This window comes from Dermochelys coriacea, chromosome 1 (assembly GCF_009764565.3).
Source record: "Dermochelys coriacea isolate rDerCor1 chromosome 1, rDerCor1.pri.v4, whole genome shotgun sequence".
NCBI lineage: Eukaryota > Metazoa > Chordata > Testudines > Dermochelyidae > Dermochelys > Dermochelys coriacea.
The window spans coordinates 253,419,724-253,554,503 of record NC_050068.2 but is presented as its reverse complement, the minus strand read 5'-3'; the positions used below and the strand labels follow the sequence as shown (position 1 = coordinate 253,554,503).

At 42.4% G+C, this 134,780-nt stretch overlaps 2 protein-coding genes across 3 annotated transcripts; one reads left to right on the top strand and one right to left on the bottom strand.

The window, feature by feature from the left end:
* Positions 1-858: 858 nt before the first annotated feature.
* NOPCHAP1 (NOP protein chaperone 1) lies at positions 859-13,833 on the bottom strand. Its single transcript, XM_038388107.2, is given in 6 exon segments — positions 859-1,983; positions 5,182-5,318; positions 7,219-7,278; positions 7,281-7,304; positions 13,730-13,794; positions 13,796-13,833. Coding segments are annotated over 6 exon segments (486 nt in total). The 5' UTR covers positions 13,819-13,833; the 3' UTR covers positions 859-1,806.
* A 7,972-nt stretch (positions 13,834-21,805) lies between these two features.
* On the top strand, positions 21,806-134,187 carry SLC41A2 (solute carrier family 41 member 2). 2 transcript variants are annotated; one of them, XM_043519541.1, is made up of 12 exons: positions 21,806-22,364; positions 44,427-45,161; positions 57,056-57,163; positions 64,145-64,216; positions 67,385-67,529; positions 74,114-74,260; positions 85,710-85,857; positions 89,530-89,609; positions 105,577-105,708; positions 107,600-107,748; positions 130,317-131,587; positions 131,937-134,187. In XM_043519541.1, exons 2-11 carry the CDS (start codon positions 44,604-44,606, stop codon positions 130,500-130,502), a joined length of 1,725 nt encoding a protein of 574 aa, XP_043375476.1. In that variant the 5' UTR covers positions 21,806-22,364; positions 44,427-44,603; the 3' UTR covers positions 130,503-131,587; positions 131,937-134,187. The 2 variants fall into 2 exon arrangements, with proteins under 2 accessions (XP_043375476.1, XP_038243645.1); XM_038387717.2 differs by lacking the exon at positions 21,806-22,364 and adding an exon at positions 23,177-23,493.
* The last annotated feature ends 593 nt before the right edge of the window (positions 134,188-134,780 follow it).

Sequence of the window (134,780 nt, the reverse complement as noted above, 5' to 3'; positions counted from 1 at the left end):
AAATGATCTATTTGTGAGCTCTATGTAATTATTTTCCTACTTGAATATCCCAATGTTAGACACAAGTTAATGTGGAATATGTTTTTGTAGTAAAAGTAGTCTAGCCACAAGACAATTTTTACCTTCAATTTACCAAGCACATCATGGTCAAGAAAGTTAAATATTCAGTTCTGGAGACAGTTTACACACCCATTAAGCAAGGTTTATGAAGTGTGACATTATAAACAAGCTGTATCCACATTGTGCAATGTACCATTAAATCACAGCATAATTCCTTCACTTTGCTTGTAGACAAAGTGTATTTGAAATACAGTTGAGTAATATTAGTCTACAAAGATGCCACTGCAAAACTCAATATAAAAAACAGTATCCAGGCTATCCAAATAAAGGTACCTTACAGTGTTTAATTTACCATAGAAATAGTACCTTCAACAGACAACCATACTAGTTCCCCAGCCGCTTTGGATTTTGTCAGTTGATAGATATTTAGGAGGTTTTTTGATACAATAACCAGAGACACAAGGAATAATGTGTATAGATATAGGTCATTAAATAGTTGTGCTGAGTAAAACTGGCACGTCTAAATCTCCTTCCAGGGGGAAGCAATGTTAAAGTAATGTGTGACACTAGTAGTCCAGTGTCACATCTTAGGCCAGTTCCCCTCCAAATTTAAAACTGTTTAAACAGTTTAATTCTAATCCACCATAATTAATAAGTGGAAACTAATCACCTCAGTACTATGTCTTTATACAGCCCATATCCCAAGTGCTGCTGCTTTTCAGAAAGATTACTAGCAACGTGAGTCAAAGGACCTGCTTTGGACTAATAATTTAGCCATAAATTGAATCACAATAGCAATTGATGCCAGTAAGATTTTATTTTTCCTATTAATAAAGATAGATAAAAGATGACATGCTCTTCAACAAAGATTAGAAATGGTATTGCTCATTATCTTGATCAAATGTTCCAAACAGTTATCCTTAATGAAAACAGAGAATAAAAATTAAGTTTAAATAATAGATTTTAAATTCTGTGCTTAACTGCTGCTTGCTAGTCATTCTGTAGCTAAGTAAATACAGTAAGAATATAACCTTAAATTATTATACAAAATACTGTTTCTTTGAGAAACAACTTATAATCTACAAAGGCATTGAGATACATCATTTGAAAGCAAAACTTGACTAAACTAAATACAGTAAAATAGCCCAAATTCCTCCCTATAAATTTAAGGAGACAAGAATAAATTAGGCATATTTCTTTAGACTTAACTCTTGAAGCACTGTGTGCTCATCTTTAGTATTTGGTTGCGAAGACAAGTATATAATACTTGAGTATCTTAACACATCTTATTCCCATCTCAAAACACAAGCTTTGTCTTTCTCCTATCTAATTATTTCCCTCTCCTGAAGTAAGTAACCGCACACCTAGTAACCCTTTCTTCACCTCACAACAGGCTAAGAACTTTACACTTCTTGCCTAGCTTTACGGTGCAACCTCTTAAATTACTAAGTTTCATGCTGTTTCTTCTCCACCCTGACCTCCTGATGGAACTCATTTCGATATAGCGTGGGGGATAGGTCAGGTCAGGACTGAGTCCCAAGAGCTCCAGCTTTCCTCCCAGCCATAAGAAACTCTCCACCCTACTAAACACAGTACTTCTAGTGACATAAGTGACTGGGAGTTAGCTAGTTTCCAGGTGACACACACTTGGAAATTAGCTAGTTTTCTAAGGGTCACAGGCCTTCAACGTAGTCAGGACACGATACATTCAGAAATGGAAATCTGAAAATAGTTCTATCTACTCATTCACTTGCTGTCCAAAATTTCTATTTTGCCCTTTTCTCCTTTTTGTTTTGGAAGTTTAATGGTGTCTATGGTAACTTCATCAGTTGCACAACTGTCCTCTTCAGATTCTGAGCTGTCTTCTGAAATTATTTCTTCTTCATCAGTGTCAGAACCACTTAATTCAACCAAGGCTACATTCTGCAAGAAACGACAGTGCTTAAAAAAATGAACAACCCATATATCTACATATTGCTTTTATGATTTTTGTTTAAAAAACAAAACAGGACCTTAATACACATGAACGTCCTTACCATAATCAACAATTATGTGCTATGCAAAAAAAAAAAAAAGTCAGTAGACTGGAAATATTTGCAAGTTTTTTTAGGGGTCACTATAAACATGAAAGCTTAAATACGAAAAATGAGTTTATACAGTCTTAAGTACCTGTAGTGCTCAGTAATAAAGTAATAGTTCTTTTTAAATAATTCACGGGAAGCAAAAAGAGAATGGTACATTGATTAATTCACTTTGTCTAAAGTGAAGGCTTCTGGTTTAAACTGACAAATGAAGGGAGCAAAAGGCTGGATTTTTTTAGACAAAAATCCAAGTCTGAAAATATAATTTTCAGGGTGCTGTCTCATATTTTGCTAATGTAGTTCATGTCATATAACAGTTTAATGTTATCAGTGGTACAGCTGTGGCTGTGGATGACAAGTGTTCAAGACAATCAGAATATTTTCTAAACAAAAAAACGGGCTGTCGATTAATCAGTTAATTGCAATTAATCACAGTTTTAATTGCACAGTTAAACAATAGTATACCAATTCAAATTTAATATTTTGGATGTTTTTCTATATTTTCGTATATATTGTATTGTTTTAATTGAAATCAAAGCATTTTTTTTACAAATATTTGCACTGTAAAAATGAAAAAAATAGTATTTTTCAATTCACCTCATACAAGTACTGTAGTGCAATCTGTTATGAAAGTGCAACTTTCAAATGTAGATTTGTTGTTACATAACTGCACTCAAAACCAAAACAATGTAAAACTTCAGAGCCTACAAGTCCTCTCAGTCCTACTTGTTCAGCCAATCACTAAGACAAACAAGTTTGTTTACATTTACAGAAGATAATGCTCTTATTTACAATGTCACCAGAAAGTGAGAACAGCCATTTGCATGGCACTTATGCAGATGGCATTGCAAGGTATGTATGTGCCAGATATGCTAAACATCTGTATGCCCCTTGATGCTTCGGCCACCATTCCAGAGGACAAGCTTCCATGCTGATAACTCCTGTTAAAAAATAATGCGGTAATTAAATTTGTGACTGAACTCCTTGGGGGAGGATTGTATGTCCCCTGTTCTATTTTACCTGCATTCTGCCATATATTTCATGTTATAGCAGTCTCGGATGATGACCCAGCACATGTTGTTTGTTTTAAGAACATTTTCACTGCAGATTTCACAAAACATAAGAAGGTACCAATGTGAAATTTCTAAAGATAGCTACAGCACTGGACCCAAGGTTTAAGAATCTGAAGTGCCTTCCAAATTCTGAGAGGGACGAGATGTAGAGCATACTTTCAGAAGTCTTAACAGAGCAACACTCCGATGCGGAAACTATAGAACCTGAACCATCAAAAAAGAAAATCAACCACCTGCTGGTGGCATCTGACTCAGATAATGAAAATGAACATGTGTCGGTCCACGCTGCTTTGGATGGTTATCAAGCAGAACCAGTCATCAGCATGGACGCATGTCCCCTGGAATGGCGGTTGAAGCAGGAAGGGACGTATAAATCTTTGTGCCTGAGGAACATAAATATCTTGCGACGCCAGCTACAACAGTGCCATGAAAACACCTGTTCTCACTTTCAGGTGACATTGTAAACACAAAACAGGCAGGATTATCTCTTGCAAATGTAAGCAAACTTGTTTCTCTGAGCGACTGGCTGAACAAGAAGTGGGACTGAGTGGACTTGCAGGCGCTAAAATTTATTTATTTTAATTTTGAATGTAGGTTTTTTTTGTTTTAACGTAATTCTACATTTGAAAGTTTAACTTTCATGATAGAGATTGCACTACAGTACTTGTATTAGGTGTATTTCTTTTTTTTTACTTGTAATCAAAAATATAAAGTGAGCACTGTACACTTTGTATTCTGTGTTTGTAATTTAAATCAATGTATTTGAAAATGTAGAAAACATCCAAAAATATTTAAATAAATGGTATTCTATTATTGTTTAGGTTTCAGAGTAGCAGCCGTGTTAGTCTGTATTCACAAAAAGAAAAGGAGTACTTGTGGCACCTTAGAGACTAACAAATTTATTTGAGCATAAGCTTTCGTGAGCTACAGCTCACTTTGAAAAAACATTGTGGGGACCTTGAGCACTGGTGCACCTTGGTCCCTCCTATTGTGTGTGGGTGGGGGCACATAATAGGCTAATAATCTCCAGTGGGATGCAATACTTTAAACATTATGGTGGCTGGGTGTAGTGTGTGGTTGCTGGGCGATGTTGATTGACCTGTAATATACAAGAGGTCAGACTAGATGATCTAGTGGTCCCTCCTGGCCTTAAACTCTATGACTAAACTTTTCATAGACACATTTGTGAACAGAGAATTATTAAAATAAAAGCTCCCTTAATTGTTCTACTAATTTCACATTAGATTTTTAAAATAATTTCCAGAATCTAATTCACTCTTCCACCATTTACATTTCACGATTGTCTCAGCCTAGATAATGAAAATAGACTAAGCTATTTTCATGTTTTGGCTATAATCAGTTTCTCTTTGGGGTTCTCAGACATTAGCATAATGCTGCAGTATTTCAGTTAAAACGCTAGAGAGAGACGTTGAAAAATACAAGAGTTTCCAATAAAATTTGAGAGATCATAATTAAGATTTAAGTTTTGTTATACTTGACATACGAGACCTAGATTTTGAGCCTTAAACTATTTAAAAGTGTCTCTTAAACGTAACAGAACACTTGTTGTTACTTACTATACAATCTTAAATTACAATTCATTAAAAGTCAGATTATTTTGAAAACAAAAAAAACAGTCTATTTAAATTTGTAATTACAAGAGTTACTCAATGCCAGGATTAGAACTTTAGATTAGAGGCAGCTCATGTTCTGGGCTTAAACTAGTTTACCTCTAGCTGTTTACCTTCAAGTTTCAGTGGTGGACCAGATTACAATGTCGTGAAGAGCAAATAGCATACTTTGCTTTATATTTATGGCTAGTTTCAGATCAAAATTATAAAGGAATGTAAAGGAGGAAACTAGGAGCTTTATTTTTCAAACAAACCCCATTCTAAGACTGAGTGAAGAGTTTTACACCACAGCACTAAATTTACTTTACAAAAGCAAAACACAAGAAATACATTTACCATCTCTATAATATTTTCAAGGCAGCTGTCTAGATTTTCAATATCAAACTGATGAGCTGGTGCTGTTGCCATTTCTCTTCTTAGCTCATTGTTTGCAAGGGCCATCTGCGGTAGAAAGCTCTGAACTCTGTCCAAAACTAGGTAGAAATAGTGAGATTATACCATATATGCATATTTAGATTTTGCAGTACAAAGACATGAATATCTCATTAATACAGGATTTAACTGTTTTAATTTTGAACTTTCAAGTTGTGTACAATATTTAACAATTCATCTGGGGAATAAAGTTACTACTTTACTGACCAGATTGCTCAACTTTCCATGGCACATACATTGCAGAATATCATAGATCTTATGCATCAGTCCAAATGGTTCACTAAGGGAGTCATGTCATGGCTTTTATTTGACCTTTTTGAAAAACTAAAATATGGCAAGTCCAACAGACGCTTCATAGAAAAATTCTATTGTTTTAAACACACACCAAAAAAATGAAATACTCAGGATGCTCCACGTCAATATTAGTTCCTGTGAAGTACTGTACCTTACCTTCTCCCCTCTTGGAGTAAAGGGGCAGGGTCCAAGAGAAGATGGGGGAGGAGGGTCAGTGATGGCACAACTGTCAAGAAAGCTATGCTGATGACAGGAAAAAGCAACCTCAGAAGCAGCTTTCTACCAAGTGTGTTATGCTGCCAAGAAGGCAGCCTAGGTGGATAGGCAGTGTAGGTAACAGCATGGAGGAGCTGGCGTTTTGCAGGGATGTCTCCAAGCTCCATGGCATTTCCCACCAATGTTGGGACATCTTTGCTCTTTGATGGGTCATGGCCATGTCCCCTCCATGGATGAGTCAACCCCTTCCAGTCGCAGATTAACTCATTATACTTCCACACTTTTTTCAAATAGCCTTTTCCCTCTCTTGCATCAGGAGATGATCTAGCTTCTAGTGTTTATTTTTCACTGAAACTACATTTCACTTTGTAGTAAGGCTGCACTATTCTGATTCAACTCCAGTAAAGTCCCTTACAAACTACTACTTTATGCCATGCTGACTCTCCCCAAAGAGTTCTGTCAAAGAAAGAACTCCTTATTGCCTCCTTTATCGTCTCACAAGTTTAAGATAATTTTGAAAGGTTATTAAAAGGAATGATCATTTTAAAAAGCTATACTAGTGTCCAATACTTTATACTACCAATTGGTTTTGAATATAGAGATTAGAATGGTTATATGAAAAGTAGAAGCCCTTTGCACACTAAGCAAATGCAATCCAAGGCTAAGAAATCGCTAACAATTTGTCTCTGTGAAAAGAATAAAAATCCTGAAGATGTCATTTCATACCACAATCAGACAACACACTGCCAGTTAACTCTGTGTCTTTTGATTAGGGGACAAGGCACATGGATCAAGTACAGAAAAAACCTTTTCTGAAGCCATTCATAGAGATCATGAATAGATAAATGAGTAATCTGTCTTACTGATTTTGACAGTATTCTTTTAAAAAGTGAGGTTAAGAAAGTAGTTTCAATATTAGAAGTCCATTTTACACTACTTCGAAATACAACACCAGAGGTTCAATCTTGCAAGCCCTCTACATACAGAAATCCTCCCTCTCACACCAGTGCGGGTTTGTAGCATTAGGCCCTAAAATGCCAAATGTTTACAAAAAACTTGTGCAGAATTAACGTTTTGTGCTCCCTCTGCAGGATGAGTCAGTTAACTACATGAGAAATATTCAGCGAACTGTGCCCATTTTATCGGGTGAGTAAAAAAAAGCCTAGTTAGTTTCAAGCTCCAACATAAACGGGGGGGGGGGGGGGGGGAATATCCATATCAGCAACCGCAAGAGAGAGATTTGCAGATTCACAAGTAGCAAAAATAGGTTTAACTATTTAAAACTTACACAGTTAATTGATTTTCAAATGCTAACTGCTTCAGCAGTAGAATATATTAACTTTAGGTATAGTCATGGTTATGTGTTTTTCAAGCTCACAAAGCAACTTAAACAGTGATCAACATAGTCCCATTAGGAAAAGATGCACTTACTGTTGCTCCTTGGTATCCTAACTGTCTCTAAACTTGTGACCTTTTTGCTGGCATGTTTTGATTAATCAACAGTGTGTCATGAATACCTACGAAGAAAATTACATCAGTTATTTCACTATTTACCAATGTGATACTAGCTCCCTTATTTAGATATTTCCCAAGATTCGCACCAGAAAGCAGAGAATTTAAGGAAGTTTTCATTAGTTGGACAATTTAACTAGTCAACTCTTAATACAGCAAACAGGATGACCAATTTCAAAGGAATTACATATCACTAATTAAAATGAGACTTTTAAAAGTGTTTATTTTAGGATTTTTTTTTTACCTTATCAGAAGTTTGAAAACATTCAGTTCCCTTCTAGTTTTGTCCTTTAGAGTTCTGGCATTATAGTACATCCATAGTAATTTCTCTCTTATTTACTTAGCATTACCAGGAATAGGTAACTTGTTCTCCTTGGAACATATATAGGGTTTAACAGAAAAGCCTTTGCATGAAAATAATATGTATGCATAATGCCTTGGGCTGAGAATCTCATCAGAGGTCCCACAAGCTAGGGAGGCTCAGCATTAGATCTGCAGGAATAACTGATTTTTCCACCAGGTAGTCAAACCGAAAAATTATTTTAAAAAAATCAGTTAGTTTCAAACCAAAACTGGTGCATAACTGGTTGGAAAATCATTCCCAGAGAATAGTTATCAGCGGTTCACAGTCATGCTGGAAGGGCATAACGAGTGGGGTCCCACAGGAATCGATTCTAGATCTGGTTCTGTTCAATATCTTCAACGATTTGGATAATGGCATAGAGAGTACACTTATAAAGTCTGCGGACGATACGAAGCTGGGAAGGGTTGCAAGTACTTTGGAAGATAGGATTAAAATTCAAAATGATCTGGATAAACTGAAGAAATGGTCTGAAGTAAACAGGATGAAATTCAATAAGGACAAATGCACAGTACTACACTTAGGGAGGAACAATCAGTTGTACACATACAAAATGGGAAATGACTGCCTAGGAAGAAGTACTGCGGAAACAGATCTGGGGGTCATAGTGGATCACAAGCTAAATATGAGTCAACAGTGTAATGCTGTTGCAAAAAAAGCAAACATCATTCTGGGATGTATTAGCCTGAGTGTTTTAAGCAAGACACAAGAAATAATTCTTCCACTCTACTCCGTGCTGATTAGGCCTCAACTGGAGTATTGTGTCCAGTTCTGGGAGCCACATTTCAGGTTTCAGAGTGGTAGCAGCGTAGTCTGTATCAGCAAACACAACGATGAGTCCTTATGGCACCTTAGACACTAACAAATTTACTTGGGCATAAGCTTTTGTGGGCTAAAACCGACTTCATCAGATGCATGGAAAAGAAAATACAATAGAGAGGTATAATAATTTTATTAAGATAATGTTGAAGTAAAAAAACGGTACAGAGTTTAGGCATAGAAGTTTCTGGTTATCAGGGAATAAGGTACAGATTATCAAGGGGTGCGAATTTCAGTTTAGGAATGGGTGGTGTAAGGAATACATAATCTGCAATCTCCCTGATTGGGGGTAAAAGTTTAACGGCTCAAAGTACAGACATTGAAATATGTTGTCCATAAAATGGCTATGTTCAGGTGTGGAGTATAATGAGCAGATGCCATGATGAGAATGGATCTACCCTCATTTGGTGGGATTTAATGTTCAGTGAGTTTATGGTTCCAGTTCATATGGTCCAATGAAAGAAGTCTCTCAGTCCCTTTCCCATAGTTGATGCACAATGTTGTACTGGCTCACACCTCCTGGTACTGACGGTGGCCGGTGATGTGTTCGATGTATATGTCCCTGGACCACTGTATTGTGTCTGAGATCATGAGGCGCCGCATGAGCCGTGCGTACCGTCGACTCATCCTGCAGGTCCGTAGCACACGCTCGTTGCAGGGGTCTCAAGTGCCCAGGGCTCCGACAATCAGGGCATCCATCTGCACCTCGTAGCCCTTCGCTCTCAGGGTGTCGGCCAGGGGGGCGTATTTTTCCAGCTTACGAGCTTGGGATTCGCGGAAGGCCGGGGTCCTGTTCTCGAAGGAGACCGTGATGTCGATGAGGATGATCTTTTTCTGGTCCTCGTCGGTGACTACCATGTCAGGTTGCAACTAGCTGTCCGTCCTGGGGATGGTGGAGTTCACGGTGACCTCCCCCAGGCACGATGCGATGGCTTTGTGGCGCAGCTGCCAGGCTCTGGAGTGGGGCTTGCAGCTGCACAGGACGTGGGGCAGGGTCTCGTTGGAGTAGCCACACTTCCTGCAATGCTTGTCTCGGTTCCCGTGGCGGACGGCTCCGTTGAGCGGGACGCAGTTGAGCCGGGCACGGTGGATGAACCGCCAGTCGGCAAAATGGGTGAAGCTGCCCCCGGCGAGGAAGTGGTTGCTGGCGTCCCACTTGCTGGTTAGTTCAAAGACTTTACCCTGGTCTGGTTTACGCTTCAGGGTTTCCATGTACAACGAGTGGATGGCCCCCTTCAGGGTCCTCTCCAGCATGCCCCTGGCGCTCGGGGTGACGATGGTGTTGTCGTCGGACCTGATCTGCGGCACCAGGACTCCCAGCTCCTGGCGCTCCTTGCACCACTCCCAGCAGCAGTCGATGCGCTTCCCCAGGCGACGCATGGCATTACGAGCACAGGACCACAGTGAAGCGATGTCACCACCATCCCGTCCAAATATGCCATCCAGAGAACCGCTCAGGAATCTGGCGGTGTCTTGGTTGGAGGGAACTCTGCCGATCCGCTTCTTTGTTGCGTCATGGAGGGCGTTTGCTGCGATGTTCCTTACCATGGCGTCAAGACATGTCAGCAGGCGGAAGGCGTGGGTGATCACCCTGATGTCACACAGGTCACCCATGCGGGGGACACTGGCACCACCATGCCTGTGGGCGATATAGACCAGCTCGTTGCTGGCTCTCTGGGGAAGGAACAGCCATTTACTTCTTCACCAGCTGCCGGATGATCTTGTCTGTCTTGTTGAGGGGTACCTTCGCCACGGTGGATCCACTTAGGACGAAAGAGATGCGGGGGATCAGGAAGGTGTTCAGGGTGTTTATCTTATGCCACTGTGCTAGCAGGGAGGCGTCGATCTTGGCGGCATCCTGCAAGATCTCCTGGACGGTGTCCTCGGGTGTCTGCCAGACACGGAAACCCGTCGGCGTGCCAAGGTGCCGGTATGCTTGCCCCTCTGCCAGTGGGATGATGGGCTCGCCCTGGATCTGGAACCCTGTTGCCTCCCCCGAGTCCCTTTTGCTGCCGTCGATGTGGACAGATGCACACTTCTTTGCATTGAAGCGGAGCCGCATCCAATCGGCAGCTCGACTGGTGGCATCTAGCATACGTTGGAGGTTCTCTAGGTCGTCTGCGGTCAGGACCAGGTCATCCGTGTAAGCCAGGATGCTCACCCTCTCGCCGTGGAGGTTGAAGCCATCTGTGTCATTGGAGATCACTCGCAGCAACTGCTCCATGGCGAGGTTAAAGATGATGGGGCTGAGGGGACAGCCCTGCTTAACTCCACTCTGGATCGGGATCTCGGCGGTCTCCCCTTAGACCGAGCGAATGGTTGTGCTGCATCCCTCGTACACCTCTCAGATCACATGGAGGAAGTTCTCTAGCATCCCAAACTCCTGGATCGTGGCAAAGATGTGGTGGGGCATGGACCCAAAGGCATTAGCCAGGTCAAGCCATGCTACCGTGCATTGCCTCCGCGCCTTTCTGGCAGTTTTGATGGTGGTTTGGAGGACAAAGTTGTGTTCACAGCAGCCCTCACAGGACATGAAGCCTTTCTAGGTGGAGCTGATGGTGTCACCGCTCATTGACCACTCAGTGATCCTCGATGCCAGGCAGCTGGCATAGAGCCTGTACATCGTGCAGCAGAGGGAGATGGGCCTCCAGTTGCTGGGGTCGTCCCGCTCACCCTTCTTGTACACCGGTACCGTCATGGCCTTCTTCCAGGAGCTGGGAGTCCGGCAGAATCGCTTGCACTGGTTGAAGAGCGTGGTGAGGACCAGGCAGCTGGGATCTCGCTTTTTCAGGAGACTGTAGGGGATGCCGTCTTTCCCCGGAGCTGTGTTTTTTGTTTTTGAGAGTCTGGCCATCACTTCCTTGGGCGTAAAGTCAGTTTCCAGGACACCTGCTTTGTCGACATGGGGCAGGGGGCGGAGGCACTCTGGGCGCTGCGCGTCGTTCTGGGCTATGCGGTCGAATACATTCTTGAAGTAGCCTGTAGAGTTGCTCAGATGGGATTGTGCAATAGGGCAAGGGCCAATACACAGCATATGAAAAGATGGGAGTTGCCTTGCCAAGTGGGGGGGTCAGTGCTAATGAGCCAATTCAATTAAGGTGGAAGTGGGCTATTCTCAACAGTTGACAAGAAGGGAGGAAAAAATCATTTTTGTAGTGCTAATGAGTTCAATGTAATCAAGGTGCCCCATTTCAAACAGTTGACAAGAAAGTGTGACAAATCGAAGAAAGTCCAGAGAAGAGCAACAAAATTGATTAAAGGTCTAGAAAATATACCCCATGAGGGAAGATTGAAAAAATTGGGTTTGTATAGTCTGGAGAAGAGAAGACTGAGATGAGACATAACAGTTTTCAAGTACATAAAAGGTTGTTACAAGGAGGATGGAGAAAAATTGTTCTTCTTAACTTCTGAGGATAGGACAAGAAACAATGGGCTTAAATTGCAGCAAGGGAGGTTTAGGTTGGACATTAGGAAAAACTTCCTGTCAGGGTGGTTAAGCACTGGAATAAATTGCCTAGGGAGGTTGTGGAATCTCCATCATTGGGGATTTTTAAGGGCAGGTTGGACAAACGTGTCAGGGATGGTTTAGATCAGGGGTAGGCAACCTATGGCACGCATGCCAAAGGCGGTATGCAAGCTGATTTGCAGTGGCACTCATACTGCCCGGGTCCTGGCCCCTGGTCCGGGGGCCTCTGCATTTTAATTTAATTTTAAATGAAGCTTCTTAAACATTTAAAAAACCTTATTTACTTTACATACAACAATAGTTTAGCTATATATTATGGACTTATACAAAGAGACCTTCTAAAAATGTTAAAATGTATTACTGGCATGCAAAACCTTAAGTTAGAGTGAATAAATGAAGACTCGGCACACCACTTCCGAAAGGTTGCTGACCCCTGATCTAAATAATACTTAGGGCTTGTCTACACCTATATTTTATAGCACTCTAACTTGCTGGCTCAGGGGGAGTGAAAAGTCACCTCCCTGAGCACAGCAAGACCGAGCGCTTTAAGCCACCAGTGTAGACAGGCTCCAAGCGCTGTGAGCCGCGCTCCCAAAACTAATCCCCTCATGGAGGTGGATTACCAGGAGTGCTGGGAGAGCTCTCTCCCAGCACTCGCGCATGACCACACTCGCACTTCAAAGCGCTGCGGCAGGAGCGCTCCCGTGACAGCACTTTGAAGTTTCCAGGGTAGCCATAGCTTAGTCCTGCCTGGAGTGCAGGGGACTGGACTAGATGACCTCTGGAGGTCCCTTCCGGACCCAATTCTATGAAAACTGTTTTTTTCCCCCCAACTCTTCTTCCCAATATGAAAACCTGAAAATTCTTGACTGGAATCAACATTTCGTTTAGAAAATAGTGATTGAAAACGAAATGTCAAAGTAGGTTGTTTTGACACTTTCAAAACCGAATCATTTCAACCCTGCCCAAAATTTTGTTTTCAGAATTTTTTTATATTTCCGGCCAAAACTATTTGCCAAATCCGGCCCAACATTTGTGACTAGTTTGGGCGCCCCCCAAACTCTGTTTTTTCCACCAAATGCATCCGATGAAGTGAGCTGTAGCTCACGAAAGCTTCTGCTCAAATAAATTTGTTAGTCTCTAAGGTGCCACAAGTCCTCCTGTTCTTTTAGGAGGAAACTTACTATTCGCTCCCCCCCCCCCCCAAAAAAAATAAACCCACCCTCCCGCCGCTCTAGTCAGGATGGGTCAGTTCTGGGCTCGGCGGCTTCCCGGGAAGGGGTGCAGCCTTCCCTCCCCCAAACAGCCGGGCCCCACGCCCCAGAGCCCGCAGGGGATGCCGCTGAAAGGGCCAGCGCGAGCCTGGGGCTTTGCCTTCTCCAGGGCCCCGCGCAGGCGGCCTGGGGAGCTGCGAGAGTTTCATGGGGGCGGGGCGGGGCGGGGCAGTTCGAGCGGAAACCGTGACCTTCCGGCCCCAAAGCCGCTGGGCTCTCGGCACCCCGCCCCTCCCGCTCAAGCTGAACCAGGGTGGGGCCGCGTGGCCGCGGCTTGCGCAACAGCTGCCACGCAGGCCGCGCGCCCGGCCCGCTCGTCGCCGAGACTTGGAGGGGGGGGGGGAGCAGCAGCAGCAGCAGCAGCAGCGCGTGCGCGCAAACCACCTCCCGGCAGCCGCCGCTTCCCACTCTCCACCGGCCCGTGCCTAGCCTCCCCCCTCCGCTTCTTGCCCGCAGGCGGATGCTTCCTCCCTCCCCAGCCCGGGGACGTGGCGGCTCAGGACCGGCTACCTCCTCCGCTCCCCACGGACAGCAGCTCCCTGGAGGCAGCGGCACCTTCCTTCAGCGCCATCGGGCCTACGCGTGCCGCTTCCTTCCATCCGCACGGGGCGTTAGGGATCCGGATGCCGACGGGGCTCCGCCCTAGCCACACACGAGCTGCCTCGGGCTGCCCCACAGCGCCTCCTGGAGCCCGGAGGAGCCAGCGCAGCGCTGGCGAGGCAGCCTCCAGCGTTCGCGAGTGCCTCGCTGCCCGGGAGGGGCCAAGCGCCCCTTGGCGTCAGTGGGAGCCTCAGCCCCGGGGAGGAATTGTCCGGGTGTGGCTACACTGCAAGGGAGCCGCCGGGCTGGCCCGGTCAGCGGGGGAGGGCTCCGGGCTGTAAAACTGCAGTGTAGACATTCAGGCTGCCGCTGAGCTCTAGGACCCGGCCACACGGGGAAGGGCCAGAGCCTGAGGGGCCCCAGCGCCTACAACACATTTTTACATCCCTAGTGGGCTGGGCTGGGCTGGGCCGGGCCAGCCAGGGCTGTTTCATTACTGAGCCCCTGCAGCCTGGCTTTTCATAGGGGTGGTCTGGTGAGGAATGGATTCATGGGCCTGGTAGAGGAGCCGACCTGAGAAACTGCTATGGGCTGTCACACAGCCTGGCCAAACAGGCCGCAGAGGTAGTAGTGGGCTACAGGTACAGATGCCTGATTATAAATCTGTTGAAACCAGTTGGCCAAGCCCTAAAATGAAGGGTGGGACTAATCAATGAAATGTCTTGATTGGATAATGAAAAACCTAGCATTTCTGGGAGACAGTTAAGCCCTCACTGATCCTGCTGTGTGGGGTTCTGCTGCCCATTGAATTTTTTTTTTTTTAAGTTCCTGAAAACTCTTCTGACACTGAAGCACAGAAAGTTTCTGAAATCTTCCTAAGTAAGGGCTGGCTCAGAGATGGCATTTAGAAAAACTGAGTTTGTAGAAATATGGGAGAGGGTAAAGCAGCCTCCTGTGCTATATTGACTAATATTATAATTTTAATCTGTCTGTATAATCTGATAATTAGGGCCTACCATTTTGGTCAATTTTAGGGTCATAAGATTTTAAAAATACTAAATTTCAGATATTAAAATCTGAAAATTCAGTGTTGTATCAAAAGCCTAGCAAATCTGTGTGTATCCGCTTTATAGCTGTGGACCATTTCTGCAGACAGCAGCGCAGATGTGGATACTAATTTTGTATCCATGCAGGGTTCTGATGGTAAGAGCCCGGCGGGCAGCTGTGAGGAACCGGTGCGGATCCTCCACCTGCCCTGGTTGGGGGACATGGTGGGCAGGGACATGGGCCTGAGGCTGCTTGGGCCTCAGGGGCAGGGCAGCTAGTGTTGGATCATATTAACAGGTTTAGAGTAGAGCAGCCGTGTTAGTCTGTATTCGCAAAAAGAACAGGAGGACTTGTGCCACCTTAGAGACTAACAAGTTTATTTGAGCATAAGCTTTCGTGAGCTACAACTCACTTCATCTGATGCATATTAAAGAAGTTCTGTATTAAAATCACAAATGAGTTTGATTCCCCATAGTTTAAGTTCCAGGGTATTACTAATTAAGAGGTCTCTTGGTTTTTGGTACTGTTTCTCTCCCTCTATGTGTGAAACTTGCAAGCTGCTAATTGTGTTAGTACATTCTAAGACAGAGTCTGTTCTCAAAGCAATTCTTTGTAACAACAACTACTCACAGAGAGAGAGACTCAAAGCAATACTCTGTAACAACAGAAACAGCACCCAGAGACTCCCAGCCCTTTTGTAGTATTCATCTCGCTTTGTTAACAATTGTGATTAAAATAGAGATAGAGGATGTGTGTGGATAATAACTGAATGATCAGGGAGGTGTCAGCCTAAGAATCCAGTGTCCATCGGCTGAAGAAGGCGTCAAGTGGAAATAACCAGAGGATCCCCGGAGGGCAGACTGGAGTCCACCCAACAGCCTCAAGAATGGGAGAACCAAAGAACAAGATAACATCTGGCAGCATGGAGGTGTCAGGAATGTGCCATCTGCTGATTGATTCAGCAACCGCATGATGAAGCAATTCCCATAGACTGGCATAAGAAGAAATTCCTATAAAAATGGACTCTAGAAAGTGAGAACTTTGGGGTCTGATTCTGCAAACCAACTTCCAGGAGCATCAGATGAGCATCTGACAAGGCCCTGCTCCCTCCTCATGTCCAGGCCAGCTGGCCAGTGGCTTGGCATGAGCAACTCTAAGGCTGGTAACTATGATAACAACCTTGCAGAACCTGTGTGTGTATGAATGAATGTATGAATAAATATGAAATTGAATGGAATGTTATAGCTATAATTAACTGCTTACTGTGATTCTTTCTGTATTCATAATAAATGTGGCATTTTGTCTTTTCCCCTTTAATAAGATCCTGCTGGTTTTTATTTTATTGGTATAACAGTAGAAGGTCTGCCGCGGCTCCCCACAGCCACCCGCCCGGCTCTTACCATGGCCAGGCTCCAGCCCCGAGCTGCCCCAAGCCAGGTCGGAGAGCCCCGCTGGCAGCTGTGGTGAGCCTGGGTCCCTCCACCTGCCCTGGGTGGGGAGCAGGGACACGAGCTGGGGGCTGCTCCGGCTCCCTACCCAGGGCAGGTAGAGGGTCTGCCGCGGCTCCCCACTACTGCCAGCGCAGCTCTCCCCAGCCCGGCTCTGGCCGGGGGTGGTGGTGGCTTGGAGCCACAGCCCAGCCAGGGTAAGAGCCAGGCGGGCAGCTGTGGGGAGATATGGTGGACCCTCCACCTGTCTGCAGTGCAGGGTGGGACTGAGAGCAGCCTCCGGCCATGTCGCCATCCCCCAGGCTCCCTGCTTGGCCGAGGGCAGGTGGAGGGTCCGCGACTCTGTGTATCTGTGCAGGGATCTAGTTGTAACTGTAGAGGTCCTGACCCCAAAGGAGGTTGTGCAGGCGGTGTCACTGGGTTATTGTAGGGGGGTTGTGGTACTGCTACCCTTACTTCTGCGCTGCTGCCTTCAAGGGTGGGCCCTTGGCCAGCTGCCACCACTTTCAGGCCACCCAGCTTTGAAGGCAGCAGCACAGAAGTAAGGGTGGCATAGTATGGTATTACCACTCTTACTTCTGCACTGCTGCTGGCGGGGTGCTGCCTTCAGAGCTTTGCACCTGGCCAGCAGTGGCCGTTCTCCAGGCACCCAACTCTGAAGGCAGCATGGAAGTTAGGATGACAAACCATGACACCCCCCCCCCCCCGCCCAACTCCTTTTTGGGTCAGGACCCCCAGTTTGAGCAATGCTGGTCTCCCCTGTGAAATCTGGTCTTTTGTATACTTTTACCCTCCAATACTATACAGATTTCACGGGGGAGACCAGATTTCATGTATTTTTCACAGTCATGAATTTGGTAGGGTGTTACTGATAATACACTACAACTTGTGTGTGAAATGTTTCTGTACCTCCCCATAATTAATCCATTTTTGTCAAATAATGTCATTATTATTCTTCGTTATTTGGTTTACTGTAGCACCCAGAAGTCTCAGTCAGGGCCCAGGATCCTGTTGTGCTAGGTGCTGTACAAACAGAACCAAAATACTCCTGCCTCAAAGAGTTTACACGTTAAGTATAAAACAAGAGACAACAGATGGATAAAGACAGACTACTGGGGGGAACAGCAGGAACCAATGAGACAATATTGGTCAGTAAGACAGCCAATAGTCTCAGCACACCAGCAGCCTAACTGGTGTAAGTTTCTTGTAGGTTCAGTATTATGTAATTGTGGAATAAAGTACCACATAGCCTAGGTTCCACAATTTTTCCACATATGGATAAATCTTTGTGGAACCTAGGCTATGCAGGATCTCTGCAGGATCAAGGCATCTTTAGAAACATAGAATATCAGGGTTGGAAGGGACCTCAGGAGGTCATCTAGTCCAACCCCCTGCTCAAAGCAGGACCAATCCCCAACTAAATCATCCCAGCCAGGGCTTTGTCAAGCCTGACTTGGAAAACCTCTAGGGAAGGAGATTCCACCACCTCCCTAGGTAACCTATTCCAGTGCTTCACCATACTCCTAGTGAAAAAGTTTTTCCTTACCTCCAACCTAAACCTCCCCCACTGCAACTTGAGACCATTACTCCTTGTTCTGCCATCTGGTACCACTGAGAACAGTCTGGATCCATTCTCTTTGGAACCCCTCTTCAGGTAGTTGAAAGTAGCTATCAAATCCCACCTCACTCTTCTGTTCTGCAGACTAAACAATCCCAGTTCCGTCAGCCTCTCATAAGTCAAGTGCTCCAGCCCCCTAATTATTTTTGTTGCCCTCCACTGGACTCTTTCCAATTTTTCCATGTCCTTCTTGTAGTGTGGACACAGTACTCCAGATGATGCCTTACCAATGTTGAATAGAGGGGAATGATCATGTCCCTCGATCTGCTGGCAATGCCCCCTACTTAAACAGCACAAAATGCCGTTAGGCTTCTTGGTAACAAGGGCACACTGTTGACTCATATCCAGCTTCTCGTCCACTGTAACCCCTAGGTCCTTTTCCGCAGAACTGCTGCCTAGCCATTCGGTTCCTAGTCTGTATCAGTGCATGGGATTCTTCTGTCTTAAGTGCAGGACTCTGCACTTGTCCTTGTTGAATCTCATCAGATTTCTTTTGGTCCAATCCTCTAATTTGTCTAGGTCCCTCAGTATCCTATCCCTACCCTCCAGCATATCTACCACTCCTCCCAGTTTAGTGTCATCTGCGAACTTGCTGAGGGTGCAATCCACACCATCCTCCAGATCATTAATGAATCTTAGGAGAAAGAATTAAAGATGATAAAGAAGGGAGCTGGAAGAGAGACAGAGAACAGAAATTTAGGCAATTTCATCTAGGAATTTTCTGATTTATAGTTGTATAAATCAGATATTGATGTATTTTAATATTACGTGAATTTATTGTTAACTTTGTATTATATTAGGTCACAGTGTCTTGTATAAGTCTAAGATATTATAGTGATCTGGGATTCAAATTTATCCAGGTACTGCTGAATGAAATACCTACTCCGAGGCGCAGATTAACCACTGTGCACTTGCACTGGGCCCCCATCTGAAAAGGCCCCTTGACTACCAGGAAACCCCTCCTCCCCCACATACACGACATAAAATAATAATGATTTTAAAAACTCTCAAAACGTACACACCACAGGCCGGGACAGGGCATTGGAGGGGAAGGCCCCACCTGCATGCTGACAGTAAGTCGACACTGCACTTTCGTTGGTAAAACTTTTGTTGGTTAGGGGTGTGAAAAAAAATCACACCCCGATCGACAAAAGTATTACTGACAAAAAGCACCATTGTGGAAAGCACTATGTTGCCGGGAGACACTCTCCCACCAACAAAGCTACTGCCCCTTGTTGGGGGTCGTTTTATTTTGTTGGTAGGAGAGCTCTTGCAGACAAAGCGCGGCTACATGTTGTACCTTATAGCGACACAGCTGTGATGCGCAGTGTAAACATAGCCTAAGGCAAGAGACAGCAGGTCGGAGCAGGGAGCCAGGCCAGTCCTGTAGGACAGGAATCGCTGTGGGGTGAGTGGAGTGAACTCCCTTACAACCCCATGCCCTGAACCCTCTCACACCCCTTTGGGGGCAGGATCTGTCCACCCTCCTGGACCTCCCGCCCCAGGGAAGGTGGGAGGCCCCCAATTTCCATAGTGCATGGGCCCCAAAGTTCTTTAATGTGACTCTGAAAATTAATTATAGTATACAACTCTTGTAATTTTAGATTAACTCTTCTAGTATACAGTTTTAAACAGATCAATCGCTAATGCAATCTGAATATTTCAAAGACACATGACTGGTAATCCAAACATAATTAAGTATGCAGAAAAAGAAAGGTTTTCATTCTTATGAGTCTCCTGGTATTCTAAGCGAGCAATTTTAAAGGGGTGTAGTACAAAATGCCCTGATGGAAGTTATGTATTTCAGTCAGCTTTATTGTACCTGAGTACTGCCTCAGAACTTTATAATAAACCATTGTTTTTATACAGTAATATAAAAATAGATTACAGTGATTATATTTCTTTAGCTCACTGGGGAACACAGCTGTTTTACCACTCCAAATCCAGAGTTTTTACCAAGATTTCAGGAAAGAGTAGTGGCAAATAAACAAATGATCTCACTGTGCACGTCAAAAGTGGAGGAAGCTTGGAAATCAAATACATACAGTTTTCATAGTTTAATATAACACCAAACTAAGCAAATAAAGATGAAACAGTATTTCAGGAAAAGGAATAAAGGATAGAATAGGGCCATTAACGTTTCATTCTTTGGGTTGTACGTTACCCTAGGTTTGCAGGTGGTGGTCCCATCAATGTCATTTAGAGTTGTGCATGCAAACTGAAAGTAACATATAGCCCTCTAGGCTCATGTAAATCAGTAGTTAGAAATATGAGGAAAGGGAAGGAAAAAGGCAACAAAAAGCAAAACATGTTTGGTATGCATATGTGATTCTTTGGCATGAAAAATTCATCATTTTTAGAAGAATTTCAGTATTAAACTGAGTAAGTGGCTAACTGAGCTGGAAAGCTTAGCAGCTAGGTGACTAGCTACTATTTTTTGAAACCTTTCCCATGTTAATTGTCAAAATCTGGCAAGTGAATCTGACATTAAATTTTGGCCCCTGAGGGAGCTAAATTATCTTTTGGAAAAGCAACTCACGCACTTGCCAACTTTAATTGACTCTGGCCAACCTTATACAGGATTTGCTCTGCAATTTTTATTGCTGTCTAGCTATTATAATTTAAACCTTGAAAACTGTAAAGAGGGATTGGATCATTCAAGGGATTGGCAATGGGATGTGGACATTTTACTTCTAGATCACTCAGTCCAGTCTAGTCCAGTCAGTCATGACAACATGTAGTTAACCGTCTAAAAGCTGTATAGTAGTTTATGTGAAATGTGGTTTCTGTTCAATTTCTACTGGATACATGTTCAGATCACACACACACAACAACTCATAGAATTAAGGGACTCAGTCCTTACCTTTTCTACTAACTTGGAGAACTGTCTTCTCCTCCCTAAAAGTGTTCCCTCAAGATCAGGGACTGACCAAAGCAGGGGAAGCTTCCACTGCTGCTGCCACCCGTGCTTGGCCTCTGTATATTCCACAGTTCTGTAGCCACTGAATTTGCTGCAGAATTCACTCTTTTCCATACAGTTGTGCTCCAGAATCTCAATTTTCATTTACAAATATATATAGCTATCTCTCATGACTGTGAAAATAACTTGGATAGCATGGACCAGGTGTAAGTCTTTCTGAATTTTGCAAATGGCCTAAACATTAGGTCTAAAAGGTGTATACTGTCCCATTCATTTCAGTAGCATGTTCACTCTGAAAACTAATTATGGTGACATGAATGTGAACACTGTTAACTATTTCAGTGCAAATGATTTTGGCCCTGATCCTGTGAAACACCTGCCAACATACTTAACTTTAACCTTTTATACACATGCTCACAGTATTTAGCTCCAACTTGTTGCAAATACTTGATGCTTTGGGCATGCTATATATATTCTGTGGATTAGAGAGGGAAAAACAGGTTCCAGAGTTGTCAATCTGACAGATTTAATCATCACTAAATTCATGTATAGATTTTTTTTTATAAGTTTTTCCACTTCAGGTTTCTCCATTGCTATGAAGTACATAGCATCAATGTAGGAAGTACTTTTTCAGAAAATAACAGCACACGTTTTCAAAGTGTTGTACAAATGTAAACAAACTAACAATGTAAAAATTAGTAATTTTAAATTTAATATGTTTATCAGCACAAAAGAAATTAGTTGAACTTCACCTCCCTATATCTACTTTAACAAATAATCCACATATGTATCTTAGACTCTGAACCTGCATGTGCTTAATTTTACATGCATGAGTACATTGAGGCTACTCAGACTGTGTGCTACTCAGAGTGTGTAAAGTTAAGCCCATATGTAAGTCTTTACAGGATCAGGGCCTTATATTATTAAAGCTTTCTGGGCATATCACAGAGTACTTGGGCAAGGACAATTAAAAAAATCAGCCCGTCTAAAGAGAAAAGTTTTCAAACAGCAATATACATTTTGTATTTCATTGAACCAATTAATGAAATCAGTTGACTTCTTAATGAAATTATTTTCAATCAAGCTAAAAGAAAGAAAGTGTTCAAGTGCATTCTGTACAAGATTCTCAAATAAGTAAAAATTGTTGAGTCTTGTGTTTTGTTGCCAATAAAGCTTTTACAAGTGAATGCAAAAGCATTGCCAGGAATACATTTGGTGCTTACTCTGCTTTCCATCCTTTTTTGATTTTCATACATTGCAAATCTATAATGTGGTTGCTCAAAACAGAGAAGGCCACCTACCCAATTTTAATCAATGAGAAACCAGCACTTGTGAAATCAGTATTGGAAATGCGAAAACAGGAAGAGACCAGTGTGTCAGTGGCAAGCCGAACTGTGGAGCAAAGTTTAGCAAGTTCATCTCTAACTTTCCCTCAGAGCACACAGTACCTCATGAACTCGCTCACTAGACTTGCACACAGTAAATAACTTGGAACTCCATTTATCTATCTGGAAGGGACGAAGAATTGAACCAGAACTGCTGGGATTTCAAATTATGCTTCCGGGAGTCTAGGTAATTCAAACCAGAGACTTTCTGGAGTTGTTTTTTTTTTTTTTAAATACAGCATTGAATTGCAAACTGGATGGTAATTATGTGTGACTTCTAGACTGGGCTGGTTTAAATTATTTTCAGGATTGATTGGGCATCTTTCATTGTGGTGTGGAGGCATGACTGCACCAAATGGAAACTTTTTTTTTTTTTTTAAAAGGTCACCTTGCTGGAAAACTATTAGGTTTTTCTGAGGGGATAATTGGGGTGGGGGCTTTCTCTGTGCCGGTAGCTTTCCCTTGGCTGCTCTTCAGGGTGCTGGGGAAGGAAACTGTCATCGCTCTGATCCTGCCCTTCCCCATTTGGCATGTGTGTGTGTTAAAAGTTCTCCTTAACCTTCCTCTATTCCTTCCACTAGGCTCTCTGGGCGTATGTGGGTGTGGGATCACTGCCCCTCTTGTACAGCCCCTTCCCCACAGGGAAGCTCTCCCTAGCCTCACCCCATCCCCTCTTTGTGTGTCTGTGGGAAATGTAGGGAGTTTCATTGCCCCTCCCCACCCCCCGTTTGTGGGGGATGTAGGGAGTATCACACCCCAGCCTTAACCCATCCCCCTTAGGGCTGGGGGCATCAGTCATCAGGTGACCCCCGTACGCCCCCCCCCCACACACACACACGGGCGCGACCAAGTAATCGCCCCCCTCAGCCTCTCCTCTATAGCCCCCTATGCCCGAGGGGAGGGGGCAGCTGGGGAGAACAGCTGAGCGTTGCCCTCCCCTCTGCTTAATGCGCGCTGCTCACAACATAGCCAGCCCCGCCGGGCTGGCGGCGGCTGCCTCGAGCCCCCGATGACGGTTGGCGGCAGCTCCTCGCGCTCAGCCCCTTCCGCCGGGGGTTCCCCGCGAGCCGAGCTCACCGGCCGGTCAGGCAGCGGCTGCTGCGCGCTCACATCACGGGCCACATCATCAAGGGGCTGCCCGTCCCCTCCCCCCCCGTGCGGGCTCCGCGCCTGCTCAGTGGGGGCGCCGCCGCTCCCCCTGCACGGGAGCTGTCACCGCTGCAGCCGGGCTGGTCCGTGCGACGAGCGGGCAGCGGTCCCGGGCGGCGAGCGGCCATGGCGAGGGGCTGTGGGCCGCCGGCGCCACCATCGCCCAGGTAAGGGGGGGGGGCAGCCGGGGGGGACAGGGTCCCCGAGGGGCAGGAACGGAGCCGAGCACGGGCAGGAGAATGCCCGGGACCCGCCGCGGGGAGGGCGGCGCTGCCGGGATCGGGGCCCGGGGAGGGTGCTCCGAGCAGGAAAGTTTCTAAATAAGTGATTGAGAAGAATAACACAGCGCCCCCGACCCCCATCTGCTCCTCCCCCATCCGCTGCCCATCTACTTCCCCCACCGCCCCTCCCCATCCACCGCCCATCTGCTCCCCCCACCGCCCCTCAGCTCCCCAGTCTCCCGCCACCCTCTCCCCCCCACCGCCCATCTGCTCCCCCCCACCGCCCCTCAGCTCCCCAGTCTCCCGCCACCCTCGCCCCCCCCCCACCGCCCATCTGCTCCCCCCACCGCCCCTCAGTCTCCCGCCACCCTCTCCCCCCCCCCGCCATCTGCTCCCCCCACCGCCCCTCAGCTCCCCAGTCTCCCGCCACCCTCTCCCCCCCACCGCCCATCTGCTCCCCCCACCGCCCCTCAGCTCCCCAGTCTCCCCCACCCTCTCCCCCCCCACCGCCCATCTGCTCCCCCCCACCGCCCCTCAACTCCCCAGTCTCCCGCCACCCTCTCCCCATCCACCGCTCATCTGCTCCCCCCCACCGCCCCTCAACTCCCCACTCAACCGCCACCCTCTCCCCATCCACCGCTCATCTGCTCCCCCCACCGCCCCTCAGCTCCCCAGTCTCCCGCCACCCTCTCCCCCCTCCACCGCTCATCTGCTCCCCCCACCGCCCCTCAGCTCCCCAGTCTCCCGCCACCCTCTCCCCATCCACCGCTCATCTGCTCCCCCCCACCGCCCCTCAGCTCCCCAGTCTCCCCCACCCTCTCCCCCCCACCGCCCATCTGCTCCCCCCCACCGCCCCTCAACTCCCCAGTCTCCCGCCACCCTCTCCCCATCCACCGCTCATCTGCTCCCCCCACCGCCCCTCAACTCCCCACTCAACCGCCACCCTCTCCCCATCCACCGCTCATCTGCTCCCCCCACCGCCCCTCAGCTCCCCAGTCTCCCGCCACCCTCTCCCCATCCACCGCTCATCTGCTCCCCCCCACCGCCCCTCAGCTCCCCAGTCTCCCGCCACCCTCTCCCCATCCACCGCTCATCTGCTTCCCCCCCGCCCCAACTCCCCAGTCTCCCCCCACCTTCTCCCCCCACCGCCCATCTGCTCCCCCCCCCCCCTCAGCTCCCCAGTCTCCCCCACCCTCTCCCCCCCACCGCCCATCTGCTCCCCCCACCGCCCCTCAACTCCCCAGTCTCCCGCCACCCTCTCCCCATCCACCGCCCATCTGCTCCCCCCCCCCACCCCTCAACTCCCCACTCAACCGCCACCCTCTCCCCATCCACCGCTCATCTGCTCCCCCCACCGCCCCTCAGCTCCCCAGTCTCCCGCCACCCTCTCCCCATCCACCGCTCATCTGCTCCCCCCACCGCCCCTCAGCTCCCCAGTCTCCCGCCACCCTCTCCCCATCCACCGCTCATCTGCTCCCCCCACCGCCCCTCAGCTCCCCAGTCTCCCCCCCACCCTCTCCCCATCCACCGCCCATCTCCTCCCCCCACCGCCCCTCAACTCCCCAGTCTCCCGCCACCCTCTCCCCATCCACCGCTCATCTGCTCCCCCCCCCCCCCTCAGCTCCTCAGTCTCCCGCCACCCTCTCCCCATCCACCGCCCATCTGCTCCCCCCCACCGCCCCTCAACTCCCCAGTCTCCCACCACCCTCTCCCCATCCACCGCCCATCTGCTCCCCCCCCACCGCCCCTCAACTCCCCACCACTCTCCCCCCACCGCTCATCTGCTCCCCCCACCGCCCCTCAGCTCCCCAGTCTCCCGCCACCCTCTCCCCATCCACCGCTCATCTGCTCCCCCCCACCGCCCCTCAGCTCCCCAGTCTCCTGCCACCCTCTCCCCATCCACCGCTCATCTGCTCCCCCCACCCCGCCCCTCAACTCCCCAGTCTCCCGCCACCCTCTCCCCATCCACGCTCATCTGCTCCCCCCACCGCCCCTCAACTCCCCAGTCTCCCGCCACCCTCTCCCCCCACCGCCATCTGCTCCCCCCCACCGCCCATCTACTCCCCAGTCTCCCCCACCGCCCATCCCCCATCCACTGTTCATCTACTCCTCCTACAGCCGCCTCGCCTAGCCACTGCTCATCTGCCGCCCCATCCACCACCCATCTACTTCCCCCCCCATAACCCTCTCCCCATCTATGGCTCATCTACTCCCCCATAGTCCCTCCCCCATCCACCACCCCCTAGCTCTGTTAGCCTCTACCCCCACAGCGTCCCCTTCCCCACACAGCCTGTCTACCCCCCACTCTCCCATATCCTCCACGTCTACTCCACCTTGTTCCCCACATCCACCGCCCATCTACCCAACACAGCCTCCTTCCCTCATCCACTGTTCCTCCCCTCCCTGTTTTAAACCAAAGTATTGTTTAATACTAACAGTAGGAATAAGCCATAGGAGAAAGGATTTTAAAACAACAAAAAGTCTGTTTGCATGTCTGCTTTAGCTAGAGTTCTACCATTCTCATAGATGCCCTAAGCTGGCCTTGCTTTCCCACTCACCCCAAACCTCTGAGCTCTGGGTGTCAGTCTGTTTCCCTTAACTCTCTTTCCCCTGCTTGCAGGAGTGTGTCTTTTAAAAACTAGTCCAAGTTCTTTGTTCTCTCAGTTTGTAGACTTTTTGGCTACACTAGTCCAAAACCAGGTTGGTAGACTCAGTGGGAAGTTGAGCCTGTTCCCTCAGGGTCAATTGCTCTCCCATTGTCCTGTAACGACCCTCAAGTGTTCGCTGGGGTGGGAGGGTCTTACTTAAAGTCATTGTTTTCACCTTCCTGTCCTTTTTCCAGCTGTTCTGTTGATTTAACCCACTGTCCTCTTACAGTAAACATCCCAATGGACAGGTCATGACACATAGCAATTTACAAGCCTTCCAGTCATTAGTATGATTTAGTAAGATTCTGCTATATATACAAAAGCACAAAACAAATAGAAATACATGCATACAATCTGCTTAATCTTCTGACTCCTACAAAAATATGGGCCCAGTGAGTTTAAGGACTGTTGCATTACTTAGTGTATGAACAGGGGATCATATTCTAATATTATACTTGCTATAACTTATCTTTGATCTCATAATGAAACCAAACAATTTTTTTGATATTTGTCTTTAGCCGTAGAAATGACCATATGGTTGTAAGCAGTGTTGTTGTAGCCAGGTGGGTTCCAGAATAGGTGAGAGACAAGGTAGGTGAGATAATATCTTTTATTGGACTAACTTCTGTTCGTGTAAAGGAAAAGCTTGCAAGCTATACAAAGCTCTTCCTCACATCTGGGGAAGGTAACCAATGTGTCTGTGTTAAATACAAGGTGGGATGAATTGTTAAGCATAAAGGGTCACACATGCTGTATGGCAGTGGTTCTCAACCAGGGGTCTGGCCCACTGAGGCGCCGCAAACAGGTTTAGGGGGTCTGGTCTGCCAAGCAGGGCTGGCATTAGACTTGCTGGGGCCCAAGGCAGAAAGCCGAAGCCCCACTGCATGGGGCTGAAGCCCGGGGCCCTGCCCCGCCACCTGGGGCTGAAGCCTGAGCAGTGTAGCTTCACAGGGGCTTCTGTTGCATGGGGCCCCGGGCAATTGCCCTGCTTGCTATTCCCTAATGCCGGCCCTGGCTTTTATATGCAGAAAACCAGTTGTTGTGGCACAGGTGGGCTGAGGAGGTTTTATAGCATGTTGCGTGGGGAGGGGGAGTCTCAGAAAGAAAAAGGTTGAGAATCCCTGGTGTAGGAAACCATTTAAAATGAAGTGGGCAATTAAGGGTTAGCAGACAATAAGGTGTATTACAAATTGTTGTAATGATCCATAAAACCAGTCTCGGTTAAGTCTGTGGTTTTTAGTATTCCACAAAATTAATAATTTAAGTTCACAGGCTTATCTTTTGATGGTATTATGGAGGTTTCCTTTGACGACAGAACTAAGAAGTCAGAGATGGAGTGATCACTTTGTGAAGTGTTTGCCGACAAGTGATATGGAGTTTTTTGTCTTCTGTCATTTTTCTGTGTGAGTTCATTTGAGAGTGTAGTGATTGTCTGTTTTCTCCCACATAGTTGTTGCTGGGGCATGTGATGCACTGGATGAGGTACACCGCATGTTGTGATAGGCATGTGTACAACCCCTGGATCTTGGGGTTATTGATCATTGTAGCAGTGGAGATATGTCTGCATGTTTTGCATCTGTTCTGGCAGGATCTCATGCCTCTTTGAGTTGGTGTGTCCTGGCCTGTGGGAGCTTGCTTCTAATGATAAGCTTGGTGAGGTTGAGGGGTTGTTTGAAGGCCAGAAGAGGGGGGAAACTGTCCTTTCCAAATGTAAGAGGCCAGTGTTTACCACATGGAAAACAATGCACAGTAAACAACATACCCTGATTCTCATCAAACTAACTGATCCTTTTTAAGACTGGCAAATTAAACCATAATTTAGGATAGCTTTATACTTTGGCAAAAATACTAAAATTAAACTTTTCTTTTGTAGTTCCCATATACAATATTTAGATATACTTACATAGGCTAGATTTTGTGGTTTGCTGTGGTAGAGTTTCTTAGATAGGTATGTTTACATTACTGTGTTTATCCTGTTGTATGTTCGTTATGGTCGTGTTACAAAGCACATTCAAAGGATATATACATATAAGAGAAATGCAAACGTAGTACAAAAGTACTTACTTTGTGATCTTAGCATTACTTTTAAATTACCTATAAACTTTATTTTAAAAAATTGGGCCTGTATCCATCTTCGATTTTTTTAAATGATGGCTCAAGAGAAATTCTAAATTTAAAATGTTAAAAAAAAACATGACCTGATTCAGCAAAGCCCTTTCAGAATGAGTTAAAATACTTTGAGGAATAGGGGACTTATGCCTATGTATTGCCTGTAATACAGATAAAATTTTAATATTCTTATTTTACCAATGGGAAACTGAGGCATGGAAAAGTTAAAGGCTGGATCTGCCCTTAGTGGTCATACACTGGTAAAATGCCTTCCAGAGGCATGCTAAGTGTGAACTCCTTGAAACACAGTGCAGTCAGAAAGGCTTGTGGAGAACATTGTATACTATTTACAAGGCTATATTATTAGATTTGCTCCTTTGCATTTATTTGCCAAAAACTATCCTCCTGAAAATTGGAAGGCTTGCTTCTAAGTGCCGGAGTCAACACAAATCTCATAGTTGCACTAAATCTCCACTTTCATTTTGTGTCAGAGAAATATTTTAAAAGCTGCAGGTTAGTATATGGCAATATGATGCATTCTTATAAACTGGTTTGTAAAGTGGCTCTGCAAGTTTCCCTCCTTTCCAATATGAAGTAGTCTGGGCACTTTCTGATAGATGAAAATGTATCTGAAGCAAATACTCACCAGCAACCACACACCACACAACAGAACCACTAACCCAGGAACCTATCCTTGCAACAAAGCCCGTTGCCAACTCTGTCCACATATCTATTCAGGGGGATACCATCATAGGGCCTAATCACATCAGCCACACTATCAGAGGCTCGTTCACCTGCGCATCTACCAATGTGATATATGCCATCATGTGCCAGCAATGCCCCTCTGCCATGTACATTGGCCAAACTGGACAGTCTCTACGTAAAAGAATGAATGGACACAAATCAGACGTCAAGAATTATAACATTCAAAAACCAGTTGGAGAACACTTCAATCTCTCTGGTCACTCGATCACAGACCTAAGAGTGGCTATCCTTCAACAAAAAAGCTTCAAAAACAGACTCCAACGAGAGACTGCTGAATTGGAATTAATTTGCAAACTGGATACAATTAACTTAGGCTTGAATAGAGACTGGGAATGGATGAGTCATTACACAAAGTAAAACTATTTCCCCATGGTATTTCTCCCTCCCACCCCACCCCCCCTGTTCCTCTGATATTCTTGTTAACTGCTGGAATTAGCCTACCTTGCTTGTCACCATGAAAGGTTTTCCTCCTTCCCCCCCCCTGCTGCTGGTGATGGCTTATCTTAAGTGATCACTCTCCTTACAGTGTGTATGATAAACCCATTGTTTCATGTTCTCTGTGTGTGTGTATATAAATCTCTCCTCTGTTTTTTCCACCAAATGCATCCGATGAAGTGAGCTGTAGCTCACGAAAGCTTATGCTCTAATAAATTTGTTAGTCTCTAAGGTGCCACAAGTACTCCTTTTCTTTTTGGTATAAGTGAGTTTGTCTGAGCTGTGAAGAGGTGGTGACTGCTGCAAAAGTCCAGAAGATCATTCAATATGTGATCTTTTATTTTTATTAGCCAGACACTGAAAAGGACTGCTATTTTAATTTATCATAGTCTTTGAGTTTGAAAAATATTTGTGTTGACGTGTTATATTCCATGGGATCTACAATTGTTTCTTATATTGTGAGCCTGCATTTGGTGGACCCTCATTTTAAAAAAGATTAAAAAATAATTAAAATTACATGGCAGTTTGATTTCCAAATGTCTTCTGTATTTCTTCAAGGCTTTAAAAAAATAACCAGATCACACCTACTAGACAGAGGGATAAACTTCTTAGCTATAGGGGTCTGTATGAAAAATTAACATGGGAGGCTCTCTGGCAAGGTGCAGGTGCAGCACTGGCTTTCAGTTAGCTTCTGGATATATTTTAAGGTGTTGATAATGACGTACAATTACTTCATTGCTTTGGGACCTGGTAGTCTGAGAAATCACCAAAAATAAAGGTATGACTTACAGGAGTGCTTGTAAAAGTCTGATCTTGTTCTTTGCCCCTGGGCACGTGACGTTTACAAAAGTTAATACCCCTGCCATATGGCAGGGATCAGTCTAGCCACTAATTCTTATAGCTCTTGTTATAACTCTTCCTCTACCTTTTTTAATTATATGCAAATAAAATGTTAACAAAAACAACTGCTAAATAATACCATCAATTAATAAAAGACACAAATAGAGACTTGAAGTAAGGGTAGCTTGAACCCTTGACAGACAAGAGGATTCTTCTTCTCACTGGACATCTGTCAGTAACTCTCTCTGAACCTCAGTGGCTTTCTGATCACACTGCCACTTCAAAATAGTACCTTTTTTAGTGGTCTGTTGGAGGAGAATTATCAAAATGAGCCATTTGTATTGTGGTCTATTATTTGTTAACCCATCTGGAATCTCATGGTGAGCAAACTGACTTACAGTATGTTGCTACTCAATGTGCTGTGCATAAATTTAGGTTAAAAATGTTTAGTAGCCCACTTATAAGGGATATTTTATCTCATTTAGTTCAAATAGTTCTGCATCAAGTTGGGATCTGTTACTCCACTTTTACCCACCCCTTAGCGTTTCTTCTCCTTTTTTAGTTTCCAGTTAATGTTTTTAGACACCATACATAGTGGCAGTGTTTTACTAAAAGTTTGAGATGTGATGGTTTAGTATTCTGTACTTCATCATTAGTGCAGCCTTCATTACAAAAGGCCAAGTATTTTGTTAGGAAAAAGGTCTGTGAATATTATCCAAACTATTTCACAAAAGTTATTTAAGCTCTTAGCCGTCCTGGCCAGGCTCTTGTCCTCACCCTCTGTTTCCCATTGATCATCTGGATTCATATTTCTGGTACTCTTCCATACCATTTTAATTTCTAGTTGCATTAACACTTTATGAAATAAAACAACTCCCTCCCTTATATAACAGTCTCTTACATAACAAAACAAAAACATACACAAGTAAAAAGGACAAATTATGTGGTTTGAAAAAAAATTTAACCTAAGTTCTAGATCTGTGAATCATTTTCATGAATCATCATCATCGTTTCTTCACATTTGTACTTGTGGTAATATGTTTGAATCATGTAATTAAAATACATGCCGGAGAAACCACAACCTTATTCTGTCCCACTGTAGCAGCTGGGAAGTTTCATTATTAATTTCATTGGAAGGGTGATAAAACCTTTTATTTTTCAGACCCTTGTAACTTAGTGGTAGTGCTTGTGGCCTTTTCCAATGTTCACTTTCCATCATGATTATTTTGTTCATCTCAATAATTAATTTAGTATAAAATGTGTAGGTAAATAGTTTCCCAGGTTTTCTAATTATATTAAAATCAGATGGAGAGATCAGTTACATAACTGAGCCTGAAAATATGTATTTTATCAAAATAAACTACAGATGTTCTGGTCTGAATTGACTTGTACCTCTAGAGATAATGGCTATAGTGAAAGTGAATCCAAAACTCAATGTGGGTAGAATTCTGCAAGTGTGTGCGCTCATGAGGCTGTAGACATTAATATTTAATTTAGTGGCAGGCGTTGATCATGAGCTATGGTCATCTTTAGACGTGATGCATTCCACTATTCAGCAAATAACAGTACTTTGCTTCTGGATAGCCAGGAGCTCTGTGACTAGCATGTGGTATGCTTTGTTTGTTTTGTGATCTTGTCCATCTGCCACTCATCTGTGTCTTTCACCACATTCCTCTTCTATATTGTAGCATCTGCCTTCCTCCTTTCCTTCCCCCCCCAGCTCCATTTGCTAGTGCTCTCACCCCATACAGTAAAAGTTCCCACCATCTAATCTCCTTTTCCCCTTTCCACCCTGATCGTCTTCCCCCTTCCTCCCATTCGCACATCTTGTGTTCCACATCTGCAGCATTCTCCTCACCTCTGAAATTGGGACCCCCCCGCCATTCCACCTCCCACACCCTTCCCATCATGATTCTTACCCTCACACCCATGCCCCTCCCTCCTCACTCTCCTCCTTTTGCTATCTCTGGAATTTCCACTCCATCTCTAAAGATCATAGCTATTCACAACCTCTATATATGTCACTCCCTCCAGCTCCTGGCTCTCACAGAGACCTTGATTCCTTCATCCGACACTGCCTCTGCAACTGCTGTCTCTTATGGAGGTCTCTCTTTCACTCATACTTCCTGCCCTGGATCAGACAGTGGTGGGGGTGTTAGGCTTCCTCTCTCCCATTCCTGCCCCTGCTAATCCCTTCTTCCTTCCCCTTATCACTCTTTCTCCTCCTTTGAACAGCACGGCACCCAACTCTTCTCTCCTGTCTTCCTCCATGTTGCTTTCATCTTCTGTCCACCCAACTCCTTCCTATTAGCTTTCCTCTCTGATTTCGACTCCTGGCTCTCTCTTCTCACATCAATCTCCCATACTCATCCTTGGTGACTTCAGCTTCCATGTTGATGACTCACCTGACTCCTTAGTTACACATTTCCTCAACCTCACCTCTTCATTTGACCTGAAGCTCTGGTTCCACTCTCCCACTCACCAAAAGGGTTGTTCACTTGACTTGGTCTTCACCAAACATAGCTCTCTCACTATTTCTGTTGATGAGCTCCCCCTCGCCAACCGTCACTTGGTCTCTATCAGCATCACGCATCAGCCATCCTCCCCACCACCTTTCACTTGGCTATTCCGTCACTTCCAGTCCGTCAGTGCTGATGACTTCTCATCTATGCTCAGCTCTCTTTTTCCTTTCTGCCATTGATATGGTTGTTGATTCTTTCCATACTTCAGTGTCCACCCTTGACTCTTTTGCCTCATTCATATCTCAAGGACCACACTGCCAGCCCCTGGGATCACCTCCAATGTCCGCTTCCTCAACTCCTGCTTTTGCATGGCAAAACGTCTCTGATAGAAATCCTGTAACCACGTTGACTTCCTCTTCTACTACAAACTCATTCTCCTTCAGTTCCGCCATCTTTCTTGCTAAACAACTTTACTTATCCAGCTTAATTGAATCCCACACTTGCAATTCCCACTGCTTTCTCACCACCTTTGACTCACTCGTCAAACCCTCCTCTTTCTGCTCCACTCTTTCTCTGTACGGAATCTCACCAATTTCTTCTAACAGAAAATGGATAAAATGCAACATGTCTTTCCTCCTCCCCTTGGCTTGCCTTCTTTTCCTACAACTCTATCTCCTCCTCTTCCCCAATCACAGTCTCCTCTAATCCTTCCACTTGCCCCTGTGACCCTCTCCCTTCCCATCTCCTGATCTCCCTTGTTCCCACTCTTATCTCCTGCCTTACTCTTCTGCTCAACTACTCACTCTCTTCTGACTCCCCATACAGTATAAGCATGCTTTAGACTCTCTCACTTAAAAAAAACAAAACAAAACAGAAAACTCCCCAAACCTAGCCTTGACCCCACTTGCCTCTCTAATTACTGGCCCAACTCCTGTCTCCCTTTCATCTCCAAGCTCATTAAACACACTTTTACAATCACTGGCTGGAGTTATTCTTCTAAATCTGTCCTAGATCCTTTCTAATCTGAATTTTGACCCTTGATCTCCACTGAAACTGCTCTCATTAAGGATCTAATGAACACTTCCTATCAATATCTCAGAACCAGTATTCCACGCTCCTCCTCCTATACCTCTCAGCCACCTTCAGTGTAGTGCACCATGATCATCATTTTCTTGATATCTTTCCTGCCCTGGCTTCCCTGACTCTGTAGTTTCCTGGTTCTCCTCCTACGTCTCTAATCACTCTTTCAGTGTGTCCTTGGGAGGATCTTCCCACTCCCTGCCCACCTCCAGCTTTCTGTGTGGGGTTCCTAGAGCTTCCTTCTCTTCTCCCTCTACATCTTATTTATGGGTAATCTCATCTGCAAACACAAATTCAACTACCATCTTTATGCTGAAGTCTCTCAGATCTCTCTCTATTCCAGACCTGTGTCTTCTATCCAAACTAAAAATCTCATCCAGTCTCCCTGACATCTCCTTGTGGATGTCTAGCCACCAGCTCTTTCTCCCATGCTGCCCCTCACAGTTGGAAGCTGTTCCCCATAAAGCTCATTATCTTCCTTTAAATACCTCCTTAAAACTCTCCTGTGTCGTCATGCCTACAGAAAATTTGACAATCGGTATGCTGCTGGTGTGCTGACCACAGCCTATCATGCTCTCTCATTGTTTCTTTGTAGTCCCTCATTTTTCTGTATCCATTGGTTGTCTCTTATCTTTTATTTAGATCATAAGCTCTTTGGAGCAGGGACTGTATTTTTGTTCTGTATTTGTACAGCACCTAGCACAATGAGGTCCTGGTCCATGATTATGTAGGTGCTACAGTAGTAATAATTATTTAATTGCAAATATTACCACAGAAGCCAGTTACAGTGCCTAGACATTTTTACATATGTGGTGTGAAGGGTACAGCTTAGTATGGCAGACATGGCAAAAACAGCAGAGTATATTAGCAAGTATATTATTGTTATTACTACTTTAGCACCTAGGTAATCATGGATCAGGACCCCACTGTGTTAGGTGTTGTACAAATACAGAACAAAAATACATTCCTTGCTCCAAGAGCTTACAATCTAAGTATAAGACAAGAGACAACTGATGGATACAGACAGACAAGGGAGTACAAAGAAACTGTGAGAGAATATTGGTCAGCATGATAAGCTGCAGTTTCAGCACACCATCAGTTGATAAGTGAAAATATTTCTTCTCACAGAACCTCAGCTCTACTTATGTACTGAAGTGTCTGACTCAGCTGTTGTTGTCTTGGCAAGAGCCACCTCGCATCATAGAATCAGAGGGTTAGAAAGGACCACACATGTCATCTAGTCTAACCCCCTGCCAAGATGCAGGATTTGAAGCAGTTAGAGAGAGTCCTAAATTTGAGTCTGACCTGCCCTCTCACCCCTGATAAAACACCCCAACAAATCCAATCTGCTCCCACTTCCCTGTACCCTGTAAAAACATAGTTTTTGTCCCTCTGTTATTGACATAATGTCTTGATGCTGTAGAACTGCATATATAGAACTCAATAGCTCTTTGGGATAAAGGGCTGTTTTCTAACAGTCAGGATATGTTGGAGATGGCTAGAAAGACTCTGGAAACGTCTGGTCTCTGATGTTTCTGTGATCAGGAAACCTGATTCCTTATCCCAGGTTCCTATGGAGGAATTGAAATTATTTCTCTACCTTAGGGTCATTCAAAGTTTCTGCTCCAAGTGAGAAATCTACAGCTAAGAAGGTGACTTTGGCCCTTGGGGATCTAGAGTCCCAGTAATTGAATTTGTTTGGATCCAAGGAACATATCTGGCTTTGAGAGGCAGTTATGTCAAGGTACAACTTCAATCTGGTTATAAGATGGCAGAGGGGGAAGGAGTAGAGAGAGGGGAGTGCACCTCTGGTGAATTTTTTTTTTTTTTTTAAGTTTACAATCTCATACCGTCCCATCTGGGAGTCTAGTGAGCCTTGAGACTTGCATTTGATATGAACAAAACTCATGGAATATCCTTGAGAGTTTGCACTTCTCACTGAAGGCCTCATTTCTGGTGACCATTATTTCAGCCAGGAGGGTTTCAGAGCTTCAGACCCTGATGGCCTTTCCAGTTTATATTATACTCCAGAAAGACAAGGTGGCACTTAGGCCTGACTTGCCCCCACCATCCCAAATTTCTGACAAAAGTAGTAGCAGATTTTCATTTTGATTAGCCAGTACAACTGCCTGTCTTTTAGACAAATCTCCATAGTCATCCTGAAAAGATTAGTTTACATACCTTTGATGTTAAGAGCTGTTTAGAAAGTTAGTATTTGTGAGCTCTGGAGAAACATTTAAGGGTGAAGTCATCTTGGCTCAAAGGATGTATAAGTGTCATGTCATAATATGACTGCTGATGACCTTGTGTTTGAGTGTCCAAGGGCTCACACTACTAATGGCATGCTGGCCTGAATAGCATCTATTTGCACTGTGACTTTATTTTAACCTGTAGGGCTATAACATGAGGTTGGTTCATACTTTTATGAACTTCAATTTTCTCAACTTCATCAGGAGCAGATGCTGGTTTTTGGAAGTAAATGCTTCAATTACTGTTGAACTAGGTGAGCTCATTTGCATTCCTCATCATGGGGATGTCTAAAGGAATTCAGTGTAGCCAGGTTTATGACTTATATATTAAACATGTAACTGATCCCTTTGTGTTGTCAACAATGTCAGAAAAGTTACAATGTAAAAATCACATCCCTGTAATTATTCTGCTTATATATAAGAACCATATATTCTTACTCCTTTTAACACTACATAGTCATTATAAAACTACAATATAGAAGAGTTAGTTGAATTTTTTGTTTTTTTATGTCTTGAACATAATCAACAAAATTGTTAACTATTTTCCAACAGCAGAATCTGTTTATTGGTGAGGCTAGAACTAGAAGTTAGGAGAAAAATTAAGCTGTGTTCTAACCTGAAATAAAGTTTACAGTTGTCAATTAGAATATCATCTGGTAAGCTGAGAGAATTTTCACTATTCTCAAATTATAGAATGATTAGTTGCCACTGATTTACAGTGAATAAAATAAGAAGATTCAAAATGCCAGGATCGTATCAGTATCTGCTGGAGATTCTTTCTGGGTTTCACTGTTACTGGTTATTACACTAATCTTTTTTTTAACTGTATCTAATTATATGTATGGATGATTAAACAAATCTTAAAAAGGTAAATATAGAAATGTTGGTATGAATATTGTACAAGTGCTTTTGACTAGAGAGAAATATGAGTCCCCAAAGCTATGGGAGACATAGCACTCAGGTCCCCAGAGGGTACTAGCTGCTGTGAGTGCAACTGGAGGGTACACTGAGTGCAACTGAGTGCAACTCCACTTCCGCAGAGGCTTTCATGAGACCATCTCTAAGTGATTTACAAAGATAAGTATTATTGCAGTTTGACAGATTGGGTAACTGAGGTACACAGATGTTAAGGCCCAAACTTTCAAAAGTGTCTGACTCCAGTTGTAGTTAGTGAGAGGTGCAGGTGCTCAGTAGCTCTGAGACTAAGGTCCTAAGTGTTTCAAGTTAGGCCTTTGGCCTAAGTGATGTGTCAAGATTAGACAAGAAGTCAGTAGCTGAGTTGGTAACAGAACTTGTAAGGGGAAAGGAGATATAACTGTAAAATATGCTGCCTCCTTTGTAAATATCTTACAGATGAAGAGGAATAATATGGAAAAAAAAAAAGGCGTGAGATGTCAGTTTCTTCTCTCTTTTTTTCCTTTTCTTCACCCCCTCAAAAAAGAGAGTGGGGAGGTAGAATAGGATTTTTAACCTTTCTCTTAATTTTTTATAAACTGCATGGTGAGGTACACTTACTGGAGTTTTTTTAATCCGAAAACTAGATTGCCTTGTTGACTGCAAAAGTGACTTTCCATTGTAATAGTACCCAAAGCCATTAATCATCAACAATAAGTATTCTAAAATCAGGATGAGCTGCAGTTTGGTTGATGCATAACGCTGGTAACATTTGTAATTTTTCTGACCGTAATGACACTCTAAAGAATGGCTTATGTTGCTTCTGAATATAGCAACATTTGTTTGCATATCTGTTTGTTAAGCTGCAAACGAGAACTAAAATTGTTGCTCTGTTTTAGATCCAGTTGTTGTTACTGGCATATGTGTTCAGTTAAACTGTTACAAAGCAAAGTCTGCAACTTGCTTTAAAAAGATCTTCTCTTATAATACATATACTGTACGTCTAACATTATGAAAATATGTACCATAGACTTACTTAAGCATACAAACATTGAATTATACCTATCTTAATCTGTGTGTTTGGCTAATAATAACTTCAGTAAGTCAGGTTTTAAATGAGCATTGTGTTAAATTTTAGAAATCGATAGTGGTTTGTCATTTTGGCATAGTGGTGTGGACAATCAACTGATAAGGCCTCCCCAACTCAAAATGTTGTCTTGAGGCTTACCACCTGAAAATAAGGATCCTTATGGGCTGAACAGCTAGGTCAGGAACTTGGGTTTATGATAAACCCAAACTCATGTTTGGCCAGGTGAGGCAGGCATGGCCTAGCTTCATTCAGAGCTTGTTGTTGTTATATCTGTGTCAGCCAGAAGAATCACCAGAGGTAGATTTAAGCCATTTGTTTCCCACAAAGTCCCAGAAACAAAGGACCAGGCTAGATATCAAAAATAAAATTTTCCTATATGATAGTTCCTTGACCCACTACTAAATCACTGGGCTGGCCATTTTTCTTCTTCTCCAACTCCTCTCCTACTGTTGTTACCCCACTCCTTCCAAAGGTTAATTCTTGTACAAGGTGCAGCACAAGCCATCCACCAGGTATATCCCTGCTCATCTTTCCACTAGGATGTTGATGTAGCTTCTTTTGACGACACAAACATTCAGCAGGACTGCTTCCCCCCAACTCAACCAGGTGCCATTATAGTAACAGTTCAATGCAATCCAAGAATTTAGAGGTTTATCCTTATAATGCTACTAACCTCTTCCTTCTCATCAGAGGCGACATGTGGGAGGGAGGCATGCGGGGTCATATGTCCCCCAGATTTCTGCTAGGGTGAGAGTCTGGCTGAGTGCGGCTGAGGGGGACATGCCTGGGAAAGACACCTGCACCTCACAGACAGCTGCAGCGGCACAGGAGCTAGCAAACAGAGCTCTAAACAGGGGAGTTTGAGTGGGAGTTCTGTTGGAGGAGAAGGTAGTTGTACTTGGTTTTGTATTTTTAGTATTTGTGTGTGTGTGTGTAGGGGCTTTGTGCTAGGAGAACAGCTGAACCCTGCTTAGGGGGTGGGGCTTCTGACTAGAGGTCCTATAAAGGTAGCCAGCCAGTCAGGCAGCGGCACAGGAGTTAGCAAACAGAGCTGTAAACGGGAGTTTGAAAGGGGAGTTTGAAAGAGGAGTTTGTATTGTGGTGCTTGTTTGGGGTTTGCTTTTGCTGGGGGGGTTGTGGTCTTTTTGGTGTGGCTTGTGTTTCCCAGATTAACAGGATTTAGGTGGGAAGGAGATGACAGATACAGAGGCAGCTGTGGGAGTGACTCCTGCAGTGAAAGACACATTGAGGATGACTGGATGTGGAAGCTGTGGTATGTACATGATCCTGGAGGGGGGAACCGGTAAGAGTTTTGTCTGCATGAAATGCCGTCTGATAGAGCTGATGGAGGAAAAGATCCGAGGTTTGGAGATGAAGGTGGAAAGTCTGGTTGAGTTTAGGAAGGGGTTTGAGCAGATGATGGAGCAAAGATATGAGGTATCTGAAGGGAAAAGCTCAGACTCTCGGATGGAAGCAGGGCTGGGGAATTTTGAGGAGAGACTGGATGAGGAAAGTGGTCAGTGGAAACATGTGACTTAAAGAACCAGGCAGAGAAAAAGACGGGCTAGTGAAGGAGAAATAGAGCTTAGGAACAGGTTTGCAGAGTTGGAAAATGAAGAAGGGGCTCAGCAGGTAGTTGCTGAAGGTGGAAGGGTAAGGAAGAAGAGAAGAGAGGCTAGCCCTATAGAAATAGGGGAAGAGTCAAGGGAGACTACACCAAATATGAGCCCCAGGAGGATACAGGATGGGTTGAAGAGAATTGTAAGGGAAAATAGGAATGGAAAGAACTTGCAGCCAGAGGGAACAGGGGAGAGACTGGAGAATAGCACTGTCACCAGGAAAAGGCAGGTCTATGTGATCGGGGACTCTTTATTGAGAAGAATAGACAGGCCTGTAACTAGAGCTGATCCAGAGAATAGAAGGGTGTGCTGTCTTCTGGGTGCTAAGATAAGGGATGTAGACCTGAGGTTGAAAAGGATCCTCAAGGGAGCGGGAAAGAATCCCCTAATTATCCTTCATGTGGGAACAAATGATACAGCCAGATTCTCGCTGGAAAGTATCAAGGGAGACTATGCTAGGCTGGGGAAGACGCTTAAGGAAATTGAGGCTCAGGTGATCTTTAGCGGGATCCTTCCTGTTCCTAGAGAAGGGCAACAAAGGTCTGACAAGATTATGACTGTCAACAGATGGCTTAGGCAGTGGTGCTATAAGGAGGGCTTTGGGATGTATGGCCACTGGGAGGCATTCACGGACAGAGGTCAGTTCTCTCGGGATGGACTTCATCTGAGTAGGGAAGGAAATAGACTTCTAGGATCGAGGCTGGCACAACTGATAAAGAGAGCTTTAAACTAGGAATTGGGGGGAGATGGATGGGAGATGTCCGGAAAATCTCCACGCCAGATTTTAGCATTGAGAGGGAAGAAGATGAAGTAAGAAAGGATACAGCCATGGGTAGGAGAATGTATATAAGGAGCGAGGGCGGTGTGGATACTAGTCTAATAGGTTATAATGGCTGTAGAATGACTGTGCCTAATAGGGTACAAAATGTGAGCGAGGCCAAACAGCAAAAATTAAGATGTTTATACACCAATGCGAGGAGCCTAGGTAACAAAATGGAGGAACTAGAGCTACTGGTGCAGGAAGTGAAACCAGATATTATAGGGATAACAGAAACATGGTGGAATAGTACTCATGACTGGACTACAGGTATTGAAGGGTATGTGCTGTTTAGGAAAGACAGAAACAAAGGTAAAGGGGGTGGAGTAGCATTGTATATCAACGATGAGTTAGAATGTAAAGAAATAAGAAGCGATGCAATGGATAAGACAGAGTCTGTCTGGGCAAAAATTACATTGGGGAAGAAAACTAGTAAAGCCTCTCCTATGATAGTGCTTGGGGTGTGCTATAGACCTCCGGGATCTAATTTGGTTATGGATAGAGCCCTTTTTGATGTCTTTAATAAAGTAAATACTAATGGAAACTGCGTGATCATGGGAGACTTTAACTTCCCAGATATAGACTGGAGGACCAGTGCTAGTAATAATAATAGGGCTCAGATTTTCCTAGATGCGATAGCTGGTGGATTCCTTCAACAAGTAGTTGCTGAACCGACTAGAGGGGATGCCATTTTAGATTTAATTTTGGTGAGTAGCGAGGACCTCATAGAAGAAATGGTTGTAGGGGACAATCTTGGCTCAAGTGATCATGAGCTAATTCAGTTCAAACTAAATGGAAGGATTAACAAAAATAAATCTGCAACTAGGGTTTTTGATTTCAAAAGGGCTGACTTTCAAAAATTAAGGCAATTAGTTAGGGAAGTGGATTGGACTGAAGAACTTATGGATCTAAAGGCAGTTGAGGCCTGGGATTACTTTAAATTAAAACTGCAGAAGCTATCGGAAGCCTGTATCCCAAGAAAGGGGAAAAAATTCATAGGAAGGAGTTGTAGACCAAGCTGGATGAGCAAGCATCTTAGAGAGGTGATTATGAAGAAGCAGAAAGCATACAGGGAGTGGAAGATGGGAGGGATCAGCAAGGAAACCTACCTAATTGAGGTCAGAAGATGTAGGGATAAAGTCAGAGAGGCTAAAAGTCGAGTAGAGTTGGACCTTGCAAAGGGAATTAAAACCAATAGTAAAAGGTTCTATAGCCATATAAATAAGAAGAAAACTAAGAAGGAAGAAGTGGGGCCGCTTAACACTGAGGATGGAGCGGAGGTTAAAGATAATCTAGGCATGGCCCAATATCTAAACAAATACTTTGCCTCAGTCTTTAATAAGGCTAAAGAGGATCTTGGGGATAATGGTAGCATGACAAATGGGAAGGAGGGTATAGAGGTAGATATTACCATATCAGAGGTAGAAGCGAAACTGAAACAGCTTAATGGGACTAAATCGGGGGGCCCAGATAATCTTCATCCAAGAATATTAAAGGAATTGGCACCTGAAATTGCAAGCCCATTAGCAAGAATTTTTAATTAATCTGTAAACTCAGGAATAGTACCGAATGATTGGAGAATTGCTAATATAGTTCCTATTTTTAAGAAAGGAAAAAAAAGTGATCCAGGTAACTACAGGCCAGTTAGTTTGACATCTGTAGTATGCAAGGTCCTGGAAAAAATTTTGAAGGAGAAATTAGTTAAGGACATTGAAGTCAATGGTAAATGGGACAAAATACAACATGGTTTTACAAAAGGTAGATCGTGCCAAACCAACCTAATCTCCTTTTTTGAAAAAGTAACAGATTTTTTAGATAAAGGAAATGCAGTGGATCTAATTTACCTAGATTTCAGTAAGGCATTTGATACCGTGCCACATGGGGAATTATTAGTTAAATTGGAGAAGATGGGGATCAATATGAACATCAGAAGGTGGATAAGGAATTGGTTAAAGGGGAGACTGCAACGGGTCCTACTGAAAGGCGAACTGTCAGGTTGGAGGGAGGTTACCAGTGGAGTTCCTCAGGGATCGGTTTTGGGACCAATCTTATTTAATCTTTTTATTACTGACCTTGGCACAAAAAGTGGGAGTGTGCTAATAAAGTTTGCAGATGATACAAAGCTGGGAGGTATTGCCAATTCGGAGAAGGATCGGGATATTATACAGGAGGATCTGGATGACCTTGTAAACTGGAGTAATAGTAATAGGATGAAATTTAATAGTGAGAAGTGTAAGGTTATGCATTTAGGGATTAATAACAAGAATTTTAGTTATAAGCTGGGGACGCATCAATTAGAAGTAACGGAAGAGGAGAAGGACCTTGGAGTATTGGTTGATCATAGGATGACTATGAGCTGCCAATGTGATATGGCTGTGAAAAAAGCTAATGCGGTTTTTTGATGCATCAGGAGAGGCATTTCCAGTAGGGATAAGGAGGTTTTAGTACCGTTATACAAGGCACTGGTGAGACCTCACCTAGAATACTGTGTGCAGTTCTGGTCTCCCATGTTTAAAAAGGATGAATTCAAACTGGAGCAGGTACAGAGAAGGGCTACTAGGATGATCCGAGGAATGGAAAACTTGTCTTATGAAAGGAGAGTTAAGGAGCTTGGCTTTTTTAGCCTAACTAAAAGAAGGTTGAGGGGAGATATAATTTCTCTCTATAAATATATCAGAGGGATAAATATAGGAGAGGGAGAGGAATTATTTAAGCTCAGCACCAATGTGGACACAAGAACAAATGGGTATAAACTGGCCACCAGGAAGTTTAGACTTGAAATCAGACGAAGGTTTTTAACCACCAGAGGAGTGAAGTTTTGGAATAACCTTCCAAGGGAAGCAGTGGAGGCAAAAGATCTATCTGGTTTTAAGGTTCTACTCGATAAGTTTATGGAGGAGATGGTATGATGGGATAATGGGATTTTGGTAAGTAACTGATCTTTAAATATTCAGGGTAAATAGGCCAAATCCCCTGAGATGGGATATTAGATGGATGGGATCTGAGTTACTATAGAAAATACTTTCCTGGGTATCTGGCTGGTGAATCTTGCCCATATGCTCAGGGTTTAGCTGATTGCCATATTTGGGGTCGGGAAGGAATTTTCCTCCAGGGCACATTGGAGAGGCCCTGGAGGTTTTTCGCCTTCCTCTGTAGCAAGGGGCATGGTTGACTGGAGGGAGGCTTCTCTGCTCCTTGAAGTTTTGAACCATGATTTGAGGACTTCAATAGCTCAGACATGAGTGAGGTTTTTCATAGGAGTGGTGGGTGACATTCTGTGGCCTGCGCTGTGCAGGAGGTCGGACTAGATGATCAGAGTGGTCCCTTCTGACCTTAGTATCTATGAATCTATGAATCTAGTGCTCCCACTGAGCCCCTCTATGAGGCACCCAGAGCAGGGAAGTGAGATGGGCAGCACAGCTCTGCCAGAGAGAGTGTGGGGAAGCCCTCTGAGTCTCATCCCTTCCTCGCCTGCAGCCTCAGTTACCTGCTCAGTAGTAATTGTCCAGAGCCCATTCTGGCCCACGCCTGCAGTGGGGAGGTGATGGGAGAAGTGGGGAAGGAGCTATGAGGGGAGTAGGGGCAAGGTGGTGCTGGCTTGGACCGGGTGTGGGAGGTGCAGGGGGAGTGGGAAAGGGGCCAGAGGTGATGCATGGGGCAGTCACATGCCCCCCTACCATCAAGAATTATGAGTCATCTCTACTTCTCAGCCTCTGAAGGACCAAGCTGGATTCAAATTCCTTCATGTCACTGCCCTATATGATACAGTAATAACATGAGAATGTAGGCTATGATATATCTTTTCTATTTGTTTTAATAATAATAATAGATACATACACACAATCAAACTACTGAAATTTTTTTTTTCCAGATCCAAACTCGGTTGTGGAATTGCTCAAGATCTAAGATCCATGAAAAGAACATTTTCTACATTTGATTTATTTGATTTTAAAATCAATGATTGTGTGGCTGTTGTTGACTCATCTGCTGTGTTTCTTCACTGAAGTTTAAAGAACAGTGATCTTCCCCATAATATTTTTGTAACACTATGACTAACTGTAAAGGAAGATCTACCACTACCAAAATAAATGGTAATGGTAAAGCTTATGGTGGAGAAAGTTTTGTAAATTGGACTATAAATCTTAATACAATTCAGTCTGACAAGTTTCTGAACCTGCTGTTGAGTATGGTTCCAATTGTTTACCACAAAAAGCAGGAAGATCGACATAAAGTGAATGGTGTCTGGCAAGATGGATTACAACACACAGGACACAATTTTAATGTTAGATCGGATCAACACATGGAGTACCATCACTTCTCAGAACCAGCTTTTCATGGTAGTAATGGACACAGTCCATCTAGCTGTAGTCCAAAGTATGATGACTTTGCCAGTTATAATTATTGTGATGGGATGGACACCTCAGAAACAGATGCCATATTGCAGGATGACAACTTGTCTAGTGATGGTGATGAAGATGCCATTGTGGAAAGGAGCAGAAAGCAGCCAAAGGAGTCCAGTAGTATTATGGCATTACAGATACTTGTACCATTTTTGTTAGCAGGATTTGGAACTGTTTCTGCTGGTATGGTTTTGGATATTGTGCAGGTTGGTATTCACTTTACATGGTTTTTGTTAGATAATCGAAGAAATTTTCCTAATGCATTCTAGAGTGGCAGTACATACTGCTTTATTTTGTAGTCACTGACATTCAGCCAATTCTGAGTAGGAAGAGAGTAATACAGTATTACAAATGTTTAACAGCTTTTGTGCTTTAATAGAAAGTGATAGAAACTTGAAATTTGCCAGAGGTATGGTCACTAGGTCACAGCTGTCTGGAGACAATCTTTTTTTATTATTATTTTTATTTATTTGTATTGCAATAACACCTACGAGTCCTAGTTGTGGGATAGGATCTTATTATGCAAGGTGCTGTACAAATGCAGATATTGGTTGAATCATAAAGGTTTTAAAAATTACTTAATGCATCTTGTGACAATCAGGGTCCAGACACCCCCACGGAAGAACAGGAGATCTGAACCCAATGTAAGCAATTGAATCAACTGGTTGCATACAATGTTGTGTGTACAAATAAGTCAAGTCGTGTCTTTTATGATAGTGTGTGGTATTTTGAACTTGGTGGTCATTGTGAGATATGTATACACACTGTGCTTATTTATGTATATAGAAAACTGTGCTCATAATTTGCGCTGCAGCATTCAGCTCCACCTCACAACAGGGCGCTGGTCAACTAGGCAGGGAGGGGTTGCCTCCCTAACCAGAGGAGACTAACTCAAAGCACATAACATTGTAAAACCCAGGAAAAGGAAGATGGTGGTCCATAAAATTTCTCCACTTTAAATAACCATGAGTAGATTGACTATACTTCCATTTTTGGTCAGGACAGTCCCTTTTTTAAGCCTGGTCCCGGCTGTCCTGACTTCTTTGGCAAAAGTGTGCGTTTATCCTATTTGCTCTTGCCAAAAGAGTTTGTCCCATTTTTTTGCCCCAAAAGTGGGGTGCGCACCCCTAGCGGGACACAGGAATATACAGGTGGGCGAATGGTAATGCCAGCCCTGTGGGGTGGGAAGAAACAGTGCTCCAGTGAGCAGCGATGCCAGCCATCTGGTGGGGAGTCAGGGTTTGAGAATGCAGTGACACCAGCTGCACAGGGAGCAGTCAGGGTTTGAGTGATCTGCGATGCCAGCCCCACATGGTGAGTAGACTGGGCTCAGATGAGAGCTCTAGGCATGGGGGAAGCAGGGCTCAGGCCAGCAACTCGGATCAGCCCCATGTGTGTGGAAGAGGGGGGCAGGGCACGAGCCAGCCCATGTGCCAGGGGAATAGGGGGAGCTGGGAATGGGCCAGCCCCATGCGCAGAGCGGGGAGATTGGGCAGGGTTCGGGAAAGCAGCTCGGGCCAGCCCTGTGGGGTGTCTCATTTTCCCTTTGGGAAATATGGTCACTCTAACTATGAGTCGCCATGCCGGAAGAGAGGCGGGGGAAGGAAAAAAAGGGAGAAAGTCCTTTTTAAAAGGAGGCTTCAAACAGAAGTCTTCATCCAAAAGGGAGGGACAATCTTGAAGGCTGAGGGTTGTCTGTGAATGCTGGATACCCTCTGTGGCAGAGTGGAAGCAAGGGTTAGCTGAATATTGCAGCACAGATTATGAGCAGAGTTTTTATATACATAAAGACATAAGCACAGAGTGTATACATATCTCATCATGATCACTAAGTTCAGAACATCATAAACTTTTATAAAAGACATTACTCGACATATACACAATAACATTGTATAAAACCAGTTGATTCAATTGCTTATTCTTTGGGGTTCAGACTTCCTGTTCTCCCGTTAGGGTGAGTAGACTGTGATTGTCCACATGGGCATTGGTTCAAAATTCTCATGGTATTGATGCATGTTTGCACGTATAGCTGAGTGGAAGTTCTCATTCAGTGTTTGAATGCTCATTGTTCCCATAGGCTCTGTATGTATGCATGGTAGTAAAGTTGAGTGGAAATTTCTCACTTTACCTAGCTTTCTTGTATGACCCATATCAATATATGTGAAATCCTGTGGAAATTTATGAGGAATATGATCTGTGAGGATATATATGGTATGTAGAGATCAGTATTAAAGCCCTGCTTCATTTCATACAATCCATAAAGGTACATATGGAATGATACAGAGCTCGTTCCAGGGCTCTTTAGAGCAATGGTTCTCAACCAGGGGTACGCATACCCCTGGGGGTACTCAGAGGTCTTCCGGGGGTACATCAACTCATCTAAATATTTGGCTAATTTTACAACAGGCTACACCAAAAGCACTAGCAAAGTCAGTACAAAATAGAATTTCATACAGACAAAATGAGAAAGTAAGCAGTTTTTCAGTAATAGTTAAGGCTACGTTTTAGGCACGGGTATTTTTAGTAAAAGTAATGGACCAGTCATGGCAGTAAACAAAAACTCACAGACCATGACCTGTCCATGATTTTGTTCTATATATCCTTGACTAAATTGTGGGTGCTCTGGGGCGGGGGGCAGCCTGGGGAATGCCATGGGTGCTCTGGGGCAGCGAACAGCCCAAGGGCGCTGCGGGTGCTGGCGAGGAGTGGGAGGCAGGGGGTGGCCCGGGACTCCCGCAGCTGCTGGGGTGGAGAGGCTGTGGTGCATGGCCCGGGACCCCCGCTGCTGCTGGGGGCGGGGTTTGATGGGGCAGGTAGGCTCCCTACCTGGCTCTGTGCACCACTCTCTGTGAGTGGTGACATGCCCCTTGGCTCCTAGGCAGCGGCGCAGCTAGGGGGGCTCTGCATGCTATCCTCACCCCAAGGCCAGCTCCACAGCTCTCATTGACCAGGAACTGCCTGGCCACACCTCTGCCTAGGAGCCAAGGGACATGTCGCTGTTTCCAGTGTGCCCCCTGAGGTAAACGCTGACAGGAGCCTTCACCCCCCTCCCACGCTCCAACCCTCGCCCCAGCCCTGAGCCCCCTCCCATACACAAATTCCTGCTGCTGTTGCGGGAGACGAGGCGTGATGTCCTGAGCAGTGGCCAGTGCAATTGGCCCTTGGGCTGCCTGACCTGCTCAGGCAGCCCCCAGGCCAGTCCCCCCCCCGGCACTACAGAAGTCATAGAGGTCCCAGAAAGTCACGGAATCCATGACTTCTGTGACCTCTGTGAGAGACTCACAGCTTTACTAATAGTGACTGTGACACTTGTGTATTGTCTGATTTTGTAAGCAGTAGTTTTTAAGTGAGGTGAAACTTGGAGTACGCAAGACAAATCAGATTCCTGAAAGGTGTACAGTTAGGGTGACCAGATGTCCTGATTTTATAAGGACAGTCCCAATTTTTGGAGCTTTTTCTTCATAGGCACCTATTACCCCTCACCCCGTCCCGATTTTTCACACTTTCTATCTGGTCACCCTAGGTACTGTAGTCTGGAGAGGTTGAGAACCACTACTTTAGAGTATTTGCAGTATGTGGAGGTGAGTGTATGGTTCTTAAGTAATCTATTATTGTGTGCCTGTATCAAAACTACACACTAACTTTAATAGTATAGACAGGGCCGAAGATTACACCTCTAGTGCTCTGCACTTGATGGAATTATGTCAGGATTAACCAGGGATAGATCCCACTGATTTGAGGAAAGAGCCCCAACTGATGGTGGGTGTTCAGACTAAGATAAAATAGACTGTCTCTCAGTTTTGAAAGCTGAATTTCCACATAGCTTCAGGCTCCTAATCTGAAGTATTCTTGTAACTGATGATTACTGAAATAGATGAAGATTGTAAGACTGAACCTTAGTTTTGCTCTTGAGTTGAAGATGTCACCAGCAGCACTTCAGTGGAATTATAATCATGTGGTTCACAGCTAACTGTTCATGCAATATTTTTTTGTACATTAATATTTGAAAAAAGTTCACTGGAAGCTAAAACCTAAGAAAGGACTAGCTCAGTTCCTTGTCTTCTCCTCCTTCCTTAAGGGCTATTTTGTTTTATTTTCTGTCAAGTTTCTTTGCGGTAGAGTTTCAGAAATTCTTTATAAATAAAAACGTAACCACTTCCCTCTCTTGCTCTCTCTCTCTGTGCAACTAGAGTTCACAGAAATCTGTTTTAACAGATATGAATCCACTGAATTCCTTACCTCCAAGGGAAAAATATAGGTTATTTTTATTTGAAACTAAGTTTTATTTGAGAATCCAGAAAGTGCACTTAATGACAAAGAAAAGGATACTCTGTTGTTCAGGGTCTCAAAAATTAGAGCAAATAAAGCTGAGAATCAAAAGTTCAGTCAGGATGTAATTACACTAAAGAAAATGACAGTCTTGTAAACCAGTAAAAGGAAACCAAAACTGGTATGCAAATACTATTGCTTCCCTATACTGTGTCACTAAAATATGTAGTTTAAACTCAGAAAAAAAGACTAAATTTTCTTTAAACTCAGATATCTACAATGCCTTCCTTAAGATTAAACCCCTGATCTTGCAAAGATTTAAGCATGTACATAACTCCACGCACATATGTAGTCTTAGTGTTGTCTAAACACAAAAGTAGCCTTAGTTTAATTAAAATTGTTTTTTTAAATCCATTTAGTTAAATTGGTACAAAGCCCTCTCTGGACACACGTAAATCAGTTTACAATTGGTTTATGTTGATTTAGCTCAAATAAGTATATGAACTGGTTTAAATACATGGATTTAAAAAACAAATTTAGTTAAACTGGTACAACTTCCTTGTGCAGACAAGGCCCAAGAAAACTCATTTACATAAAATTATGCACACAGCTCGAGTCTTTGTCAGACTGGAATCTGAGTGACTTAAAAGGATGTCATCAACTGAAAAGTTATGCTTCAGGCTGAATATTATACTTATTGTTATGAACCATACCTCAGATTACTATAATTGACAGAGATTAGAGGATAATTTTTTTTCAGTTTCAGAGTAGCAGCTGTGTTAGTCTCTATTCGCAAAAAGAAAAGGAGTACTTGTGGCACCTTAGAGACTAACAAATTTATTTGAGCATAAGCTTTCGTGAGCTACAGCTCACTTCATCGGATGCTTATTCTCAAATAAATTTGTTAGTTTCTAAGGTGCTACAAGTACTCCTTTTCTTTTCTTCAGTTGTATACTTGGTGCACTTGATGGCACTTTCTAGTTCATTACGTTCACAAAGAATAGGACAGACAGAATGTTCTAACTACCTCAGTTCAACCTTTATTTTTTTAAAAATGAGAAGACAATGCATCAATGCCAGTTGTATCAATTTAGGAACTTAATGTAGTTTTTATAGGTAAGGTGTATAAAAAGATTATTTGAGTTTTTTCTCTCATGCCTTAACTGGCTCTATTTTGCTGAGAAGTAACCCGAGTAAAGAATGTTCTTTGTTCAACTCCCTTTCTAATTAAGTGGCTTTTTTGTTAATATGGGCTGTCTTAGCTCTCAGGGCCTCAGTACAAATCCACTGTTTGCTTAGGGTGAAATTTACATGGCCCTTCCTTTTATATCCACAAAAGGTATTTTGCTCTCCAAGTTCAAGGAAGTAATTGTAGCTCTCTGTCTTTGTGATAATACATACCTTTTCACATTTCCTTGGTCATATATTTAATCATAATAGTGTATTATTCTGTTAGCATTGTGTCAGCTTATATAATGGCAACAAAATGGTGAAAAACTAAACAGGTAACAATGGTCAGATAAAAAATATTACTTTTAGAACTGTAATGTGACTTCAGACATGAGTATGTATCCCTTGTTGAAGTTAGTGAGAATTATACATGTTTGAGTAGGACACATTTCTTAGCACAGGGGTGGGCAAACTTTTTGGCCCAAGGGCCACATCTGGGTATGGAAATTGTATGGCAGGCCATGACTGCTCACGAAATTGGGGGTTGGGGTGTGGGAGGGGGTGAGGGCTCCAACTGGGGGTGTGGACTCTGGAGTGGGTCAGAAATGAGGAGTTCAGGGTGCGGGAGGGGGCTCTGGGCTGGGCAGGGGCTGGGATATGTGGGGAGGTGAGGGCTCCGGCTGGGGGTATGGGCATGCAGGAGGTTGCTCCAGGCTGGGACCAAGGGGTTCAGAGGGCAGGAGGGGGATCAGGGCTGGGGCAGGGGTGTGGGAGGGCGTCGGGCTCCAGGTACTGCTTACCTCAAGCAGCTCCCGGAAGCAGCGGCATGTCCCCACTCTGGCTCCTGCACGGAGGCGCAGCCAGGCAGCTTGGCGGGCTGACCCGTCCGCAGGCGCTGTCCCTGCAGCTCCCAATGGCCATGGTTCCCAGCCAATGGGAGCTGTGGGGGATCATGGGCACCAGGTTTGTATAATTTTTGGTGGTGCCCAGAATAGGTCCAAGCAGAGCCATGCCATCCATAGGACAGACCGGGGCAATCGCTCCAGGCCCTGTGCTTTGGAAATCCCCATTTTACAGAGGTATGCGGTGTCCAGGGCGATCTGGGAGGTTAGCGGGGAACCTGGCGCCAACAGCAGCAAGCAACCCTGCCCGCCCCCCGCCGGCTCCTGACATTGCTTGTGGGAGGGGGCAGAAGCCGGAAACAGCTGGAGCGGGGACTTGGGTCAAGGAGTGGAGTGGAGGTGGGGTGGGGTCAGAGCTGGAGCGGGAAGAGGTGGGGCGGGCTGGGGCTGGGTCCCTCACTGCTGCTGGAGCCAGGCCCCCCAGATGCCCCTGAAGCACGGGGCCCCCAAAGCACGGGGCCTGGGGTGGTTGCCCTGGTTCATCCTATGGACGGGATGGCTCTGAAAATATAAGCCCAAACACTGGTGGAGCCGGGCCCACATTCCTGAATATTGGTGGAGCATGGGCATCATGGGCCCATATAACTCGCCGCTTATGGTGGGGTGGTGCTTGGGGTGGGGGCAGCATGCGTAGCCCCTGGCTGCCCTACAGATAGGAACCGGAGGGAGGACATGCCCCTGCTTCCGGGACCTGCATGGAGCCACATCACGCATGGAGTGGGGCAAGCCCCTGGCTGGCACGCCAGAGTGGGGCAAGCCCCGGACACCAGCGGGAGCTCGAGGGCTGAATTAAAATGTCTGAAGGGCCGGATGCGGCCACTGGGCTGTAGTTTGCCCACCCCTGCATTAGCATCTCCTTTGGGTATATTTGTAAATCTTAATACTCACAGGTAAAGTTACTTAAATTGTTGAATGACTTCAGTTTAGTTTATTTTGCACTTCCTGTTATATCTTTAATTTGATTATCTCATAAAGGTTTACAAACATTAATTCATCAACCCTCACAACATTCTTTAAAGGAGATTGATATTTTTCAGATGAGTTAGGTGACTTTCCCAACATTATATAATATGTCAGTGGCAGAGCCAGAAATAGAATGTAGGCTCCCAATCCCCTTCTGTAATCACTAAACACACTTGACTGAAAGATCAGCTTTCCCTTTCTATATTAAGGCAACTCAGAACTGATAAAGGGAGACAGACCTTGATTTTTTTGTTTTATTATTTATTATTATTATTTTATGTTGTTATTACTTCAGTGCCTTTCATTAAAAGATCTTGATTGGCTTTCAGACACTAACTGAATTACTATTTGGCCAACGTAAGATTTTACACCCTTAATCCTACAATAAGGGTATGCCTACACTACGAAATTAGGTCGAATTTATAGAAGTTGGTTTTTTTAGAAATTGTTTTTATATAGTCGATTGTGTGTGTCCCCACACAAAATGCTCTAAGTGCATTGGCGGAGTGTTTCCACAATACTGAGGCTAGCATCGACTTCTGGAGCATTGCACTGTGGGTAGCTATCCCACAGTTCCCGCAGTCTTTGCCGCCCATTGGAATTCTGGGTTGAGATCCCAATGCCTAATGGGGCAAAAACATTGTCATGGGTGGTTCTGGGTACATGTTATCAGGCCCTCCCTCTGTGAAAGCAATGGCAGGCAATCGTTTCACGCCTTTTTTCCTGGGTTACCTGTGCAGACACCATACCACGGCAAGCATGGAGCCCACTCAGATCACTTTGGCAATTAGGAGCACATTAAACACCACACGCATTATCCAGCAGTATATGCAGCACCAGAACCTGCCAAAGCGAAACTGGGCCAGTAGGCGACATCAGCACGGTGATGAGAGTGTTGAGGACATGGACACAGATTTCTCTCAATGCACGGGCCCTGCCAATGTGGGCATCATGGTGCTAATGGGGCAGGTTCACGCCCTGGAACGCCAATTATGGGTTCAGGAAACAAGCACAGACTGATGGGACCGCATAGTGTTGCAGGTCTGGGACGATTCCCAGCGGCTGCGAAACTTTCATGTGCATAAGGGCACTTTCATGGAACTTTGTGACTTGCTTTCCCCTGCCCTGAAGCGCCAGTATACCAAGATGAGAGCAGCCCCCAAAGTTGAGAAGCGAGTGGCAATAGCCCTGTGGAAGCTTGCAACGCCAGACAGCTACCGGTCAGTCGGAAGTCAATTTGGAGTGGGCAAATCTACTGTGGGGGCTGCTGTGATGCAAGTAGCCAACGCAATCAAAGATCTGCTGATATCAAGGGTAGTGACCCTGGGAAATGTGCAGGTCATAGTGGATGGCTTTGCTGCAATGGGATTCCCTAACTGTGGTGGGGCCATAGACGGAATCCATATCCCTATCTTGGCACCGGAGCACCAAGCCAGTGAGTACATAAACCGCAAGGGGTACTTTTCAATAGTGCTGCAAGCACTGGTGGATCACAAGGGATGTTTCACCAACATCAGTGTGGGATGGCTGGGAAAGGTACATGATGCTTGCATCTTCAGGAACTCTGGTCTGTTTCAAAAGTTGCAGGAAGGGACTTTCTTCCCAGACCAGAAAATAACTGTTGGGGATGTTGAAATGCCTATAGTTATCCTTGGGGACCCAGCCTATCCCTTAATGCCATGGCTCATTAAGCCTACACAGGCAGCCTGGAGAGTAGTCAGGAGCTGTTCAACTACAGGCTGAGCAAGTGCAGAATGGTGGTAGAATGTGCATTTGAATGTTTAAAAGTTTACTGACTTGCTTAGACCGCAACAAAACCAATATTCCCACTGCTATTACTGCTTGCTGTGCGCTCCACAATATCTGTGAGAGCAAGGGGGAGACGTTTATGGTGGGGTGGGAGGTTGAGGCAAATTGCCTGGCTGCTGGTTATGCACAGCCAGACACCAGGGTGGTTAGAAGAGCACAGGAGGGTGCGGTGTGCATCAGAGAAGGTTTGAAAACCAGTTTCATGACTGGTCAGGCTATGGTGTGAAAGTTCTGTTTTTCTCCTTGATGAAACCTCCCCCCCCCCCTTGGTTCACTCTACTTCCCTGTAAGCTGACCACCTTCCCCTCCCCTCTTCGATCACTGCTTGCAGAGGCAATAAAGTCATTGTTGCTTCACATTCATGCATTCTTTATTAATTCATCACACAAATATGGGGATAACTGCCAACGTAGCCCGGGAGGGTTGGTGGAGGAGGGAAGGACAAGGCCACACAGCACTTTAAAGCTTATTGAATGCCAGCCTTCTGTTGCTTGGGCAGTCCTCTGGGGTGGAGTGGCTGGGTGGCCAGAGGGCCCCCCCCACCGCGTTCTTGGGCGTCTGGGTGAGGAGGCTATGGAACTTGGGGAGGAGGGCGGTTGGTTACACAGGGGCTGTAGCGGCGGTCTGTGCTACAGCTGCCTTTCTTGCAGCTCAACCATACACTGGAGTATATTAGTTTGATCCTCCAGCAGCCTCAGCATTGCATCCTGCCTCCTCTCATCACGCTGCTGCCAGCTTTCAGCTTCAGACCTCTCTTCAGCCCGCCACTTACTCTCTTCAGCCTGCCACCTCTCCTCGCATTTATTTTGTGCTTTCCTGCACTCTGACATTGTCTTCCTCCATGCATTTGTCTGTGCTCTGTCAGTGTGCAAGGACAGCATGAGCTCAGAGAACATTTCATCATGAGTGCGTTTTTTTTCGCCTTCTAATCTTCGCTAGCCTCTGGGAAGGAGAAGATCCTGTGATCCTTGAAACACATGCAGCTGGTAGAGGGGAAAAAAAGGGGGATAGTGGTATTTAAAAAGATACATTTTATAGACTCTTTCACGGTAAACCTTGCTGTTAACATTACATACATAGCACATGTGCTTGTGTTACAAGGTCTCATTTTGCCTCCCCCCACCGCGTGGCTAATCCCTCCCCCCACCACATGGCTAACAGTGGGGAACATTTCTGTTCAGGCACAGGCAAACAATCCAGCAGGAATGGGCACCTCTGAATGTCCCCTTAAGAAAAGCACCCTGTTTCAACCAGGTGACCATGAATGATATCACCCTCCTGAGGATAACACAGAGAGATAAAGAATGGATGTTGTTTGAACGCCAGCAAACATATGGTGCAATGTTTTGTTCTGCAGTGATTCCCAACTACGTGCTACTGGCCTGGCATAGTAAAGTGTACTACCATGGTGGACGGAATAAGGCTGCCTTCCCCAGAAACCTTTTGCAAAGGCTTTGGGAGTACATCCAGGAGAGCTTTGTGGAGATGTCCCTGGAGGATTTCCACTCCATCTCTAGACATGTTAACAGACTTTTCCAGTAGCTGTACTGGCCGCGAATGCCAGGGCAAATTAATCATTAAACAAGCTTGCTTTTAAACCCTGTATACTATTTAAAAAGGTACACTCACCAAAGGTCCATTCTCCGCCTGGCGGGTCCGGGAGGCAGCCGTGGGTGGGTTAAGAGGGTACTGGCTCCAGGTCCAGGGTGAGAATACAGTTCCTGGCTGTCAGGAAAACTGGTTTCTCTGCTCGCTTGCTGTGAGCTATCTACAATCTCCTCATCATCATCTCCCTCATCCCCAAAACCTGTTTCCGTGTTGCCTCCCTCTCCATTGATGGAGTCAAAGCACATGGTTGGGGTAGTGGTGGCTGAACCCCCTAAAATGGCATGCAGCTCATCATAGAAGTGGCATGTTTGGGGCTCTGACTCGGAGTGGCCGTTTGCCTCTTTGGTTTTCTGGTAGGCTTGCCTCAGCTCCTTAAGTTTCATGCGGCACTGCTTCGGGTCCCTGTTATGGCCTCTGTCCTTCATGCACTGGGAGATTGTGACAAATATTTTGGCATTTCGAAAACTGGAACGGAGTTCTGATAGCACGGATTCCTCTCCCCATACAGTGATCAGATCCTGTACCTCCTGTTCGGTCCATGCTGGAGCTCTTGCGATTCTGGGACTCCGTCATGGTCACTTCTTCTGATGAGCTCTGCACTCACCTGCAGCTTGCCACGCTGGCCAAACAGGAAATGAGATTCAAAAGTTCTCGGGCCTTTTCCTGTCTACCTGGCCAGTGCATCTGAGTTGAGAGCGCTGTCCAGAGCGGTCACAACGGAACACTCTGGGATAGCTTCTGGAGGCCAATACCGTTGAATTGCGTCCACACTACCCAAAATTTGACCGGCAAGGCCGATTTCAGTGCTAATCCCCTTGTTGGGGGTGGAGTAAAGAAATCAATTTAAAGAGCCCCTTTAAGTCGAAAAAAAGGGCTTCGTCGTGTGAATGGGTGCAGGGTTAAATCGATTTAACGCTGCTAAATTCGACCTCAATTCCTAGTGTAGATCAGGGCTAAGTGTGATGCATGCTTTAATGATAAGACATAGCAAGGAATCCAGGTTTGTCTCATCCAAAAGACAGCAGCAGAGAACCCTCAACATCATAAAAGAAAGCTGGTTCTTTACTCGTTCAGAGAAAAGGGTATCATTATCTGAACTGCCAACACTTATCCTAAGTTTTTAGTAGAGGCCTCTTATCCCAAGTACTAACCTAGGAAAAGTTTCCAAATGGCTGTTGACTTTCAATGAGACTTAGGTGCCTGTCATTTTTGAAAATCGGACTTAGATACTTTTTGTAAACTTTACCTCTGGTGTTCTGAAATCTGTTGAGATCAGACTACTATATCACCCTTAAAACAGTGTTGTGGAATGTGAAGGGATCCTTTTTTTTTTTTTTTTTTTAAACTATTTTTTTTTTCTTTACCTGTATTTTAAATAGCACTGGGAAGTGTTCAGAAATGTTACTGAAGTTTTTATCTTGGTTCCTGCACTACTTGGTCTCAAAGGTAATTTGGAAATGACCTTGGCATCTAGACTATCAACTGCAGTAAGTAATCATATTTTTTTCCCCTCTTCTCACATGTCTTGTAATATAAAAAGACAACATTATTTTTCTGGAATAGAGCCTGGCTTAGTTTATTTACCTGTTGCAGGAGGTCCCCATAGCAAAGGTTGAATTAGTGAGGGGAAAAATTATTTTGTGGATGGAGTTTGGAAGAGCAACAATCTTTACCATGTGAGTCACCAAATGAGACACTGCTCACAGATTGAGTAGTGTTCCAGATATGATCATGCATGTTCTGTGCTCTACTGGGATCCTTGACCTTGATTCCCCTTTGGTAGGGTTTGAATATGCCAATAGGTTCTCATAGGCTTCATGAGGGAGGAGGATGGGAAAATGTGTTGGTATCTCCTGAACACCACCCATTTCTGGTACCAAAAAAGACATCACTCAAAGTAAATTATGCAGATCTACGATCCTCTCTCTCTTCTTATATGAAGAATGAAATAGTTAACAATGTCGATATTTAAAGTATCATTGGGCATCTGAATTATTACCTCACTGAGATGTATGGGACAGTTGGCACCTCTCAGAGCAATTTGTTGCAGGCTCTCCATAGATTCACCAAGCCCTCTTTGTATTGGTTACACCCACTTTATATTTTGGAAGCTTTCTTCACAACCATAACAGCTAGAGACTGACATTATAAAAAAATTAAAGCTAACATTCTGGAGAACAATATAGGAGCTTCAGAAAGGTACCTGAATGTTGTACCTTTGCATACTGACCCAATCCAAGCTCTGGCTGGCAGAGTATAGCCATTTAGGAGACTGATTCAGAGAAGGGCTGAGAACCCAAAATTCAATGTGAAGTCAAAGGAAGGTGACTTAGGATATGTCTACAGAGAAAAAAATAAATAAACCAACCTCTTTAGCGGTGAGTCTCAGATCCTCAGAGTCTCAGGGCTCACACTGCGGGCTAAAAATAGCAGTGTAGATGTTCGGGCCCGGGTTTCAGAGCCCAGGCTCCAGTCCAAACCCAAACATCTGCAGTGCTATTTTTAGCCCTACAGCATGAGAGTAAGTCATAGATTCATAGATACTAAGGTCAGAAGGGACCATTCTGATCATCCAGTCTGACCTCCTGCACTGCGCAGGCCACAGAATCTCATCCACCCACTCCTATGAAAAACCTCACCCATGTCTGAGCTATTGAAGTCCTTAAATCATGGTTCAAAGACTTCAAGGAGCAGAGAAGCCTCCCTCAAGTCAACCATGCCCCATGCTACAGAGGAAGGCGAAAAACCTCCAGGGCCTCTCCAATCTGCCCTGGAGGAAAATTCCTTCCCGACCCCAAATATGGCAATCAGCTAAACCCTGAGCATATGGGCAAGATTCACCAGCCAGATACTACAGAAAATTCTTTCCTGGGTAACTCAGATCCCATCCATCTAATATCCCATCTCCCAGGGGATTTGGCCTATTTACCCTGAATATTTAAAGATCAATTACTTACCAAAATCCCATTATCCCATCATACCATCTCCTCCATAAACTTATCGAGTAGAATCTTAAAACCAGATAGATCTTTTGCCCCCACTGCTTCCCTTGGAAGGCTATTCCAAAACTTCACTCCTCTGATGGTTAAAAACCTTCGTCTGATTTCAAGTCTAAACTTCCTGGTGGCCAGTTTATACCCATTTGTTCTTGTGTCCACATTGGTGCTGAGCTTAAATAATTCCTCTCCCTCTCCTGTATTTATCCCTCTGATATATTTATAGAGAGCAATCATATCTCCCCTCAACCTTCTTTTAGTTAGGCTAAACAAGCCAAGCTCCTTGAGTCTCCTTTCATAAGACAAGTTTTCCATTCCTCGGATCATCCTAGTAGCCCTTCTCTGTACCTGCTCCAGTTTGAATTCATCCTTCTTAAACATGGGAGACCAGAACTGCACACAGTATTCCAGGTGAGGTCTCACCAGTGCCTTGTATAACGGTACTAAAACCTCCTTATCCCTACTGGAAATGCCTCTCCTGATGCATCCCAAAACCGCCTTAGCTTTTTTCACAGCCATATCACATTGGCAACTCATAGTCATCCTATGATCAACCAATACTCCAAGGTCCTTCTCCTCTTCCGTTACTTCTAATTGATGCGTCCCCAACTTATAACTAAAATTCTTGTTATTAATCCCTAAATGCATAACCTTACAACTTCTCACTATTAAATTTCATCCTATTACTATTACTCCGGTTTACAAGGTCATCCAGATCCTCCTGTATAATATCCCGATCCTTCTCTGAATTGGCAATACCTCCCAGCTTTGTATCATCTGCAAACTTTATTAGCACACTCCCACTTTTTGTGCCAAGGTCAGTAATAAAAAGATTAAATAAGATTGGTCCCAAAACCGATCCCTGAGGAACTCCACTGGTAACCTCCCTCCAACCTGACGGTTCGCCTTTCAGTAGGACCCGTTGCAGTCTCCCCTTTAACCAATTCCTTATCCACCTTTTGATGTTCATATTGATCCCCATCTTCTCCAATTTAACTAATAATTCCCCATGTGGCACGGTATCAAATGCCTTACTGAAATCTAGGTAAATTAGATCCACTGCATTTCCTTTATCTAAAAAATCAGTTACCTTTTCAAAAAAGGAGATTAGGTTGGTTTGGCATGATCTACCTTTTGTAAAACCATGTTGTATTTTGTCCCATTTACCATTGACTTCAATGTCCTTAACTAATTTCTCCTTCAAAATTTTTTCCAGGACCTTGCATACTACAGATGTCAAACTAACTGGCCTGTAGTTACCCGGATCACTTTTTTTTCCTTTCTTAAAAATAGGAACTATATTAGCAATTCTCCAATCATTCGGTACTATTCCTGAGTTTACAGATTCATTAAAAATTCTTGCTAATGGGCTTGCAATTTCAGGTGCCAATTCCTTTAATATTCTTGGATGAAGATTATCTGGGCCCCCCGATTTAGTCCCATTAAGCTGTTTCAGTTTTGCTTCTACCTCAGATATGGTAATATCTACCTCCATATCCTCATTCCCATTTGTCATGCTACCATTATCCCTAAGATCCTCTTTAGCCTTATTAAAGACTGAGGCAAAGTATTTGTTTAGATATTGGGCCATGCCTAGATTATCTTTAACCTCCACTCCATCCTCAGTGTTAAGCGGCCCCACTTCTTCTTTCTTAGTTTTCTTCTTATTTATATGGCTATAGAACCTTTTACTATTGGTTTTAATTCCCTTTGCAAGGTCCAACTCTACTAGACTTTTAGCCCGTCTCACTTTATCCCTACGTGTTCTGACCTCAATTAGGTAGCTTTCCTTGCTGATCCCTCCAGTCTTCCACTCCCTGTATGCTTTCTGCTTCTTCTTAATCACCTCTCTGAGATGCTTGCTCATCCAGCTTGGTCTACAACTCCTTCCTGTGAATTTTTTCCCCTTTCTTGGGATACAGGCTTCCGATAGCTTCTGCAGTTTTGATTTAAAGTAATCCCAGGCCTCCTCTACCTTTAGATCCATAAGTTCTTCAGTCCAATCCACTTCCCTAACTAATTTCCTTAATTTTTGAAAGTCAGCCCTTTTGAAATCAAAAACCCTAGTTGCAGATTTATTTTTGTTAATCCTTCCATTTAGTTTGAACTGAATTAGCTCATGATCACTTGAGCCAAGATTGTCCCCTACAACCATTTCTTCTATGAGGTCCTCGCTACTCACCAAAATTAAATCTAAAATGGCATCCCCTCTAGTCGGTTCAGCAACTACTTGATGAAGGAATCCATCAGCTATCACATCTAGGAAAATCTGAGCCCTATTATTATTACTAGCACTGGTCCTCCAGTCTATATCTGGGAAGTTAAAGTCTCCCATGATCACGCAGTTTCCATTAGTATTTACTTTATTAAAGACATTAAAAAGGGCTCTATCCATATCCAAATTAGATCCCGGAGGTCTATAGCACACCCCAAGCACTATCGGAGGAGAGGCTTTACTAGTTTTCTTCCCCAAGGTAATTTTTGCCCAGACAGACTCTGTCTTATCCATTGCATCGCTTCTTATTTCTTTACATTCTACCTCATCATTGATATACAATGCTACTCCACCCCCTTTACCTTTGTTTCTGTCTTTCCTAAAGAGCACATACCCTTCAATACCTGTAGTCCAGTCATGACTACTATTCCACCATGTTTCTGTTATCCCTATAATATCTGGTTTCACTTCCTGCACCAGTAGCTCTAGTTCCTCCATTTTGTTACCTAGGCTCCTCGCATTGGTGTATAAACATCTTAATTTTTGCTGTTTGGCCTCGCTCACATTTTGTACCCTATTAGGCACAGTCATTCTACAGCCAGTATAACCTATTAGACTAGTATCCACACCGCCCTCGCTCCTTATATACATTCTCCTACCCACAGCTGTATCCTTTCTTACTTCGTCTTCTTCCCTCTCGATGCTAAAATCTGGCGTGGAGACTTTCAAGTCAGTTGACCTGGGCTCCGAGACTCTCCACCATGGGTCTTTTTCGCTATGTAGATGTACCCTTAAGCTCTTAATACTTTCTCTGGTTTACGTGTGTAATGTTGGACTTGAGAGGTAATGGAAGGATTCCTCCACTGATAATTTGAAAATGCACATAAAACCCCCAAACAGGCTGAAACAGGAGACTTTTTTTTTAAGCATATTATTTCAGATCCTCTCTAAAATCTGAGTAGATTTCACCTCCACTTCATCACTTGGCAGTATCCAGGCTAACTAGATCTAAGGCTATGTCTACACTAAAGCTTGTGCCAGCATAGCTCTGTCAGTGGGTGTGGATGAAGTGTGATTTGTGACTGACATAGCTATGCTGGCAGTAGCCCCTACGGTTTTGCCAGTGTAGTTTATTCCATCAAACAACCCTCCTTCTCCTCTCCCCAAGTGAAATAAGCTGTTCCAGTAAATGTGCAGTTTTGCTAGTATAAGCTGTTCCCACACTAAGAACGCTTTTTCAGCATAGTGTACTGATAGAGCCATACTGTTAAGTGTAGACCTGGACTAAATATAGCTAGGGTTCTGCATCAGAACACAAGATTCTAGGGAAAACTGCTAGAGGATGTTAATGTCCAGTCAGGCAAACCTTGGTGTTTTTTAATGACTCCTACTAAGAAAGAAACTCCTCATGTTTTACCCATAACTCATTATGCAGCTGGTTTAGCAGAGGTATTTATTAAGAATGCCAGTAAGAAATAATTGGGAGCTCTACTTCTCTATGGGATTATTTATGATGTTTATTTTGTGTACTTTGAACACTAACGTATTTACTTTATATTGTTGGGGTTGTGATAAAGTATGTTATAATTAACTTTTAGTGAGTTTAGCTGGGTGTTCCCTCTGATCTACAACATTCCTCCTAAACCTAAAGCAAGCAGCACAATAGCAAAATAGAAAAGAAACAGCACTAAGAACTTAAAAAACATTCAGCTGGGAAAACCAAACAGCCGGGCTTTAATTAATTTATTTAGAAAGTGATATTTTATCCCATGTATATAAATTAATGAACTTCAAAAAAAGTTTAAGCAGCGTAGTATCTTTGCTAGAAAACATGACCTTCTGGCCAGTTTGCTGAAAAGTCTTTAAAAATGTCCTCAGATAGTGTTCAGTGATTGCATGAGTCCTTTTGTTTTGACCAAAAAAAATAAATATTAAAGAAATATGAAGTACATTGTGGAAGATCTTGTATGAAGGGATTTGTTGTTTTTTTTTAAAAAAAAGTTTCATTTGAAATATATTGGATATTCTCAAGTCCCAGCCTCAGAACTGGATTGTGAAATTTATTTACAGCAATGTAGTTGCATTGGTGTAAATCTAGAGCTGGGAGGTCAAATTCTGCTCTGAATTATAGAACTTGATTTTGTAAATGTATTTGTATTCATTTAGGTAGTTCTGTTGAAGGGAAGTTGCATGCATAAATGTTTACATTATGAGGCCCATGGAGTGTAAGCTCTTGGGGGTATTTTAGACTGACTTTGTCCTTTAAACATTAAACACTGACACAATTCTGTTTTCTGCCAACTGATCTGATAGCTGGTGTATTTGGGCATGTTCATGGAAATTAAGTAGCATTCACTATGTAATTGGCTAAAAAGTGTGTGAGAAACACTTAATTGGCAAGACTTTTTTGTTCATCAAACCCCATCAGTTTAGGGTAGTTTTGTAGATGCTATTTTAACTGAACAGCATCCGCATCACTATATAAATATGGTTAATTTTTAATTCTTTTAAAATAGCTGAATTTAGGCATTAATCCCCTTGAAAAACTTTTCAAGTAAAATATTGTTCATATCTTATATCTTATTACCAATTGTGTTCAGTGAAATTATACTGGCATGTTATTGACTTGTATTAATCTAAAGACCAGGTACTATCTTTCTAGTATGACAACTGAATGATCATACTTCTTATGATAGAGGGGATATGATAGAGGTCTATAAAATCATGACTTGTGTGGAGAAAATAAATAAGCAAAAGTTATTTACTCCTTCTCATAACATAAGAACTAGGAGTCACCAAATGAAATTAATAGGCCGCAGGTTTAAAACAAACAAGAGGAAGTATTTCTTTACACAACGCACAGTCAACCTGTGGAACTCCTTGCCAAAGCATATTGTGAAGGCTAAGACTATAACAGGGTTCAACAAAGAACTAGATAAGTTCATGGAGGATAGGTCCATCAGTGTCTACTAACCAGGGTGGGCAGGGATTGTGTCCCGAGCCTCAGTTTGCCAGAAGCTGGGAATGGGCGACAGGGGATGGATCACTTGATGATTACCTGTTCTGTTCATTCCCTCTGAAGCACCTGGCATTGGCCACTGTCGGAAGGCAGGATACTGGGCTAGATGGACCTTTGGTCTGACCCAGTATGCCTGTTCTTATGTTCTTACCTTTACTTTACTACTAAGCCTTAAAGTTAATAAATGGTACCATCAATTTAAATTCAAATGTCTAAAATTCACTTTTCTCATTTAAAGGTAAATGTTGGGAAAATGGATTCTCCCATTGAGAAGTGGAACCTAATAATTGGCAATTTGGCCTTAAAACAGGTAAGTACAACGTACTCATTTTGGCATACTCTCGCAAGAACAGTTACTTAAAATGCCCAGCACAAATTTTGATGCTAACAATAGAAAAATAGTCAGAGGATACAACACTGCAACACTCAATCAGTTCAGAGTTAACTTACTTACTTCACTTTAATTCATAATTTCAGTATACAGTCTGTTTTTAAAGTAATACAGACTTGCAGCAGAAATAGGGCGGTTTTATTAATAAAAGGTATAGTACAGGTAACATCCGTGTAAATTTTCCCATCCTGCCTTGTCAAATATATCTCATCTCTTTTTCTAGGGATGATTAAAAAATAGTTCCATCGCGAGTAAAGTCCATTTAATCTTCACCTCTCAAATGCTTTCTATACTGTACTTTCATGGGTTAGAATATTTAAATTTATGATGTTTATTGCATGTACTTTGAACACTAACGTATTTACTTTATATTGTAGGTTGTGATAAAGTATGTTATTAACTTTTAGTAAGTTTAGCTGGGTGTTCTCTCTGATCTACAACATTCCTCCTAAACCTAAAGCAAGCAGCATAATAGCAAAATAGAAAAGAAACAGCACTAAGAACTTAAAAAACATTCAGCTGGGAAAACCAAACAGCCGGGCTTTAATTAATTTATTTAGAAAGTGATATTTTATCCCATGTATATAAATTAATGAACTTCAAAAAAAGTTTAAGCCGCATAGTCACTGTTAGTCACTTTAATACTATTTATTGTCTATAACATTTGAGTAAATGACTGCCTTTAAATCCAAAACAGCTGCTTCTTAACTAGATTTTGAATAACTGCTTCATATTTATACATTATAGTTAAATACATACAGTGCTAAGAATGTGTATAAAATACCCATGTTTTGACTCATTTATTTAAGTATTAGATGTAGTCTCTCATCCGCCTTCAGACATAGCTTTATTGTGTATGTCTTTTTAGGCTCCTGAGAATCCCCCAATTATTTTTTTGTTATTACTAGGGCTGTCGATTACTCACAATTAGCTTGCGTGATTAACTCCAAAAAATTAATCATGAAATAAATCATAATTAAAAAATTAATCGCAATTCATTGCAGTTTTAATCGCACTGTTAAACAATAGAATACCATTTGAAATGTATTAAATATTTTTGAATATTTTTCTACATTTTCAAATATATTGATTTCAATTACAACACAGTTTCCAAAGTTGACAGTGCTCACTTTATATTATTACACCTCTACCACGATATAACGCTATTTTTGGGAGCCAAAACATCTTACCGCGTTATAGGTGAAACCGCGTTATATCAAACTTGCTTTGATCCACTGGAGCGCGCAGTTCTGCCCCCCCCCCCCTCCCGGAGCGCTGCTTTACCGCGTTATATCCCTATTCATGTTATATTGGGTCGCGTTATATTGGGGTAGAGCTGTATTTTTTTTTAACAAATATTTGCACTGTAAAAATGGCAAACAAAAGAAATAGTATTTTTCAGTTCACCTCATACACGTACTGTAGTGCAATCTTTTTCTGGTGTAAATACAACTTACAAATGTAGACTTTTTTGTTACATAACTGCACTGAAAAACAAAACAATGTAAAACTTTAGCGCCTACAAGTCCACTCAGTCCTACTTCTTGTTCAGACAAATAAGTCTGTTTGCATTTATGGGAGAGAATGTTGCCCACTTCTTAATTACAATGTCACCTGAAAGTTAGAAGAGGCATTTGCATGGCACTTTTGTATCCATCATTGTAAAGTATTTTCATGCCAGTTATGCTAAACATTTGTATGCCCCTTCATGCTTCGGGCACCATTCCAGAGGACATGCTTCCATTCTGATTATGCTCGTTAAAAAAATAATGCATTAATTAAATTTGTGACTGAATTCTTTGGGGGAGAAGTGTACGTCTCCTACTCTGTTTTACCCACATTCTGCCATACATTTTGTGTTATAGTAGTCTCGGATGATGATCCAGCACATGTTGTTCATTTTAAGATACTTTCACTGCAGATTTGGCAAAACACAAAGAAAGTACCAATGTGAGATTTCTAAAGATAGCTACATCACTCAACCCATGGTTAAGAATCTGAAGCACCTTCCAAAATCTGAGAGTGACTAGGTGTGGAGAATGCTTTCAGGTGTCTTAAAAGAGCAACACTCTCTGATGTGGAAACTCCAGCACCCGTACCACCAAAAAAGAAAATCAGTCTTCTGCTGGTGGTATCTGACTCAGATGATGAAAAGGAACTTGCTTCGATCTGCACTGCTTTGGATGGTTATCGACCAGAACCCGATATCAGCATGGATGCATGTCCTTTGTCATGGTGGTTGAAGCATGAAGGGACATATGAATTTTTAGTGCATCTTGCACAAAAATATCTTGCGATGCTGGCTACCACAGTGCCATATGAATGCCTCTTCTCGCTTTCAGGTGATATTGCGGACAAGAAGTGGGCGGCATTATCTCCTACAAATGTAAACAAACTTGTTTGTCTGAGCGACTGGCTGAACAAGAAGTAGGACTAAGTGGACTTGTAGGCTCTAAAATTTTACATTGTTTTATTTTTGAATGCAGTTTTTTTGGACATAATTCTACATTTGTAAGTTCAACTTTCATGATAACGAGATTGCACTACAGTACTTGTATTAGGTGAATTGAAAAGTACTATTTCTTTTGTTTCTTTTTTACAGTGCAAATATTTGTAATAAAAATAAAGTGAGCAAGATACACTTTTTGTATTCTGTATCGTAATTGAAATCAATATATTTGAAAATGTAGAAAAATCCAAAAATATTTAAATAAATGGTATTCTATTGTTTAACAGTGTGACAAATTGTGCGATTAATAGCAATTAATTTTTTTAATCGCTTAACAGCCTTAGTTATTACTTTCATAATCTTTGAGGCGTCGAATCATTGTTAAAGCCTTTCTTATAGAAGAAGAGTGAACAGTTCTTCCTTCAGACTCCATAAGTTCTGCTTCTTAATCATCCAGGGAGATCACAATTGAGTTATACAAATTGTCCCTTTCCATAGTGGCTGAGCGTACTTTCTCTGATGCCTCCCAGACATGAGACATGAGAGACAGGGAATGGTGGCAGTTGGTTTATGTCTAACAATTATTTTAAGTTGGTAAAGTTTTCTGATATTAATGAACTCTTGTTTTGCTCTCCTAGGTCCAGGCGACAGTAGTTGGTTTTCTAGCAGCAGTGGCAGCAGTCACACTGGGCTGGATTCCAGAGGGCAAATGTCGCCTTGATCATTCAATCCTTTTGTGTTCTAGCAGTGTAGCAACTGCCTTCATAGCATCTCTTCTACAGGGTAAAAAATATATTTGTAATGTTCTACAGTGACTGTTTTTCAGTAAATATGAAATGTGCATGTGTGTCACAATGTTACTTAAGATATAAATCCCAGTAGAGTACAATCTGTCTGAAGCAGACAGATGGCAGTTGGATGCCCTTTGCACTCTTCAGGCTAAAAACTAGAATCACAGTAACAAAATTGGATGATAAAAAAACAAAGAACCTAGGCATAGATTTTCCTGGATATCTGTCTTTTCCAAGATGTTTAATTTGTGGGGAAATAACTGTGTTAAAATTTGCTCCCTCTGTTTATTATTGCTAAACTGGTTTTGAATTATGACCACAATTCCACTTCTTCATTATACTTGCCCATAGCTTGTCATATTCTTTAAAGGAGTTTTAAATAAAACCTTACACCATATTCAATCACCCATCTAGCATTTATACCTTTTATTGAATCTCTTAGTAAAACCATGTTTAAGTTTTAAGTTTGAAAAAGTATGGTGCTAATTGTGTCCACAGCAAAAGAAAAAATTAAAAAACCAAATCCTAGTGGGCTTTAAGACAGACAGTGTGATGGGATATGATATCCAATCACATGGCACTGCAGTCATGATTCTCTGTGAACAGAAAGGGCTGGTTTTAGATTCTAAGCTCTTAAAATGGGAGATGTCTTTATTTTTTAATTTACCACTGTACAATATACATTGTCAGTTCTTATTTGCAACTGAGTGACCAATATTAGCCTTAACAACACACTGAGGTGGGTTTCCAGCAAAATGTCAAGCCTGAGGCGGCTTTCTTAAACTTCTATGCCACCTACAAAGCTGTATGGAGAAACAGCCTTTTCCCGAAAGCCAATACAATTATCCCATGCACTGTGACAATAATCTTCTTCAGAGAAGTTCTGATCAATCATAGGTTTCACCTTTTCTTGGGTAACCCGTTCAGCAGACCACACGTTCTGTACGGTAGCCCACTACAGCGATCAGTCTTAGCGCTGATCCTGTTTAATATGTACCTTCCCCAAACATAATCAAAGAAATTTGTCTGTGCTGATGACATTGCTCTAACTACGAAGGCAGAAAATTTATCTATCGAACAAATCCTAACTAAGGACCTGAATACCAGGAAAGAATATTGGTGGCTAAAACCAGACCCCACCAAAACTGTTGTGCCAACACTTCATCTAAATAATCAAAAGGCTAGGGTGAAACTGCATGTGGACTTCTGTGACCAGCAGATAACACACGATACCATCCTGAAATATCTTGGTATGACATCTGACCAAAGCCTTACATACATCCAGCACCTGAAAAATATTCATGAAAAAATAAAGATGTGTGTAAATCTCATTCAGAAACTGGCAGGAATGACCTGGGGAGCTGTTGCAAAAACTCTATGGAACTCTTCATTGGTCCCTTCTTATTCTACCACAGAATACTGCTCAATCATATGGATACATAGCTTCCACACATCACTTGTTGACTTTCAGCACTGCCACTTGCATCATTACGGGACAGTAAAATCAACACCACAACTGTGGCTTCCAGTAATAGCATACATCCAACCCCCAAAATTTATTGAGATGTGAGAATCCTTCAGAAATTGTATCATATTCAAGGAAGCAAGGATCTTCCAGTATACGAAGTCCTAAATAACATACCGAGATTCTGACTCGAATCCAGAAAATCCTTTTTTGGCTTGCAATGCAAGAGTTTGAAGACTCAGACTGAAGTTCAATGGCAGGCAAGGTGGAAGGATGCCAAAATCCCAAGCAAACATCTCATCAGGGACCCAACCAGAAAGAACCCAGTGGCTTTTCATTCACACAGAAAATATGGTCCACTTTTGAACCACTTCTGTACATCACAAAGCAGATAGGCCTACCTCCTTCATAAATGGGAACTGAGACAAAATCCCACTTATGACTGTGGAACAGCGTGGATAAAAATCAATGATTTAAAAAAAAAATTAAAAAATCAGATTTTTTTAATTTAAATAGGTTTTTTCCTCAAAAAGCATTTTATCAAAAAAATTCTATCTAAAAAGATAGTTTTAATTTAAGATACATTATAGCTCAAAGATATCTCATCATGGAATAGGGATTATAAATTCTAATTCTTTAGTATGAGACAATATATTCATGTAATGTTTAAGAAAAGTTTTGTAAATGAGTTCCAATAGTTCATGGATTAGGGACCCAATCTTATGGGATTCCAGGGGCTTCTGTATAGATTATTTAGGTTAATCTTTCTATCTACCCAATGGGACTCAGTGCTCAGTCTAGAAGATACCATCAGAGATGCTTAGTTTTGCAGTTCTCAAACTGTGAATTTGTGTCTCCAGAGATAACATGCTTGTTAACAGCAAAAATATTTTTAAACAAACAAATAAATAAATAATATATAGAGGTGAGAAATAACAGACCTCAACCCTATTGTCCCTCTGCAAATGTGTGTACACAGAGTCAGTCCCTTATCTCTCTCTAAAAGTGCAAAGTTTCAAAAAGTTCAATGAATAGAAGATTGTTGGGGGCAGAATAGATCTGGACAGGGAGAAGAAGTCTAGAGATAAATGTGAGAAGGGAGAGACAGGCAGTAGAAACAAAAGTTAAACTGTTTGAGCAGCATATTCCAGAAGTCTTGAGGTCTTTCAGAGTGTAGCCTTCATTGATTTGAGATCTACCTTACCATTCTCTCACTAGAAGGGAAAACCTATAATGGCAGCAGGCTGTAAAAGAGACCAAGTTTGGGAATATTTTAATGAAGTTCCTCTATTTGTGGGTAAGATAGACATGTGTGCAAAATGCAAACAGTGCAACAAAGAAATGCAAGGCCTAGTTGCCCAAATGAAACAACATCATGAGAAGTGTTCCTTCTCAGGAGGAAGCTGCGTTGAAGGTGATGAAAGGAACATGTCTGAACATGCAGAATCTTCAGGTTGGTAAACTTTTTTATTTCATACTTCTGTCTTAAGGACTGCCTGTCTTCCTTCTGGACTATTTTTGAATTCTCATGTTTAAGCAAAAAATATGGTTACTCTATGGTACTATCATTTTAGATGCAGTTGTGCTAAACAATAAATAGCTAAAATAGGCAGAACTTCCTTTTACAATTTCATCTTTAAAGTAGTACTGAGTGTCAGTGAATGCAATGAGTAATACTAAACGAGCAGTGTGGTAATAATAATTAAATAATTGCATTGACTTATTTTGTTTAGGAGAATCCATCCTCAACATACAGGATTCTGAAGACTATCCACCTTCAAGTTCACCATCATTTTCTATAGTTTCAGAGTTATCTGGCAATGATAGTGTTTCAGTCACATCATGTATGTCACATAGCCACAGTATATCACCTGTAGCAAAAAGAAAAAAAAAATCTCCATCATCCAGAAACAACCATAGATAAGTTTGTGATAAGAACCAGCAGATTACAAAAAGAGGTAATTGATGAAAAAATTGCCTGGTTTGTTTATGCAACAAACTCTCCTTTCCATATGATTGAGAACCCACACTTCATTAACACGGTTCAGTCATTAAGACCAGGATACAGTCCACCCAACAGAGCAGATGTCGCAGGCAAATTGCTGGATAAAGCATATGAAAGAGAAATTGAGCAGCGTGCAAAAGGTCTAGAGGGTCAAGTTGTTAACCTGAGTCTTGATGGGTTGAGCAATGTCCACAATGATCCTGTTGTATGTGCTTATGTGACAACAGAAGAAGGGAATGTCTTCCTTTCAGAAACAATTGCTACATCAGGAAATGCACACACAGCAGAATACCTAAAAGAAGTAGCAGGAAAAGCTATAACAAACTGTGGAAAAAAATTCAAATATCTAGTATGCAGCTTGGTCACAGACAATTCTGCAAATGTATCCAAGATGAGAAGAAATTATTTAGAAGAGAGTGAAGAGAGTCCCAAAGCTAATAACATACGGTTGCAGTGCTCATCTGACGCACCTCCAAGCCAAAGACTTCAGTGTTCCAGAAATAAAGGGTAAGGTTGTTGAAATTGCAAAATACTTCCATAACAACCAACTTGCAGCAGCTGCTCTGAAAAAAATGGGGGGAACCAAGCTAACTCTCCCACAAGATGTGTGATGGAACTCAGTAGTGGACTGTTTTGAACACTTTATCAAGAATTGGCCTAATCTGATGACAGTTTGTGAACAAAATCGTGAAAAAATAGATGGCATTGTCACAACCAGAGTTCTCAACATTGGGCTTAAGAGAAGTGTTGAACACATGCTGAGTACCCTGAAGCCTATTTCTGTAGCCTTGAACAAAATGTAGGGAAATAGCTGTTTTATTGATGACGCTGTTGAAATTTGGAAGGAACTGAGTAAGATCTTAAAAAGAGAAATATGCAATTACAGAGTTAAATTACAAGAATTAAAAAAAATAAATGGGACAAGCACTGTCTCCGGCTCATTTTCTTGCAAATATTCTCAATGCTCGGTACCAGGGTCAAACCTTAACTGCTGAAGAAGAGGAGTTGGCTATGACATGGACATCCAGCAAGCATCCCTCCATAATGCCAACTATAATAAACTTCAGAGCTAAGGGTGAAGCATTCAAGACGTATATGTTTGCTGATAGGGTGACCAGATGTCCCAATTTTATAGGGAGAATCCCGATTTTGGGGTCGTTTTCTTATATAGGCTCCTATTACCCGCTCCCCCCCGTTCCGATTTTTCACACTTGCTGTCTGGTCCCCCTATTTGCTGATGATGTTTTAAAGAAAGTAACACCAGTGAACTGGTGGAAGTCACTTAAACACTTGGATTCAGAGACTGTTGAAGTGATAACCTCACTTTTAACAGCAGTATCTTCTTCTGCTGGTGTACAAAGAATATTTTCTTCCTTTGGACTAATTCATTCCAAATTGAGAAATTGTTTGGGACCTGAAAAAACAGGAAATCTTGTTTTTCTTTTCCAGATTATGTACAAACAGGAAAATGAAGCTGAAGACGACTGAGTTAGCTGCAGAAGCCAATATTTTAAGTTTCTCATGTTGACCTGGCTGACATAGTTGATTTTAATTTTTGTTTTTTTTTTAAAAATATTCATTTAACTATTTTAGTTAAAAATAATTTTAACAAAAACCTGATTTTAAAAAACTTGAAAGTTTTTAACTAAATTCAAAAATTCATATGCTTGTTTTGTTAAAATATTATATGTTTTCTGTTGAAGAAAAAAATCCAAAATACATGACGTTGTTGTTTTAGTTAAATAAAACAATTTAAATGTCTGTCTGATGATGATCTCCTCCTAGTATAGCATGGCAAGAAAATCCTCCAAATATTAATGATTAACCTGTTGGAATTGGAGATAGTTCACCTCCCAATGACTTCATAAATATCTGCTTCAATTATCTTTGGTAAATGAAATAATCAAACAATCATTCATTTTCTGATATAGCTGTAAAACTCATCTGAAAAATCTTCAAAATAAATCATTTAAAAATGTATAGTGTGTACCTTCTAAAAATGAAACCTACATCTATCTCTGAGTTCTGAAGAATATGTATTAAGGTTATAACTACCAACAAGAATGCACTATTATGTAGAAATCCATGATTAAATTGAGTCTTCCTGACTAGTGATTTAAGGAGTAGAGGAAATTAATTTAAAAAATATGTAAATAATGTTAAAAATAATAGAATAAACACATTTGAAATCTCTTCAGAGCTTCTTTTCTCTCTCAGGTCTATTGGATGATGAGAGGGAAAATTCTCTTCACTAGCAAATAATATTGCTAATGTAACACTGTGAATAACATTCTTGACAGCCATTTGAATACTATAGGGAAATTACTCTTAAAAAGAATTTCAGTGTTGCTGTTTTTAGAAAGCATACTAACTGTTGACCTCTGTGTAAAATGTTGTTTTGATTGACTGTGTATCTAGTAGTGAATTTTTTTTTTAATTACACAGTTTAGTGACTTGTGGCCAAGTTTCTGGTAGGACATCCTGAAAAAAGTGTGTGCCTCTGATAATAGCTAATGCATATATATTGAGTGATGAAATCTTTGACTGTTCATTCAGCTAGACCAGGGGTTGGCAACCTTTGGCATGCAGCCCATCAGGGTAATCTGCTGACGAACCGCGAGACGTTTTGTTTACATTGACCATCCGCAGGCACAGCCCCCCACAGCTTCCAGTGACCATGGTTCGCCGTTCCTGGCCAATGGGAGCTGTGGGAAGCGGCACAGGGACATGCTGGCCACCACTTCCTGCAGCTCCCATTGGCCAGGAACAGCGAATCATGGCCCCTGGGAGCTGTGGGGAGCCGTGCCTGCAGACGGTCAACATAAACAAAATGTCTTGTGGCCCATCAGCAAATTACCCTGATTGGCTATATGCTGAAGGTTGCCAACCCCTGTGCTATACCTAATTAAATAACTGTATTTGAAAAAAAAAAAGAAATAAAATAAATGTTGTTGAGTGAAGTGGGAGGAAGCATGATCTTAGGAAAAAAGGCACAAGCTTGTAGTCATCAGGAGCTCTGGTTTTGATTTCCCGTTTTTCCATAGATTTCCTGTGGGATTACAATGTAGATAAAGATTGACATGTTTTCTTCTTACCCTCAATCTAGGCATAATAATGGTTGGAGTTATTGTTGGATCAAAGAAGACGGGCATAAATCCTGACAATGTTGCTACACCTATTGCAGCGAGTTTTGGAGACCTTATCACTCTTGCTATACTAGCTTGGATAAGTCAGGGTCTTTATGATTGCCTTGGTAAGTATGTTTCTAATTACATGTGCCTTTGAGAAGCTCTTCTTTTGTTGTTGTTAAATATTTAAATAGATACACATTCTTTTTGACACCAAATGATAGATCTTTGGTTGAAACATTAGGCCACAGCTATTTATTCTTTTTAAGATAAACAGTATCTCAAGCCACTAGCTGCAATCAGTTGAAGTCCCTATTTTCCCCCTTCCCAGTATCTGTTAGTATACTAACTAGTCCAAAAGTGTCCCAGTCACTCAGCACAGTACTTGTCACTGAAACTCCTGAACTAGTTCCTCTTCCTTTGAAAAAGAATCTGGCTTTGTTAATTTCTGAATGTCAACTTTCAAATCAAATCTTAGCCCTCTCCAGACCATTGTTTGACTTGTCACACCTGCTCTGCTAGTTACTTGTTTCTTTGTTGACTGGATATTTTTTGGGTATGTCTACAGTGGCAGAGTTACAGCGCTGGCAGTTACAGTGCCACTCAGAGAGTGCTGAAGGGAAACCGTTGTTGTGTGTTCACACTGTCAGCTGCCTGCACAATAGCGTATACACACTTGTGGCACTTGCAGCGGTATTCGGAGCGTTGCACTCTGGGGAGCTATCCCACAGAGCATCTCTTCCTCTTCTACTGCTAAGAGTTGTGGGAAGGTGGAGGGGGTCACGGGGCATCCTGGGTCCTGTCCCAATGCCCCATGATGAATTGTTTCGCATCTTAACAATGCCTGTGCTTCCATCCGCATTTGGTGCCATCTTTCAACGGTTTGTGTACTGTGCACTTTGCCTCTTCGGTCTGCAGGAATGGATCCTGAACAGTCGACCAGTATGCTGCTCGCTCTGACTAACACATTACGAATGGCAATGGAGTTATTCCTTAAACTACAAAGGCATTGATCTCGCTATGCGTAGTAGCTCTGACACGAGATTGCCTGTGGCATTAACAGAGGTGCTGACCACAATGGAACGCTGCTTTTGGGCTCGGAAAACAAGCACTGAGTGGTGGGATCACATCGTCATGCACGTCTGGGCTGACAAACAATGGCTGCAGAACTTTCGGGTGAAGAAAGCCACATTCATGGGACTGTATGATGAGCTTTCCCCAGCCCTGCGGCACAAGGACACAAGAATGAGAGCTGCCCTGTCCCTGGAGAAGTGCATGGCAATTGCACTGTGGAAGCTGGCTACTCCAGACTTCTACCGATCGGTCACTAATCAGTTCAGAGCAGGAAAGTCGATTGTTGGACTCATTGATGGAAGTGTGCAGGGCCGTTAATCGCATCCTGCTCTGAAAGACCATGACGCTAGGCAACGTGCATGACATTGTGGATGGCTTTGCACAAATGGGCTTCCCTAACTGAGGAGGGGTGATAGATGGCATGCATATTCCAATTCTGGCCCCAGACCACCTAGCCACCGAGTACATTAATCGGAAGGGATATTCCTCTATGGTTCTCCAGGCGCTTGTGGATCACCGTGCGTGTTTCACAGATATTAACTCAGGCTGGTCCAGAAAGGTGCATGATGCACACATCTTTCAGAACAGTGATCTGTTCAGGAAGCTGCAAGCAGGGACTTTCTTCCCGGACCAGAAGATCACCTTAGGGGAAGTCAAAAGCCCAGTGTGATCCTGAGAGACCCTGCCTACCCCTTAATGGCGTGGCTTATGAAGCCATACGTGGGGCACCTTGACAGCAGCAAGGAGCAGTTCAACAACAGGCTGAGCAAGTACAGAATGACTGTTGGGTGTGCTTTTGGCTTTTGGCTTTTGGTTTAAAGGCCTGCAGGCACTGCCTATATGGGAAACTGGACCTGGCCAATGACAATATTCCTATGCTTATACTCGTGCTGAATGCTACATAATATTTGTGAAGGCAAAGGTGAAAGCTTCTCTCTGGGCTGGACCGCTGGGGCTCAGTGCCTGGAGGCTGAATTTGAATAGCCAGAGACCAGGGCTATTAGAGGGCCGCAGCATGGTGCCATAAAGATCAGGGATGCCTTGAGGCAGCAATTTGAAGCTGAAAGACACTAATATTTGTTGCTATGTTCAGGAGTGCAGTGCTTGTAATGCTAGGAAGTGATTGTGATTGGTGCAGATGATGGCACTATGAAGGTTTAAGATACTTGTGTGTTGCTTTGAAGGGCTCTGTTTGCTTTCAATTAATAGAATAAAGATTGCTTTCAAACCAACACAATTCTTTTATTAAAAACTAACAACCGGAGGGGAGAGACAAACAAAAAATACCACATCAGCACTGTGGGGGATGGGGGAAGGGAAGGTCCCAGGAGGAGGGGGGGTCCCGGGATGGTTAAAGATTTGAGTATGTCCAGGAACCATATCCAACCTTCTCCTTTGAAGTACAGTGCAGTGGGTACTGTACTTGGGAAGGGCTAATCTGCAGAGGGACGGGTGTTGAGTGCAGTGGGTACTGGGAGTCCACAGTGCTGGACTGTGACAGGGGAGGAGTGGAATGCCGTGGGTACAGACTGGAGCCAGGAGGTTGATAAGAGTGTGTTGGCAGTGTCTGGGGGGCGCATGGGAAAGAGTTTTGCGACAGAGGCTGCAAGGGAGGGTGGGCATGGAGCTGCTCGGTTTGCAGTGCTTGTATCGCCTGGAGCATGTCCGCTTGGCGCTCCATAATGTTTAAGATCTGCTCCATGGCTTCATTCTGGTGCGCTGCATTCTCCTTTCAGTCCCTCTTCTCACTGTCCCATCACTTCTTCAGTTCCTGTTTTTCGGCCGCGGAGTTCATCAGAACCTCATGCAGGAAGTCCTCCGTAGTTCTTCATGGCCGCTTTCTAATTCTGCGCAGCCGTTCAGCCGGCAATAACAAAGAGGGAGGCTGGGCTCCCAAGGTCAACTCTGTGAAGCCAAAACGCAACATTTTACAGAAGCAGTATTGTTTGCAACACACAGAACACTGATCCAGTGATTTAAAACACAGCCACTATTCACATACCTGTCACTAACTGGCTGTCCCCAGGCAAGCACATGTGAGCCACAAGATCCCCAAAATGGTGAGTAGCTGCAGGAGCAGGGGAAATCAGTGTTCCCGGACCCTACTGTTCACTGGGCACATGGCTCTTGGGGAGAACCAGCAGTGTGGGGGGGGCCTGGTAATCATTCCTGTCCCCACATTTTCCATAGGCTTTCTTCATTATGGAAGATATCTCGCTGCTGAGGGTGAGCAGGGAATCAAAGGAGGGTCTTCTCCAAGATTGCGGCTTCCACCCTGGCCCTTATGCAGCTCACCTGTGTGCAGCAATGGACCCCCCCCACCCAGTGTCGGCAGAATGGTGCGGGAAAGTTACCCTTAATGGAGCAAGAAACAAAGCAACTCTGCCAAAGAACCTGCAGCAGTGGATTGCCCAGTATCTCCATGAGATTTCCTGGAGATCTCTGAGGCAGATTCCGTGAAGTGAGGGAGTCAGTCAACAGCCTGTTCCGCCACTCAGACTAGGCATGTGGTGGTACACACATCATACAGACACAAGCCTGCTTTCTGCAACCCTCCTGCCCCCAACAACTTACATCAGTGATTCCCAAAATCAAATCCACTTACCAGGAGCCTCCTCTCCAGTTTGCGCTTCGCCAAGATCCAACAGCTGTGACTGGCTAGCCTCCTCTGGGGTAGAAAAGCAGTCCTGGCTGCATGCATCTCTGACCTCCGAGTTGTCCTCTGGGTCCCCCTCCACATGCTTGTCCCAGATGTCCTCCTCCTGGCTCGGTCCACTCTCAAGTGGCACGCAAGCCACCCAACTATCCTCAGTGGCCTTCGCAGTGGAGGTGGGGTCGCCACTGAGTATCGCATCCAGCTCTTTGCAGAACCAGCAGCTCCTGGGCGGAGCACCAGAGCGGCGGTTTGCCTCCCACTCCTTATGGTAGTTGTTCCACAGCTCCTTCACCTTGATCCTACACTGCAGTGTGTCCTGGTCATGGCCCCTTTCTGTCATGCATCGTGAAATCTGTCTGTAGGTATCATAATTCCTGCAGCTGGAGCACAGCTGGGACTGGACAGCTTCCTCTCCCTAAATGCTGATGAGGTCCAGCATCTCAACATTGCTCCAAGCGGGGGATTGCCTGGTGCGTGGAGCAGGCGTGGCAACCTAGAAAGATGCGCTGAGACCACTGCACGCATCACCGAGCAAACAGGAAGGACACTTTCAAAATTCCCAAGGAATTTACAGGGTGTGGACAATGGTTGATCACCTGAGGGCAGGGCAGTAGAGTTCAAACTGATGACCAGAGAGGCAAGAACAGGCATTGTGGGACACCTCCCGGAGGCCAGTCGCAGCACTGTAATTGACCAGGGTGTCTACACTGGCACCGTGGCAGTGTACCCCTGGCGCAGAAAGCTGTATGCCTCTCGTCAGGATGGTTTTTTTTTTTTTTTACAGCACTGCAACTGTGCAGTTTCTTCACACTAAGTGGCTTGGCAGTGTGTACACCTCGGAAGTTACAATGCAGAAAGCTGGTTTACTGCACAGAAACTTGCCAGTGTAGACAAGGTCTTTGTGTAGAGGTCTGCTTCTGTTTAATGATGACTAAAACCACAAACCATTCAAAAAAGTGCCTAGAGTCAAAGCTATATATGTATACCTGCAAATCAAAATATCTTGATAAAATAAAGCTAAAAATAGCATAAACTGGAAAAATTAATCCATTGAAATAACAAAGGACTCTTGCTATTCCCCAAATTGCAACAAAATATTGGACTTTTAAATTATAAACATGAGCTAACTTTTGTGGGCATTATCAAACTGGTCTTAACTTTTTACTGCTTTTTTCTCTGGGAATCACCACTGCTCAACAGTCGTGATTGTTGCTAGCTGTTCCCACAGAATGGTGCTACTCTTCCCTTGTTGTCTGTGTTTTGTCTGTCTTCCAAGGATAGAAAATTATTTTCTGAACCTAAACTTGTTGATTTTATAATAGCCCTGTACATGGCAGCAAGGACTGCTCAGCCATAACACTGACTTCCTAATTCAATCTTAAAAGATGAAAAGTGGAGAATACCATGAGATTAGACCCACCACATAAATGAGGTCTACAATGAGTCCTACTGACTACCAACCTCAAGTGACAGTGTTTTAACACTGTCAGGTTATTGGCCAGAGTTGCATTTTGTCTGGTTTCTTGGTGACCTTTTTATTCCCCTCAGTCATCTAGGAGTTGAGATTGGTAGGCTATGAAAATGTGAATCACACATCCATCTCTCCCAACTCACTTTGGTTGTGGATTGGTCATGTTTTTGCCTATTTTTCTACTTTTATGGCAGAACTAGGGTTTTTATGTTTGTGTAGCTCTTGAAACTATTACTGTAGATTCTAGGACAGGGTCAGCAACCTTTGGTATATGGCCCATCAGGGTAATGCACTGGCGGGTCATGAGACATTTTGTTTATGTTGACCATCCGCAGACACGGCCCCCTTGCAGCTTCCAGTGGCCGCGGTTTGCTGTTCCTGGCCAATGGGAGCTACAGGAAGCTGCGGCCAGCACGTCGCTGTGGCCCACGCTGCTTCCCACAGCTCCCATTGGCAGGGAACGGTGAACCACAGCCACTGGGAGCTCTGGGGGGCCGTGCCTGTGGCCAGTCAACGTAAACAAAATGTCTTGCGTCCTGCCAGCAGATTACTCTGATGGGCTGCATGCTGAAGGAAGGACCTGTTCTAGGACCTGGGCTGTCTGTTTGAGTGAGAGGAATAGAGTCAACTTGTACTGAAGAAGGCTCAGTGTCATGATGTTCACCAGACTGCAGATTCCTTTTTATAGGAGCGTGCTAATAGCTTAGCCTTAGATTCTTGCTGAGATGTACACAACCATGGCTTGTGAAGTTCTTCTGATTGTCATGTATGGCCAAGAATATAGCAGAACTCTGAAAAAGAAGAATCTTGGCCAATTTTAACTGTTCTTTCTCTGCTTCTGCAGCCATCCAAATCGCTTGCTTACTGACATAGAGGAGTAAGCTTTTTACATAAATGCTTGAAAGGATGCTCTAGAATACTCAAATGGCATTTCAGTCATTTCCATCTTTCCTTCCTTAGGGCCGCTTCAGAGATACTGCCCTTTTCATGGAACATATAATTTATCTGGCTACTTCTGAGATGACTGCATCTACCCTTGGGTTCTTTATCATTGTCTTTGTGTTCTCCTTTTATAGGGGATATAGAGGGTTTTAATTTGCTGTGAGGAATTCCTGTTTGGTACATCCCCCATACTGTTACTTTGTCTAATATAAGAATATACAATAAAGCCCTTGAAAGGATAGCTAGAGTTGAATTTCCCAAGAATAGTAATGTCTAGCTTCTTATAGTTTCAGGCTTTCAGATGTTTCTTTTGGTAGAGCTTTTCTTGAAAAGATTAAGTTCTCTACTTTCATGGGACTGAGAATCAGGAATGTCTTGGTGTTCTTCTTTTCCTATGATTTATTTGTCCACTACTAGCCTCCTGCCTTTTAGAAAATTTTCTCAACATCAGAGCAAGAAGTAGTAGGAGTGGTAACATGGCCCATTGTAAAGAACCTCATACTCATCAAGGTAGTAATAAAGCAGGGTGAATTCACTTCTCCATCTTCCTCTGAATATACTGTACTTCTTTACAACCTATTAGGCTGACTGCAGAAATTTACTGAAGTGAGACTTAAATTCCTGGCCTCTATCAGCATAGGGAGAATTGTCTTAGGAGGAAGAGACTGTGAGGGGAGAAAGAACTAGTGGTGATTGCATACCTTTCTGGGGAAGGGAATGGTCCCACTTTTGATTGATCGTCCTGCTCTGTGATTGGAGGGACTAAACGTATGTTGTCTTTGCCACGGTGCTAGAGCAAGTGCCACCATGTTTTGATCACACAATGGTGTTGTGAAGCATGATGAGAATGACAATACAATGCAGAACAAATGTAGAGTTGGGTGAAGTCTTTTTGCTTGGAATGCTTCATGGAAACATAATAATAAAGGTTTCAGAGTAGCAGCCGTGTTAGTCTGTATTCGCAAAAAGAAAAGGAGTACTTGTGGCACCTTAGAGACTAACAAATTTATTAGAGCATAAGCTTTCGTGAGCTGTAGCTCATGAAAGCTTATGCTCAAATAAATTAGTTAGTCTCTAAGGTGCCACAAGTACTCCTTTTCTTTTTAATAATAAAGGTGAGGTTTTTTGTGTGTTTTTGTTTTCTGAGAATTAATAAACTGAAAAATCTACATGCTTTCAAGATTTCATATGAATTTTTCAGAGATGGACCCATCAAGACAATATATTTCAATATAAATCCTCTTATATTGGATTTTATATAATAAAAAAGTTACATCTTCAGTTAATAAGAGGAAATATACCCGTGTGTCTAGACTGAAATACAAGGACTTTAAGTGAGATAATTATCAGGTATTAAAATAACTCGTCATATGCTTATGCTTGTTAAAGTATTTAATCAGCTTTGGGGTAGCCTTCAGGACCCTGCCACCTTAAATGCTTAGAACCCCTAAGTTTCAGAGTAGCAGCCGTGTTAGTCTGTATTCGCAAAAAGAAAAGGAGTACTTGTGGCACCTTAGAGACTAACAAATTTATTAGAGCATAAGCTTTCGTGAGCTACAGCTCACTTCATCGGATGCATTTGGTGGAAAAAACAGAGGAGAGATTTATATACACACACACAGAGAACATGAAACAATGGGTTTATCATACACACTGTAAGGAGAGTGATCACTTAAGATAAGCCATCACCAACAGCAGGGGGGAGAAAGGAGGAAAACCTTTCATGGTGACAAGCAGGTAGGCTAATTCCAGCAGTTAACAAGAATATCAGAGGAACAGTGGGGGGTGGGGTGGGAGGGAGAAATACCATGGGGAAATAGTTTTACTTTGTGTAATGACTCATCCATTCCCAGTCTCTATTCAAGCCTAAGTTAATTGTATCCAGTTTGCAAATTAATTCCAATTCAGCAGTCTCTCGTTGGAGTCTGTTTTTGAAGCTTTTTTGTTGAAGTATAGCCACTCTTAGGTCTGTGATCGAGTGACCAGAGAGATTGAAGTGTTCTCCAACTGGTTTTTGAATGTTATAATTCTTGACGTCTGATTTGTATCCATTCATTCTTTTACGTAGAGACTGTCCAGTTTGGCCAAGGTACATGGCAGAGGGGCATTGCTGGCACATGATGGCATATATCACATTGGTAGATGCGCAGGTGAACGAGCCTCTGATAGTGTGGCTGATGTGATTAGACCATATGATGGTATCCCCTGAATAGATATGTGGACAGAGTTGGCAACGGGCTTTGTTGCAAGGATAAGTTCCTGGGTTAGTAGTTCTGTTGTGTGGTGTGTGGTTGCTGGTGAGTATTTGCTTCAGATTGGGGGGCTGTCTGTAAGCAAGGACTGGTCTATCTCCCAAGATCTGAGAGAGCGATGGCTCGTCCTTCAGGATAGGTTGTAGATCCTTGATGATGCGTTGGAGAGGTTTTAGTTGGGGGCTGAAGGTGATGGCTAGTGGCGTTCTGTTGTTTTCTTTGTTGGGCCTGTCCTGTAGTAGGTGACTTCTGGGTACTCTTCTGGCTCTGTCAATCTGTTTCTTCACTTCAGCAGGTGGGTATTGTAGTTGTAGGAATGCATGATAGAGATCTTGTAGGTGTTTGTCTCTGTCTGAGGGGTTGGAGCAAATGCGGTTATATCGTAGCGCTTGGCTGTAGACAATAGATCGAGTGGTATGATCTGGATGAAAGCTAGAGGCATGTAGGTAGGAATAGCGGTCAGTAGGTTTCCGATATAGGGTGGTGTTTATGTGACCATCGCTTATTAGCACCGTAGTGTCCAGGAAGTGGATCTCTTGTGTGGACTGGTCCAGGCTGAGGTTGATGGTGGGATGGAAATTGTTGAAATCATGGTGGAATTCCTCAAGAGCTTCTTTTCCATGGGTCCAGATGATGAAGATGTCATCAATGTAGCACAAGTAGAGTAGGGGCATTAGGGGACGAGAGCTGAGGAAGCGTTGTTCTAAGTCAGCCATAAAAATGTTGGCATACTGTGGGGCCATGCGGGTACCCATCGCAGTGCCGCTGATTTGAAGGTATACATTGTCACCAAATGTGAAATAGTTATGGGTCAGGACAAAGTCACAAAGTTCAGCCACCAGGTTAGCCGTGACAGTATCGGGGATACTGTTCCTGACGGCTTGTACTCCATCTTTGTGTGGAATGTTGGTGTAGAGGGCTTCTACATCCATAGTGGCTAGGATGGTGGTTTTTAGGAAGATCACCAGTGGACTGTAGTTTCCTCAGGAAATCGGTGGTGTCTCGAAGATAGCTGGGAGTGCTGGTAACGAAGGGCCTGAGGAGGGAGAACCCCTAAGCCTCCTAAGTCTTTGTCTACACTAGACAAATGAGTGGTGTTATAAAACACATTAACTAATATTTTAATTATTCATATGATGAGTTAAAAGGGAGTTAAATAGTGCTGAAGCTCTGTATTCTGATGAAGAAGATGTACTACTTCACTTCTACTGACTACTAACAGGTTAGATTAGGTGTCTTGATCAAGTGTAATTTATTTCACATGAGTAGTAGCACTGCCTTTTGGAACACTAGAGGGCTCTATAGGATCATAATTGTGAATAAAGTCTGTACTCTTTGACTACAAAAGTTTTAGTATGCAAAGGGTTTGAAATTCTAACGCCTAATTTATTAAAGTGAAAAGTGTATCTGTGTTGTTGAAGCTCTGATAAAATCATTTTTCAGGATTTGGAAACTCAGTTTATAATCTTCAGAAAATAAGGATTTTCCTCACAGAACTTTGTGTTTAATGCCAAAAAAATACATGTACATGTCCTGGTGCTGAGGGCCCCTCTCAGGTCCAGGAATCTCCCTTGCCTCCCCTATGGTGGGTGCCGGGGGGGTGCTGCGTGCGCCTCCTCCCCTACTGTTGCCCCTAACTGTAGCCTCACTGGGGGTGGGGGATGGAGCTGCCTACTTGCCCAGCCTGGGGCAGGAGCGGTGACTGCAGGCGGGGGGCTCGCTGTGCTGGAGGAGGTCCCGCCGGAAAAGGAAGAGTCTGAGGTGGAAGGGCAGGCTCAGTCAGTCTGCCCTGGCAGTCAAATGGGGTGCACTAGGACCCTGCGGCAGCAGTTGCTGCAGGGAGGCAGCGTGGAGCTGCACGGAAGAGGCAGAAAGAAAAGGAGTACTTGTGGCACCTTAGCGACTAACAAATTTATTTGACCATAAGCTTTCATGAGCTACAGCTCATTTCAACGGATGCATTTCCATGAAGTGAGCTGTAGCTCAAGAAAGCTGCTCAAATAAATTTGGTAGTCTCTAAGGTGCCACAAGTACTCCTTTTTCTTTTTGTGAATACATACTAACACGGCTGCTACTCTGAAACCTTTCTTTGTGTTGTCATTCAAAACTTGTTAGGGATAAATGTTTTGCCCAAATTCTGTACATGTGGGCAAAATACGGCTGATTGTTTAATACTAAATAAAAGTGCTTTATTTTTCATAAAATTAAGCATATGCAAAATAGCATTGAGGCATTACAATGTAATTTACGTTTATTTGCCATTAAGTGACTAATCCCATTATTTATGTTGTTGGTGCATTAGGAAATATAGCATCAGTGGGACAACTCGTGGGGAAGGACTGCAGGACTGAGTCCTAAACTCATTTATGGAGGAAAACTGTACTCTTTCTATGCAGACAGACTACAGTTTGTATAAGCAAATTCTGCTTTATAAATATATTACTTTACTGTGGAGTCCCTGTTCTCTGCTGTTTTTCTATGAATTATGATGCAATTTTGATGAAATTGCTGCTGTTGTATTTTTAAGCATTACACTGTGCAAGCTGGTAATATGTAATTTTAAAAATGAGCTACTCAAAGTAAAAACAAAAGTAGGCATTTTGGTATTCTGCTCAGAACTGTCCTAAATATTTAAAACCTAGCATGAGTGATTTATATTCATAATAATAAGCACTAAGATTTAATCAGTTAAGGCTTGCTTTTTCTGTAGAGCTTACTTTGCAATCTATTGTTGGGGGAGGAGGCAGACTGTGTTCTTGTTTGTTTAAGTTGAATTAATAAATGAAAACTTGATTTCTACTTCTCTAAAAAAAAATTTAGAGATATGCATCACAAAGTTTGTTCTGTTTTCCAGGTCTTCTTTATCTTCTCTAACATAGATACACAGCGCAGTGTAAACACTTAACAAAAAAAAAAAAAAAACCCAAACCCCTCCCAAAACAAAACACTACACTGCACACATGATTTGTCCCCTGGGCAAAGGATGAAAGAAGAAATGTATGTGATACTAATCATGTCACGTAATGTTCTACTGGAAGACACTTGGATACTATGGTGATAAGGACTGTATAAAAATGGATAATATATAGAACAGAATTCCATGTTAAAGTTTAAATTCATTGGGGGGAAATTTGTAGGAACCCCAAAAAGGCTAAATCAATGTTTGTTTTTTATTTTAGAGACATATTACTATATATCTCCTTTAGTTGGTGCCTTTTTCTTGGCTCTGACTCCTATGTGGATTGTAATAGCTGCCAAACATCCAGCTACAAGAACTGTTCTCTATTCAGGGTGGGAGCCTGTTATAACTGCTATGCTTATAAGCAGGTAAGTAATTTTTTTTAATTGTTTCCTGGTGCTCCCCTATCGGAATCTAACTGTTATTCCTTGTCTTATTAAAAACCCCAGAACTTCATTAATGCAGAGTTAAGATTGTCCAATGATGCCTTCTGCCGTTTCAGAATGTGGAGAGTAGCTAAATTTAAACCTCTGAAAACCAGGATATACTGTACACCTCTCCCCTGCAATGTATGCCGCCTTAGCTCTGATCTCCTAGAGCTGGCAGTAGCCACTGAGAATGTTCAATAAGGGTGGTATAAAGATTAAAAAATACTAAAGGAAATGGTGGATTTTTCCATCTCTCTAAGTCTTTAATTCAAGACTGGATGCCTTTTTGGACGGTTTGCTTTAGTCAAATACAAGTTATTAGGCTCAAAACTTGAAATTCTATAGACTAGATAATCTAATGGTCCCTTCTGTCATTAAAATCTATGAAGTCACAATTAGCAGAGAAGATGAAGGACTAAGGGAATTGTGCCCATTGTTTATGTTGTGTTCCACAGATTTGGATTCCAACAGTTATTTGCATGCATGCCCTTGCATTCACTTTGTTAGGTGTAGCTGTGTTGAATAGTAAAAGGATTAGTTGGAGCGGCTTGCAGATCTGTGACTGTGCTGTGAACAGAGGTACATATGTACCTTGAGAGAGGAAGTGTGCCTCATTTCAGCACTGAATTTTGCGGGTTTTGTCAGTAGCAGTCTTCTTGCCATGGGGATTCTCAACAGTTTGGTGGCATACATCAGTGGTTCTCAACCTATTTTCATTTGCAGACCCCTAAAAAAATTTGAGTGGAGGTGTGGACTCCTTTGGAAATGTTAAACATAGTCTGAAGACCCCCAAGGGTCTGCGGACTACAGATTGAGAACCAGTGGTATGACAATGGTCTCCAAGACTTAGTGAAGGGCAGGGGCGGCGAGTTATACTCCATGTGGTGCCTTAGCACCAGCAATATTCAGAGCCCAGGGGCCCAGCTCCACCAATATTTTGGGGCCAGGTGTCCCCCCGGCCCCACCTGCTGCTCCCCATACCTCCCCCGAGTGTCCCCCGACCACCCGTGTGCCTCCCCGGTCCCTGGAGCAGAGCATCCCTGCCTCTGTCTTTTCCAGAGTAGCAGCCGTGTTAGTCTGTATTCGCAAAAGAAAAGGAGTACTTGTGGCACCTCAGAGACTACCAAATTTAGTTGAGCAGAAGCTTTCGTGAGCTACAGCTCGCTTCATCGGAATGCATCTGTTGAAATGAGCTGTAGCTCACAAAAGCTTCTGCTCAAATAAATTTGTTAGTCTCTAAGGTGCCACAAGTCCTCCTTTTCTTTCTGCCTCTTCTGTGCAGCTCCATGCTGCCTCCCTGCAGCAACTGCTGCCGCAGGGTCCTAGTGCACCCCATTTTGACTGCCAGGGCAGACTAACTGAGCCTGCCCTTCCACCTCAGACCCTTCCTTTTCTGGCGGGACCTCCTCCAGCACAGCGAGCCCCCCGCCTGCAGTCACCGCTCCTGACCCATGCTGGGCAAGTAGGCAGCCCCATCCCCCACCCCCAGTGAGGCTACAGTTAGGGGCAACAGCAGGGAAGGAGGCGCACACAGCACCCCCCGGCACCCACCACAGGGGAGGCAAGGGAGATTCCTGGACCTGAGAGGGGCCCTAGGAGCACATGCAGTGACAGTGGTGGGGGTGAGTGTGCTGCTGGGGGGCAGGAAAGGGGGGCTCCTCCCTCAGAGCTCACTGCTGCCGGCAGGGAAAGGGCTTGGGGGGAGTCCTCCTCTCTGGCCCCGTCCTGGAGCAGCCTGCCTGCACCCCAAACTCATCCCCAGCCCTGCCCCAGCCCAGAGCCCACACGCCCAGCCAGAGCTTTCACCCCCCCCACCACACCCTCAACCCTCTACCCTAGCCCTGAGCCCCCTCCAACACCACAAACCCCTCATCTCCAGTCCCAGCCAGAGCCCTTACCCCTCCACAGGCCAACCCTCTGCCCCAGCCCTGAGCCTCTCTAACTCCCCAAGCCCCCCAGCCCCAGGCAAAGCCCTCACCCCTCACACTCCTACTCTCACCCTGAGCCCCTCCCATACCCCAAACCCCTCATTCTCAGCCCCAGACAGAGCCCTAACCCCTACTCTTGCCCTGAGCCCCTCCCATACCCCAAACCCCTCATCTGCAGCCACACCCCACAGCCCTCATCCCTGCACCCCTCCCTCCGCACCCCCTCCCATCCCCAAATTCCCTCCCAGAGCCTGCACTCCAATCCCCTGCCCCAGACCTCCTCCCCCACCCAAACTCCCTCCCAGAGCCTTGGGTAGGTGGGGGGCGGAGTTTGGGGGGGGTTCTGGGCACCACCAGAATGTCTACAAACCTGCCACCCCTGGTGAAGGGTAAATAAAGACAATGTCTCAGAAGGATTCACCTGGACAAAGGTGAAGGGGTGGTAACATTCAGCAAGACTGGGACTGTTTGTGTGTTTTAGGCTCCCGGGTATGTCTGTACTGTGTTTGAAGGTGTGATTGCTTGTTGGGTAGGCCTAGCCAAGGTGAACTGCTAGCAAAGGTATAAGGGCTGTTTAGCTGGTGGGTAAAATTGAAGTGCCAGGTCTTCACTGTGCTTTTACCTTGGGATAGTTCTACATGTTAGTTACCTCAAGTTAAAAAAAAAACCCTCATCTTTATTAGCAGTGAAGACAAAGCCTGAGCTGCACAGAACAAAAATAAATGGGAGAGAGGAGGAGCAGCAGCAAAGGGGGGAAGAAGACTCCTTTTCAAGCCTGAGCTGTTAGGTCATGGTTGTAGAAATGGCAAGGGGGAAGGAGCTCAGTTGCCTCTGATGAAATGGACACAAACTCCCTCCTCACGTCCTCCTACTTGTTGCTCTGGCCCTTTTGAACTGCAGCAATTATGGGCTGGATGTTTATGAAGAGGGAACTGAGGGCTGGAGGAAAGACTGTCCTGTGGGCCAAATGCTTGATAGCTCTGCAGGAACTTAAAATTTGCCAGGGATATAGTGCTCAGCTCAGAGGAGAGGATCTATTTTCGTCTACATCTTGTTTGTAGCTAGAGATCTGTGTATTGTATGCTTACAGTTGTGGAGGTGCAGCTTGTTTTGGGAGCATGTGGACTGTGACTGGAACATTCAGAAAATAAAGGGACAAGTCCTCACTGACTGGGCAGGGACTGTCTTATGCTATGTTTGTATGGTGCTGATCTCCATCGCTGCCTCTAGGCAGTCCTACAATACAAATAATAAACGTTGCTGGTAATTCTAATGTGTGTGTGTTTAAAATAGACTCCATGACTTATAAATCTGCTAAATCTGAAAGGATTTTCACCAGGACAGTGAAAGGCACCTTTTTGACATCAGGACCTCACTCTTCCAAATAACAGGTTCCAATTTCAAACATCTCAGGTGCAAAAACTGTTTTTAAAAGGAGCATTGATAAAACTGTGTGTTTTTCACTAATAATGTCCTTGGGATCAGTGAAACTGTGTGCTCAAACTTTCCTTGAAAAAGTGGGGGCTGGTGGGACAGACAGTGAGAGAGCAACATTTTCAGGTCACTTTTTGAATAAGAGTTAGTTACTAAGAATTTTGAATACTTAAAGATTGATAGAATTTGAAAAATAAATATTGGTGCACCTGTTTGCTTTGTTCGAAACGTTGTACTTTATATTTTTCAGCATTGGTGGCCTTATTCTGGACACAACTGTTTCTGATCCTAATTTGGTTGGGATTGTTGTTTATACTCCAGTAATCAATGGTAAGGCTGTAATATGATTATTTTATAATAAATATCAACAAGTCTCTATACATGTTTTATAAACGATTATTACACTAATATTCAGCTGCAGTGGGTGGGTATCTACTACATTAATTTCAAGTTGTAACTTTAGTGTCAGAAACAGGGTAATTTAAAATAATAGCAGTGACTCCTAGTTTTCTGTACCAGAAATATCGAAGTGCATGTGAGACAGAAAGGAAAAACAGGAGGCTAGTAGTACATATTTAAAGTTTGTGTAAGAAAGGGGGAAAGTTGAAAGAAATCATATACAAATACTGTTTTGAAATTATTATGTCTGTTAAATATAGGATTCAAAGATGTAATTCTTCAAGGGTTTTCTCTTGGACATATGGGGCAAATTTTCAAAAACAGTCACTTAAACTCCATCTCCAAAATATGCAGGTACAAGTATTAAGTGGTAATAATGCAGGCAAAATATAGAAATCATAGAGCAAGTTGGGTGTTGGTTCATATGCTTGCCAATATGTGCAACTGCATGTACAAATCAAACACTTTGCAGCCATGCAGATATATATTTGTGAACCTTAATTAGGTCCATTAATTAAATGTGGATATTTCCTAGATTCCTGTCTCTGTGTTAATTCTTTAAGCATAGATGTGGAATGTTGGATTAATTTCTCAGCATATTAAACTGTTTTTTAAAAATAAAATGTCTTGTAAGTTGAGCCCTGCGCAGATACAAAATTTGTATCCTCATCCAATCTGATCCACAAACATGGTCTGCGGATGCGGATATCCACAGATTTGTACTCTACGTAGGCTTTACTTGTAAGAAATATATTTATTTTCTAGTTCTGATTTATTCTTCATTGGTCTACTTTGCAATGTGCAGAAAGATCTCATGTAGAAATTAGACACAGGTATTTGCAGTAGGTTTACTGTTTACTGTGTAGCAAGTATAAAGAAACTTTCTCTAAATATAAATATTGTGTTAAATCTCTGCTCATTTCGATTCATAAAAATATACAAAAGGCTGCCTAAAACTCTTAGGGCTGGTCTACACTACAAAATTAGGTCAGCTTAACTACATCGGTCAGGGATGTGAAAAATTTCACGCCCTGTGCAATGTAGTTAAGCCAACCTAAGTCTGGTATAGACATCTCTAGGTTGATGGAAGAATTATTCTCAGATAAGTGGATTTACTACAGCGATGATAATGTTTCCTCTAATTTTTTCCATCTATGAATTTTTGTATGTGCACCAATATTGAGGTGATGTGTGGATGTGCACCACCAGTAGAAATTAAAAACCTAGATATAATATATATTTTTAAAAAGTTATCATAGGGATAATTACTCCAGCCAGGACAGGTTAGGCATTTTAGAACTCACTACTCAAAGAATTAAGTTTAAGCATAAGAGAGAAATAAAATTATGAAATGCATAGATCAGTCAAAAAAATAAAATAACAGCACTTTGAAATAATAAAATTACAGAGCATATATGTGCATTGAAGGAAGTACCAAGAAGTAAGAACAAAAACAATAATACAAGTTTGTATTGGGAGGTGAGTGTGAAAGAGACTCTGTGTGTGTGAGAGAGAGAGAGAGTGTGTGTGTGTGTTTGTGTGAGAGATTGTGTGTGTGTGACAGAATGTGTATGTGTGAGTGTGTGTGTGAGAGAGAGAGTGTGCTATCACTTTAAGCAGAGCGACACTCACCAGTCTGAAAGCTTGTTCAGACACAGCAGCAGCCGCCACCAGCTCTGTCTCACTCCCCGGCGCTGTTCCCCTCTCAGCCCCACCGCTCTGTGGAGATAGGGTACATGGGGAGAGGAGTGGGACACCCTGACATCAGCACCCCTCCCTTCCTTCCCCACTCTGCACAGAAAGCAGGAGGCTCCCAGGAGCAACTGGCCAGGAGTTCCAAGACAGAGGGCAGGAGCAGCACAGCAGCGGGGGAAAGGGCACCTGAACACAAGTCGCCATTGCTGAGGATGTGTGCGACTGTAATAATCAAGGGTGCAGCACTCGATGCACAGGCCTGCAGCTTAGAGGAAACACTGTCAATGGACGAACCCTTCTGTTGTTTTAGTAAGTGTTTATGCTACAGCGCTGCAGCTGTGCTGCTGTACCATTTCTAGTGTAGACATACCCCTAGATGCCCTTGAATTAATAAACAAGTGAAAGTCAGCATCTATTCTAACCCAAAAAACACCCCAAAAAACTCTATCTTCAACACAATTACCCACCTGAATTTCAGTTCCCCTTACTCCTCAAAGTCCCAAATTAGTATGCCTTGCAGCATTCTGTGAGGGTCAGCAGACCGTAGCTATCTTTGACCAAAGATTGGGAGGAATTGGTTCCATAAACTGTTAGAGAAGCTAAACACTCAGTTACCACTACCAGGTAGTATGCTCCTCCCATGTGTGTGGAACTGGCAGCCCTTTGTTTCTTGTTTTTAACCATTGATGGTGGAGATCTTCTTCGATACATTAGTTATAAATGGTAGTTCTGAATTCACCTTTCCTCAAACCACTTAAGCCAGGGTTTTCAGAAGAGACAATAGTAGTGCCCCAGCTGGCTCCCCTGCTTGATACCTTCAAGGGAGCTGACTTTCAGAGGATCATTGCTCAGCATTTTTCTGAAAACCAGTTCTTTCTGAAGGTTTTTCAAGTTGGGCTTCCAAAATCACATCACTTCTGAAAATCTTGGCCTTAATTGTTTTTCCTGTGGTGTGTAGCTGGCAAGCTTCTTGATTCTGGAGCTTTACGCAACAAGATCCTGGAATTAATAAGCACCAGAGATGACAGATTTGTATAAGGCACCCACTGCTTACCATAGTGGCAAGAAACTATAGTAGCTGAATGTTTTGAGGCAACTGGACTATCAGCTAGAATTCTGATCAGTATAACAAAACATTTAAGAGTCTCCTTGCAGACAGCCTTGTGCCAAGTGAAAGTCTTATGTCAAAGAAGTAACATCCAGCTTCATCAAGCTTTCACAGTCTTTGCAAAAGTACTGATGGAATACTTTCAACTATCTGTGTAGGACAGTGGTTGATTTTGGAATGGTGAGGTGGAGAACAGGCCATATATTTTTCTTAGATACATCCTTTCACTGAAGTGGAACACTGCATCAAGACCGCCACAGATGAGTCCCTCCACTAATGTGTCCCTACAGTGGGCAGAAATGCTAAAGAGCTGCTGATAGTGGTTGCCAGGACAACCTCCGTCAATGCATCAAAAGCACACTAAGAAGAAAGGCCAATAGGTCCCCATAGCAACCTCTCATGTATCGTGAGGAAGATTTGGCAAAGGTTTTTGTGGCAGTTTCCCTCCTTTGGCAAATCAGTGTTCATTAAGGAGAAACATTGGCCTGACGAGAAACCAATGATTGTTTAAATTAGTACTGAAAGGCATTAGGTATCAATTTTCTCATTTCAGCCAATCTCTGAGACTTGAGCATACAGTGCTCCAGATGTGCAATGTGAACTGAAGGTTCCTGCATTTGAGCTTCCAAGGTGAACAAAGTGTAACTGGGGAGTCACACAAGCTTTCCCGGTGTCAAAATGGCAACCTATATCTGAGATGCATTGGCAGGGAGTCAGTCCAAAATAGTAAAATAAAAAGTGGATTTCCAAATTTCTCCAATTCGGAATTCAGCATCCAAGAATGTGTCCTCAGTGGTATTGTGGACATATACTAGGTGGATTGATGCATCACCATTATTTGTATCAAGGTGGCATCCCATTAAATGTCTTCTAAAGGCTATGGGTTGTCTAAGTAAAACTATGCTTCTATTTAAAATGGTACCTTCACACAAGTTGACTATATGAAACCTTCATTTCTTCATTTGCTTTTCCCCTTTTAACATCCATGGAGTGGTGATTGGACTTCGTAGAGCTTTTTAATTGCTAAGAATGAATCTGTTATAACATCTCCCTTCAGAAAAAGGTTATGTATAATTCTTGTTCTCCTGAAGATATTGGGTTCATTGATTCTTTCTCATCCACTTCCCGAAAGAGTTGGGGGAATATGTTTCTTAAAACCTTCTACCGCTTCCTCAAAAATAAATAAATAAAATACTACTACTGTTCACCAGTAGAGGTATCAAGGGCTGCTGGTTTCCCCTCCTCCCCCTTAATCAAGCAGTGGAGAACATAATATTTGCTGAGAGGGTATACGCTTGGCTACCCTCAGATTCTATAGCTAAGGGAATTTCTGCTATCCACATATGGGACACAGAAAGCTAAGAGCAGTGGTTCTCAAAGTTTTGTACTGGTGACCCCTTTCACAGAGCAAGCCTCTGAGTGTGACCTCCCTCATACATTAAAAACACTTTAAAAAATATTTAACACTATTATAAATGCTGGAGGTGAAGGGTATTTGGGATGGAGGCTGACAGCTCGTGACACCCCCCATGTAATAACCTCGCGACCCCCTGAGGGGTTTCAACCCCCAGTTTGAGAACCCCTGGCTAAGAATGTGGCTATATTATACGATGCCTTCTGAAAGAGGAAATTACAGGTAAGTAATTTGCTTTTATTCAGCGTAGGCTCTCCTGTGCTTCATAGTTGCTCTGGTGCCTCTTGATTATTGCTGTTGTCAGTGTAAAGTATAAAATTGGAATTTAGAAAATCCTTTTACATAAACATATCTGCAGATACCTTATTAACTATCAAAGATCCTAAGTGTGAACTACCAAATAGGTAGCTTTTGAAATATCACTGTTGCTGACCAATCAAAAAACAAAACAAAACAAAAAACCACAAACTTCCCCTACCAGGGACTTTTCTTCTCTTGTCTTTTTCTGAAGATGGCAGGACCCCTCATCAGAAAGTCTGACACTGCTTCAAAGTCTATCTTACGGCAGGCCCAAATAAGTAAAACCTAAAACTGCTAGCTTATCCTGCTCCCTTGGTATGGCGCAAGAGAGAGACTGTGTGGGTATGCATAGCACCATTTGAATCAGCCCTACTGAGGGGATTTCCAGCCTTCCATACATTGGGAATTCTTATCTTGGGCCCTAAACAAAGACAGCAGCTGGGAGTTTCTCCCTCAAAATCCCAAAATGCTTCCAGGACCCCTTCCTCTTGCTCAGTCCCTGTCCCACGAGATTTTTCCCACAAAATCCCTCTGAATGTAGTAATGCTGACCCTGAAGGATTTCCTTACCAGCTTTCAAGGGCTGGTAACCCTGGTACCTCATTATAAGTATTTGCCAAAAATAATATAATTATAATAATATAAGGAAGATAACAATGATCTGAACAATTTGCTTCAGACTGTGCTGCAGACACGAAATAAAGTGCAGCTAATGGAAATAGCTACTTTATGTTTAGGTTTTGGTATAATTCTCAAACAAAACATAATCTAGTGTTTTAGAAATAGATGAGGTTTAGAAATGTTTTAGACATAACAGCAGTGTATATGTAGATATTTTGTCCATTTTCTGCGTTATGCAAATGTTTTTACAAAATCTGGAAATTCCTGCAAATCACAAATGCTTTGCAGGGTTAGATAATAAAACCTTACTATCCAGATGGCATAAAACCATACTCTTTAATAATAAAACAGAGCTATACTTTGTATATGCCACTAACTTGTTCTGCTCATTAGCTGTTTTTTTTATTATAAGATGGTCAGATATCTGGGGAGAAAATTTAAGTAGGGATCAAAGTGACTGGGAAAAGGTTTGCAGAAATCAATATGAGAACTTTAATACAAAACTGTAATTGTATTTCTATTGTCAAGGAGATGAAAACTAAGATCACATATATGCCATAAATATATATTTTCTTTCATATTAGTATGGTAAGTTGAACAACAGACCTTCTGTTTTTCCACAAATACTTTGTAAATGGCCATTGCCTATTATGAACAGAAGCACTTGTTTTCAGGTGGGATGGTGGTGATGTGTATTTGTGGAGGATATATGACGAAAATCCCCTGCAATCATTCCCCATTTTAAAAATGCAAAATATTCCCCATTAGAAGAGTAAAGTGTCTTAATAAATACATATATTGCTCTAAAATAGAGTAACTGAGCATGGAGCTCTCAGACAACACAACAGTGCTTTGGCTATTAGGTAGCCTCAGACTATTCAACAATGAAATCTGATGCCACTATAAATCAGAAAGAAAATATATTCATAAGTTTGTATGGTAGCGGAGAGACTTGGTTGGGCAGGGAGTGGACTATTTTGCATCCTCAAGTGGAAGAAAGTGTATTGGTCTCAGAATGGCACCTATTCTGTATGCGTAAGTGCATAGTTCAATCTTTATTTTGGCATATACAGAGGTTGAGGATCCTGTTTATGGATATTTAATTCTGACATATTTTGGGTGATAGTTCTTACTTTTTCTTAGTTGTTACCTTGTACAAGTAAAATGGTGTATGCTCTGTGCTGTTTTGAGTTTTCTAAAAGTCTTTTTTACAAGATTATTTCAGGATTTATTAGTTTCCACATCATAATTTGTTAGTTATATCCAAAATATTCTCACAATTTTAGTAAAATGAACCAATTTTTAAAATACATTATTTTCCTGGCTACAAGCGTTAGCCAAAACAAATATATATTGTTCCTATAAAAAAGTAATAACTTGCTCATACAATGTTGGCTCAAAATTGTTTCTGGAAAGACAGCTGTATAGGAGAACCTAATAGTTTATCTAATTCTGCCTATTTCCCCCAAAACATGTAACTTTTAATACAAATGCATACAACATGCATCTCTGAAGACAAGAAATTTGTAAGAAAGGACAATGCATGTAGGTACTAAGATAATAAGGGAGCTAATCTAAGCACTTCAGTTCTATAAAATGTAAGTTTATGAAATCAGTGATCAGATCTCCATGGCAGCATTTCAATTTGAAGTTTTGGAGAAATAATTTGGTTGTATTTTGTTAGTGGTGTCCCTTGTTCTAGAGTAGTGGAGCTGCATTGACTATTGTAATTGAGAATATTTTTCTCCTCTTTGTGTCCTTGATGGTTATTTTTATTATAAAAACTGCATGAGAAATCAGACTATTTGGCTGAATGCCAGCTGGACTAATCAGCACAATTCATTGTTTGGAACTGTGGATTGTGCTGATTAAAATCACTGCTCAGAGATCAGAATCTCCTCAGATCCTGTATATATTATCTTTATAATATTTTATACCCAAAATCACATTTCATTGGAGAATTGTGTTGAATTGGTTCTCTCCTTATTGTGTTGACTTCATTTAATCTTTGGCCTGTTGCACAAACTATATAGTAGGTATGACTATAATACCTCTCATACCTTGGGATTGATTAACTCTTAGCTCAGAAATGTTCATAGATAGTATTGAAAATCTAAAATATTGTTCATCTAAGTATCATAAATATTGGGTTGCTTCTAGAAGGAGAAAAGTTGGGGTGAATTGTACATTACTTATATTCAGTATGCCTAATGCTACTAACTGATATTATAGGCAGAGCTGATAGGTACACCAGTAGTTAAGGTTGACTAATGCTTCCTATTATAAGACTCTGTTTTCAGTTGCCTGTAACTTTGCCCAATTTTAGCCATTAGGCTGAAGTTTTCCTTGCCAGGTGTCTGCTTTAGGCTTATCTGTTTTGGAAAGTTTCCGCTAAAATGGTTTGCCCATTTCTGAAGCAAGGAAAGTACTTTTTTTTTTTTTTTGGCCGTATTAGAAATTTTTTACAGTGATTTCGCTGAGCTCTAGTACCTCCATGCAGTGGTGCATGGACTCAGCATTTGATGAGGGAGTTGTTTGAATGTCAGAGATGTGCCTTTTGCTGTCCCTGTTTAAAATCTGCTCAAATTTGGTCAAATTAGTAACCCTCTGAAAATCTCAATACATGTTCTATTAAGATTTGTTAAAGTTCTGCAGCTAAACATTCCGAAGGCTTCATCTGCATTGAGCATGCCTCATCCCCATACAGCTCCTATAAGCTGACCAGACTGCAAATGTGCTGTGTCCACAAAATGACCTGGCATGTTCCATCCCAGGCCTGCAGGGGCCGAGCAAATTTTTCCTTGCAGTTTCTTCTCTAGGATACTGGGGGCCACTGTAGCACTAGGTGCCACAAATGAGAGAGGGTAGGCTCTCTTGTGTTCTCAGGGTAGGTCTATCCAGCAAAGAAAAGCCTGTGGCTGATCTGTGCCAGCCAACTTAAGCTTGCAGAGCCAGGTCTCCGGCACTGTTTCATTGCTGTGTAGACTTTCAGGCTTTGGCTGGAGCCCGAGCTCTGGAACCTTGTGAGGTGAGAGGGTTCTAGGGCTTGGACTGGAGCCCGAGCACCTGGGCAAGGCATTTGAACTAGACTTTCCATTGGTTGCCATTAATTGTGTGTACCTTTTATTTTTTCTGGGTATCCAACTGGAGACCCTGGAGTCTGATCTGCAGAAGTCCTGAGCATTCACAGCTGAAACTGAAGTCAATGGGAGCTATGCTTTGAACATATTAATTACTATATCATGCTAAGTACTGTGAAAAATGTGATCATAGGTGGCTCAAATTAGGCATCCAAAATTACTGGACATTCTTCACCTTAATCTTTCTGTGCCATCTGTAAAATGGGAATAACACAACTACCTCACCTCACAGGGGTGTTGCGAAAATAAATTCATGAATGTTTGTTAGGCATTCAGATACTATAGTGATGAGTACCTTAGAAAAGCCCATGAGGAAATTAATAATGTTGTATACATTTAAGGTTTTGAATAATGTCCTGTAAATAAGATATGGGGCACACATTGGACAATGAGAATAAAATGAAATATCGAATAGTTGCTCAGTTGGTGAACACAATTCATCCTGTGCACTGAATGAGGCAGGGAGGGGCCTATAGAAGAAATAGTATGTGATCATGTTAAAGACTGTATCATAATGCATACCAGCTCTGCCTATAATAGGTATATGTTTTAGTATGTGTATATAAAAATTATCTGCTCTTGGGATTCATCGTAACAATGTACGTATAACTTATTTCTCAAATTTTAGATTAAAAAGTTATTGCAGCCTTGATATAGCAAAAGTCATCAGCATTTGATTAGACATATTGGGTTGGGAAGATGTGCACACAACTGGAAACTTTTTAAAAATATTGAACATCTTTATACAGGTGGAGTCAGATTCTACACTATGCTGAATGTCTTCTGTGAATTGCTAAATGGCCTCAACTCCCATTGACTTGCAGGTGGTGCTCCATAGCTTGTAGGATCAGACCCTTGAAGGAGGGAGGTATATACATTAAGTTACCCAACTCTTCCCTTTATAATACTCTGTTTTCAGCTGTTTACAACATTGCCAAATGTAAACCATTTCAGCTGAAACGTTCCATGCCAGGTGTCTGTCTCTGGCTTCAAAGTTTTTGGAAAGTTTCAGCCAAAACAGTTCAGTCATTTCAGAGAATACATTGGGGGCAAGGGGGAATATATAATAAATATATTTTAAAACTGCTATTGGGAAGTTCTAGATCTCCATACTTTAGAGAAGGGATTTGAAATTTGGCAGAGGGGTGATGTTTGTGTCAGGTATGTACCTTTTGCTCTTCCTATGGAAATCTGCCCAGCTGTTCCAAGAAGCCTTTGAAAACTTTGCACATGCTAAGTAGAGCCTTTAGACCTGCATGGCTAAAATCTTGAAAAATTCCATTCACACTGAGCATGCACCAGTATTTCTCAGGTCTTGTGTATGTGGACTGTGCATGCACCATCTCCATACAGCAACTGAGTGTGTCCATTCCTAGGGTACAGAGGCTAAGCAGGACTTTCCCTGAACTTCCAGCTCTTGGCTGCTGTGGGCTGGGGTGGAACTGGACACCAGAACGGAGAGAAAGCAGAGAGACTATCTCCCTTGTGTTCTCAATATCGCCACCCCACTCCCTGCAGCTGGTGCTCAGGCAGCATGGAAGAAGAAGGTGCCTGACTCAGATACAGGGAGCCAAGAGCCAGACCTGGGTGAGGGAAGAGGAAGGAGTAGATTGGGAGAAGGAGCCACAGTGGTTGGGGATGGGGGAAGACTGAGAGTGGAGGCTGCGAGACAGAAGGGGAGGAAAAACTGTGACTGGGACCTGAGGGTTTGGGACTGGGAGACAGGAACTGGTTGGGCAAGATGGCTGGGGGGGGGGAACTGGGAAGCAGTTGGTGTGGAGGGTTAAATTGAGATTGAAGGAGGAGCTCAGGGAATTTGGACTTGCTAGGCAAGCAGCCTATAATTGGGAATCAGTAACGTGGGTAGGAGGGAAAAAGCAAATCTGATGAGAAGCTGTGGCACCTGGGAAGAACTTGAACTAGCTGGGCAAGGAGACTGGGACAAGGAGCCAGTGACAGGGGGCAGACAAATGGGAGAAATGACTAGAAGGGTGAGAGACAAATTGGACCGGGGGGTGGGGGAGAGCAACTTGGGTCTGACTGAGTGCTTGACTTCACAATCTTAATATTCTTTTAACATAATCTCTGACTGTGCATGTGCACAATAAAATGAAGATGATGGGTTGATGTAAAAATATATAATTCTCTCTCTCTCTGTCTCACACACACACACACTCTCTCTCTCTCTCTCTCTCTCTCTCTCTCTCTAATGTTCTGTAGAGCAACTTATTTTTTTGTAGTCAAATACAGTGAATCTGAAGATGGGCAAATATATATCAGTACAACACATGTCAAGTATACTTAAAACACTTCAAATACTTAGAACTATGCTATTAACAAGCGTAGCCATAGCATAGCTAGGACATAACATTGTTTCCATGATAAATTAGGACAGGTGTTTTTTCTTTGAGAAATGTTATATCCATGTTACATAGCCAAGCTAACAGACTAACTCAGTAAAGTCTGTAGCAAAGCTCCTTTAACACAGTTCTCAGAAAAAATTATTTCCAGTACTAGACAATGAAATTATGTTAGCCACCATATTCACAGAGATAACTGGCTTGATTTTGGCTGTACCATGGACAGGGTCTTATGTGTTGAGAGTGTTTGTTAAATGACAATGAACAGGGTTGATAACTGTTCTGTAGAAATATTTATCCTAAGGAAAAGGGCTGTCTTTTAACTCTAGATTGGTTCAGTGAAGTGACAGGTTTTTTTGATACTTTTTAATAATGAAGTCAAGGTTGGCATCCTTGTCTACTAGAGAGCTTAACTTCTGTTATCCTTACTGACAATATAGTATTCTTACGCAGAAGTTAAGCAGATCTGCTTTGCTGTGAGGAATACAAGTCAATTTTTAAGATTTTTACTTTCAAAGAAAATGTCATTATATATTATGGTCCCCATGTGACTAAAAGAAACTAGCAAAATTAGTCTTTATAATAACCAGAAGGCTATAGCATGATGAGAGCAATAATTTTTTTTCAGGAAACATATTTCTGATTTAAAATAAAAATAAATTTGTGCTTTGAAACAGTCCATAGGCATGCCTGCAGATAATTTCTTAATGCTATCAATTACAGGGCTTTTACAGCCCCAGGCACTAAAAACGAGTCCATTCTAAAGCTAAGGATTCACACCAGTAATTTGGTGAATTGACAACCTGTTGTTTTTCTAATGTTGTTAATCTACACAATTGTATCTTTTAATGGTTTTCTGCTACCCTCAGTGATGTAATTAGTCTGGTACTGCCTGAGTAATTTCATGGGCATGGTTTAAAAAAAAAAAAGGCAGCTATGAGAAGAAACAAATTGAATATTACTCCAGAAAAATACCTTTCCATTTGGCAATGATACTCTTAAGGTATGAATAACTTTAAAATTCTTAACTCTGTAGCTGATGAGAATGTAGATAATTAAATCTGAAATATTTTCAAAACTGATAAATATGACTTGATGATCACCAGACAAATGGAAAGACTTTGTGACCAAAACCCCACCTCTCATGTCCTGTTTGGTCCATCAGCTTCTCCCCTTGTGTTTGCCTGAAGAAGCCTAATGACAACACAAGCCGCTGGGATAGGACACCTTTGTCCAGGTCCCTTGATCAAGACTGAGGAGGTGGTGTGTAGGTTCCAGAAACTTCTTCAGTACTTCTCCTTAGAGTTTACAGAGTTCTCTGCATAAAATTAACTATATATCAGTCATCTTAGCAAGATTTATTTAAAAACAGAGAAAATAGTATTAAAGAATTACTTTAACATCTAGTTTTGCATTTCTCAGAAGCTAACAAGATAAGACATTCTCAGCTTACTTTCAGAAAAAAACAGAAAAGTGAACATCTTACTTTTTTGAAAACAGTCTCTGTCTAACCACTTTGGCCATACTGTCAGCTTTCCTTGATAACTGGATATCATTTCTTTGCTCTTTTCATTGTCCTGGGGGACTGTGTCAATTTATAGACTCATAGACTTTAAGGCCAGAAGGGACCATCATGATCATCTAGTCTGACCTACACATTGCTGGCCACAGAAGCTTACCCACTCACTCCTGTAATGGGCTCATAATCTCTGGCTGAGTTACTGAAGTTATCAAATCTTGATTTAAAGACTTCAAGTTACAGAGAATTCACTATTTACTCTAGTTCAAACTAGCAAGTGAGTCAAGCCCCATGCTGCAGAGGAAGGCAAAAAATAAATCAAAACAGGGTCTCTACCAGGTTTCCCTTAATCAAAGGCCACTATTTCCTCTTTCAAACCAATTTTCTGTTTTCCTCTAAGACATGGCTCATGGAGGATGCAAAGACACTTGATGATGATGATGATGATAAATAGCCTTTGAAAGATGGCTTAACATCTTAGACCACATTTCACAGACCAGTCTGCATGTCTGTCCCCTAGTCAGTTGTGTATTAGCCTTCCAAAGAGGCAGAAAGTTGTTTTCCTCAATATTGACCTTGGCCTTTCTCATTTTCCATTGTTATTAATTAGGGACAGAGCTTCAGACCCTCTATTATTCTTTCTTCATAATAAATTTGTTGACGCAAGAAGCAATCAATCACAATGCAAGATTTTTATACCTTTCAGGAAATTATTTATATCCATTTCCTGTGTCACCCTGGATGTTACATCTCTAGAAGCAGCAAGATAGAACTGCCTTTCAAAGGCTAGCTTAGATTTTTATTCACAGCAATCTTCAAGATGACTGGGAGGGGAGGAGATTTTGAAGTCTTATGCAGCCTCTCCGAACACACACTGTCTTCAGATGTTCCTCTCCTGTTACCACTAAAAAGGTGTCTATAAATATTCCCGAAGGGTTTCCCAGCTTTTCACGTGGTCTCCAGAGATAAGCTTTTCTTCAGCCCTTAAGACCTCTACAGCAACATCTTTAGCCTCTAAAGATCTAATTCTCTTCAGGTTCTCATTTTCTTTTTCACCCCTTGATTTCTGCTGGCTCCTCCAAAAAGGGGGAAATAGCCTCAAGCTCTGAGATGGGATTTTAAGCCTCAGGGACTCCATGAAGGATTTCTCCATAAATTTGGAATTACATTGCAAGAAACGTTTTTCTTTGTAATGAAACATGAAGGTAAGAAAAGAAGAATTTTGCAGGGCTTTTCTTGTTCCTGGATGAGGGCAGACAAGGGAATAACTTTTTTTATTTACTCCTCTGCTCACCAGATTATGGAACTGGCCTAACTCTAGAGATCAAACTCCTAAGTCTGCTCAGAAGCTCTACAGATTCCCTACAGAAATAGTTTGTCTCCTTCCAAGTGGATTCAGCAGTAATAGCCTGATTGAAAAACAAAACAAAAAAACAACAACCCTACCTCACTTTGGATGTGTCCTTATGGAATCCCGTTAACAGAAATTTGGAATTGGGGAAATAAGAACATTTCTGATTGACTGACTAATTGCAGCTCAGTTTTCTGTTGTGTCTTGTCCTTTCTATCTCTATCCTGACATAACGTCTATCTTCCTATCAGAATTGTGAAAATTATCTACATTTTTTGTCGTTTGTTTACAAACTATTATTTGAATCTAGAGCTTCAAAGAAACATCTTAGTTTTGAATGCTATCCAAACATTTTGAGGTTCTTTATTTAATTTCAGAAGAAGTCATTTTCTTTCCTATGACTCTTATTTCCATAGATTTATTTCAGAATACTTCTTTTTAAAAACTATTTACCATTTTGAGGCTACGCTTTTGTGGTTTATTAACACCAGAACTGTTGCATAGACATGTGGCATTATACTGGTATGGTGCAGCGACTTTGTTTTATACTGTCAAAATATATACACTGTACACTATTCATATATATAGTGGCTTAACTTCAAATGTGTTCTATTTTAAAATATTTTGGCAAAATACTACTAATATAATTAAGTTCAGAATAATTTTACAGAGGTGAGCCATGGGCCAGTCCAAAGAAGTAAAGTGTGTGCGGGTGGTCGGTTAGCCAAGAGGTTGATTGGTATCAGAGGCAGTACGGGGCAATGGTTGGAGTTCTCGCAGGGGTCAGTAACTGGAAGATCCAATCCAAGGGACTGGGTTAGCAGGCTACAGAAGCAAGGTAGGGTAAGGCAGCATGGCAACAAAGTGGCATCAGACAAGACTGGGTGAGGCAGCAAGGCAGGGTCAGATGAGGCAATCTAGGCAGCAGTGAGCAGGCAATGGTTTGTTGCTCAAACAGCTTCCTCTTCCTCTTCCTCTTGGGGCCTTTGTATAATCCAGGCTCCCAATGAGAGGACTGCCTGTCCATCCAATCAGAGGCCTGGTGTTTGGTTGCTGTGGCTCTGTAGGCCTTTAGGACTAAGGCTGTTGGTCCGGGGTAGTGGTTAAGTGCTCTGTCATGGTTCAACAGCTAAGTATGCTGTCGAAGGACCTCAAGAGTCTGGGTTCAGTATTGATATCCTAACAGTATTCCATGACAAAAATAACTACATTAAAATAGTTACATCTGAAAGAACTTATATCTTAAGGGTGAAAAAATTTAGAGATGTTGTCTTCATCTCTAAACCAAGTACTGGAAATTCAGCATTAAGATTTCACTTAAAAGAATTCCAAACATGTTAAAGTACAGATATGCACAGTTAATGCAGCCAGACAACCTTAACTTCTGCCCAGTAGCAAAGCTATGCAGTAACCATCTGATTATGCTTAAGACATCTGGGGTGTGTGGTCCTAGATTAGATTAAGTGTTTTTTAAATACGAGGTTTTTCTCATATTTTTCCCTTTATAGTGTCCTTAGCTCTTTAACTATTGTCCAGAGCCTCCACAATAAATACCACTCTCATCCGCTGTCTGCTGTTGGAATCAAACTCTCTGCCCCCTCCCTCATTTTTAGTTATTATCCTGAGTGGAGTGATCTTTGATGGTTTAAAGTGGTACATTCTACTCTATTGTCCAATACATGAATATATTTATAAAGTCAAACTTTCATTCCTTAAGGGAAAAAGTGATGAAAAATTAGATAATTTGGAAAAATTTAATATAAAGATGGATAATATAAAAACAGGTGAAAACTTCTCTATTTACCTATACCTGATTTTCAAAGACAATTATGGATTTAAAATTCTTGAATCCAGGCCTCCAGCAGATGAATAGTAAGAATTCTCTGACCATAGAATTCTGCAACTATTAAACTGCCTCACCAGCGTGCAGTCCTCTTCATGCTTCTAAGGGTATCATGGCTCTCTTGCATTTGTTCCAAAAGTAATTTAGTCTTTAAATGAAGACCGGATATCTTTTTAAACAGATGTGCTATAGCTTAAACTGAAGTTATGGGCTTGATATGGGAATTACTGGCTGAGGTTCTAGGGCCTATGTTGTGCAAGAGGTCAGACTATATGATCATATTGGTCCCTTCTGACCTTAAAAATCTATGACTCCATGAAAATCAAATCTGGACAAAAGCTGAGTTCAATTTTATTCTGAGTCTTCCAGTCACATTGTGTTTAGTGTTGGCCTGAGTGGAAGCAGAATCATAAATTTCCATGGTGAAGATGTTTTCACCTTTTGACCTTTGTATCCTGTGTGATGGGTGTAATAGCAGTTGATAAGTTTGATAAATTGTTCTGTCTGAGAAGAATCAGTGAAAGATGTCATTTCTTTTTCTGTTTCAGGTATTGGTGGTAATTTAGTAGCAATTCAAGCTAGCAGAATTTCTACCTACCTCCATTTACACAGCATTCCTGGAGAGTTGCCAGAAGAAGCAAAGGGTTGCTATTACCCATGCAGAACCTATTATGGTACAGGTATGTGTAGGTGGTTGTTAATTGTTGCAACTAGATTGTTGCATTCTTTTTTGCTTCTGTAGACCAACCTGTACACCCAATGAAAGTAGGCACCATATTCAGCTGTTGCTGTGATAGGTAGACAGTAATGAAAGATTCCTCTATCTGTAACAATTGGGCGAGAACAGTGGGAGAAGTGTAACCGAGTTTGAGGGGCAGAGATGGAAGTCAGGAGGGGTTAAAGACATTACCCAAACTGCTGCACTCAGAGCTGCTTTGTCATTTTATCTTCCAGTAACTCATTAACTTATCTCTCCCATCCAACCTCAGAAGTTTACTCCCGTTCCCGACCAACACCCCATTTACCCTCGCTGTCAAGTCCTGGCTAGGAATCAACACACATGCACACAGTGTCCTTCTCTTTCCAGTATTTGTGGAGAGTGTGCTGATTAAATACTGGGTTCATTATAAATAGTCTTTGCTTTCTCTTCCCAAACCCACCCACTGACTCTCTTGGACTTCGCCCTCTTCTCTGGGTCCTTCCTTCTTTATCACCACCACTCCCACTTCCTGATCCCTGCTTCCTCACCATGACCACTGCTCCCCTCTAGAATGCTTGCTTCCCTCCCATTCCCAACTCCACTTCACTTCATCACCCACCCACTGGCCTTCAGGTGTCTGCTTCCCCCTCCATACCCTAGTCCCCACCTTCCCCTCTTACCCCCCAAAAAACCCTTCCTCCCAGGCTTTCATGTCTCTTAGCCTCCTAGCTACTCAGTCTCCCCATACAGCAAGTTATGCTGTTGCCTCTGATATGTGTAGGCAGCAGCAGAGACTCCGTTGCCCGCAGCACCAGGTAGTCTGACTTTCCTCTAAGCTGCGATTTTCTGGTTTTCCAGTTTTCCCCAAAAATCAATAAGGTTCTGTCCGCTCCCTGAAATTTTGGAAATGATCAGATGTGGTATTCTCACCTTATGTACAGAGAAGCAAAGAAATGCCATCAAGTTGAGTGTAGAGCCTTGCTTTGCTTGGCTAATAAGAAATTTCATTCTTCATTCAAGTGTAAATTCTGTAATATGTCAGCCTATCCTGTAGGAGTTGAATCATATTAAGGCAAAGACTTGATTCTCCCAGAACTTGTTTTGTTTCCCGACTCTCTCCACCCTCTTTACTACTAATTGGGAAAAGTATCCTTCAGCTATCTAGTGCTGTTCTATAAACCAGCAGATAGTGTTGTAGTTGAAACTTTACCCAGATGCTGAGAATTTTTTATTTCCTGCTTCACATTGTTAGCCTAAATCATAATGGTTTTATTCCATCCAGGTGATGATACTGTAATGGGAAGTTTCGACTCATGTTGTTGTCAACCACACCATGGTTGCTCTGACTTCCACAGTTTTTCCTTAAATGTAGAACAGAAGGTACCATTTGTAAATGTGTGATAGCTTTTGGCAAGAGTTGATTTTTGAGTAGCTTCTGTTGCTCTTTGATATTTATTAAATGTACTTCTAACTAATAAATAAAAAATAGGTGAATGTGAAGTTACTGCTTAGCAATATAAAAAGCCCTCTGAGGGACTTATGTAGAAGGTAAAGGTAGCCAAAACTTTGCCTCTACTGAGGGAACATATAGGGGCCTACTGCAATTAAAAGTGGATGGTAATGTTTAGGTAAGGAACCCAATCAAGGTGGCCAGGGGATGGTCTGATTCAGAGCAGACCGTCAGCAGCCTCTGCTGGCAGGGGTCCTGTTGATCCCCTGGCAGACACTAAACATAGAAGAAACTCTGAGGGAATTTGATGGTGAAAATCATGCATGCCCTATCAGAAGGGTACAATTTGCACCCCTTCTATTATTGATAAAAATATTTTCCAGCTTTCAAAGGGCTAAACTGCATTTTTTTTGTATTACAGGAATAAATAACAAATCAGCCCAAGTTCTTCTCCTTTTGGTGATTCCTGGGCATTTAATTTTCGTGTACACCATCCATTTAATGAAAAGTGGTCATACCTCTTTGACTCCAATTTTTATAGCAGTATATTTGTTTGCAGCCCTGCTACAGGTAAGAATAAAAAATGGGTATAGTATGTTTTAGTTCTCAGAGAATACCATGTTTGATACTTGCTTTTAGATATGTAAAGAGTAGAAGCAATAGGGAATGTGTGTCCATGTTATGGGTTATCAGCACACACCCTCTTTGTAATAAATTATTCTCACACATACCCAACAGCTTCTACAACTGCATTTTGGGTGTTTCTCATCAGACACCTCACTGTATCATTTTCCCAAGTAAATGTGCTTTTTCTCTGTTCCTCATGTGTCAGCACCATTAAAGCCAGTAAGCATCATGTTAAACAATGGGAAAGGAATATGGCCTTTATTAATAGAAAGTAGGCCAAGAAAAATTCCTAAAAAAATCTCTCATCTTGGTTTCATTCAAATAAAATGGATCACAGTCTTGGTTAACATAACCCACAGACGTAACAGTCTTACCTATATGCTTGTGTGCATCTCTTAAACACTCATTAAAGGTGAAGTCAGTTTAGCAGTAACCAGAATAATAATTAAGTGCGTCCATTGTTTTTATTAAATATTTTTGCATCACTTTTGCTGGCTTTATTTAAGTCTCTAGCCCGAGCAATATCAGCAGTTGAAAGGAGCCTTTGAAATAGTCATAGCGTAAGCTGAAGTCACTCCAAATAAAGAAATCAGCTTATATATTTAATTGTTTTATTTACAGTCACGTTTTAGTTAAAACTTTGCTGAGCTGAATAAAACATTTAGTTATATTTAAAAAGAAAAATGAAGGACATACTTGAAAGATCCATATGTGGAGTATAGGTCTTACTTCTAAAATAACTATTACCAAGTTATCTTTAAAACTAACATCATCATAGTCCACAAATCTCTTACATAAAAAACTATAATTCAGTGTTCTGAACTCTGTTTTTCTGTGTTTAATGGAGTGGTGGTGTTTCAGTTTAATTGTAAATAGGTAAAAAAAATCACCTGGATTGTGTATTTTAAATGTACTCATTTTTTTGGAATGCTGAAGTTAGAAATTGGTGATAAAAAGATGGATTTTGCAAACTGCTAGCATTTGAATTTTATATGAGAACCGCATTTTTTCACCTAGTATACAATTGGAAAACTCAAGGCCTTGCATATAACTGTGCCATTCCATTATTTTTAACTCTTTTCCTTCATACTTCTTGTTCTTTCCCATTATATCACTTTGATTTATTTAATTTCTCCTTCTCCATCCCCTTCTCATGGACTTAAGTTACATTGTCCTGATGCAGATTTCACTCAAAGCAATAGATATGTCAAGAACTGCTGGAAGAAATTGATTTTATATTTTTCTGTTATAATTATATTAATATAGTATTGGCATAGTTGCTATCATTTCCCTCAGTTCTGAATTGGCATTTTGGAAAGTCTCAGGTTTCTCTTGCTGCTACCTGCAGATGCTAAGAAGAGGCAGGGCTTTTTAGAATGGCATGGTAGAAAAATCTTGACATCAGCATAAGTATACATTTAAAGTCATTTTCAAAAATGCAAGAAAATTGAAAGGCCTGATTCACCTTTCACTTATGCCAGTTTTACAGTAGTAATATTCCACTGATATCAGTAGAGTCACCCTGTAGGGGCTTTGTGCTGGGAGAGAAGCTGAGCCCTGATTAGGGGGCGGGGCTTTTCTGACTAGAGGCCCTATAAAGGTAGCTAGCCAGTCAGGCAGCGGCACAGGAGCTAGCAAACAGAGCTGTAAACAGGGGAGTTTGAGTGGGAGTTTGAAAGGGGAGTTTGTATTGTGGTGCTTGTTTGGGGTTTGCTTTTGCTGGGGCGGGGGTGGTCTTTTTGGTGTGGCTTGTGTTTCCTAGATTAACAGGATTTAGGTGGGAAGGCGATGACAGATACGGAGGCAGCTGTGGGAGTGACTCCTGTAGTGGAAGACACATTGAGGATGACTGGATGTGGAAGCTGTGGTATGTACATGATCCTGGAGGAGAGACCTGGTAAGAGTTTTGTCTGCATGAAATGCCGTCTGATAGAGCTGATGGAGGAAAAGATCCGAGGTTTGGAGATGCAGGTGGAAAGTCTGGTTGAGTTTAGGAAGGGGTTTGAGCAGATGATGGAGCAAAGATATGAGGTATCTGAAGGGAAAAGCTCAGACTCACGGATGGAAGCAGGGCTGGGGAATTTTGAGGGGAGACTGGGTGAGGAAAGTGGTCAGTGGAAGCATGTGACTAAAAGAACCAGGCAGAGGAAAAGACGGGCTAGTGAAGGAGAAATAGAGCTTAGGAATAGGTTTGCAGAGTTGGAAAATGAAGAAGGGGCTCAGCAGGTACTTGTTGAAGGTGGAAGGGTAAGGAAGAAGAGAAGAGAGGCTAGTCCTATAGGAAAAGGGGAAGAGTCAAGGGAGACTACACCAGATATGAGCTCCAGGAGGATACAGGATGGGTTGAAGAGGATTATAAGGGAAAATAGGAATGGAAAGAACTTGCAGCCGGAGGGAACATGGGAGATACTGGAGAATAGCACTGTTACCAGGAAAAGGCAGGTCTATGTGATCGGGGACTCTTTATTGAGAAGAATAGACAGGCCTGTAACTAGAGCTGATCCAGAGAATAGAAGGGTGTGCTGTCTTCCGGATGCTAAGATACGGGATGTAGACCTGAGGTTGAAAAGGATCCTAAAGGGAGCGGGAAAGAATCCCCTAATTATCCTTCATGTGGGAACAAATGATACGGCTAGATTCTCGCTGGAAAGTATTAAGGGAGACTATGCTAGGCTGGGGAAGACGCTTAAGGAAATTGAGGCTCAGATGATCTTTAATGGGATCCTTCCTGTTCCTAGAGAAGGGCAACAAAGGTGTGACAAGATTATGACTGTCAACAGATGGCTTAGGCAGTGGTGCTATAAGGAGGGCTTTGGGATGTATGGCCACTGGGAGGCATTCATGGACAGAGGACAGTTCTCTCGGGATGGACTTCATCTGAGTAGGGAAGGAAATAGACTTCTAGGATCAAGGCTGGCACAACTGATAAAGAGAGCTTTAAACTAGGAATTAGGGGGAGATGGTTGGGAGATGTCCAGGTAATCTCCACACTAGATTTTAGCATTGAGAGGGAAGAAGATGAAGTAAGAAAGGATACAGCCGTGGGTAGGAGAATGTATATAAGGAGTGAGGGCGGTGTGGATACTAGTCTAATAGATTATACTGGATGTAGAATGACTGTGCCTAATAGGGTACAAAATGTGAGCGAGGCCAAACAGCAAAAATTAAGATGTTTGTATACCAATGCGAGGACCCTAGGTAACAAAATGGAGGAACTAGAGCTACTGGTGCAGGAAGTGAAACCAGATATTATAGGGATAACAGAAACATGGTGGAATAGTACTCATGACTGGACTACAGGTATTGAAGGGTATGTGCTGTTTAGGAAAGACAGAAACAAAGGTAAAGGTGGTGGAGTAGCATTGTATATCAATGATGAGGTAGAATGTAAAGAAATAAGAAGCGATGCAATGGATAAGACAGAGTCCGTCTGGGCAAAAATTACATTGGGGAAGATAACTAGTAAAGCCTCTCCTCCGATAGTGCTTGGGGTGTGCTATAGACCTCCGGGATCTAATTTGGATATGGATAGAGCCCTTTTTAATGTTTTTAAGAAAGTAAATACTAATGGAAATTGTGTTATCATGGGAGACTTCAACTTCCCAGATATAGACTGGAGGACCAGTGCTAGTAATAATAACAGGGCTCAGATTTTCCTAGATGCGATAGCTGATGGATTCCTTCATCAAGTAGTTGCTGAACCGACTAGAGGGGATGCCATTTTAGATTTAATTTTGGTGAGTAGCGAGGACCTCATAGAAGAAATGGTTGTAGGGGACAATCTTGGCTCAAGTGATCATGAGCTAATTCAGTTCAAACTGAACGGAAGGATTAACAAAAATAAATCTGCAGCTAGAGTTTTTGATTTCAAAAGGGCTGACTTTCAAAAATTAAGGAAATTAGTTAGGGAAGTGGATTGGACTGAAGAACTTATGGATCTAAAGGTAGAGGAGGCCTGGGATTACTTTAAATCAAAACTGCAGAAGCTATCGGAAGCCTGTATCCTAAGAAAGGGGAAAAAATTCATAGGAAGGAGTTGTAGACCAAGCTGGTTGAGCAAGCATCTTAGAGAGGTGATTAAGAAGAAGCAGAAAGCATACAGGGAGTGGAAGATGGGAGGGATCAGCAAGGAAAGCTACCTAATTGAGGTCAGAACATGTAGGGATAAAGTGAGACGGGCTAAAAGTCGAGTAGAGTTGGACCTTGCAAAGGGAATTAAAACCAATAGTAAAAGGTTCTATAGCCATATAAATAAGAAGAAAACTAAGAAAGAAGAAGTGGGGCCGCTAAACACTGAGGATGAAGTGGAGGTTAAAGATAATCTAGGCATGGCCCAATATCTAAACAAATACTTTGCCTCAGTCTTTAATAAGGCTAAAGAGGATCTTAGGGATAATGGTAGCATGACAAATGGGAATGAGGATATGGAGGTAGATATTACCATATCTGAGGTAGAAGCAAAACTGAAACAGCTTAATGGGACTAAATCGGGGGGCCCAGATAATCTTCATCCAAGAATATTAAAGGAATTGGCACCTGAAATTGCAAGCCCATTAGCAAGAATTTTTAATGAATCTGTAAACTCAGGAATAGTACCGAATGATTGGAGAATTGCTAATATAGTTCCTATTTTTAAGAAAGGAAAAAAAAAGTGATCCGGGTAACTACAGGCCAGTTAGTTTGACATCTGTAGTATGCAAGGTCCTGGAAAAAATTTTGAAGGAGAAATTAGTTAAGGACATTGAAGTCAATGGTAAATGGGACAAAATACAACATGGTTTTACAAAAGGTAGATCGTGCCAAACCAACCTAATCTCCTTTTTTGAAAAAGTAACAGATTTTTTAGATAAAGGAAATGCAGTGGATCTAATTTACCTAGATTTCAGTAAGGCATTTGATACCGTGCCACATGGGGAATTATTAGTTAAATTGGAGAAGATGGGGATCAATATGAACATCAGAAGGTGGATAAGGAATTGGTTAAAGGGGAGACTGCAACGGGTCCTACTGAAAGGCGAACTGTCAGGTTGGAGGGAGGTTACCAGTGGAGTTCCTCAGGGATCGGTTTTGGGACCAATCTTATTTAATCTTTTTATTACTGACCTTGGCACAAAAAGTGGGAGTGTGCTAATAAGGTTTGCAGATGATACAAAGCTAGGAGGTATTGCCAATTCAGAGAAGGATCGGGATATCATACAGGAGGATCTGGATGACCTTGTAAACTGGAGTAATAGTAATAGGATGAACTTTAATAGTGAGAAGTGTAAGGTTATGCATTTAGGGATTAATAACAAGAATTTTAGTTATAAGTTGGGGACGCGTCAATTAGAAGTAACAGAAGAGGAGAAGGACCTTGGAGTATTGGTTGACCACAGGATGACTATGAGCTACCAATGTGATATGGCTGTGAAAAAAGCTAATGCGGTTTTGGGATGCATCAGGAGAGGTATTTCCAGTAGAGATAAGGAGGTTTTAGTACCATTATACAAGGCACTGGTGAGACCTCACCTAGAATACTGTGTGCAGTTCTGGTCTCCCATGTTTAAAAAGGATGAATTCAAACTGGAGCAGGTACAGAGAAGGGCTACTAGGATGATCCGAGGAATGGAAAACTTGTCTTATGAAAGGAGAGTTAAGGAGCTTGGCTTGTTTAGCCTAACTAAAAGAAGGTTGAGGGGAGATATAATTTCTCTCTATAAATATATCAGAGGGATAAATACAGGAGAGGGAGAGGAATTATTTAAGCTCATCACCAATGTGGACACAAGAACAAATGGGTATAAACTGACCACCAGGAAGTTTAGACTTGAAATTAGACAAAAGTTTCTAACCATCAGAGGAGTGAAGTTTTGGAATAGCCTTCCAAGGGAAGCATTGGGGGCAAAAGATCTATCTGGTTTTAAGATTCTACTTGATAAGTTTATGGAGGAGATGGTATGATGGGATAATGTGATTTTGGTAAGTAATTGATCTTTGAATATTCATGGTAAATAGGACTAATCCCCTGAGATGGGATATTAGATGGATGGGATCTGAGTTACCCAGGAAAGAATTTTCTGTAGTATGTGGCTGGTGAATCTTGCCCATATGCTCAGGGTTTAGCTGATCGCCATATTTGGGGTCGGGAAGTAATTTTCCTCCAGGGCAGATTGGAGAGTCCCTGGAGGTTTTTCACCTTCCTCTGTAGCATGGGGCACGGGTCACTTGAGGGAGGCTTCTGTGCTCCTTGAAGTCTTTAAACCACGATTTGAGGACTTCAATAGCTCAGACATAGGTGGGGTTTTTCGTAGGAGTGGGTGGGTGAGATTCTGTGGCCTGCGCTGTGCAGGAGGTCGGACTAGATGATCAGAATGGTCCCTTCTGACCTTAGTATCTATGAATCTGAGTCCATCCTGATTTTTAATCTGATATAAGCAAGAGGAGGCTGAAGCTTGCAGTTTTTCCTTTTGTGGATGATTTTCCCTTTACCACCATCTATCTCTGGCCATGATGGACATTTTGCAGCTGTTGTTCTTTAGTGGCTGAATCACAACTATTGCACACTATAATTTTTCAGGGGGCTTTCGCAAAGTTACAGTCAGGAACCCCATATTTCTAGTCACCTTATGAAAATATTCCACTACATTGTTGGTTTCTTTTCTCTTCCTTTATTCCCTTTTTGTTATACCAGATATAATCACATTTCTATAATGCTGGTACATAGAAAGGTTTTGTATAGCTTTAATTAGCAGAATTCAGATTTTCATATAAATGACTCTCCCCTGTCCCTTGAGTATGATTTCATCTTCAATTGTCTGTACCACCTTACTCAGTTATGCTGGTGCTCTTTCTTACTGCCTATTGGGAGCTTAAGAGAGTGGGCCTCCCATGCAATTGCACATTTCTTAGTTTTCTTCTTTTTTAACATGAAACCATTTTGCTTCTTGCCTTTCATTTTCTGCTCCGTACCAGTGACGTACTCTAGACACCTTGATAGTAATGAGAATAATTTGAAATTACAAACTCAGTGCTTCTCTGCTGGCCTTTCTTTAGAGATATGCATAGATCAACTCTAATCTTGTTGTAATTCTTTTTTTCCCTTGGGTCTTTTATATTTTGTCCTCCTTCAACAGTTAGCCTTTTCAAGGATTTAGTGTTTTGCCTACATAGTAAGGTTGGAAAATCTCACGGCTAATTACTGTGATTTCAGTTATCAACCAAATCACAATCTCTTGAGCAATGAAGAATCTGCAAGCTAGCCCCTAGTCCATACTGAATTACTAAACTTGTAGTTGTTTCCACTTTGTGTTTAAATCATCAGTATACATCTTGTTTTATGAAAGACCTACATTTTAACAGGCTAAAAGTGATTTTTTTTAAATCTGAGGTAACAAATGAATATCTATAGACAGCCAGAACCCAAGGGCAATAATCAGTTATGGGCAGTCTAAACTGAGCAGGTTTGATATCCTATTGCTTTATTCATTATATTGGTTTAGGGTAAAAATCTGTTGTAGAATATTTGCACTTTTTTTCTGTTATGGTGATCATTGCCACGTATTGGATCTATTTATAGTTCCTTTGGGAAGCTAAAATTTTGCTTAATAAATGAAAATGGATGACTTTTCTAGCTCTAAAAACCTCTTGACATTTTCAAGATGATTATAAAAGAGAACAGTGCTTTGATCATGATGGGAACCTCCGGTTTAATGTAACTAATCTCTCTACAGGAACCCCCCTGTATCTTCCACCAATAGCCCCCCAACAATACCTCATCAAATTGTCTTTATTCTTCTTCATCACCATTGTGATGTCTCTCTTCCTGTTTATCGCCCCTCCCTGGATGTGATTCAAAGCCCACAGAATCAGTGGCTTCCATTAAATTCAGTGGTCTTCGGAACACTTCCATGGGGTTTCTTCTTTCCCTATCCTGATCCCCTGTTAATTTTGTCTTCATCCGTTCCTTTCTTTCTTATTTCTAATACCTTTATACTCTTTTCCACTGCTACTTTATTCAGTCCACTTTATATGTTTCTGCTACTTGCTGACTCGCAGATGTTCTATGCATTCTCTGTGTGATATAGTTTAAAAGATTTATGGGAATGGAGTCATTATGATATGTTTACATTAGGTCTGTCAAGCCATTAAAAAATTAATCACGATTAATCGCACTGTTAAACAATAAGAGAACACCATTTATTTAAATATTTTTGGATGTTTTCTACATTTTCAAATATATTGATTTCAATTATAACACAGAATACAAACATACCACACAGACTATGCTGACAGCTTGTGCCACACACTCTCAAAGAAACTGCGGAACCACCTGATCAACATCCTCTACAGCAAACAGGGACAGATTAAGAATGAGCTCTCCAAACTGGATACTCTCATAAAGAACCAACCTTCCACACAAACTTCCTCGTGGCTGGACTTTACAAAAACTAGACAAGCCATTTACAACACACACTTTGCTTCTCTACGAAAGAAAAAGGACACTAAGCTATCTAAACTACTATATGCCACAAGGGGCCACAACAATGTTTCCCGTAACCCACCCAGCAATATTGTTAATCTATCCAACTATACTCTTAGCCCAGCAGAAGAATCTGTCCTATCTCGGGGCCTCTCCTTTTGCCCCTCCACCCCCACGAATATGATACAGTTCTGTGGTGACCTAGAATCCTATTTTTGACATCTCAGACTCAAGGAATATTTCCAACACACCTCTGACCAACATATTAACCCACAGAGACCTTCCTGCCAACACTACAAAATGAAGGATTCTGGGTGGACTCCTCCTGAAGGTCAAAACAGCAGCCTGGATTTCTACATAGAGTGCTTCCGCCGACGTGCACAAGCTGAAAGTGTGGAAAAGCAGCATCGCTTACCCCATAACCTCAGCCATGCACAACACAGTGCCATCCACAGCCTCAGAAACAACTCTGACATCATAATCAAAAAGGCTGACAAAGGAGGTGCTGTCGTCATCATGAATAGGTCGGAATATGAACAAGAGGCTACTAGGCAGCTCTCCAACACCACTTTCTACAAGCCATTACCCTCTGATCCCACTGAGAGTTACCACAAGAAACTACAGCATTTGCTCAAGAAACTCCCTGAAAAAGCACAAGAACAAATCCGCACAGACACACCCCTAGAACCCCGACCTGGAGTATTCTATCTGCTACCCAAGATCCATAAACCTGGAAATCCTGGACGCCCCATCATCTCAGGCATTGGCACCCTGACAGCAGGATTGTCTGGCTATGTAGACTCCCTTCTCAGGCCCTTCGTTACCAGCACTCCCAGCTATCTTCGAGACACCATTGACTTCCTGAGGAAACTACAGTCCATTGGTGATCTTCCTAAAAACACCATCCTAGCCACTATGGATGTAGAAGCCCTCTACACCAACATTCCACACAAAGATGGACTACGAGTCGTCAGGAACAGTATCCCCGATACTGTCACGGTTAACCTGGTGGCTGAACTTTGTGACTTTGTCCTCACCCATAACTATTTCACATTTGGGGACAATGTATACCTTCAAATCAGCGGCACTGCGATGGGTACCCGCATGGCCCCACGGTATGCCAACATTTTTATGGCTGACTTAGAACAACGCTTCCTCAGCTCTCGTCCCCTAATGCCCCTACTCTACTTGCGCTACATTGATGACCTCTTCATCATCTGGACCCATGGAAAAGAAGCTCTTGAGGAATTCCACCATGATTTCAACAATTTCCATCCCACCATCAACCTCAGCCTGGACCAGTCCATACAAGAGATCCACTTCCTGGACACTACGGTGCTAATAAGCGATGGTCACATAAACACCACCCTATATCGGAAACCTACTGACCGCTATTCCTACCTACATGCTTCTAGCTTTCATCCAGATCATACCACTCGATCCATTGTCTACAGCCAAGCGCTACGATATAACCGCATTTGCTCCAACCCCTCAGACAGAGACAAACACCTACAAGATCTCTATCATGCATTCCTACAACTACAATACCCACCTGCTGAAGTGAAGAAACAGATTGACAGAGCCAGAAGAGTACCCAAAAGTCACCTACTACAGGACAGGCCCAACAAAGAAAATAACAGAACGCCACTAGCCATCACCTTCAGCCCCCAACTAAAACCTCTCCAACGCATCATCAAGGATCTACAACCTATCCTGAAGGACGACCCATCACTCTCGCAGATCTTGGGAGACAGGCCAGTCCTTGCTTACAGACAGCCCCCCAATCTGAAGCAAATACTCACCAGCAACCATACACCACACAACAGAACCACTAACCCAGGAACCTATCCTTGCAACAAAGCCCGTTGCCAACTGTGTCCACATATCTATTCAGGGGATACCATCATAGGGCCTAATCACATCAGCCACACTATCAGAGGCTCATTCACCTGCGCATCTACCAATGTGATATATGCCATCATGTGCCAGCAATGCCCCTCTGCCATGTACATTGGCCAAACTGGACAGTCTCTATGTAAAAGAATGAATGGACACAAATCAGACGTCAAGAATTATAACATTCAAAAGCCAGTTGGAGAACACTTCAGTGCATCCGATGAAGTGAGCTGTAGCTCACGAAAGCTTATGCTCTAATAAATTTGTTAGTCTCTAAGGTGCCACAAGTACTCCTTTTCTTTTTTCAATCTCTCTGGTCACTCGATTACAGACCTAAGAGTGGCTATCCTTCAACAAAAAAGCTTCAAAAACAGACTCCAACGAGAGACTGCTGAATTGGAATTAATTTGCAAACTGGATACAATTAACTTAGGCTTGAATAGAGACTGGGAATGGATGAGTCATTACACAAAGTAAAACTATTTCCCCATGGTATTTCTCCCCCCCACCCCACCCCCCACTGTTCCTCTGATTTTCTTGTTAACTGCTGGAATTAGCCTACCTTGCTTGTCACCATGAAAGGTTTTCCTCCTTCCCCCCCCTGCTGCTGGTGATGGCTTATCTTAAGTGATCACTCTCCTTACAGTGTGTATGATAAACCCATTGTTTCATGTTCTCTGTGTGTGTATATAAATCTCTCCTCTGTTTTTTCCACCAAATGCATCCGATGAAGTGAGCTGTAGCTCACGAAAGCTTATGCTCTAATAAATTTGTTAGTCTCTAAGGTGCCACAAGTACTCCTTTTCTTTTTGCGAATACAGACTAACACGGCTGCTACTCTGAAACAGAATACAAAGTGTGCAATGCTCACTTATTTATTTTTGATTACAAATATTTGCACTGTAAAAAACAAAATAAATAGTATTTTTCAGTTCACCTAATACAAGTACTGTAGTGCAATCTCTATCATGGAAGTTGAACTTGCAAATGTAGAATTATATACAAAAAACTGCATTCAAAAATAAAACAATGTAAATTTTAGAGCCTGCAAGTCCACGCAGTCCTACTTTTTGTTCAGCCAATCGCTCAGGTTAAACAGACTTGTTTGTATTTGCAGGAAATAATGCTGCCCGCTTCTTGTTTACAATGTCACAAGTGTTCTCATGGCACTGTTGTAGCCAGCGTCGCAAGATATTTACATGCCAGATGTGCTAAAAATTCATATGTCCCTTCATGCTTCAACCACCATTCCAGGGAACATGCGTCCATGCTGATGATGGTTTCTGCTCAATAACAATCCAAAGCAGTGCAGACCAACACATGTTCATGTTCATTATCTGAGTCAGATGCCACCAGCAGAAGGTTGATTTTTCTTTTTTGATGGTTCGGTTGCTGTAGTTTCCGCATCAGAGTATTGCTTTTTTTTAAGACTTCTGAAACATGCGCCACCCCTCGTCCCTCTCAGATTTTGGAAGGCACTTCAGATTCTTAAACCCTGGGTCCAGTGCTGTAGCTATCATTAGAAATCTCAAATTGGTACCTTTTTTGCATTTTGTCAAATCTGCAGTGAAAGTGTTCTTAAAATGAACAACATGTGCTGGGTCATCATCCGAGACTGCTATAACAAGAAATATATGGCAGAATGGGAGTAAAACAGAGCAGGGAACGTACAATTCTCCCCCAAGGAGTTCAGTCACAAATTTAATTATGAGCGTCATCAGCATGGAAGCATATCCTCTGTAATGGTGGCCGAAGCATGAAGGGGCATATGAATGTTTAGCATATCTGGCAAATAAATACCTTGCAATGCCAGCTACAAAAGTACCATGCAAATACCTGTTCTCACTTTCTGTTGACATTATAATTAAGAAGCAGGCAGCATTATCTCCTGTAAATGTAAACAAACTTGTTTGTCTTAGTGATTGGCTGAACAAGTAGGACTGAGTGGACTTATAGACTCTGAAGTTTTACATTGTTTTGTTTTTGAGTGCAGTTATGCAACAAAAAAAAATCTACATTTGTAAGTTGCACTTTCATGACAAAGAGATTGCACTACAGTACTTGTATGAGGTCAGTTGAAAAATACAATTTCTTTTATCATTTTAACAGTGCAAATATTTGTAATCAAAAGTAATATACTTTGATTTCAATTACAACACAGACTAAAATATATTTGAAAATGTAGAAAAACATCCAAAATATTTAATAAATTTCAATTGGTATTCTATTGTTTAACTGTGCGATTAAACCTGCGATTAATCACGATTAATTTTTTTAGTTAATCGTGTGAGTTAACTGTGATTAATCAACAGCCCTAGTTTACATAAATATAAATTAGCATTAATATAGATTTAGTTATTACTAATCAATAGTACGCTATGTGTATGTAGTAACAGAAAACTTGTAAAAAGTTACTGAATTTACAATCACTTTTTAAACGTAATCATAGACTTCTGTAAATACTGGTTTTGATTTTGAAAATAGTGTGAACTGGTCAGTATTATGGACTAATGATCATTTTTATAAACAAAGCTGTTTTGATTTTCAAAAGATGAAAAAACCCAGCAAAAAACTTTTTTTTGTTCCTCTAACTGTAAATGTACCATGTCTTTTAAACTAGCTAAATGATTTGGATCTATTGCTTGAAATCTTGGCTCTGTTTAACTCAATGGCAAAACATCAGCTAACGTCAATGGGGTCAATATTTCAATCATTTTATTTACATTACATCTGAGAAAACGTATACCAATTTTCATGCAGGGATACTTTTTTAAGATTGAGTGTAAAACCTCAGAAATAGTTTTATAATATAAAGTCTGGCACATACTTATCTATGGCACCATTCTCAGGTAATGCAAAATAAGTACTGTAATTATGTCTACACTATGTACAAATACCTACTGAAACCTATACATTACTTCATTTTATGAAAAACGCAAATAATACAGCATACATTGTCTGGGCAAATAATTGTATATTGCTGAAAATCAAACATGACAGCAGACTGATTTAAACATGGCTTGGGTTTGGTGTGTATTGTATTGTATTGTTGAGGGGGAACATATTTGTTTTCTGAAAACTATACAAAGCCAAGCTTTTGATACCTTCTTCATGAAGATACAGTCTGGCTATGGACCAACAATGCATATATGATTGAATAGCTCAGGGACATGCAAAAGGGGGGCAAGCAGGGGCACAGGGCTCCCCCTCCCCCAGTAATTGGCACAGAACTCCTCCAGCCCCAGCGCCACAGTGGGGAGAGAGAGAGAGCTCCTCTGGCCCTGGCTGGAGGAGCTCTCGCCTTCTCCCCTCCGTGGCCACAGGGCCAGAGGAGCTCTGTGACCACCACAGCCAAGTACTTGTGGATACATTTATTCAGAGGGCTCCATGGCGCATGGATTTTCGTTGAAATGGTGAGTGCACTGCTGTTTATTTCTTTACATATAATGTATGTGTGTGTATTGATATGGTTTAATGCAGGGGTCGCGGCCCATCAGAGTAATCCGCTGGCAAGCCGTGAGATATTTTATTTATGTTGACCGTCTGCAGGCACGGCTCCCCACAGCTCCCAGTGGCTGCAGTTTGCTGTTCCTGGCCAATGGGAGCTGTGGGAAGTGGCACGGGCTGCTGGGATGTGCTGCCTGCTGCTTCCCGCAGCTCCCATTGGCCAGGAACGGCGAACCGCGGCCACTGGGAGCTGCGGGGGGCCATGTCTGCGGACGGTCAACGTAAACAAAATGTCTCGTGGCCCGCCATCGGATTACCTTGATGGGCTGCGTGCCGAAGGTTGCCGACCCCTGGTTTAATATGTATAATATGTGTTTGTTTAATGTGCCCCTCCAAAAGCAGTCAAATTTAAATTCCTGCATATGCCCCTGGAATAGCTATATGGTCATCTTTTTTTTTTTTTTTTGAGGTACAGCGTGCTTTAACTATTTGCAGCTAGGCATAAAGAATAAGGTTCATTTTCAGCCTTGTCATCCAGCAATAAAATGAAGGCAAAACTGGAGTAATGAAACCATCAGTCTTACAGCAAGCTGCTTTGAACATTCAAAGGCTGCCTCTGTGCTTCAGGTTCCTGCTGAGCCAATAAAGAGCCCTCTGAGGAATTTTCACACCTACCAACCAAATCTCAGCATGCAGCTGTGTTATGGACTCTGGAAATAAACATGTAATGGGAAACTCTAGAAGCCATCACCCAGTAAATTTGCCGTGATAAAATACAATTACTCGTATCAGTAAAAATCAGAACAGTATTCTTGTGGAGTGACATATTTTGAACATTCCAGAGTAGTTTTCTTTTTGACTGCAAACTGGAGAATTCAGTGGTGTTTTGATGACTCCTTTCTTTACAATGAAAAGGTGTCTTGGGTTCTACAATAGCCTGAGGCCATAAAGAACCTTATTTTTATAATTTGGGAATGTATACTAATGGCCCTATTCTGTACTACTTATACAGAGGGGAAACTTACCTTGTGAAGTTCAATGCAGTTTTTGTCTGAATAAGGATAATAGGTCTATACGGAAGGAGAATATTGCTGAATTTTAAAGACTGCTTTTTATATTATCCAAAGATGACTTCCAAAATCTACAGCATGTACCGATACCAGAAGTTCTCATGATTCAAGAAAATGTTAAAATAAATACCCAATCCTGGCCCTGCTTCTACCAGTTTTGTGCCACTCCAACAGCACAAAAAAGCTGGAAAGCTAGTTGAGGATTCCAGGTTTACATTGATATAAAGGTATCCACACACAAAGTTGCACTGGTTTAACTAAACTGAAACATACCTTTAGTTAAACCAGTGCAACTTTATGTTTAGACCAGGCCTTAGTTTTTGTCTATCAAGGTTTTTATACCATACTTATCTAGGTACTCAGACACCATGGTGATAGGCACTTTACATAGATATCATTTAATTATACATGTTGCTTAGATACATTTTAAGAATTTTAAGGCCTGCTCCTAGCAAACCCAGAAATCATCAAAGCACAAAGTAGTCTTAAGCAATGCCTCCTTTTTTTTGGCCTTGCTCCCGACACATTTTTTGTGCTGGGATTGGGGGGAGGAAGGGGCACATAGAACTGGTTACGCTGTCTATGCCACTTAGAGATTTTCCAACATTTATCTTGGTTTAGCTTATGCCTGTAAATTTACAGGTGCAGGTTAAACTGATATTATAACCAGTTTTAAACAGATATGATTATACATACACAGAGTCACACCAGTTTAACAAAATTAGTTTGATGCAACTTCTGTGTGTAGACCTAGCCTATATGTGTAATGTATCAATTTGTTTACCACTTTGAATTTGGTCCAGAAGTAAACAAGGAGCAAGTGGAATATATCCATCCTGGTGTCTGTTGCTTAAGAGGCAGGCTGTTGAATGATGAATGCATTGTAGTTTGTGCGTTTGGTATCCACATTCACCCCCAAGCAGTGTGAATTGCACTTTTCCAGCATGGAAGTAACTATGGCATGGCTGACAGTGGCAAGGTCCTTCTTAGAGAAGAAAGGGGATAGTATTCTTTTGAAGAGCCAGAGGTGATAAAAATTCTTTCCATATTTGGTGGAAGCAGTGGTTTGATTCCTCTGATTGTGACATGGAAAGAACCAGGACTGTTGACATGTAGCCACCAGAGAAGACTGTTTTTTGTTTTGTTTTAAAATGTAATGGAACAGTCTACCTTTTTGGAAAAATGAGGTATCAGCAACTATATTCTCTGAGTATTCAGGGCCTACTTTGCAAGTAATTTGAATGCAGAATTTTCATTGTAGTCAATGGGAACTCCATGTATGGAGGCTTACATGATGAGACCATTATAGGTTCTTTACAGTTATTATTCAGACAAGGCCTCATAGGGATGCCATGAGGGGGATAAATCTGAGAAACCTAATGTGTAATTAAAAATCATTTAAATCTCATCTGGGACCACAGACAACTAAAATGCTTTAATCATAATCCTGTGGTTATTGCATGACATCACTTACAGGTCAGAGTTGTGTGCCTTAATAGTGCATTTCTTGTATTAACATGTTTGGATTTCTTAACTGTAAACTTAACTCTAAAGTTTGTGGTTTATAATAGTTGGTTTTGGGATAATTACTATATTCATCTAATGGATTTTATCCAATATGATACATACAACCTTAATTCTACTTTTCTCTCAGAATTCATACAGCATACTAGAAATGAACATATTATCCAGTGCTTCACCCATGAAAAATATACACATGTAAACAACCTCTGTCCTGTTTCCTAGTGATAGCTAAATGAATTAGTAATGGGAAAATAAAACTGTATTTCATAATACATTATCACTTTGAAACAAGGGTAAAAGCATGAGGCATAACAGCAGTGAATTTAATACTAAAAGCAAGCCACAAGAAATGCTGCCAATACACTTTCCCTATCAAAGAATCTTCAACACTGGTAAAACCACTGAGTAGTATTGGCTCCAGACTCAAACTTATGGCTGAATGTTGAAGTGACCTGCCTATTGAAATGATAGAACATTAGAACTATGTAGCTAAATTTTACCCATTCCTGTAGTTCAGTGTTGGCATTCTGATTACACAAGCTACATATAGCTTCATGAAAGAGATTTAAAACCTCTTATTTACATATAAATAAAAAGATAATGGATGTGGTTATAATATTGTGTGGTTATAAAACTTCTATCAGCATGAATTAATCTGGGTTTTATCATCATGTATTTGGCATGCAACATAATGGTGACACCATAAATCAGTCATGCAGAAAATCCTAAATTAATATACTGTACCAATAAAACTGTTATAGTATACCACAACATACCACAGGGTTGGGCAAACTTTTTGGCCTGAGGGCCACATTGGGGTTGCAAAACTGTATGGAGGGCCGGTAGGGAAGGCTGTGCTTCCCCAAACAGCCTGGACCCCATCCCCTATCCGCCCCCTCCCACTTCCCACCCCCTGACTGCCCCCCTCAGAACTCCAGACCCATCCAACCCCCTTTGCTCCTTGTACCCTGACCGCCCCCTCCCAGGACCCCCCCCCGCCCTTAACTGCCCCCTGGAACCCCACCCCATCCAACTCCACGCTCCCAGTCCCCCGACCGCTATCCTCCCCTGCCCCTGACAGACCCCCCTGGGACTCCATGCCTATCCAACCCCCCTTGTTCCCTGTCCCTTGACCCCTATTCACACCGCCACCCTCTGACAGGCCCTCCGGGACCATACGCCTATCCGACCCCCCCCCCATTCCCTGTCCCCTGACCAGCCCCGTTCCCCAACCCCGCACAACCTCCACCCCATCCAACTGCTTCCTGTCCCCTGACTGCCCCCCGGGAGCTCCCACCCCTTATCCAATTCCCTGGCCCCCTTACCATGCCGCTCAGAGCAGCATGTCTGTCATCCGCGCCACCCGGCTGGAGCTAGACATGCTGCCGCTCTGCTCAGCAGGAGCTCGCAGCCCTGCCACCCAGAGCACTGCCTGCGTGGCAGCATAGCTGTGGGGGAGGGTGGACAGCAGGGGAGAGCCCGGGGTCTAGCCTCCCCGGCCAGGAGCTCAAGGGCCGGGCAGGATGGTCCCACAGGCCAGATGTGGGCCATAGTTTGCCCACCTCTGACATACCATAATGTATTCTTTCTATGCTGCATAAAACAGGAAATCTATTTTAGTAATGTTTAAGAGGTTTTTTAAATGTCGGTTTTTATTGGAAATATTTTTTGTTTTTTTCCTGCTTGTGAAGCCAGGTGCCTTAATAACCATGAGTCCCACTGTAGAGGGCTCAGAGGTAATAAAGATATCTAAAAATGACCAAAATTTAGTTTTTTTATACTTCAAATCAGCAATTGAAAGTTTATCCCTAGGCCTACAAAGATGAGAAGCAAACTCTAAGTCCCATTAAAAAAGAAGGAATCTTTCTTTTTCTGTGGTATAATGCTCCCATTTTTAGCCCTGCAGAATCATGTGATATTGAACATCAAACATTAGGCACATAATTTTGAAAATACAGGCATATAGTTTTAATATGAATCATAGATGGCTGTCACAAACTTCATTCTCAAGAAGACCTCATTTCCTCTCTGATTAATGACTGTCTCTTCCAGTTTTATGTTATATACACTTACGTATTATTTACTTCATGATCATGCCTTTCCATCATTAGTACAGTGTGTAGGCTGAACAAGATTTGTCTTCTCAACAGTCTCTTTTTGCCATCTCCATTATACTATTTCCCACTGTTCTCTGTCTCAGCTGCCAATATGTTTTTATCAAATTGAATTTTACCAACACCATCATACTTGCTAACTTTACATACTACTTTTTATAATGACGGGTTTCAGAGTAGCAGCCGTGTTAGTCTGTATCCGCAAAAGGAAAAGGAGTACTTGAGGCACCTTAGAGACTAACAAATTTATTTGAGCATAAGCTTTTGTGAGCTATTCTCACTTCACTGATGAAAGCTTATGCTCAAATAAATTTGGTAGTCTCTAAGGTGCCACAAGTACTCCTTTTCTTTATACTACTTTTTGTGACACTAAATACAAAAGCCTTCTTGAAGTCCAGGTTGATTATGTCTTCTGTTTCACTTCTGCCAGTTTCTTTTGTCAGTCACATCAAGAAATTAATCAGATTAATTCAGCCTGATCTTCCTTTTAAAATGCCAATATTTCATTCTTTAACCAGACTGCATCTTATGACTGTAGAGTCTCTCGGTTCTGAGGTCAGTCCTTTTATGTATGCAGCTTCTCAGTTATTTCTTCGATATTTCTGAAATACAGTGGTCAATTTATCCTCCATTTAAGTCTTGTAGAATTCAAGGACTACTTTTCTCCCAAACCTATATCAGCCAGATATTTTAGAAATGGAAATATATAGGGACAATTTGGAGTTTTAAGTCTTTAATTTTAAAAAAGTCACATTCTACACTACACTTTACATTTTACTGTGTACGGTATTTCTAATTAATCATGTGTCTCTTTTCAGAGTAAGTAATATTGTTCTTAAAAAGAGTTCCCACATTATTAGATTGATAAAATTGTATAACTATTGTCTTTTTAAGTTATGGAGTCTGCTATGTAGGGCCTGTAAGGGAATGTTTATGTACAGTATCTATATATACAGACCTTTTTTTGTCTGTGCTGACTGAAAGAATCTGACATAATCTTCCAAAGAAAACATCTGCTTTTAAATTATTTGTTTGGATTCCAGTAAGCACACCTAGCACATGCATAATTAGCTTGAACTACAGAGTTGCCTATTGAGAAGATGTGTTTATCGAAATAAGTTATGCATATTTCATAAAGAGAAAACAGGGACAGTGTTTGGTAATTTTTTTAAAAATCCACAAGTTAGATTTAAAATATGCTTTTGTAGTGTAAAACATGAATTTTTTAATTTTTTAAAAAACGAAGTGTTGAGAGGAAGTTTTATAATGTATTTAATCATTTAGTATATTTAACATGATTTTTTTCTAAACTTTGCTTTAGTCTAGAGATCATTTAAAAAAAAAATCTTATGAGCACTGAAAATGTTCTAGCAATTGATAGCATTTGGAAAGATAATGTATGCATTTAGTTTTAAATTTTCTAATTTAAAGAATTAATTCGGAACTTAATTTTTAACTTTTACCATTTTTGTATTGCATATATTTTGTTTATTGTATATAGTAAATCTTCTTTTGTATGTTAGTAAAGATGAGAACTGTCCTTAATTCAGACCTCATGTTATAAATCTTAATTCCTGAATATCTGATTAGCTAAAAAGACATTGGGTTGTATGAACATTTATTTCAGCCTAGGCAGTCCCATCCAAAGAGACAAGAAGAGATGGAGATTCAATTAGTATGCTTTTCCCTCCCACTCATGCCATGCCATATGATTGAAGTGAGCCAGAAATTCTTATACAGCTGTGAAATATTCAAAAATGAATCCCTACTAGTACTGGATTACTCGTCACATGTACTTTCAGCATTAAATTCAGATTTCTTAGGTGTTGAGACAGTCACAGCTGGGAATAAAGTCTTTAACACAGCACTTTGAAGCAAATTCAGACCTGGTGTAAAAGTGCAGATCTCACAATGGCCATGGGAATTGGGCCTGGGTTGAAATGGATACTTCATGGTTTCTAGGCTATTTACATTGGCTCCTACTGTCTGGGTGAAATTATCTGTGATCTAACAAGTGCTGCTGTGCATCACACTAAACTTGGGTTTATTCAGCACTGCTCCCCTAAAGCCAATCTCCCCACTTACTCTCCCAATTTCAATCAAGTTATGTCTTGTGGCGTTTGGTTATTTTGATATTAATTAACCCTCAACATTTCATTGTTTCTTACATTTTTGTTTTGAAAATATAATTGCACTGTAGGACAAAGTATTGGGAAAGAGCATTAGTGGTGTGGACACCAGGGAGACAGCTTTGGTTATTGGAAACTAGGAGGTAGTTGAGATTTTACGTACTGGGGAGAGGATGTATCTTATCTTTCCTTCTAAAGGACATATCAAGTGAGGTCCCACAGGGATCAGTTCTGGGGCTGGTTCTGTTCAATATCTTCATCAACGATTTAGATAATGGCATAGAGAGTACACTTATAAAGTTGGCAGAGGATACCAAGCTAGGGGGAGTTGCAAGTGCTTTGGAAAATAAGATTAAAATTCAAAATGATCTGGACAAACTGGAGAAATGGTCTGAAGTAAGTGGGCTGAAATTCAATAAGTTCAAATGCAAAGTACTCCATTTAGGAAAGAACAATCAGTTGCACACATACAAAATGGGAAATGAGTGCCTACGAGGTAGTACTATGGAAAGGAACCTGGGGTCATAGTGGATCACAAGCTAAATACGAGTTAACAGTGTAACACTGTTGCAAAAAAAAGCAAACATCATTCTGGGATGTATTAGCAAGGGTATTGTAAGCAATACATGGAAAGTAATTCTTCCGCTCTACTCCGTGCTGATTAGGCCTCAGCTGGAGTATTGTGTCCAGTTCTGGGCGCATTTCAGGAAAGATGTCGACAAATTGGAGAAAGTCCAGAGAAGAGCAACAAAAAATGATTAAAGGTCTAGAAACAATGACCTATGAGGGAAGATGGAAAAAAATTGGGTTTGTTTAGTCCGGAGAAGAGAAGACTGAGAGGGGACATAACAGTTTTCAAGTACATAAAAGGTTGTTTCAAGGAGGAGGGAGGTAAATTGTTCTCATTAACCTCTGAGGATAGGACAAGAAGCAATGGGCTTAAATTGCAGCAAGGATGGTTTAGGTTGGACATAAGGAAAAACTTCCTGTCAGGGTAGTTAAGCACTGGAATAAATTGCCTAAGGAGGCTGTGGAATCTCCATCATTGGAGATTTTTAAGAGCAGGTTAGACAAACACCTTTCAGGGATGGTCTAGATCAGTGTTTCCCAAACTTGGGACGCCGCTTGTTCAGGGAAAGCCCCGGCGGATCGGGCCTGTTTGTTTACCTGCCGCATCCACAGGTTCAGCCGATCACGGCTCCCACTGGCTGCGGTTTGCCACTCCAGGCCAATGGGGGCTGCAGGAAGCGGCGGCCAGTACGTCCCTCAGCCCGCACCGCTTTCCACAGCTCCCATTGGCCTACAGTGGCAAACTGCGGCTTGTGGGAACCGCAATCGGCCGAACCTGCAGATGTGGCAGATAAACAAAGCGGCCCGGCCCGCCAGGGGCTTTCCCTGAACAAGCGGCATCCCAAGTTTGGGAAACACTGGTCTAGATAATACTTCTGAGCACAGGGGACTGGACTAGATGACCTCTCAAGGCCCCTTCCAGTCCTACCATTCTGATATTCCACCTTTTAGGCAAGGATGAAAGTGATCTTGAGTTTTTGGGGAGAAGGGTTTGAATTCTTCATTCCCCACACTAGCAAGGCACTAACTGCCTCAGTTCACCCAGTGTCTACCATTACACCCACCAATACACACACAATATGACTTTCAGAGTTGCTGAGCATCCACCACCTCCTGCTGAAGTTCAGTGGGCTTCCCAGATGCTCAGCACATCTTAGAAATCAGGCCTGTTAGCTTAATGTTTCTGCTAAAATAATCAGCAGGGAAATAGATCAGTGTTAATGTTTAGGGTGGGATTTTCAAAAGTGCTCTAATTCCACTCCCACTGATTTTGGATTATCTTTTGTTTAATGTTCTGCCACAGGTGTTTACTTTGTTATGGATTGCTGACTGGATGGTGCACCACTTCTGGAAAAAAGGAAAAGATCCTGACAGTTTTTCTATCCCTTACCTTACTGCATTGGGAGATCTGCTTGGAACTGCCTTATTAGCTATGAGTTTTCACTTCCTGTGGCTCATTGGTGATAGAGATGGGGATGTTGGAGACTAATCATTCAGATGGACATATTAATTGTTCCCAGTAGATTCTGAAGAAAAATAGGAGACAACTGCTTACCATTCCAGTCGAAGGATTTCAAAACAATTGTTCAATTTAGTATGGGTAATTAAGGTGGCACTGATATTAAATTACCTTAATTTTTTTTTTAAATGAAAGGTGGAACAGGAAGGATTTTATCTGATTTTTACCCTGGAAGTGAGGACTGTTGTCAGTTGAAAACATCTGACCAGATACAATGAAGTATAGGCTGATTGTTTGACAGGTGTTTTGTATTAGGAAAAAAAATGGAGCATTTAAAAAAGGAAAATCACGGGATATCCTTTAATTGACAATAAATGAACAGTGAAGAAAGGAGATGAAAACAGATCAGTGGCTTGTCTTGTCTTTTTTGCTCTCACAAATTGGGTATGTATTTCAAATCACAGTGCAAAAAGGGTTCATTGAGTCAAAATAGTTTCCTTCTCAGACACAACTACTTAATTGATGATGTGTCTTTGCCATTTTTAGGATTTCTCCAGTTGCCACAAGCTGTATATCAATAATAATTATTATTTTAATGATTTGAGCCCTAATCCTTCAAACATTTTGACACATGCTTAACTTTACGCACATCAGAGGAACTACTTGCATATACTGTTAAGCTCTTCAAGAAGTATTTGCACGATTGGGCCTACCACAGGGTAGCAAGAGAAGCAACCTACTTCTTTTGCCCTTGGTACCTATCTAAAACAATGGTGTAAGCCAGGGGTTCTCAAACTTCATTGCACCATGACCCTCTTCTGACAACAAAAATTACTACACGACTCTAGGACGGGGGACTGAAGCCTGAGCCCACCTGAGCTGCCCTGGGCGTGGGGGCCAATTCCAAAGCCTGCTGAGGCCAAAGCTGACGCCCAAAGGCTTCTGCCCCAGGCGGGGGGCCTGTAACCTGAGCCCCGCCACCCAGGGCTGAAGCCGTCAGGCTTGGGCTTTGGTCCTGGCCAGTGGGGCTCAGGCTTTGGCTTTGGCTCCGAGCCCCAGCAAGTCTAATGCCAGTCCTGGCGACCCCATTAAAACAGGGTCATGACCACCTTGGGGTCATAGAATCATAGAATCATAGAATATCAGGGTTGGAAGGGACCCCAGAAGGTCATCTAGTCCAACCCCCTGCTCAAAGCAGGACCAAGTCCCAGTTAAATCATCCTAGCCAGGGCTTTGTCAAGCCTGACCTTAAAAATCTCTAGGGAAGGAGATTCTACCACCTCCCTAGGTAACGCATTCCAGTGTTTCACCACCCTCTTAGTGAAAAAGTTTTTCCTAATATCCAATCTAAACCTCCCCCATTGCAACTTGAGACCATTACTCCTCGTTCTGTCATCTGCTACCATTGAGAACAGTCTAGAGCCATCCTCTTTGAAACCCCCTTTCAGGTAGTAACCCTTTCAGGTCCCAACCCAGAGTTTGAGAATCACTGGTGTAAGCAAACACATTTAGCATGATGCTGCACTGATCTATATTAATGAGGATAAGCTAGAATGAAACTAGTTTTCTGTTGAAAAATGTACTTTTAGTTGGCAACTGGAGAGGCTTCTAGTATTAATATTAAAAGTACTGTCACAACATTGACATTTATTATGTACTTTAAGATTGTGTCATTGTTTCCATTATAATAATCGGTTTTCAGGTGTTTCAGTTGTAAATATTTACCCCGATCAAAATTTGGGGTGTATAAGATTATGTTGCTTCTTAGACTTTTTTAAAATGTATTTGAACTATTTGAAAGTTTATGTAAACTTTTAAAAATTTAGGGCCAGAGTGTACCATCCACTTTTAAGCAGAAATCACCATTGTTGTTAATAAGGATTTTTGTTTAAAAGCTGTGGCAGAATATGACCTATAGAGAAAGAAATTACTGGCTGAATGCTTTCTTATATTTGTTTAACTCAAAGCTTGAACCATGAAGTTTGGCAAGTGATTAGTCTAATTAATTTGAAAAAATATATTAAATTGTACAGATGATATTTTGAAAATTGGCTACAATTCATGCACAGCAAATGTTTCTAAAATTTAAAAATCCTGGTGGACATCCTAAATACATAATTACATGAATCATTCTGTTAATTGTGTAAATACTAGAACCAAAAATTTCAAATTTGGAGACCTAAAATTAAACACCTAAATCCACAGAGACTCCCAAGTCAGCGTATTTCCTAATCCTGCAACCATTTATGTATGTGATTCTATGCATATGAGCAGTCTATGGATTTAATGGGACTACTCAAATTCATGAAGTTACATTTGTGCATAAGTTTTTACAGAATTGAGGCATTAGACACTTAAAAAGTTGGCCTGACTTGCAAAGAGCTGCTGAGCATCCTCATCTCCATGGAAAAACAGGGTGTTTGCACATCTAAAAATAAAGCCAGGTCCTTGGGTGCCTAGACATGGATTTCGATGCCTAACTTTAGGCACCCTCATTTGAAATTTTTTACTTGAGCTTTTTTCTTAAAATTATGACTACCTAGTTGACAGATTGGAAAGGATCATAAACCTGTTATGTCTTCTGCTTATGTGTGGTAAAGATGAATATCACTTTAATACAAAATAAAGTTCCCTGACTTTTGATAGTTTGTATTAATGTTGTTTAAATTAGTTTGTCATGTATATTGTGAGAAATATTATAAATTGTTTAAAATGGGATGGTTATAATTCACTTTTTGTTTGACTTCTTTAAAATGCTATTTTTATTCTGTGCTATAGACCGAGAAATAATTACATAATTTAATTCTGGTGGAACTACCTTGTTGAACTACATTGTCATGGCAAACTTTTTTATTGGAGGAATTACTGGATTTTAAAATCCTAAAAAATGAACTGCAAAGCTCTTTAAACAATAAAAAATAGTTTCTTCACTGCATTGAGATACCTGAGTGAACAGTACTTATATAATGTATGTTTGTATTGTAGTATTTATTATTTGCTGATGGTAGCACCCATGATGTACTAAGAGTTTTCCAGACAAACAAGAAGGAATGATCCTTTCCCTGAAGAGTACACAGTCTAGGGAGACACAGAGAAGGTATGTATACTTAACAGTCTAGGGAGACAGCCCTGTGCTAAAAACAGTGTAATGCAGTGTAAGCATTGCAGCTGGCTCTCAAGTGGTGGGGGTTGGGTGATGAGGTAGGGTGTATAGGTCAGAAGCAGTGAATGGACTTGGCGGGAGGGGAGCTGTGGAAGCAAAGATGGTGGAAGCATGAAGGCAATGAAGAGGGAAACTAGAGGAATTTGAAGTGGAACTGAGAGAGACAGAGGAAGACTAGGTACATTGACAGGGGAATTAGCTCAAGTGGTAGAGTGCATGCGAGAGGTAGCGGGATCAATGCCCGCATTCTCCAGCAGCAAGGGAGTGACAGTACCTTCTCTTTGATTTAGTTGGGGATTGGTCCTGCTTTGAGCAGGGGGTTGGACTAGATGCCCTCCTGAGGTCCCTTCCAACCCTGATATTCTATGAGGGGTAGAGGAGAGGATATTGGGTTGATAGAGCAAAATGAATATCTTATGGAGGCAGTGAGTGTAAGGTCCAGAGAGGTGAGGTAGTGTCAAGGAGCAACAAAGCCCTTGCTGTAGTGTAAAAAAAAAAAAAAAAAAAAAAGGGGGGGGGGCAGGTATTTGCAGAAGAAGAAAAGTCTGGGGGGAATAAACGGTGAGACCCCCTGCACTGTTTTCAAGAAATCAAAAGGGAATAGCCTTTGAAGGGAAGACAGATGGAGGAGGAGGAGAGAATGAGGGCATTGGGGAGAGAGGGAGTGGGGGATTTGGAGGGAGCATGAAGGGTATAGGGTGAGATAGTAAGGGGGGGACAGATGGGTGAGGAAAAATGAGGTCATTAGGGGAAAGGGAGGGGAGAGATGTTTGTGCTGAGAGGAAGGAAAAGTTGGAGATCTGGAAGCAAGAGAGGGGGAGGAAGTGATTGGGGTGAATGGGAGGATGTATGAACCTGGTGGGGTGGGATAAAACAATATATAGTGTGGGGCCTCAGGCAAGCTTGTGGTAGTTTTCAGAAAGAATCTTTATCCCCATTCTCTGCTGCATGGAAGCAGTACGGAAGAAGAAACAAAGGAGTTGTCAGGGTCCATACCATCCTTCATCCATAGAGGGACCGTATGCCTGAGGTCCAATTTTGATTCTGGCATTGTTGAATTCTGTGGTAGGAAACTGACAGCTCTGCAGTACCCTACTATTACAGGCCCAACTGGCCACTCATTAGGCTGCTGTGAGGCAACACAG

What these genes read in the sequence shown, in the direction of transcription:
- SLC41A2 (XM_043519541.1), top strand. Translation starts at nt 44,604, where the DNA reads ATGACTAACTGTAAAGGAAGATCTACCACTACCAAAATAAATGGTAAT. An exon ending in GGGTCTTTATGATTGCCTTG is followed by an intron (nt 74,261 to 85,709) that starts GTAAGTATGTTT and finishes TTTTTATTTTAG; the next exon opens with AGACATATTACTATATATCT. An exon ending in CAGAACCTATTATGGTACAG is followed by an intron (nt 105,709 to 107,599) that starts GTATGTGTAGGT and finishes TTTGTATTACAG; the next exon opens with GAATAAATAACAAATCAGCC.